Source organism: Macaca fascicularis, chromosome 2 (genome assembly GCF_037993035.2).
Source record: "Macaca fascicularis isolate 582-1 chromosome 2, T2T-MFA8v1.1".
In the NCBI taxonomy this organism is placed as follows: Eukaryota; Metazoa; Chordata; class Mammalia; order Primates; family Cercopithecidae; genus Macaca; species Macaca fascicularis.
The window spans coordinates 81,410,191-81,512,348 of NC_088376.1; the positions used below are offsets into that span (position 1 = coordinate 81,410,191).

At 40.1% G+C, this 102,158-nt stretch overlaps 2 protein-coding genes, 1 long non-coding RNA gene and 2 pseudogenes across 8 annotated transcripts; 3 read left to right on the forward strand and 2 right to left on the reverse strand.

Annotated features, from left to right (window-relative positions):
- Window positions 1-9,113: 9,113 nt before the first annotated feature.
- On the forward strand, window positions 9,114-37,504 carry SAMD7 (sterile alpha motif domain containing 7). 6 transcript variants are annotated; one of them, XM_065540150.1, is made up of 9 exons: window positions 9,114-9,242; window positions 10,029-10,154; window positions 16,838-16,964; window positions 18,586-18,710; window positions 22,432-22,510; window positions 23,937-24,565; window positions 25,528-25,649; window positions 33,672-33,782; window positions 35,640-37,504. In XM_065540150.1, exons 3-9 carry the CDS (start codon window positions 16,864-16,866, stop codon window positions 35,826-35,828), a joined length of 1,356 nt encoding a protein of 451 aa, XP_065396222.1. In that variant the 5' UTR covers window positions 9,114-9,242; window positions 10,029-10,154; window positions 16,838-16,863; the 3' UTR covers window positions 35,829-37,504. The 6 variants fall into 6 exon arrangements, with proteins under 6 accessions (XP_065396222.1, XP_045242577.2, XP_045242578.2 ...); XM_045386642.2 differs by having other exon boundaries at window positions 10,039-10,154; XM_045386643.2 differs by having other exon boundaries at window positions 10,042-10,154.
- On the forward strand, window positions 29,069-30,530 carry LOC102117553 (glycosaminoglycan xylosylkinase pseudogene; annotated as a pseudogene).
- A 6,524-nt stretch (window positions 37,505-44,028) lies between the features above and the next one.
- On the reverse strand, window positions 44,029-45,255 carry LOC141409646 (four and a half LIM domains protein 1 pseudogene; annotated as a pseudogene).
- Window positions 45,256-55,504: 10,249 nt separating this feature from the next.
- Window positions 55,505-64,335, reverse strand: LOC102119036 (uncharacterized). Its single transcript, XR_001488648.4, has 2 exons — window positions 63,605-64,335; window positions 55,505-57,895 (listed from the first exon to the last, which is right to left on the reverse strand). It is a non-coding gene; the product is annotated as an uncharacterized lncRNA (long non-coding RNA).
- Window positions 64,336-64,437: 102 nt separating this feature from the next.
- On the forward strand, window positions 64,438-95,627 carry SEC62 (SEC62 homolog, preprotein translocation factor). Its single transcript, XM_015445509.3, has 8 exons — window positions 64,438-64,485; window positions 73,900-74,008; window positions 75,234-75,339; window positions 80,459-80,663; window positions 80,915-81,007; window positions 84,271-84,331; window positions 87,085-87,204; window positions 91,737-95,627. The coding sequence occupies exons 1-8, from the start codon at window positions 64,450-64,452 to the stop codon at window positions 92,204-92,206; spliced, it is 1,200 nt and encodes a 399-aa protein (XP_015300995.1). The 5' UTR covers window positions 64,438-64,449; the 3' UTR covers window positions 92,207-95,627.
- Window positions 95,628-102,158: the final 6,531 nt, after the last annotated feature.

Genomic DNA, 102,158 nt, shown 5'->3' on the forward strand with positions numbered 1-102,158 from the left:
ATACAAAGAACTTCTGCAATTCAACAACAACAAAAAGGCAAGCAACTTGATTTTATTTTTTATTTTTGACCTCTGAACTTTTTATTGGCCTCCAGCTCCCAAAAGGTACCTTGCTTCTGCTGGCTTAATGTCTCAGAACTTTCATGTCATTGATCTCAGACACCACTTTGCTGTCCACTATCTTGCAGGTGGTGATCTTTTGGATGGTTTGCATGAAGTTGCTGTTGTCCAGGGCATCACCAAGATTGAAGTCCTCCCCGTCATCCAACAGGCCATGGTAGGTGGCGATCTCATACTCCTGGGCCTGATACTGCCCCTCTGCCTGGGATGCAGCAGGACTACTTCCAGGTGTAGCAGGACCCTGTCGAGCTGCATAGTGTAGCGGGCCTCCACCTCCCTCAGGCTGTTCTTCAAGCTGACCTTCAGATTTCTCATCGAGTCCAGGTCGATCTCCAAGGACTGGACTGTACCTCTCAGCCCTGTGAACGTCATCTCAGCAGCTCCGATCTTGGAGGACTGTGCAGTGACCACTGTGGTGCTCTTCTCAATCTGCTGGGACCAGTACTTGTCTAGTTCCTCTCGGTTCTTTTGAGACAGCTCATCGTATTGGGCCTGGTTGTCTGCCATGATCTTGCTGAGGTCCTGAGATTTGGGGGCATCTACCTCCACAGTCAACCCAGAGCTGGCAATCTGGGCTTGTAGGCTTTTTACTTTCTCTTCATGTTTTTCATGAAGAGCACCTCCTCCTTGAAAGCCTCAATCTCTGTCTCCAGCTGCAGCCAAGTGACATTGGTGTCATCTATGACCTTGCAGAGCCCATGGATGTTGCTTTCCACAGACTGGCACATGGCCAGCTCTGTCTAATACCTGACTCTAAGGTCATCAGCAGGAAGATGAGCATTGTCAATCTGCAGAACGATACGAGAATTGTCCACAGTATTTGCAAAGATCTGAGCCCTCAGGTCCACATGGTCTTGAAGTAATGTCCCCAGCCTCTGACCTGGGGTCCATTATTCTCCAGGTACTCCCAGATTTTGTTCTGCAGCCTCCAATTCTTAGTCTCCACGCTCCTCACCCTGTCCACGAGGAAGGCCAGGCAGTAGTTCAGGCTTTGCATGGTCTTCTTCTCATTCTGGATGCCCCCCCATTCCTGCCAGACCCCCACCCATCCCTGTGGCCAGGCCACCAGACCCCAAGCCATCCCAGCAGCTGGTGGAGCAGGACACGGATATCCGGGAACCAGAGCCCTCTGCGCCTGCATAGACACTGGCAGCTGTTCTGATCGGTTGGGCGCCGTAGCTGAGTGGCTGGGCAGAGCCCAGGGACCCATATTTGGTGGAGAAGGTGGAACGAGTGGTGAAGCTCATGCTGTCCGAGAGGAGAGCAAGAGGACAGGACTCAGGTTTTGCCAACAATGCAACCTGATCTTAAAATGGGTAAAGGACTTGAAAGCTGTTTCTCCAAAGAAGAGATACAAATGGCTAATGAGCAGGTGAAAAGATGCCCCACATCACTAATCATTAGGGAAGTGTAAATCAAAACCACAACAAGATACCCCCTTATACGCAACGCAATAGCTATCATTAAAAACAACAACAACAGAAAATAACAAGTGTTGGTGAGGATGTGGAGAAATTGGAACACTTGTGCATTGCTGGCGGGAATATAAAATGAGGCCACTCCTCAAGTATACCTATGTAACAAACCTGCACGTTGTGCACATGTACCCTAGAACTTAAAGTATAAAAACAAAACAACAAAAAAAAAAAACTGGAAAATTGACAAGGGACTAACAGGAGGGCTTTTGGGGTATTTCCCCCAATCCTGGTTCAACAGACATTTACTTATTACTTACTATGTGTAATTGCTACCTTTTATGTATCTATAAAATATATGTGACAGAAACATATACAAAAAAAAAGATAATCCAGAGAAATAAATGTTAGCAACATCCCTGCAAAAAAATAAAAATAAAAGTAAAAAATAAAATGATGCCACTCCTGTGGAAAACAGTATGGCAGTTCCTCAAAAATGAAAACATGGAATTTTAAAAAATTAAAACTTTAAAAAATGATCCAGAAATTCTGCTCCTGAGTATATACCCTAAAGAATTAAAAGCAGGATCTCAAAGAGATATCTACGCACTCATGTCTCACGTTCATAGCAGCATTATTCACAGCAGTCAAGACGTAGAAGCAACACAAATGTCCACCCATGGATTAATGAATGGATAAAATGTGGTATATACACACAATAGAATTTTATTTGGCCTTAAAAAGGAAAGGAATTCTGACACATGGTACTGCATGAATGAACCTTGATGACATTATGCTAACTGAAACAAGCCAGGCACAAAAGGACAGATATTGTATGATTCACTTATATGGGGGTACCTACGGTGGTCAAATTTGTAGAGCTTATAGAAAGTAAAATGGCAGTTGCCAGGGCCTGGTGAGGAGAGGGAAAAGGGAGTTGTTCAATGAGCATAGAGTTTCAGTTTTGCAAGATAAAAAGAGTTCTGGATATCTGCTGCATAAAATGTGAATGTGTTTACTACTGAACTACACACTTAAAAATGATTAAGATGGTAAATTTTATGTTACATATACTTATCACAACTTTAAAAAAGGATGGCTAGGCACGGTGGTTCACACTTGTAATCCCCAGCAGTTTGGGAGGCCAAGATAGGCAGATCACCCGAGGTCAGGAGTTGGAGACCAGCCTGGCCAACACGGAGAAACCCTGCCTCTACTAAAAATACAAAAATTAGCTGGGTGTGGTGGCGCATGCCTGTAATCCCAGCTACTTGGGAGGCTGAAGCAGGAGAATCGCTTGAATCTGGAAGGTGGAGGTTGTAGTGAGCTGAGATCACACAGCTGCACTCCAGCCTGGGAGACAGAGCGAGACACCGTCTCAAAAAAAAAGAAAAAGAAAAAAAAAAAAGGAAAAGATATTTTATGCCATGTGACACTCATAAAAGTGATTCATTATTTAGTTATAAAACAATGACATCTGAGATTGCTTTGAAAAAGAGAACTGCTCACATCAAGAGTCAGAGAGATCCCAGGGTTCACTTCTGATTTTGTCAGTGATCCAGAGTGTATGAAATGCAATTATTGTATCTTTTCAGGATTTGTTCAAGTGCTATTACTGTTTTGTAAAATATCTGGGTATTTGGGGTGTGAATAGGATAATATTTATAAAACTAGAGTCTCTTTAACAAAAAAAAAATAGTTTAAACAGAGAAAAAAATGTTATCAGTAGTGTTATTATACTACTTCTGTAAACATTATCGTATTATTAAAAGGAAATCTGTCTATATAACTAGTCTGGGCTAGATATCTAAGCATGATAGGCCCTTTGTTACAGCAAGTAATATTTAGTTTCCAGAAACTGGTGTTCGAAAGCCTGCTTTGTACAACTGTCGAGGTCTGTTATTACAAGGATTTATTTTTGGCACTGGATCCTGGAGCTTTGGTTAATAGCAGTCAATGGGGTAATTCTAGCCTAATTCTGCAAGTGTTCTTATGACGGTGAAAGTACGTTACCCATGAATCATAATGACGCTTAGCAAAAGAGCTCAATATTTTATTGAGCCACAAGAGCATGGTAATTGCAGTTCCCATTTTCCATAATCATGCTTTGTGGGGAATGTTTTTATTTGGAGAAATGCAAATCATTTTTGGAAACAAATTCCATGACAATTAATATCCACATAATAAAAATGCATTCAATTCCGGAAGTTTAATTCCAGAAGCCTAGATTCAGATTCCCCAGAGAAGTTTTTATCTTGCATTCTTGATGCTAAAAGAAATAATCCCAACAACAGCCAGTTTACAAGTGGAATTGTTTAGATGATCCTTCTAAATTAAAATTTGCCCATTTGAGAATGAAATGTCATTTCTTCCTGTTTCCCAGCCAACTTCCTTTTTCCATACCTTATCAGTTATTTTGCATGCTTAGTTTTTGTGCTATCTCAGTAGTGAAGAAGGAAGAACAAGGGAATCACATAGCAGAAACAAGGGTCCTTTGACAAAAAAAAAAAGAAGGCATAGATTATAAACTAGAAGCAAGAACTATGTCTTCAGCATACAGAGCTCATGGTGCTCAGCACTTTATGGTCATTAGAAAGCATTATTTAAAATTAAATGATTTTAAAACCACTTTACCATGCAGAAAATTTAACTATTATTTTTGTTACTCGGGGCCTGTGGCTTTTTAAATTTTAGCAATTTTTTTTAAAAGGGAATATTAATGAAAGTAAGACCATTTTAAATTAAGGCAATTAAGGAAAATGATAATGAAAACCTTTCAGTTGACTGTCTTTCTTACCTTACCATTTCTTAATTGTTGTTCATTTGTATAATCTATGTGAGATAGAGCTGATTCAATAGAATTGCCTTTATAACAACAGTATACTTCATTGAGATGATTATATGCAATTGATTATAAACTGTTTTGTTATTTCTATGTCAATTATTTCCTTAAGCAGACATTCATTCCCATAAGACTTATATCAAATACAGCCTTCTGTTAATTGTTAGAAGCATTACAAAACACATACAACAATATCAGAATAATTTATTTAATGCTACTATATTTTCAAAAAGTGAACCACAATCTCATTGAGATAGAGATTTCAATTTTTCACAGTTTCCTTAGATTGTGAAATAAGCACATCTGGGCAAAGAAAGAGAAGTACAGATGAAGAGGAAATGTTTCCTGTTCTTTCTTTGGAAGTCCTTTGTTTACATGAAAAAAGTTACTTTGCAATGAATCCGATTACGTTCCATTTGTATATTTACATGTTTATATTTACATGTTTATCTCCTAGAAAACGAGCACTCCACAGTGTAGGAGAAAATCATTTCAAGTACATTGTGGGTCAGAAGTGCGCCCATATCAAAACAAATGATCATATAAAATAGTTCTAAATCAATCTTTATTTGTCAATATATCCTTACTCTAGTTACAGAAGTTACTGATGGAATTCATAATAAAATTTGCAAGCTAACTTTACATTTTTCCAAAAGATGAGATAATTTAAGGATGTGAAGATACGAAGGCATCCGCTGCTTCAGATGACTCAGAGATGGAACCATGAGGTCATTCACCAGGGAGGGAGAAGGTGAGAATTCCTGTCATCAAAGAGACTGAGGTGGCCTGGCTTTGAGTCTCACATTGCTTTTTTTCACCTACTTAGTTGAGACATTTGTCTTCAAAACTAAACCTTGTGGAGAGAGGGTAACAATTTCAGATCATCTCCACTGGTTAACATACCGAGAGCCGGGACTAGAAACAGGACCACAGCTGTATATAAAGTAGTCTCAGCAAGTCAGGAGAAAGGTGGGCTATTCTTTGAATCCAGGAACATTCAAGGGTACTCTGGAGTCCAGAAGAGGGGAGCTGTGTTACATGAGTGGAGGGAAAAGCTAAGTGCAGAAGGGCTCTCGCCCCCACGTTTGGTGTGGTTTCCTGGAAGAAAACCTCCAGCAATGTGCCCTGGCACAACCTAGGGTTGCCAAGGCCGGGCAGAGACAGGCTGAGTTACCTTCCCTGGGTGACTCTGTGTGGTGTGGAAGGGACGTAGAAGTGCCTGCATGCCCTTGGGGATTATTTGTTAGTTATTCTGGAGAAGCTGTTTCTGGGAAGCTTGCTAGGGTGGGTCACCAAGGCCAGGGCAAAAATAACCTGTCCCCAAGGCTACAGCAAGGACCATGCAAGTCAGGGGATGAACAGGCATCAGGACCAGACCCCAGAGCTCTACTGTGTCCCTGTCACAGCAGGGGACAACATGATGCTTAGTCAGCCAGGAGGACCTCCTGGCAAGCAGACCATGATGATGTCTGAAGCCAGAGCCCCCAGCCTGAGGCAGCATCAGGAGACTCAAAGGGCAGTACGTGGGCCCTCAACACTCTCCAATACCCCATCCTCCACTTTCCCATTACCAGGACATGTGTCAGCTCATGTGTCATCTTGGGGAAGAAAGGGAGATAAATAAAAAATCCAAAAGAGACAGTTCCATCTTGGAAGAGACTACGTTACCTGCGAAACATTGTCTCTTTATATTGTTGGATAAGTTTGAATTTACCAGATTTGACTAAATGTAGTCTTCACCCCTTACCCAGAGAGTAGGATTTTGGAGGGATACTAGATCAATTGCAGGAAAGTAAAAAGGCTTTTCTTTGTACTGAGTGTAGGGCGCAAATTCCAACACTCCAGAATGACTAACAAATAATCCCCAAGGCCATTGCTGGTGGCTTATCGTCACCTGTTCCTCTCTTCCGGTGGAGCTTCTTCCAACTATTTCCAAAATAGCCAGAGACCCGTGGGCCTCCCACTCCTCTGCACTGTGATCTCTCTCATTCAGCGGGCAGTCACCTCCAGAACTGACCAGTTTAACTGGAGGCTGGCTGAGATGCCCAAGCAGGAGGTGCCTGCGCCCACTGCGTTAGGAACTACCCCTTTAGATGTTGCACTGAGGGGAGAGAGTGTCCAGTAGCAACAGGGGTGGGTGAGCAGTTAGGGGCTCAGGGCAGTGGCTATTTTCCTACCAGAGTGGGAAAATGTCAGTATTTTAACAATCGGCATAGCCAGACTGGTATGCACTAACTGAATCCAAGGAAGTTCCTACCTTTCATCTCCCACTTCCAGTCAGAGCCTCAGACTCTGGAAGCCTCTTACTCCCCTCATTCCACCTGCCAGAGTTCCTTCCTTAACACAGTCTCAGCCCCACCCACATAGCAGGAGCTGGTGGGGGGAGTAAGAGGAGTAACAACCGCAGGTGAGGGTCTTGGGAACTTGTCCAGGGCTGAGTTAGGAGAAAATGTAATTAATGAACCCCACTGATACCCTGATCACATTTTCCAGAGAAACAGAATATAAATGGTGGCTCTATATTGGAATGAGTACTGCTGTTACACTGTTAGATTGATGTTTATGGGCTGGTACGAACCTAATTACTCTTTATGATGTTGCTTGTATGAAAACAATACATTTATAAGTTTCTGTCGAACAATGTATAAGCAAGTCTTTCAGATACAAGCTCTTCTAATTTGAGACTACCAGAGTGATTTTTTAAAAACTATATGCATTAGGGCCAGGCGCGGTGGCTCACGCCTGTAATCCAAGCACTTTGGGAGGCTGAGGTGGGCGGATCCCGAGGTCAGGAAATCGAGACCATCCTGGCTAACATGGTGAAACCCCATCTCTACTAAAAATACCAAAAAAAAAAAAAAAAAAAAATTAGCCGGGCGTGGTGGCATGCTCCTGTAGTCCCAGCCACTTGGGAGGCTGAGGCAGGAGAATGGCATGAACCCGGGAGGTGGAGCTTGCAGTGAGCTGAGATCACGCCACTGCACTCCAGCCTGGGCGACAGAGCAAGACTCTGTCTCAGAAAACAAATAAACAAGCAAACAAAAACTATATGCATTAATATTATAAATGCTAAGAAATTTATGAGAGACTTCAAAATGCTTACACAACACAAGAAAAATAGTTTAGCAAAAATTAGGGAAAAGGGAAAATAATGTTAAGAAAAATAAGATGAAGCCATAGATAATTTATGGTTTTAAAATGCATGTCTAGGCTGGGCATGGTGGCTTATGCCTATAATCCCAGCACGTTGGGAGGCTAAGGTGGGTGGATTGCTAGAGTCCGGGAGTTCAAGACCAGTCTAGGCAACATGGCAAAAGCCTGTCTCTACAAAAAAATACAGAAAAAAAATTAGCCAGGCATGCAGTTGTGCACCAGTGGTCCCAGCTACTTGGAGGCTGAGGTGGGAGGATTGCTTGAGTCTGGGGTAGTAGAGGCTACAGTGGGCCATGATTGTGCCACTGCACTCTAGCCTGGGTGACAGAGCAAGAACTTGTCTCAAAAATAAATAAATAAATAAAAATACAATAAAATGCATGCCTAAAGGCAGGTCCTGAGCTTCCTACTAACCAACACAAAGAATGCAACACACTAGTTACATGATTCCTGAGGTTTTATTTTGGCCTTATTTTTCAGAAAAACAACAACAACGACGACAAAACAATTGTCCCTAGTACTACCGGCTGAGAAAAATTTCTCCCATGGATCCTCAACAGAGGACTCCGTGCAATACAGTTACCTAACATAGTGGCTGAGGTTGAGTGAGAACTATTCAAACATTTTGTCTACCTTGTTGCCTTCCCTTTCCCAAGAAGGGCTCCTCTGAGATGAGGAAAGTAAGGCTCAGAGAAGTTCAGTAACTTGGCCAGGCCATACAGCTAATGAGTGGTGGTGCTGAGGCTTATTGAGTCTGTTGGTCATCTAAGTCCCTGCTGTTGACCACTGCTTTATGAACAATAACACTGGAATACATACAGTCAGTTCCATGTGCTATTAATGAGTTCAACAGCCAATGATAAAAATATGTGTCAACAAAGGAGCAGGTTACTTTCAAACTGGAAGCCTAAAGCATTACTTGTAACACAACTTAAATTTCTTATATTCAATTCTTATTTTGTACTTCCCACTAGTAAATTACTAGGAATCAAAAAATATGGATGTTCTTTTTCAAGCTATAAATATTTCTCTAGCAAATATAACAGGTCACATTTTCAAAATTCTGTGTTTTCCCTCTCATATAGATCATAGCTCTCACACGGACAATGAAGGGTTTTCTCACTGCCTGTGAGAATTAAAGTACAGTTTTCCATTATAGAAGCTTCTTTTTAAAATAGACTGCCATCTTTCGTCAAATATTTCAGCTCTGTGGAAAATAACTTAGGTTTTTTCCTACTTGCAAAAGAAATGTTTCCACTCGAAACCTGTTGGAAATATGGAATAGGCTATATTGTTCCATCAAAGAAAAGCTTATTACTTCTTGGCATAGTATTTTTCTTTTGTGTCAAGTTGAACGGTGGTATTAAGTGAATGCCCACAAAGCATCTTAAAGGCTAAGGAAGGATTACACTAAAGGCTAAGCCCTGAGACAGGTTTATGTACCTTGCAGGGCACTTTCCTTAGGCTTAACATCTTTTAGCCTATCTGTAGAGGATATCAGAGGGCAAAGTTTCTGTCATGAAATAGGACTAATCAACTTAGTTGAATTTGTATTTAAAGCAAGGTTAAACTGCATTAAGACCGTTTTTGAAAGAGTTGTCAGATGTATTTTTCAACCTGCAGCCAGAGAAGCTTCTGAAGTTGGAGGCCAGAAGGTCTTTGTATGGTTCTTCCATCTGTAATATCAAAGACAAGAAGTCTTCGTAGAGGATGTAAGTATATAACTCCACGCATTGATTAGTCCAATTGAGGCTAGTTACTCTGAGTAAAATGTACACATATAAAATAAAAGGTCATCTTTATCTTAAAGGAAATGCTTAGGTTTATGTGTACACTTTATTAGCTCTATTACTAACAATATGTGAGCTAATAAATTCCTACTTAACTGAAGTTCCTAACGAGTACAGATGATATACCACTCCTGCCAAATAAACACTGCCTGGTCTTAGTTTTTGGAGTTTTTTAAGTGAAAGTAAAATGAAGTGTATTTAGGATAAAGTCAGTTCAAAGCTGTATGTAAATTTACTGTTGTTTTATTATCTTCAAATAGATTAAGTACCTACCTCTATGTGTTACTGCTGTATATTTACGATACATTATTATTTCAATGGCCCCCTATTGCTGCAGATATCTATATTCCAAAAATTGTCATGATGTATGAACCATGAAATGTCAGAGTAGAAAATTTCAGAAAAACATTGAGGAACAATCAATGATAATCATGAAATAAAATCTATATTGATATTCCTTAATTCGTTCTTTAAGACTACCTAAAATACCTACTATTCAGTTCTGTTATATGAGTACGGCTAGAATTTCACTTTAGTCTCTACAGATTTTTATATAATGGACTTTGCTTCACAATCTTTTGAAGAAAGCGAACATAATTTATACAAACTGTAGTTGCACATAAATTATGTTGAGTCCAGTAGAAATTACATAATTTCAACTTATTTAATGATGACAAAGGTTTACCTTTTTCGTTACAATATTTGTAGTTGTGCCTAGAAGCTGACATTTCAAGAAGGCGTGGATGGATCTAATGAAAATGAGCTTCCAGAGTAAAAAGAAATAAGAAGTGAGAGCAGCCAGCACATAAACCACTGTCTTCAGTGCTTTCCAGGGTATGTGCTGTGGTGAAATGCAGTTAGAAAAGTACTAAAGCTTATGCCTTTAGGAAAAGTGAAATACATTTTAGTGGCACTGCCAAATGCTTCAGTATGAACTGTCTTTCTAAAGTTCTCTTCTGTCCTTGGCAGAGATGGGTAGGGGAGCAAGATATGGAGAGATCCAGGAGAAGGCCTGTTTAGGTTGTGCTCAGAGCAGAGTTGGAGGAGATGGGCTACAAAGACCTCTGCAAAACATAAGTAGGAGGAATTACTTTGGAGTTGTTGAGGTACTGCCTAAGAGAAGGCCAAGAAAACTCAGAGGCAGCCAGGCCTGAATTGTAAAAATTGCTCTCATTTTAATTTGAGAATTTACATGTGTTTGTCTTACATTTATTTATCCCAGAACTGTGGAAACATTTAATTCTACTGATCTATATTTCACACACAAAAACTTACCAGATATAGCAGTTACTGAAAAGTTATTTCATTTTAGTGTATGTAATCAGAAAGCATGATCATATATACCATAAATATTCTACATACAATTGCTTAAATCCAGGATTTTCTAAACTCAAATTGCACTGATTTTAATGAGTGATCACAGTATAGCCAATAACGACAAATATAATAAAATTGGCACCTGGCTCCTGGGCATGGGAAATCATTCTGTGAATATCTGCTGATTTGGCAAGGGCTTTAGTTCATGAAGTTCATGTCTTACTACTACTGCCCTAATCAGTTGAGACAGAATTAGCACTAGGTAAATCGTCTATGTGCTGCCTGGAGGGGTTTGTTGAGGGTAAGAGTCTGAAGACAGAGATTAAGGAGTCCTCATCCTCCTAATGTGCTGGGCATCCAGGATTAGAGCTCTGGGTCAGAGAAATCCAGCCTGAATGCAGACCTAAGCACCACTGCACTCCCTCACTTTGGGATTACCAGACACGCTCTGCACTGAAAATTTGTATTCCAGTCTGCACTTTTACTGGAGCATTTCATCTGCTACTGCAAAGTGACCTTAGTTTACAATTTTTCCACGTGTGTTTAAAATAGAAAGGGGTGCCCTGAAAATATGAAAGTTCACATTTAAAGACTCATGCTTGATCATATGACTCAGTACCTTCAAAACAATGGTTTTAAGGCAACACAAATTTGGAGTTTCAAGTATCTACCTGACTGATGAAGTGAAAGATCAGATCAACCTTAGAACGTTGCCTTAAAAGTATTCTGATTTTATTTGCTACAAAATTATATTTTGGGCAGTGTAACTATTCTGTATGATACTATAATGGTGGATAAATGCCATTCTACATTTGTCAGAACCATAGAATGTCCAACACCAAGAGTGAATCCACACGTAAACTATGAATTTTGGGTGGCAATGATGTGTCAGTGTAGCTTAACTGATTGTAACAAATGTACACTCTGATGCAGGATGTTGATAGTGGGGAAGCTGTGCATGTGTATGTTGGAGGAGGATATGAAAACTCTCTGTACTGTCCACTCTATTTTGCTGTGAACCTAAAACTTCTCTGAAAAATGAAAGTTAAAACTATGTAATTTGAGGTACGTGCATGATAACAGACACAAAAGAAACTAGGCCATCTTTTTCTTTAAGGAAAATTCGGGCATCAATCTATATGATAGTGATAAGTAAATAAGTACTAGTTTGTAAGTACAAGGATTAAAAGAAACTAGGGAAGCCAAGTGGAGGCCAAAACTGTAACACACAGGAGCTGCTGATGCCAATGACTCATCGTCCTGCCCAGGGACTTCCATGACATGTGGACATTTCTGCAGGCACTCGGAATAGCTTGTGTTTTAGATTAAAATTTGGTGGATTGATTAAAAAACAATGAACCACCCCCATGGCATTGTAAAAAGAAAGCAAGCCAGACCCAAGAACCATAGAATCAAGAACAGATGTGGTACCAAGGATAGCTTTGATGGTACATTAGATAACACTTGTCCTTTCCCATTGGCCAAATAACACTGAGTTCTCCCACTTATTTCACATAATTTGTGACTAATGGTTAAAAAAAAAAAAATCCTGCTGTTTTGTTGCAGACAATGGACCCTACAGAGCCTCATATAGATATGTCTAAGCCTGGCAAACCTGGTATTTCAGAAGAAAGGCATTTGTGCCAATTAACTAGTGGAATGACATTAGAAGGCTGCCATGTTGCCTCAATAGCACTAGTCACTGTTGCTGCCCTACCTTACATCTTCTTGGCCTTCTTCTGAGTTCACCTGCAACCATGGAAGTCATTTCCCATCTGAAGCACCTGCATCTCCCTGTTTCTCAGTCTGAAGGTTTTGTCCTGCACCACAGGAGCTTGTTGTGTCTAGCTCAAGCATAACCCATATGCAAAGGAGAACTGTGCCCTCAACCAGTGGCCAACAGAAGTTGATGGGCCAACTCTTTGTCCTTCATGGGGACAATTCTGAGATGTGTACCATAGGTTTCTCAGAGGGCTCCCAGCAGGGTTGAGCACCAGTTGCCCACAGTGAAAACCCACACATTAATTCACTCACCCTTTATTGACTTTTCCTTTCCTGGTCTTGCTTTTCTACTCCCTCACACGGGTTTCCTGGGATTACCTCCCAAATGAGCTACTGTACTTAAGTTATTGTCTTAGGGCCTCCTTTGGGGATTCCAAAGTAAGACAATCTCATCTCCTTTTGGTGATTCATCTCCACGGCTTTTCCCGAAGGTAACATGTATGAGGAAGAGAGGTGGTGAACCTCTAAGCAATTCTTGCTCCTCTCTTTCTTCCTTTTTCCTCCTCCTTCTTCCTGACTTGTCTCAGACGTCACGTAGGATACAAGCTGAGCCATATATATATGTAATTTTTTTTTTTTTTTGAGACAGTCTCCCTCTGTCGCCTAGGCTGGGGTGCAGTGATGCGATCTTGGCTCACCGCAACCTCTGTCTCCTGAGTTCAAGTAATTCCCCTGCCTCAGCCTCCCGGGTAGCTGGGACTGCAGGCGCCACCCCTGGCTAATTTTTGTATTTTTAATAGAGACGGGGTTTTACCATGTTGGCCAGGCTGGTCTCGAACTCCTGATCTCAGATGATCCACCCACCTCGGCCTCCCAAAGTGCTAGCATTAAAGGCATGAGCCGCTGCGCCCAGCCTGAGCCCTATATTTTTTTAAATAGCCTTATTGAGGAAAATTTGATATAAAAGAACTGCACATATTTAATGTGTACAATTTGATGAGTTTTGTCATATGCATAATCCATGAAGCCATCACTTAATCAAGGTAACAGACATAGCCAACACTTCCTAAAGTTTTCTTGTGTCCCTTTGTTTTTGTTTGTTTGATTTTGTGGTAAGAACACTCAACATGAAATTTACCCTCTTAACAAATTTTGACATGCACAGTGGATGAACCTGAAGGACATTATGCTAAGTGAAAAAGCCAGTCACAGCAGGACAATACTGCATGATTCTTCTTCTCTGAGGTGTCTAAAATAGTACAACTCATAGAAGCAGAAAATATTATAGTGGTTGCCAGTGGCTAGAGGGTGATGGAAATGAAGAATTGTTGTCCAATGGGTAAAGTCTCTTTTATGCTAGACAAGTAAGTTCTAGATAACTGCTGTACAAAATAGAGCCTATAGGCCAGGCGTGGTGGCTCACACGTCTAATCCCAGCGCTATGGGAGGCTGAAGTGGGTGGATCACTTGAGGTCAGGAGTTTGAGACCAGCCTGGCCAACATGGCGAAACCCCGTTTCTACTAAAAATACAAAAATTTAGCCGAGTGTGGTGGTACGCGCCTGTAATCTCAGCTACTGGGGAGGCTAAGGCAGGAGAATTGCTTGAACCCGGGAGGCAGAGGTTGCAGTGAGACAGGATCATGCGATTGCACTCCAGCCTGGGCGAAAGAGCGAGACTTTGTCTCAAAAAAACAAAACAAAACACAAAATACAGCCTGTAACATCAAAAATTCTATCTCACTCAAACTTCTGCTAGTTTGAGTGAGATGACACAAATCAAAGTTCAATAATTTTTCAAAATGCAACACCAAGAGAAGTCCCCCGCTGTTCTGTTGTAAATGGTCTAGAGGGAAGAAGGTGGCTGTGCACCGAATCCCATGGGTGCAACTTGAAACTGAGATTTCAAGTTGCGGGCCAGGGTCCTCGCCAGAGTTGTGAGCCCGGCCCACCTCTGACCCAGCCTGTGTTCTCTGCTGGCATCCTCCATGGCTTACAGGCACCTAGCAGAGATTTTTATTCTAATCCTGATTGTGCCTTGGTAACTAAACTCTCTGAGACCACTATCAGAGAGGAAAGTATACTGACCTCATAGAAATACAGTGAAAATAAATGGAGATAAAGAACTTTACTATGTATGTATGAATGGCAAAAGCCGATATTAGGTGGTCCCTGGACTTGGATTTCCAATTTGATCAGTGGGGTTAGGTCTGAATAAGAAGCTAATAAAGTGATTGTATATTTAAATACCATTATATTTTTAGTATTTGAACCATGTGAATGAATTAACCTCTATTTTAAAAATTAAATCAAACACACAGTTAGATCAAATACACACAAGGAAAGAAAGGTCACTACTTTGAAAAGCAGAACATTTTCTTCCTAATATCTTTTTCTTCAAATATAGTTGCAGGTATCTCAGATTTTAAAAAAACAATAAGAAAACCCAATTATTGGCCGGGCGCGGTGGCTCACTCCTGTAATCCCAGCACTTTGGGAGGCCGAGGCAGACAGATCACGAGGTCAGGAGATGGACCATCCTGGCTAACACGGTGAAACCCCATCTCTACTAAAAATACAAAAAAATGAGCCGGGCATGGTGGTGGGCACCTGTAGTCCCAGCTACTCAGGAGACTGAGGCAGGAGAATGGCCTGAACCTGGGAGATGGAGCTTGCAGTGAGCGGAGATCTCGCCACTGCACTCCAGCCTGGGCGACAGAGCGAGACTCCGTCTCAAAAAACAACAACAACAACAACAAACATTTATTTATTTTTCATTTTTCATTTTCATAGGTACATAGGTGTATATATTTATGGGGACACATGAGATATTTTAATATGGGAATACAGTACATAATAACCACATCAAGGTAAATGGTGTATCCATCACCTCAAGTATTTATCATTTCTTTGTGTTACAAACAATCCAATTATACTTAGTTATTTTTATTTTTTCTTTGTTTATTTATTTTTGAGATGGAGTCTTTGTCACTCAGGCTGGAGTGCAGTGGTGTGATCTCAGCTCACTGCAACCTCCATTTCCCAGATTCAAGCAATTCTCCTGCCTCCGCCTCCCAAGTAGCTGGGATTACAGGTGCCTGCCACCATGCCCGGCTAATTTTTGTATTTTTAGTAGAGACAGGGTCTCACCATGTTGGCCAGGCTGGTCTTGAACTCCTGACCTCAAATGATCCACCCACCTCAGCCTCCCAAAATGCCGGGATTACAGGCATGAGCCACCGCACCCGGCCCTATAATATTTTTGAATGTACAATACATTATTGTTTACTGTAATCATCCTGTTGTGCTATCAAATGCTAGATCTTATTCATTCTATCTAACTATATTTTTGTACCCATTAACCATCCTCCCTTCCTCCTCCCACCCCACTACCTTTCCCAGGTAATCATTGTTCTACTGTCTGTCTCAGAGCTCTCAGATTTTTTAAAAAGTGGGAGTTGAGAATGAAGGAGAAGCTTAAATGACCTGTTTAACTAGTACTTGTTTTTATATTTAAAATCATTCAAAGATATTAAAGAACAAGAAATGTCAGGAAAAATGTTATCCTTTTAAAAGTAGTCCTTTTTTCTGATCACTAGTTTCTGAAGGTAAAGCATATGAATATTTGCATTTATGTAGATTTGGCTATAATTTGGTCACTTGTTCTAATTAAATACAGTCCCATGCACTCTGTATCCACTCTAATTAGATATATTTTTAGACATTAAAAATATTATCCTCCCTCCTTTTCTAGTGTTAAATCTTATCAACTAAATAGGAATATTTTTCCAAAGATTGAACATTGGGAGAATTTATGCATTTGTACCTCTGGAAATGTAAGAATCAAAGTAAGTTTGTATCTCTGGAAAAGTAAGAATCAAAGTAAGAAAGGAAGTTGGGGCCAGTCACGGTGGCTCACACCTGTAATCCCAGCACTTTGGGAGGCTGAGGCAGGTGGATCACCTGCAGTCAGGAGTTCAAGACCAGCCTGGCCAACATAGTGAAACCCCATCTCTACTAAAAATACAAAATTAGCTGGACATGGTGGCACACGCCTGTAATCCCAGCTACTCCAGAGGCTGAGGAAGGAGAATCGCTTGAACCCCAGAGGCGGAGGTTGCAGTGAGACAAGATTGCACCATTGCACTCCAGCCTGGGCAAAAATTGAAACTCCATCTCAAAAAAAAAAAAAGAAAGGACATTGATATTTCTGGAATCTTGCAAGGCTGGTTTAATTTTATTATTGCTTGCAGTTTGGTATGGTATTACCTGTGAACCCTGCAACAAATTCCAAGGGCATACTGATAAAACACTGAGTTTTACAAGTATATGTGGGGTTTTTGTGTAACTAAAAGCTTGGTGTAGCTAGTCTTCCCAAGTGTTGTGAAAATACAAAAGGCTTTTGTTGTGTTCAAGAAGAATTCAAACAGTTCACAAAAGGTAGAGTTATTTGTTGAAGTGTCTATCCGGTTCTTTTTAGAACTCCACCAGTGGCGAGACATATTGATGACAAACTCGGTGATGGCTGTGAACCCTTTATTGACACCAACAGGGCAGCAGACGATCCCACTGATTCCCTCACCATTTGGGCCTCCAACTGTGGACAGGTATTTCTCTTCAATGTCATAGTTTGATCAAAGAACAACCTAGACAATCATTAAGTTTTGGAACGATGTTAAGTCCAGTGTTGTTTTATTGCCTGATGTTATTTGAGTGAACTGTGGTGCAGTAATTCAAGTCAAGACACCCTGCTGACCTCACCTTCAGGACATCTGCTGTCATTTCTCCTCTGAGGCCCGCTTGACCTACTCACTCAGCAAATAACTAATGAGCACTCACTATGTGACAGGCATTGTGCAAACACTGGAGTATTAGTCTTCTAGGGCTGCCATAATAAAATACTGCAGACGGCCGGGCACAGTGGCTCACGCCTGTAATCACAGCACTCTGGGAGGTCGAGGTGGGCAGATTAGATATCAGGAGTTCGAGACCAGCCTGACCAACATGGAGAAACCCCATCTCTACTAAAAATACAAAAAATTAGCCGGACATGGTGACGCAGGCCTGTAATTCCAGCTACTCGGGAGGCTGAGGCAGGAGAATCGCTTGAATCCAAGAGGTGGAGGTTGTGGTGAGCTGATATCATGCCATTGCACTCCAGCCTGGGCAACAAAAGCAAAACTCCGTCTCAAAATAAATAAAATAAATACATACATAAATAAAAATAATAAAATACTACAGACTGGATGGTCTAAACAACCGAACTTTATTTCTTGGTTCTGGAACTGGGAGTCCAAGATCAAGGTGCTGCAGGGTTGGTGTCTGGTGAGGTCTCTCTTTCTGACTTACAGGCAGACACCTGCTCACTGTATCCTCACATAGCCCTTCCTAGTGTGCATTTGCAGAAAGGGATCCCTGGTATCTCTTGTTCTTAAAAGGACACTAGTACTGTTGGATTAGGGTCCCACCTTTATAGTATCCTTTAATCAAAATTACCTCCTTGAAGGCCCTATTCCAAGTACAGTCACATTAGTGGTTAAGGCTTCAACATGCTAATTTTTTGGAGGGGAGGGGAAACAAGTCCATAACAACTGGGTACCCTGGATTTCCTGTGAAGAAACAATTCTTTCTTTTCAATAAAAAGTAAATTATAAGTATTTGGGTTGTACATTCTGGAAATAACCTAACTTCCCCCCACCCCCGCTTTTTTTAAGAATATTTTGACATTCAGGAGAGAAAGCAGAACTCATTATTTATTCTTGTTTATGGAGTGTGAACAATAAAGTGGAACTTCTAGAGACCACTGAAGTTTAGAAAAATAAATTGTCCACCCAGGTACTCAAACATTGATCCCAGATGGTAAACCCAACCAAAAGTATGTCCATTAAATGAGAAAAGAATTTGGGGTCAGAGTAGATCGTTGGTCATGAAAAATCAGAAAGCAATGTTGACTTACTTAAATCTTTTTTCCAGACATCCCTAAAACTTTCCTTTCCTGCTTTCTCGTTTTGTTGTCAGCTGGGTCAATCCTGCATTAGTAGAGTACTTCCCGATCTTTCCACCATATTTCTCCATAAACTCATAAAGACTCCAGGACTTTTGTGTTTCATTTTGGGATGAGATGATAGAATCCCATACGGCAATAGCAAAATCTCATTGTCTCAGCCATGGAAATTGTGTACTCCGACCTCATTTTACCTATTTTATTTTATATCTTTTTGTTCTCAGAGATGTACTGCCTTCCACTGTAGCTCCAACTGACCCAAGACAGTTTTGCGTTCCTTCCCAATTTGGATCCTCTGTTCTACCAAACACAAATATGCCAAATGTGTTGTCCAGTCGGATATACCCAGGTATGAGCAACAGAAGTTTGGCTGTCATCTGTGGAGTCATTTTGAACTGGATGGATGCATTAAGTTTGCCATCGTTTTACTGCTAAATTTTGGAGGCAGGACTGTGTGGTGGTTGTGTCTGTAGTGTCTGTAGTCACCACCTAGGTTCAGATCATGGTATTACCACTGTGTGACCAAGTGTAAGCTGCTTAACTCCTCTAAGTGTCAATTTATTCATGAATAACATGAAGAACTGCAGTATTACTATTTGTCTTATCTTACACTTGAGGAACTGATAAAGTTATGAGGAGATTAGATCTGAGAATTAATGGGGCTTAAGGCAGTTTACATGGGCCTGACTGTCATAGTGAGAATTTGGCTTTTATTCTGAGTGAAAACGGAAGCCGTCAAGGGGTTTGAGCAAAAGAGCAACACGGTCTGACTGAAATGTTACCAGAATAATTCTGGCTTCTGAGATGGGGACAAACCTGATGGGATCAGAGTTCTGGGAATAAACTGATGGGAATTAGCAGGCTATTGGAATAGCTAAAAGATTATGACGGCTTGGTCATGGATGGTGGCAGTAGGAATAAGAAGAAGTGGTTAAATTCTGTAATTATTTTGATTGTAGAAACAACAGGATTTTCTCACAGTGTATGTGGAAGGTGGAAGAAAGAGATACTAAGAATGACATCAAAAATTTTGGTGTGAGTAGTTGGAAAGATGGAGTTGCTACTCATTGAGTTGAGGAAGATTGTGGAAAGAACAGAGTTGTTGGGGAGAGAGAGAGATCAGAGGCTCAGCCTGCTCATATTACATCTGAGATGCCTAATAGACACTCAAGCGGAGAGGTCAGGAAGGCAGCTGAAGTGCAGGGAGAACTTCTGAGGACAACTTGGGGACATAATTTTGGAAGTAATCAGCATATATGAGGCTAGATAAGATCACCTACGGAGAGAGTGTAGATAGAAGAGTCAAAAGGAGCATCTCTGGACCCACTAACAGAGTCCAGAGATGAGGAAGAGCAAGCATGGGAGAAGTAAAACAAGCGAGGGGAACCAGTGAGATAGCAAGAAACCCAGGAGAGCATGGTGGCCTGGAGGCCACGGGAAGGAAGTGTGGAATGATTACATCAAGCTAATTACTATATGCCTTATCTCATATATTTATCACCTTTTTTGTTGTTATTGTTTGTTTGAGATGAAGTTTTGCTCTTGTTGCTCAGGCTGGAGTGCAATGGCACAATCTTGGCTCACTGCAACCTCCACCTCCCCGGTTCAAGCGATTCTCCTGCCTCAGCCTCCCAAGTAGCTGGGATTACAGGCGTGTGCCACCACGCCCAGCTAATTTTTGTATTATTAGTAGAGACAGGGTTTCACCCTGTTGGCCATGCTGGTCTGGAACTCCTGACCTCAAGTGAGCCACCTGCCTTGACCTCCCAAAGCGCTGGGGTTACAGGTGTGAGCCACGAAGCCCAGCCATATTTAACACTTTTTGTGGTCAGAAGATTTACAGTCATTTTACACTGGACTATTTTAAGGAGAGAGTGAGCAACTGTGTCAAGTGTGCCATTTGCAGAGCTAGTAAGATGAAAACAGAATATATCATTAGATTTAGTGCTATGTGGAGGTCATCAGAGATTTTGATATGAGCAATTTCAGTAGAGTCGTGTTGGTGAAAACATGACTTGTGACGGCTCAGGAGAGACTAGGAGGTGAGAATTTCCTCACAATGTTGAAGCTCAAACTGGTGTATCTTCTCTCCCTGCAAAACTATATTCATAAGCTTATGCTTATCCCTGCTCCACAATTCCAACACCTCTTAAAAGATGGGAGCAATGCGAAGGGAAAGCCTGACACAAAAAGAAATAGGATTCATGCATGCCTGGGTCAGTGAAGAGACTGGCCTGCCTGGATTTGAGCTTGTTTCTACCACAGGTCACAAATCCATTTAACTGCAACGAGAGCAAGCATCCAAGCAAGGGCCAGATCTGGAACTGGGCCCACCCAGTGAATTGGTTCAAGGACCAAAGGAGACAGTCCAACAGCAGATCCTGGATGGAAGCCACCTGGCAGCAATCACCCAGTAATCTGTGGCCCATGATTACAGACAGCAGGCCAATAGGCTAGTAAAACAGCTGCACTGCAGGCCCGGTATGGTGGCTCATGCCTATAATCCTAGCACTTTGGGAGGCCAAGGCGGGCAGATCACGAGGTCAGAAGTTTGAGACCAGCCTGGTCAACATGGTGAAACCCCGTCTGCACTAAAAATACGAAAATGAGCCGGGTGAGGTGTCACATGCCTGTAATCCCAGCTACTTGGGAGACTGAGGCAGGAGAATCACTTGAACCCGCGAGGAGGAGGTTGCAGTGAGCCAAGGCCATGCCATTGCACTCTAGCCTAGACTTAGGTCAGGTCTCCCACCTCAAGGCTGAAGTGTAAGAGAGAGCAAGGGCAAGATAAGGCCTCAGTCCTACAAAAACTGAGCTACTAAGTAAGTTAGCAAAATAGAAACTAAGACAGGGATCTGTTTACAAAACAGGGATGTTAGGTAGCAGTAATTATGCAACTGAACTAACATTAAGTTTGATGTTGCCTATTTGGGAAAGAGAAAGTATAGGAGGAGGTTTCTTGAGACCAGATCTCAGAGGGTTCTAAAATCCAGGCAGTTAGTATTGTGCTGTCTAGACTGGACTTCTTGCAGAGACTTTCTCTGTGTCCATGGGCAGTATGCCACGAATTGGTAGCTTCATGCCAGCTGTCTAAAAGAGAGTATCTCGAAGTCATTGAACTACAAAAAAACTAGAGCTTTATGGTTCGAAGGATTCCTGGTGATCACTTCATCTAACTCCTAGATTTTACAGATAACAAAGAACCTCATTTTTAAAAAAGATCTAGTATGATTTCTTTCAAGATAGATTATTAGTAGAAATTTAATGAGCTTTACTGGCTTGGTGGAAAGTGAGTATAAAAACTTGTTTCTGGCTGGGTGCGGTGGCTCACACCTGTAATCCCAGCACTTTGGGAGGCCAAGGTGGGCGGATCATGAGGTCAGGAGATCAAGACCAGCCTGGCCAACATGGTGAAACTCCGTTTCTACTAAAAATACAAAAATTAGCTGGGTGTGGTGGCATATGCCTGTAATCCCAGCTACTTGGGAGGCTGAGGCAGGAGAATCACTTGAACCTAGGAGGTGGAGGTTTTAGTGAGCTGAGATTGCACTACTGCACTTCAGCCTGGATAACAGAGCAAGACTCTGTCTCAAAAAAAAAAAAAAGAAAAAAAAAGATTGTAAATCTTCTGACCATAAAAGGTGATAAATATTTGAGGTGAGGCATATGGTAATTAGCTTTATTTAATCATTCCACAATGTATACATACATCAAAACATCACGTTGTACCCAAAATATACATATACTTTTAAAAGACCAAAAGAGGCACAGATCATGAGATTCACAAATCACTTCATCTTTTTCCTATTAAAGTATGGCAGGAAAATACCACCAGTCATGAGACCAACAATTAAAGAACAAAAAATTATCTGGTATTTATCGTGCTATCACCAACATGACACTAAGATACCGAACAGCAATGATCTGATACCATTTCCAAAACTCTGTGCAATTGCGGATTTGTTTGTTTTTTTCAGATACTGTTTTAAATTGTTATATTTTATTTTATTATTTTCAAATGAATGTTTTTAATTTATTTGTGGGGTGGGATGGTGGTTTTCTTTTTTAAGGTTGGGGCATTTTACCACCTGAATCCATAAAGGCAGTGGCCAGAAGGAATGAAATGATTCAGAGGCATCATACTGCCAGGTAATTTGGCAATGTTGTTTTATTTATTCTCTATTCATTCATTTGTTCATTTATTCACTTGTTATAGTCATATAACAAATGAATAGATGAATATATATAACAAATAAATACACATACACAAATTACTTACATAAAGTATTTCAGGCAGATTACAAAAAGAAACATAGTCTGCTCTGCCTAAGGAGTAGCCATTATCTATTCCTTTACCTTCTTAATAAACTTGCTTTCACTTAAAAAAAAAAAAAAAAAAGAGAGAAAGAAACGAATACAAACATGCATGCAGGTTGGTTAAGGATAAAAGCAAGATTAGAAATCACGGCCGGGCACAGTAACTCAGGTCTGTAATCCCAGAACTTTGGGAGGCCAAGGTGGGTGGATCATGAGGTCAGGAGTTCAAGACCAGCCTGGCCAAGACGGTGAAACACCATCTCTACTAAAAATACAAAAAAATTAGCCAGGCGTGGTAGCAGGTGCCTGTAATCCCAGCTACTCAGGAGGCTGAGGCAGAGAATTGCTTGAACCTGGGAGGCGGAGGTAGCAGTAGGCCGAAATTGCGCCACTGCGCTCCAGCCTGGGCAACAGAGCAAGACTCCGTCTCAAAAAAAAAAAAAAGAAGTCGCATAGTGAAGCTAACAGTAGTATTACTACACAGATTGCAATAGACTCTCAGTATCCCATAATTAAAATGCCTACAACTCCTCTGAAATTCATATTGGCATTACTGTCTTAAATGACTTCAATCTTGCACAAAGATAGGAGCCAAGTTTGCCAACCTGACTTCAGATTATGCCATCAGAGCTCAGACAACCCCAAGTCAGTCCAACAGTGGCCTTCAGCTGTAGTGCCCAGGAGAAAGAAAAGTATAACAATGAATAGGGTATGGCCCCAGGGTAAGAGAAAGCAGAAAGTCAACTTTCTCATCGCTGAACCCAAAGGGGTCCAGTTGAGGACCAAAAAGCAAAGTGAAGTAAGCAAAACCACCGAGCCTTTCCCTCCCCTCTTCCCCAGCCACTTGCATTTATTTATTAATATTGAGACTTGCATTGTCTAATTGTCTTTCTTGAGTCTCACTAAGATTATTTTGCAGGGGTTGAAAACCTCTTCCCGGTACATTAGGTTTTTTGAGGATTAATCTCTGCCAAGGAACTAGCTGTGCTGCGTAAGCTCCATCCCTGCTAAATTTGCCTTATCTGATTAGAGGTAACACTCTAAAGACTGGCCTTTGGACTTCCATTGTGAGACTCAGACAAAGCTTCCGATCTTACCCAAAACTCTCCTTCCCAGTGGCCTTGTGGGGGATTCATATTTCCACCAAACAAACTTCAGATGAACAGTGTGAGGACTGTTTTAGGGAAGGCAAGGGGTCATTAAAATTACATTTATAATGGTGTTCTTGGGCTGTATAAATATATTGTTTTGTTTTTAGGACAGAAATGGAAATGTATGCTATTTACCAGCAAAGGAGAATGGAAAAAATTAATCCCAAGGGACTGGCAGGCCTAGGGATACCCTTCCTCTATGGCTCCGGTGTCCCAGCTGCCCCAACTCCCTACCATGGCAGGAGCATGCTCCCTGCCGGTGACCTGCATTTTCACAGAAGCACCCTCAGGAACCTTCAGGGAAACCCCATGCTAGTGGCAACCGCACCACACTTTGAGGAGAGCTGGGGGCAGAGATGTCGTCGACTCAGGAAAGGTACAGGGAATCAAAAAGCTCCAGACAGTGATGCTGAGAGTTCCAAAAGTCAAGCAGAGGAAAAAATCCTAGGTCAGACTCATGCAGTTCCCTATGAAGAGGATCGTTATGCAAAAGACCCAGAAATCGAGGCATCCAGCAACCAGAAGTCAAGTGAAGCGAATGAAACACCAACGACAGCTCTTGACAACGCCTGTGGAGAGCCCGAGCCCACCCATAGGAAACCCTGGGGGTCTCACACCATTACCCTGAAAGCAAAGACCTGGGACGATGGGAAAGAGGAGGCTTCAGAGCAGATTTTTGCAACCTGTGATGAAAAGAATGGGGTTTGCCCTCCAGTTCCTCGACCGTCTCTGCCAGGTGGGTGTCCAGGGGCCAATGGCAGATCCTCATTAACTACAGGTTGCCAAGTCCGTAGGTTACTACATAATAAACTGTAACCATCCTGCCTCTTTTTATCTTTCTTTTTCTTAATCCTGCTTGGAATTACCTTTTCTTAGCATCATTTTATTCCATCAGTGCTAATAAGCCATATCAATGAAACTAGCCTCCGTTTATATTTCGCTATATAGAGAATTTTCAACAAAGGCTGGGAAGGTAAATATCTTGGGAAACATAATAGAATTTTAATTTAAGATTTCAATGTAATTTAGTGTTCATTTCTTCAACACAAAGCAGAGAGGCTTCTTGCTTCAAAGTGTGAATTCTACCTCCCCGGTATTTAAGTATAGGAAAAAAACAGGCAATTAAGCAGAAATATTACCTTTCAGTGTCCAATACTGTTGATACTTTCAAATTTAAAAATACTATTGCACTTCATGCCAGAAACACACACTGAATAGTTTTCTAGAACTCTTTTAGATAAAAAATATTTGAAGACACAGGGATTGTGAAGGGTATGTAATACAGCCACCATACCAACTGCTTCCCTACAAAGTGTTAATTTTCCCTTTTGATGAAAATGTAGCTAAATTCTCGTCTCATCTTGAGACCATGATAATCACCTATCACAAAAACATAGTAACATTAATCTGGAGAATAGAATCCATGGGGCATTTCTGTTGGAATCTGAGAGAAGCTGGTGCAAACCCGGAACTATTTGAAGTATTACTTACAACAAATGCTATCAGTAAAAATCTTTTCAGAGAAAGAAAAGAAAGGAGGCAGCTGAAACTTTTAGAAAACATCTCCTAGTAACTCTTAATATCTTGTAAGGAGTTTGCAAATTGAGACCACTCTGGGGTGATAGAATACAAGGAAATTAATGTAACTATACATAAACCTGTATGTATTTTATGCCACAATTTCTTTCCATTTTAAAGGAACACATGCACTGGTTACAATTGGGGGGAATCTTTCTTTGGATGAAGATATTCAGAAGTGGACCGTGGATGATGTGCACAGCTTCATTAGCAGCCTTCCAGGTTGTTCAGACTACGCTCAGGTGACTTAATGCTTAAGTATTTCCATACAAGCAGAACAGTTTGAAAATATCTTTCCTGCATAATGAATTAGGTCAAACTTGCACTGTGCCTCCAGAAAGGATTCCTGCTAATCTCTCTTTTGTGTGCCAGTGTCTACCCTGGGACAGGTCTCAGATTGGTGGAACTTGGGTCATACACCCACACCCCAGCATCAGGGGAGGCTGAGAAAGCCATCGTCTGTCTTTAGCTTCTTTCCTATCAAGGCTCCTAAGAAGTAGGAATTCTCCCAAAATTAGAAGAAGGTTCAGAAGCTGAACATCCAAAAAGAAGGGGAAATAACGACTGCATTTCCCACTTACCCATACAGCAAACATTTTTTGAGCACAGACTTTTGGGTGAGAAGTTTAGGTTACTCACTGTAAGTAACAGGAATATGTACTTCATTCTAAAAAGAACAAGAAGGCAATATCTGAGAAGTAGGAAATTCATTATTTTAAATTCTGTATTTATTCTGGGACAATATATAAAAATGTATACAACATATTCAATCTGGTGTGAAATACCATTTTAAAAAACTATAACGAAGTATCAGGGCAGTTAGAAACAAAAAAGTAGCCTCACTAGTATTGAAAAATTTATGACAAAAGTCATAGGTTGATAAAATTTTGACGTTTATGTCAATGCTACATTTTCATGCATATAGTTTACTTCTTTGAGTTATTTAATAATACAATTTGAAGCAATAAAATGCCTACTAAATCTAGTATCATTATCTTTGGTTTGCATGTTAAAGGAAAAGCAAGCAAGAAAAGGACATTAAGGTTTAACTACATCATAATTAACTCGTGCTAGAGCTGATTGTTTTCCAGGTCTGTTTTGTGAAATGTTTGTCTACAGTGAGATGCTGTTAACTCTTTTTCTTTTTATTATTATTTTTTAAATTCCGTTTATGGGACTTACGGAAAAGCTATATAAAGTAGTTACTAAGAGTATAGCTTCTGAAGCCAGAAAGTACAAATTCAAATCCTGGCTTTTCTGTTTTCTGGCTGTGTGGCCTAGGACAAGTTGCCTCTCTTCTCTGTGCCTCAGTTGTTTTTATCTGTAAAATGAAGATAATCATAATAATACATTTTCAGAGGATTTTTGCGAGCATCAGAGTGCATGGCACCTTGTAAGTATTCAATAAACACGAATTTCTTCATTACACCCAAGAGAGGGCCAAACTTCAAGTTACTTCTGAGGCAAGTTGTCTTCTTCAAGTCACCCATTTTTGTCTTTTGTGTAACCTGATAAAAAGTTTTTGGCCTACTCTCCCCTGTTCAGTGGTTATAACCTTATTTTTTAAAATTAGTCATTAGTCATGGGTAAGCCACTTTTAAAATTTATCTATACCACTTCAAGTGCCGTGTCAACCACAGGTTCAGTTAAGTTGTTAAATTCTGATAACAACCAGAAGAGCAACCCCTTATTTAATAAGCATGTAATTGCTGAGATCTGGCACATTGAATTTGAACCCTGATTATTCTTAGTGATCCATAGTCAGAAAAGTGCAATTTATAATAATAGCTCTTGCAATAAATAATATTACATGCTTTTCATAGTTTAAAATCCCAAATGTCCCCTGTGGGTACACAGAAGTCACATAAACATGAGTACTCCAAACTCGCTCTGCTGACTCATTATCTCTCACTGACAGGATGTCAGCACCCTCTTCCCCACCCCAAGAAGTGGTACCAATTATCCCTAGATATGTCTCAAATTTGTTTAGGATCAAGTTCTGCTTTAGTTTCACCATTAAAGTATACTCCCTCCAAGTGACAGCAGGTGGCATCAACTGAAAGACGTTACTGCTCTGCTGTGCCTGCCCCCCCCCACCGGCTATGCTCTGTGACGTTATTTTATACAGAAATGGGGGGATGCCCTCTGGATGCAACAGCCCTGAAGCAGCACTGCTTGTACCCCACTCTCACAAGGACCCTTGCCTAAAATGTCCCATCAGGTGTTACTCATGACCCCCGCACCCTTTTTTTTTTTTTTTTTTTTTTGAGACGGAGTCTTGCTGTCGCCCAGACTGGAGTGCAATGGTGTGATCTCCACTCACCGCAACCTTCGCCTCCTGGGTTCAAGCGATTCTCCCGCCTCAGCCTCCCGAGTAGCTGGGACTACAGACACACACCACCACCAGGCCCGGCTGATTTTTTGTATTTTTAGTAGAGACAGGGTTTCATCATGTTGGCCAGGCTGGTCTCAAACTCCTGACCTCATGACCCACCCACCTCGGCCTCCCAAAGTGCTGGGATTACAGGCATGAACCACCACGCCCAGTCCCATAGCCCCTTTCTTTAAATGAGTTGGACCAAGGTGCTGGGATTAGCTGGCATTAAACCCACTGTCCCCCAGCTATCCTCTTACTCCCCACCTCTGCCTTAGATGCCTACTCAGCAAGCTCTCACCACTCACCTCCTGTAAGTAGAAAAAGAAATTCAGCAGAAAAAAAAATAACAACTAAAACCCAAAGCCCTGAGTGCAAATGAACTATTTTAAATAGGTGTAGAGACAGGATTGGTGGCTCAGCTGTTAAGGAACATTTAGGAGACCCTGCAACATATTTCGTTCCAAGTAAATGTCTAGTTCAGAGGACTCAGCAGATAAAATATCCTCTCTCTAAAAAGAACTGAAGTTACTGAAAATATATGCACATTTATATCATACACATGGCCCAAACTGCTCTGGTGAGAAAGAAAGGGGTACATCTGAGTGACAGGGACATGTCTGTGTCCTCGCCCCAGGCCCTGAGTACATCCACCATGGCTGAGGGTTAGGTCCTCACATATTTCAGTCCCTGGCTGCCAACCTACCTCTGCTTGAAAATTTACCCATGTGGTTCCTCCTTTGGATGCTCACAAATTGTCAGGTGCATGCCACCACACCCAGCTAATGTTTTTTTTAAAGAGATGGGGGTCTACTATGTTGCCCAGGCTTGTCTCAAACTCCTGGGCTCAAGTGATCCTCCAGCCTTAGCCTCCCAAGTAACTGAGATTACAGGTGTGAGCCACTGCACTTGGCTCTTTAATTTACATTAGCCATTTTCTATAATTTGCTTAATTAAAATAGGAAAAGAAATAATTACTTAATGCAGTTTGTGGGAGATGGCTGGTTCAGTGCTGAGAGAGGGGGCCAGGGAATGGTGGGGCCTGCAGAGGTGGCAGCAGTGGCTGGGGTGATCAGCGCAGCCTGGGGCTGCCCCTCCTTGGGGGCCATGCTGCTTTGCACTGCATGGGCAGCCACGAGCGAGCCTAGGGCCCAACAGGAACTGTGGAAGGTGCATCCACAAATGGACCCATGTGTATAATGATGGAATCTCCTTACTAACCATTACCACCGGCTCTCCTTGACAAGTGAGTCAGAGAGTGGGTCGGGGAGAATAAAAGAGGTCAACATGAAGCTAAAGCAGCGAATCACGCTGTTAGCAATTCTCCTTGTCATCTTTATCTTCACCAAAGTTTTCCTGATTGACAACTTAGATACATCAGCTGCCAAGGGGCGTTTCACCACTTGATCACCTGAGGACTTTTCACCGAATGAGGGCTGGCTTGCAGATGGAGCTGTCACCCAAGTTGGACCACACCTTGCAGTCTTCCTGGGAGATTGCAGCCCAGTGGGTGGATCCCCAGGAAGTGTACTGTGAAGACACACCAGAGCTGGGGGCAGTCGTGCATGCCATGACCACCAAGCAAATTATTAAAGCTGATGTGGGTATAAAGGGACACAGTTGAAAGGCTTACTGATCCTTGAAAGGGAACAGAAAGTTGTTTTCAAACCTAAGTAGTATAGCCAAGCCTATGTAGTGGAAGGGAACTATATGCCGGTTATGATAGACACAGTGCGAAGGCAGCGGCCTTTCACTTGGACAGGATTGTGGTTGTCCCAGAGCCCTGTTGATGGTGGGCAGATTTGTTCATCTTCAGACAGAGATGAAGCCTGTTCCTATGGAGCAGCCGTTGAGCCCCTTCCGAACTGTAGGAAACAATACTCGTTTTTATGGGAAGTGTTATTACTGCTGAGAAACAGAACCAGCTTGTGCTGATGGAGGCACAATGGAAAAATCTGTCACACTTTGGCTTCCAGATGTGTGCCCTCTCTAGAAACACCAACATCCGTGGGCCAGGACTTACCGAAAAGGCAAGCCAGATGGGAGTATGATGAGAGCTACTGTGAGGCTGTGAAGAAAACGTCCCTTTAGACTCTGGCCTGTGCCTCTTGGGCACCATTAACACAGCTGTCTTTGATTACCTGATTGACAATGCTGACTGCCATTACTATAAGAACTTTCAAGATAATGAGGGTGCTAGTATGCTCATCCTTCTTGATAACAACAAAAGCTTTGGGAACCCCTTGCTGGATGAAAGAAGCATTCTTGCCTCTCTCTCTCTCAGTGTGGCATCACTCAGGTTTCTACCTGGAACAGAAGGAACTACCTAAAGAATGGTGTGCTGAAGTCTGCTTTAAACTCTGCCACGGCCCATGACCCCCTCTCCCCAGTGCTCTCTGATCCTCTTCTGGACGCCATGGACCAGTGGCTCCTGAGTGTCCTGGCCACTGTGGAGCAGTGCACTGACCTGTTTGGGATGGACGCTGTACGGTGGAAGACACAATGCCTTTCTCCCACTTGTAATTCTCAACACAAAATAAGTGAAACTTCTTTTTACAAAGATAGAGAAGCAGCACAATCAATTCCAAATGGTGTGAGATGGATTGGAAATGGCCAGCAGTAAGTTCTGGTGACAGGGGACAGGGTGGCCTTAGATGTCTTTGGTGTTTTCTGTAGTAGAAACTAAAGCAAAGACCACAAGTTTCAGAGCATGGAGATGTTCCTGCTGAATCACCTTCTGAATTCCTCAGCAGTTGCCCATTCTAGCAGTAGGCATCATAGTTGGTCAGTCTTAATTCCCAGGCCAAAGGACAATCAGAGGTGTGACATTTGCATAGATGAATACTGGGATTGGCTCTGGAGAGTATGTTTTGAGTTGGACGTTTCAGTCCTTTCTCCACACTGGTGCATTTTGTGGAAAAGTATTATATACATACATATAGTTTGTAAATGACTAAAATCTATTAGAACACAAGGTTCCCAGTACAGGAGCTTTCCAAGAAGATTCTACTTTTCAGGTGGTCCTGAGTCATGCCCTCTGAGGCTTGGAGCACAGTGGAAACAAGGCCTATGGGGTTCCTCTTCTTGTGGCACTCATAGCCCAGAAGAGGGCACCAGTGAGTGATCTCACATCCATACGAGTGCGTTGTCAAAAGCGGGTACAGAGCATGGGGGGATCACATACGAGGGACTCATGGCCACCTAAAGGAAGAGGCTCTAAAGTGAGACCTGAAAGTCAAGAGGAGAGGTGAGGCGGGAGGGAGGTAAAGGAGGAATTTCCAGGTGAGGGCCAGAAGCCAGAGAAAACTTTAATATGGTTGGGACTCTGAGAGTAGTTCTTAGTGCTACAGAGGGCCAGGGCCAAGGTGGGAGAGGTGAGGACAGCAAGACAAGACTGGAGAGGTAGACAGGGCCAGGTCACAGAGCCCTGAAGACCCAGTGAAGGATTGTGACTTTATCCCGGAGGTAGTCAGGTTTTAAGTAGGTAGCAGCATGATTAGCTTTATATTGCAGAAAGGTCATTCAGGTTGCTTTTATGAAAACAAGTTGAAGAGGACAAGACAGAGGGGAAGCCTCTTCCGATGAGCAATAATGGAGCTGTATCCAGGGTGGGAGCAGTGGGGGCAGGCAGATAAGAACACAACCTGAGGAGGCAGGGCAAGATGGCCAAATCCACACACACAAAACACCTTCATAAGAATGAAAAATCAGGTGCGCGATCACAGTACCTGGTTGTTGTTGTGGTTTTGAGACGGAGTCTTGCTCTGTCGCCCAGGCTGGAGTGCAGTGGTGCCATCTTGGCTCACTGCAAGCTCCGCCTCCTGGGTTCACACCATTCTCCTGCCTCAGCCTCCCAAGTAGCTGGGACTACAAATGCCCGCCACCACACCCGGCTAATTTTTGTACATTTAGTAGAGACTGGGTTTCACCATGTTGGCCAGGCTGGTCTCGAACTCCTGACTTCAAGTGATCCACCGACCTCGGACTCCCAAAGTGCTGGGATCACAGGCATGAGCCACTGCACCCGGCCCACAGTACCTGGTTTTAACTTCATGTCACTGAAAGAGGCACTGAAGGGGGTAAGAAAGATAGTCTTGAATTGCCCACACCACCCCTCTGCCATCCCCCAGAAGTGGCCACGTGGTATGGAGAGAGAATATGTGCTTTTGTGGGTGGGGGAACGGAGTAATTGTGGGACTCTGCATTGGAACTCAGTGCTGCCCTGTCACAGCACAACGAAAACTATGTAAGAGGCCAAATTGGCACGACTTCGCTTCTGAGTTAAAGATACAAGTTAGGGAGCCTTCAGCATATACAGACTGTTACTGAAGCCAAGTGAAGCTGAAATGAATCAGGAAGACCAAAGGGGACCTGAGTCAGAAGGCTAAGAAACCCTAACCTATGAAAATGGACAAAGAAAAAGGAGCTGGCAAAGGTGACCTTGAAGGAGAGAACAGGGGTACCCAGGAGGGAGCAGCCTAATGACAGAAAGGAAGAGCACTGTTCATGAAGGCACAGTCAACAATGTCAGATGCAGCCAGGAACTTCAGAAATAGAACAACTGCAAAATGACTGCATGTTTGGTACAACAGAGGCACCAGGAAGCCTGAGGAAAGCAGGCTTAATGGAATGGCTGGGGCAGAGCTCAGATTCCCTGAGACTGCAGAATGACTGGAAAATGAGAAGGTGAAAGCAGGGAGCATCGAAACCCTTTGGAGAAATCTGGCTGTGAAGGGAGTCAGAGACGTGAGACAGTATTTGGAAATGGAGTTTGAGTATTTTCATTATTTTTGTTTGTTTAATGATGGTGGAGACTTATTTAAATGCCAGTGAGAAAGAGCCAGCAGAGGAGGAGAGACTGAAGAGAAAAGGGGATTATCTATCCCCTCTGGAAGTGGGAGGGGTGAGGACCCACAGTATATGTGGAGAGATCTCCTTTAAATGGTGGAGAGACCTCTCTTCCATTGTGTCATGACAGTGGGAGAAAATAAAGGTTTTTGGTTCATTGGTCAGAATTAGAGGGAGTTCTTATCTACTGTTTTTTGTTTTGTTTTGTTTTTGTTTTTGTTTTGTTTTGTTTTTAGTTAGGAAGCGCTATGATCTAGTGAAAATGAGGGAGGGCTCTGCCTACAAAGTCTAAAGTTTGAGGAGGGTGGAGCTAGCTTGAAGTAGAAGGGAGAGAAAGCTCAATAGTGAATATAGAAGGATTTCCAGGCAAGTTGAAGTTGAAGATCATGAAATTACGGTCCTATCAATCTGCCTAGATTTTGTATCCCTCTATCTGCCTGGAATCTTTGTTCACCAGCAGCCTTCCTGGCTTTCGGAGGAAGGACGGCATGCGAAGTCCACTGCAATGTCAGGACGAACAGACCTGCTGGAAAAGTCTGCCAGGGAAAGCTCCCAGCAGCATTTCCCTCTCCTGCCTTTACCATGCATCTAAGGCATGGCCAGCAGATACCACAGCTGTAAATGTGAGAGATGAAATTTATCCGTGACAGGTTTTACCCACATTCCTTTACTTAGAGCATTTACTCATTCATTCATTTATCCAGCAATATTTATTGTACATCTTCTTACCATATGCCAGCCTCTGTATTAGGGTTACATTGGTCAATGAGACATGGACCTGGCCCTCAAATAATCACTATTCCTGGTTGGAACTGAGTTCTATAAACAGATAATTACAGTTGATTCCAAGGGTTATTAAAGAGCACAAGCAATGTGCTACTGAGCACAGAAAAGAGAGCAACTAAAAAAAGGTTTTACAAATTTTTCTGTCATCCTCAAGCAGTCTTAATGTTTTCTCCAAAACTACAATACCTAGGTGGCAAAAGAACTTTTTTTAAAAAAAGACATTCAGAAAAAGTTAACACCTTTTGTATTTATGAAGGTATTTAAGGATCATGCAATTGATGGAGAAACTTTGCCATTACTCACAGAAGAGCATCTTCGAGGAACTATGGGATTAAAGCTAGGGCCAGCACTAAAAATTCAATCACAGGTATGGTGATTTTATATAACTATGTATTAATGGCATGAAGCTTAATACAAATATGTTACTTTTATCATGTTGTAATATAAATAATACTTAACTTCTTTATTAAATTGTTTTCCCTCTGTGGTTGAGGACATAATAGAAGTAAGGGACCCTAAAAACATTGGATGGGATGGTGGTACACATTCCTAGATATAACTGGGAAGATGATAAGCAAGGATGCACTGGTAAGTGTTTAACAAGTAGTTCTCTTAAAAAACAAAATGAGCCCCAATTTGTAGTATCTCCAATTTCTGTGGTGTAAATTACTCCCACCATGGCTGACAAACTCCTAATGTCACTGAATACTGTCATCCTCCAAGGAATCATCATCTCACTTGGGAGTGCTGCCCTCCTCGCTCCGGGCCCATGACACTTGGGGGTGACTATCCTGAAATGGGGAGAGACGCACAGCAGCGCCCCACTTTAGAGTATTTCTACCAGATACAGTCTCAGATGTAATAGGTGTAAATAGCGTCAGCGGTAGAAGTAATAATAATAGTAAAAATTAGGTAAAAACAATTAAAAAGTGATGAGTCTTACATGTATTACTTTTGTTGAGCATAATTTATTTAATGTGATGCTTTGACTTAATTTTTAATAATGATGTATTTAACAACTGGCTTGCAAACTTCCTAAACATTTAATAATTGGCTCTTGTGAGCTAGCCAACCCCAGCACACCACTTCTCACCACCTCCACCACTCCATCCTGGTCTCAGGCACCATCATCTCTCATTGGATGACTGTATTGGCCTTCTTTTTTTTTCATTTTAATTTTAAGTTATGGGGTACATGTGCAGGTTTGTTCCATAGGTAAAAGTGTGCCATGGTGGTTTGCTGCACCTATCAACTCATCACCTAGGTATTAAGCCCAGCATGCATTAGCTATTTATCCTGATGCTCTCCCTCCCCACATCCCATCCCTTGACAGGCCCCAGTGTGTGTTGTTCCCCTCCCTGTGTCCATGTGTTCTCATTGTTCAGCTCCCACTTATAAGTGAGAACTTGCGGTGTTTGGTTTTCTGTTCCTGCATTAGTTTACTGAGGATAATGGCTTCCGGCTCCATCCATGTCCCTGCAAAAGACATGATCTTGTTCCGTTTTATGGCTGCATAGTATTCCATGGTGTATATGTACCACATTTTCTTTATCCAGTCTATCACTGATGGGCATTTGGGTTGGTTCCATGTCTTTGCTATTGTGAATAGTGCTGCAATGAACATATGTGTGCATGTATCTTTGTAATAGAATGATTTATATTCCTTTGGGTAAATACCCAGTAATGGGACTGCTGGATCAAATGGTATTTCTGGTTCTAAATCTTTGAGAAATTGTGCATTCTCTTCTAACTGCTCTCCTTGCTTCTCCCCTTGCCTACCCAGAGTTGATTCACAAAGCAGTAAAAAGTGGTCCTTTTAATATATAAGATGGATCGTGTCACTCTTCTGCTCAAGATTCTAAAATAGCTCCCCATTGCCTTCAGAGCCAAAGCCAAAGACCTATGTCATTTGTGCTCCTCCTCACATGCCACCACTATTACCATCCTGACCTCGCCATCCACTTTTCTCCCCCTCAGTAATTCCACTATTGCTCAGCTGCCCCTGGTTAGAGCCACCTTGATACCCTGTTTTACATCTGTAAATACTATGATTCTGAGAGAAAGAAAAAGCCCACCACATCCTACAATTGTGACCTCCCCAAACTATATATTAATAGATGCTCCATGCCTGAAATTACCTCAGCCTCTCTGACATGTGTGTTTAATGCTGAGTTAATGAAAAAAATTCATAGAATTAATTACTATAATTATTTTGTCTTAAAAGGTATCTCAGCATGTGGGAAGTATGTTCTACAAGAAAACTCTTTCATTTCCTGTAAGACAAGCATTTGATCAACCAGCAGATACATCCCCTCTTTTGGATTCTAATTCCTGGAGTGATACAATGAGCATTTTTTGTCCCCAGGATACAATAATTCCTAAAGGAATTGAGCGAGATAGTATGAGAAACTAAAAGCTCTCAAGGAGGAAGAATAGTCTTAGCCAGTTTTCCAACGAGCCTAGGATATTACAAGGGATGTGTGAGGATTTCCCAGGACTGGATGGAGAATGAGGAGAGAAACTCAGCCTTCCTGGAGCTGTCACGGAGGAGACTTGCCCAAGGGGCCTCCCTGTCAGGGCTGAATGACTCCAGCACCAAATGACTGGAGATGCATCCTTAGGAGCAAATGCTAATGAAGGGGAGATTTGCAAACATCAAGAAAGCTGCAGATGGATGTTTCCCTGAAGAAATCTCTGAAGAAACCAAAAGAGCTGAAACTGAAAAAAGAGCTCCTCCCTTTCTTCACTCATTTTCCATTCCCAAACCCTGAGAGAGATAAAGGCAACCACAAAGAGGCAGAAGAGAACAGGGAGAAGTACAGAACAGAAATGGAGAAGCTGACCACGGCTCCAACTTTTCTCAATCCAGATTTCTAGCCTGAAGCAGGTACAATCTAGGGAAGGGGAGAAGCTTTAACCTCAGATTTTCGAGTTTTGGCCAGGTATAGTGGCTCACGCCTGTAGTCCCACCACTTTGGGAGGCCAAGGCAGGCAGATGATAAGGTCAGAAGATCAAGACCAGCTTGGCCAACATGGTGAAACCCTGTCTCTACTAAAAATACAAAAAAAAAAAATTAGCTAGGCATGGTGGCGCGTGAATGTAGTTCCAGCTACTCGGGAGGCTGAGGCAGGAGAATTGCTTGAACCCAGGAAGCGGAGGCTACAGTAAGTTGAGATCGTGCCACTGCACTCCAGCCTGGGCGACAGAGCAGGACTCCATCTCAAAAAAATAAAAAATCAAAAATTGAGTTTGACTATTACTCAGGACTAGGTATTTTATTTATGAAATAAAACTATGTTATGACTGAAAGTGACTGGAGGACTGCTTATTATCTGAGAAGGAGGTGAAAAGTCATAGTACCCACTTGAGATTTCATCCAAGGGGTGGGGAAGAGTTATCTCTGCAAAGCAGGTTTGAGCTGGCAAGGTGGAGTGCTCTCTGCTCACACCCTGTGGAATCCCACGTATTCAACTTGATGTTTAACAGAATGTCTCTGAAAGGATAAACAAGAAAATGTTGACAATTTGCTCAAGGAGGGGACTGACTGACAGGGATATGAAGAAGTCTTCTTACTATATACATTCTTGTACATTTTGAATTTTAAACCATGAGAACGTATTTTCTATTTAAAATATTTACATTTAAAATGAAAAAATTCTGGTAAGCAGCCCACAAGGATCCCTGCATCCTGGTCTTCAAGCCGTTGTGTGATCTACTCCGTTTGAGGGTGGGCTGGGGGTATTGAGGCTTTTCTAACGAACAGAACACAGAAGGCGTGATGGATGGGATGTCACTTTTGTGGCTTCTGTCTTGGGTGCTCGCTCTCTCTCTCTCTCTGGATTTCTCACTCTTAAGAAAGCCAGATTCTTTGTCTCCAGGCAGCCCTGTGGAGAGCTCCACATGAACTGGGAAATGGATCTTCTGAGGCTGCCAACAGCCATGTAAGGAAACTTGAAGGTGCCTCAGCTCCAGCCCACAGCTTGATGGCAGCTCATGAGAGACCCTGAGCCAGAGGCCCCCAGCTAAGCCACTCTGGATTTCTGACCCACAGAAACTGTGAGATAATAAACATGTGCTGTTTTCAGCCAGTACGTTTTGAAGTAATTTATTTCACAATAATGGAGTACTAAAACAAACAAATTAGGTTGCATTTAGTAAACACAAATTGCACGCTACCCACCTTCACTTTTTGATTTGGAAGGTGGACTTTTGAAATATCGTTCTCCTACAAGCCTAATTTAGTTAGGCTTCCATTTCTTTCATTTTTACTAAGACAACAGGTTTTTCTTCTGACATTAAAAACTGTATCAAACCATCACATACATTTGTGAATTGTTACTTTACTCTCTTGGTCCCTTTGCTGAGAGAGAGACACGGACAGAGAGAAAATCCTCCCATATTTCAAAAATATGTCTTTTTTTTATAAGTTATTTAAGATGGCAATAAGCCAATGAATAATGAGTGGCAAGATTTTTACTAAAAATGACTTGAAAAATGCTTCACTTCCTCTTTCCCTCTTTTTATTCATCTGATCCTCAGTGTACCGAAGAACTGGTCATGTGACATTTCACCTGCTATACTACCCAGCATACAGAAGTTTCACAAAATGCCAGGTGTGAGTTACAGATGCTGTGGTGAGGAATAAAAAGAAATGCTTAGTATTTTTAGTGGCAAAGTGATAATGAGGTTCAATCACTATGATGACTTTTGAGTTTCATATTCCTGCTAAATAAGTCCACTGAGTTGGTAATTGATTGATTTGCACAGATATGTCTCAATGTTGCTCTAAGGAAAATGTTCCGATATGCCATCTTGGCATGTACTATCACCAGAAAAAACCACTGTGCTTAATTTTAGATCCATGCATTTAAAAAAGAACCAGAAGAACACATGCAAAGGAGGCCCTCCCCAGCTCTCGGTACTCTTCATTGGAAGAAAATAAAACTGAAATTGCTTGTCCCTACCAAGACTGCCTTCTTCCCAGATTAAAGACTCCTGGGTGCCTTTTAACAAAAGGGACACTTTACAACAGATTATTTTGGAGGGTGAGGATTTTTATTTCCATTATCATATAGAAATAGTTTTTAACTTTTTCTCAAATGCCACTTTAGGCTTGAAGCATACTCTGTACTCTTTATGAATAAGAAAGAAACAACAACAAAAACTTCTCTCATTGGAAAACCATCACAATAAAATTATGTTTGACAAATAGGGTACTATGACTTACAAAATATATTTAGACTGATTGACTAAATATCCATACAATGGAGTACTATGCAGCTATTTCCTTTAGGGAAGTATTATAGCTATTAAGGAGAAATAATGGAATTTGAATATCACCATTATGCCCCCCTAAAATGTAAGTAATCTAGGCAATAATCATAAATGACTGCTAACATCTCGAAAAGAGAAATAACCAGATATTATGTGCCATCTGATGGAAATCCATGAAACCCCATATGAATTAAAGTCTTACCAAAAAAAATTAACCTGAGTCTAAATAAACCTCTAGATCCAAAAACCAATTTACAGGAAATACAGGGAACAAAGGAACATGTTAAACATCACTGCAGTTATAAAAATAGTACAACTCCAAATTGTGGGAAACTATAGTAGAAATGACCTGATTTTCTCCAACAAATAAATGCAAGGACAAACAGAATGGGAAAAGGAAAACCTGTAGATTAAAAGAAAGATACTTGGCCAGCCACGGTGGCTCACGCCTGTAATCCCAGCACTTTGGGAGGCCAAGGTGGGCGGATCACAAGGTCAGGAGATTGAGACCATCCTGGCTAGCACAGTGAAACCCTGTTTCTACTAAAAATACAAAAAAAAAAAAAATTAGCCAAGCATGGTGGAGGGCGCTTGTAGTCCCAGCTGCTTGGGAGGCTGAGGCAGGAGAATGGCATGAACCTGGGAGGCGGAGATTGCAGTGAGCCGAGATCTCACCACTGCACTCTAGCCTGGGCGACACAGTGACACTCCGTCTCAAAAAAAAAACAAACTTAAGATTCAAATCACCCAGATGTAAAAGTTTTGGAAATAGTGGTGATGGTTGTACAAAATTTTGAATATAATTAATACCAACAACTTGTATGTTAAAATTACAAATTTTAAATACATTTTACTAAAATAAAATTTTTTGAATTCAAATCACCCAATATAATCATGAAACTTATTTAAATCCTTTTTCAAATACACTGTAATAAATGAAACAGGGAAATCTGAACACAATTTGGGATATTCAATGATATTAAAAATTACTGTTGTTTAAAATATGATAGTATTGTGGGCTTTTTAAAAAGACTTCTTATTTTTTAAAAATATATACTGAAATATGATAGTATTGTGGGCTTTTTTAAAAGACTTCTTATTTTTTAAAAATATATACTGAAATTTGTTGTGTCTGGGATTAGATTTGATTCTGCCTCCAACCTAATAAATTAGCCTGTTATTATTTTATGGAGACTGGCAAAACACATGAGCCTCTTGGGTCAGAGACAAAGAACTTTATTACTTATGACATAGTAGGAGCATGAACATCAGCATAAGTGTATTGGTTCCTTTTGCCCCCAGGTGCTACATGAGCAATACAGAGGGGTCCAGAGGCTACCTGCCCATACACTGGGTTTGTTGCACAGCTGAGGAACACAACTTGGGGAAACCACAAATTTTATAGCAAGCAGTAAGCAAGCCTGCTCTTTGTTTGGGGGTGATGATGGGTGTGGAAGGAAGGATTACCTATTTTTTAAGGTTACCAGCTGCATAATCAACCTTGAGAAATGGTTCTGGTAAAAGAATAGTTAGGGCCTTGCAGTCTCTTGGTCCACCCAGCAAAATGTGTAGAAACAAAAAAGTCCCAAGAAAGAGTGTTTCTCCCAGTAATATCATGACAAGGATTTGCTTCCAAAAATCCATTGAGCAGGTAGGGTGTAGGTAGATCATTGGGACTATGGGTGAAGTAAGTTCAGTCATAGGTTGATACTTATTGAAGCTGGGTTTTGACTACATGAGTTTCACTATTCTGTTCACTCTACTTTTGTATATATTTGAGATTTTCCATAATAAAATTTTTTAAAAATCTGTTTACTAAACAGCCAACATATAGCTATAAGAGTTATAGAGTAAGTGTGGATACCAATGTTTAAAAAACAGTATAGGGCTGGGCACGGTGGCTCATGCCTGTAATCCCAGTTACTCAGGAGGCTGAGGCAGGAGAATAACTTGAACCTGGGAGGCAGAGGTTGCAGTGAGCCAAGATCATGCCACTGTACTCCAGAGTGGGCAACACAGCAAGACTCTGTCTCAAAAACAAAACAAAACAAAACAACAGTATATTTTTAAATACATGAAATTTTTTAAATTCCATTAAATTATTTCCATTAGTTATTTAAAATATATGGAATATTTTACTCTTCCCACTAATACTAAAAAGGTATTATAGTTCAAGCAAATGCAGTTTCTCATTATGGTAAATATGTACACTGTTATTTTACTACAGATATATGAAAGATCTGTTTTATAGAGAGTTGCAGTCAATTTGCGGTACGTATCCAGCCCATCCTCTGGAAAGGGAATCCTCTACATAACACAAGGTCCAAGGTCTCCGATATGTCTGATAATAGCCACAGGATGTCATTGTGCAGGTGTGAGAATCTCATCTCCCTAATAAAGGAAATAGTTTACTTGACCATCATTGAATGCCATTTTGAAAAAATGTGAATGCTTTTAGATTTTTAAACTATATATACATTTTAAACTACTTTTCTAAAATAGTTCACCTTCCTCTTTGGCTCATTTCCTAATAGGTGACTTTATTTTGCTAGCTGGGGTTACAAAGTTTACTAAACTGATTGTTGAATTAAATAGCTATTTGTTTCATAGCACTAGAAGTTATTCTCATCAAACAAAACAAAAGCATTAAACACCTGGTTACTGTAAAAAAAAATTCTTCCCACCTTTTTAATATACAGGCATACCTCAGAGATATTTGAGGTTCAGTTCCAGACCACTGCAATCAAGGAATTTTCTGGTTTCCCAGTGCATATAACAGTTACGTTTATACTATACTGTAGTTTAAGTGTGCAATAGCATTATCTCTTTTAAAGTGTACATACCTTAATTTTAAAATATTGCTAAAAACATGCTAACAAAGTGAGCATATGATGTTGGGAAAATGGTGCCAATAGATTTACTCAACTCAGGGTTCCCACAAACCCTCCATTTGTAAGACATGCCATATCTGCAAACCACAGTAAAATGAGGTATGTCGATATGTTAGCTCTCAGTCCGTGGTAAGAGAGGAGAGACGCACACTATAATTCATAAGTCTTCTAATTATTTTCTTTTTTTTTTTTTTTTTTTGAGACGGAGTCTTGCTCTGTCACCCAGGCTGGAGTGCAGTGGCCGGATCTCAGCTCACTGCAAGCTCCACCTCCCGGGTTCGCGCCATTCTCCTGCCTCAGCCTCCCAAGTAGCTGGGACTACAGACGCCCGCCACCTCGCCCGGCTAGTTTTTTTGTATTTTTTTTAGTAGAGACGGGGTTTCACCGTGTTAGCCAGGATGGTCTCAATCTCCTGACCTCGTGATCCGCCCGTCTCGGCCTCCCAAAGTGCTGGGATTACAGGCTTGAGCCACCGCGCCCGGCCTTGTCTTCTAATTATTTTCGAACTATTTTGGGGAAACATCATGGGGATACTAACTTTTTTACAGTATAAAAGTAAGTTAATCATTCTGTAGTTCCTGGACTCTTTTTTTAAATTCATGTGCTGCTTTATTTCCGTAAGGATACACTGAAACATTAGACAATAATAGCTAATGACAGAATGTAGAAATGAGGCATCAGCTTCTCTAACCACTCCTACAAGAATGTTAGTACACATTGTCGTTACATGCTTACTTTTGATATTGTCTCATTATACTACATCGTAAAATAATGTAGAGTACAGTAAGTAGGTGATCCTGTATTTCAGGTAAGTGGCAGGGGGAAATCCGCATTTCCTCTTGAGGAAAATTCCTAGGAATCGCAATAGAAAGGACTTTGTGGGCCGGGCGCGGTGGCTCAAGCCTGTAATCCCAGCACTTTGGGAGGCCGAGACGGGCGGATCACGAGGTCGGGAGATCAGACCATCCTGGCTAACATGGTGAAACCCCGTCTCTACTAAAAAAATACAAAAAACTAGCCGGGCGAGGTGGTGGGCGCCTGTAGTCCCAGCTACTCGGGAGACTGAGGCAGGAGAATGGCGTGAACCCGGGAGGCGGAGCTTGCAGTGAGCTGAGATCCGGCCACTGCACTCCAGCCTGGGCGACAGAGCGAGACTCCGTCTCAAAAAAAAAAAAAAAAAAAAAAAAAAAAAAAAAAAGAAAGGACTTTGTGGTCCTCATCAACACATGAACAAAGAGCAGACAACTGCGTTACAAGGAATTCAACTCGCCACTGCTCTGTAATGTCATATCCGTGTTGATGAGAGCCCTGGCACCTGCTCAACTCCGCCTGTAGAGTTTCGCAGTACTTCCGTAGGATGAATTTCAACACTACAGGAACATCTGAAAGGGCTAAAATATTTTCATGCAGGCCAGGCACGGTGGCTCATACCTGTAATCCCAACATTTTGGGAGGCCTAGGTGGGTGGATCACCTGAGGTCAGGAGTTCAAGACCAGCCTGACCAATATGTTGAAACCCCATCTCTATTAAAAATTCAAAAATTAGCCAGGTGTGGTGGCACGGCCCTGTAGTCCCAGCTACCCAGGAGGCTGAGACAGGAGAATTGCTTGAACCTGGGAGGTGAAGGTTGCAGTGAGCTGAGAATCTGCCACTGTACTGCAGCCTGGGCGACAGAGTGAGGCTCCATCTCAAAAAAAATAATAATAAAAATAAAATAAAATAAACAATATTTTCATGGAAGTTTCCAAACCTATAAACTATTTTGCTATCAATTAAAACAAAAATATTCCTAATTAAAAACAATAAAAAGGACAGCAGGGTTAGTTTTGTTAAGTTTCCAGAAGTATTTGCTGTGACAATGTTCCTCTGAAACAGGTTCGTTTTCTCAGATCTGCCTACACTTCCCAAATCACCTGCATGCTCCATGCTTTATGGTAGGAACGCTCAGAAAACACGCCTCATGGGGAAATCAAACATTTGTACGGGGAAAGGTCAGTTTAGAATTACAGCTAAGTTCAAATGTTAATTTTCTGGAAGTGCGTATTAGTCATTTGAAAGCACAAAAGAACAGAAGGAAGGTTAGAGTTTTGATGAGGAAGTTAAACCATGCACGTCAGTAAGTTCTTTTCCTGTTTACAGAAGAGGATGAGCGACAAGATGAAGCAGCCACTACAACTCTTGCATGTCGCATGACTACACGGTATGTCCCAGTGAGTCGCAAGAGGCATCTCAGTGGGGGCTTTATTTCATATGCTTCTTGCTTACATCACTAAGTGGCTAAATGACTAGCACTTTTCTGCTCTATGAGAAACATGCAGAAGAGTCAATCTGCCTACGTTTTCGGTTTTTAGTTGCAGCTGGACAGAAATTAACTTTGCTGCAGGGTTGCTTTTTGCTAAATCCTAATATGATCACTGTGTGCCCTTATTTGAGTAATACCGTCAAATGAGAGAAAAGACAGAAGGAGACCTTTAAGGAGGGGAAAGCCCACTCTTCCCCACTGATGGTATAGGGCAGAGAGTAAGGACACAAAGAACAAAATTCAAATTCCATTTTACAGGGCAGGAGCCCCTGTCAGTTTACAACTCTTTGGGACAGTCAGGGCAATATACTTGCTCCTTGTGGAAAACAAAGTGCTTGTTGGCCAGATTCATGGAGCATTTTTTGCAGTGGAAGCAGCAATAGTGCCAGGATGGTCCTTCAGAGGCCACCACACTGGAGCCTTTACCAAACCCAGTGATGAAGTGCTTGAATCCAGCACACTTCTTGGCCACAAAGTTCTTGTAGCAATCCACGCAGTGTTACTGGTCCTCCACAGCAGTGAAACGCTGCCCAGCCGGCTTCTTAGAGCAGGTAACACACACAAAGCACTCAGCATGCCGGGGCTCATCCTGGTAAGTGACTCCCCCAGATGCAATGATGGCCTTGTTGCACTTCACGCAATACTTAGCAAACTTGGTCTCATGGCAAGTCACACAGTAGAAGTCCTTCCCTTTAGAGAAGAAGCTTCCAGTCCCCATGACTTGCTTGCAGTTGCTACAGTCTTTGTGCCAGATGGTCCCCTTGTACTCCATTTTTGATCTCCTGCCACAAAGGGCTTGAAGCATCCCTTACACTTGGGAGAGTCCTCCTGAGTGGCGAACTTGTTGCACAGGATCTTGTTGTCCTTGGCCACAAAGGTCTCATTGGCCAAGGGGTGAAGGCACTTGGCACAGTGGAAGCAGGGGTCATGCCAGAAGCAGTTTTTATAGTGCACCTCCTTGGAGTCCATACGAATGGGCTTGCAGCATTCCATGCAGATGCTGGCACAGAACTTGTCAAAGCATTTCAGGCAGCAGTGGTAGTCACCCTTGTGTACATACTTTTTCCTCTGCAAGGGGTCCCTGCAGTAGAGACAGTCAAACTTCTCCACCATGCTGCCCACCTTATAGCTGAAGGTACCTCACATTGGATGTGTGACAAATAGGATGTATTTGACAAGGGCTGGATATGGTTGAAAACAACTTCCAACGAGCTGCCTGGGGATGCTCATCAGCATAGATGATGGTGGCGGAGGTGGCAGTGGCTGCAGACTGCCTCCTCTTTTAATATATGCGTTGTATTCATTCTCTTTTGAAGTATTCCACAGATTATCAGAATCAGTTCTTCAGTACGAGCTGTTCAACAATTCATTCACTCAGTAGATATTTACTAAGAATCTATGTGCCAGGCCTGGTGCTACAGGCTAAGGATAAAAGGAGAACACCACAGGCCCTACCTTTGCAGAGCTTATGATCCAGTAAATTTTGTTGATTAGAGCATTTATCATAAGCAGCAATATTCGTGTGTGTGTGTGTGTGTGTGTGTGTGTGTGTGTGTGTGTATTCAGCTAACTCAAGTTTGAGGAAGAAAGGGTAAATACTAGATGACGCTCAAGTCTTTTATCAGCCCATTCCCTGTAAGTCCCTTCTCAACATTCTAAGTTCTTTGTCATCTAAAAAGTATTCAGCAATCTCAGATGTCCTTCTTTTTGTGCTCCTTTATTGGGAATAGCTAGGTTTCCACACATTTTTTCCCCCACAGGTGTACTACTACATAGAGAAATAGCCTATTTCACTGTAGAAAGGGTGAGAAAGTTCCAGAAAAGGTAATAAACCTGCTGTTAACAGAACCTAAAAACCCTACTTCTTAACTGTATATCTTTCTATCTGCCTCCTAAGAGTATGCCTTTGGAGACACAAAAAGACAGTATGTCTCCCTTCTGGGGATCAGCAACGGATGCTCCAGCACTGGAGGCCTCCGTGCTCATAACCATATACGTCCTGCCACTGAACTGTTCTTAGAGAAAGTGCTCTTCACTGGGTACATGAAACCAATGTCAAAGCCTAGCCTGTGCCACTAATGTGTGACACTGGGGGTTGTGGGCTACAAGGGACCTGTGCATCTGTGTCAGGAGAGAAAGGCCCCAAGCAAAGAAAAATGTGTAATGAAGTCTGTTTAACACAAAAGCTACCCAGGAAAATTCTCTCTAGAGCAAATGCCCAAAATTCCATCTGTAGCCTGACTAAAAGTACCTAGGAGAGAGAGTTGTGAAAGAGGAAGGAGAACAAAGAAGGAGAATCAAGGGAGCTGTGACCCTAACTTATGGTCCAGCTTCTATCACCTGTGACAACAAAGCTAGGAAAACCATGTTACCTACCGCCCTAAGACATCCATCTTTTAAACTGAGTCCACTCACCAAAATGAAAAGCAATACTGACTCACCCCTCCACCCATGTCGTCCATTCTGGACCAGACCTTCTATCTTGGCTCACAGGAAAAGAGAGAAGCATTGATGTGTGCCAGGTGGAGGAGAAGGGACCATGCTTTGGACTCCCTCTTTCTAGTCACACCACAAGGGAAGATGCGTACCCTCAGGAGAGCGCCTGGCAGATAGTCACCCACTTGGCTCCTGGTCCCTCCCCCTTTCCAGGCACTTTCTCCTGCTGAACCCATCTTGCAGTTTGCCTAAATTAGGGCTCTGAGTTCTGTCTTTCCCACACAAGGAAACTCACCCCAAAGAGTTTCGTCCAATGGGACCATCATTCAACTCTTGGAAGTCTCACCAATCTCACTCTGTGGAAGGATATTTCTCCCTGTCCTAATGACCAGCTTGACGGCGGATGTATCTTCATCCCGTGTCCTGCTTCTTGACTCCGAATCCCTTAGGCCATCACATTCTAAATTCAGAGTACCTCACTTCCTAAGCATTTCCTGTAACAGTAAGATATCCATACGTTAAGTTATTCAATTTTCCTATAATGATCATCTCAACCAATCTCCTACTCACTGCCTCAAGGTCTCTAGGAATTTGTGCAAATGACACTGGGGGACAAGGTCATAATCTCCCCTTTCCTCAAGGACACAGGCCTCTTCAGACACACACTAGGATAGGCTGTCTATGAGCTATATTTATAATATGGCATTGACATCGCCTTTCTCTTGCATCTGCACTCCATCCTGCTGCTTCTCTGGACTTATCTTAATCCTCAAATTCTCTGTTTTAAGCCTAAGTCTTGACTCCACACTGTTGCAAAGCTATTTCATTAATGTAACTGGACACATCACACAATATCTACAAGGCAATGTTTAGCCTTGTGTTATAAGTCAGAAGCCTGTTTATGTTCTAAGGTAGACTCTGTCATTAGCTGCTTTGGATCATAGGCTAAAAACAACATTCGACTGCTCTCTGAACCCTGCAAAGTGTAAAAACTATATGGGCCAGGTTGATCACTTGCTAAAATGTCAACCTGTTCTTTGACATTTGTGTGAGTAATCCAACAGGTTCTATGCAGGAAGCACAGTATTTGCTAGAGTTATTTCAAATACAGTGCAGCACTTTGCTTTGATAATAGAACTCAGCTTCAGTCTTCTTTCACCTGCAAAAACAGAGATTACAAGTGTTTACAGAAAGCACTAGCACAATTTGACAAATAACAAATGAGAACAGTTTCCTGATATTTTCAGGACTTCAATCACCATCCTGTAGTACAGCAACATCTTCTTTTCAGACATATATTTAGGTCCCCAAACACTGAATAAATAGAAATAGCTTCCTTCCAAACAGCAGAAAGATCATATGTGTGGTTTTTGTTTTTGTTTTTGTTTTTGTTTTTTTAGACAGGGTCTCACTCTGTCACCCAGGCTGGAGTGCAGTGGCGCTCACTGCAACCTCCACCTCCTAGGCTCAAGCAATCCTCCCACCTCCCACCTCAGCCTCAAAAGTAGCTGGGACCACAGGCATGCACCACCATGGCCCAGGTAATTTTTGCATTTTTTGTGGAGAAGGAGTCTCTCCATGTTACCCAGGCTGGTCTTGAACCCCTGGGCTCAAGCAATCCTCTTGCCTTGGTCTCCCAAATTTCTGGGATTATAGGCATGAGCAACTGCCCCCAGTCAAGAACTTTTATTTATGGTAGTTTTTTTTCTTATGAATTAGGTGATGATTGAGTGTTTAATTGTGAATGAGATTGGAGTTACTGCCGTAGCCTAACAATAGACTTAGAATCCTTTAATGTTGAGCTTTTCCTAAATGATCAGCTTAGCTATTTGTGTTAACACCAGTGGTTTGTCACCAAAACCATTCATTTAATTGAGAAAGCAAATAAATAAATAAAGATTCACAGCACAGGGATCTGAATGCATCAGCCAACATCTGATTGTATAAGTCATACAGACATAAGAGGGTTTATCAGCAAATCCAAAAGACAATTCTAAACAGGACTAAAAGGCAACATTTTTAGTCCTGGGAGTATACGGGGAAAAAAGTCTTTATTCCGGGATTTATGACAACTTTCATGCCAGAGGTATTTAAAAAAACATTATTTACCAGCCTTTATTTATACCAACCAACTCTTCAGGCAAATGACATCCACAATAGGTATTCTAAGTACTGCTTCCCTTACAGATAATTTTGCAAAGTGAATGGTCTAATCGGGTTACTTCTTATGATTACTGTCACTGAAATACTGAAATCGTAAATTAGGACTTTGTTTTTAAGAATTAGGATAAAGGATAAGAATAAGAGCTTTTTTCTGCTTAGTAGTCTAGGGAAAAAACACAAATATTTTTTAAGAAAAAAAGAATAAGAACTTTTTTAAAAAAACCCTACATGTGTTAGTATATGAAAAAAAGTGACTAAATCTGGATGGATGCTATGAAATGCAATAATTTGTGTGAAAATTCACTTTCCATGAACATTAAAATCTTTTCTTTAAAAACAGTAGTTTGTTTTCGTTATCTTGGTTTCCTTGGATGGTGTATTAATTAGGATGTTCTAGAATGCAAATGACAAAATCCAATTCAAACTGACTTAAATCATAAAGGAAACATACTGGGTCTAGTAATTAAAAAGTCTAGATGTCTGGCTTCAGGCAAGAGTTAATCTAGTGATTCAAATGCTGTCACCAAGGATCCAGTTTTCTCTTTGTGCTGCCTTCCTTTGACTTCATCTTCAGATTCTGTAGAAGTGGCTTTCGAGCAGCTTGAGGGTGCCAAAATGCCCGGTGCAGTCCAGACCTAACATTCTCAAAGCACACAGTAGAAGGGAAGAACATATGTCTCTTCTAATAGATTCAAAGTCCTGGGAATCACTCTGTCTCATTGACTCCTTTGGCTCTTGTGCCCAGTAACTGTGGCCAGGAGAGCTGAATACATGGATTGGTCCACCCGTGAAGCCTGAATTTTTAGGATCTTTTTACCCCGTAATCTTGTTTTTCATTTATAATATCTTATTGTACCCTTTTTGGTTGTTATCCCCCTGAGATGAGCAACTATAACTTCTAAATTCCTTGCACTATTTCGAAGTGCTCAAAACAATGAATGCTCAATAAGTGGGACTGAGTGATTTAATAATTTAAGGTAATTACTCTGTTGTAATGATCATTATAGTCATTTCTTTATCAACTGTTTTTTAGTATACCAGGGTACTTTGTAAAAAATAAATGGTCATGCACCACTTAATGATATTTTAGTCAATGACAGACTGCATATGCGACGTTAGTCCCATAAAACTATAATACTGTACTTTTACTGTCCCTTTTCTATGTTTAGATGTGTTTAGATACACAAATACTGCTGTGTTACAACTGTCTACAGTATTTAGTTCAGTAACATATTATACAGGTTTGTGACCTGGGAGCAACAGGCTGTAGCACGTAGCCTAGGTGTGTAATAGGCCACACCTTCTAGGTCTGTGTCAGTATACTATGGTGTGCACACAATGACGTGTCACCCAAGAAGGCATTTCTCAGAACACATCCCTGTTGTTAAGCAATGCATGACTGTATTAGAATCACAGGATGATGAATGTTCTCCGTGGCCCCTCCAGATCCTCTCTTCACCCTCTCCATCATGCTCAGTGTCCAAGAGGCTAACTTCAATAGACTGTTCAAATGGCCTCCCTTCTCTCTAACTTCCACTCAAGGTCAGCCAGTGGAACCACCAAGAGGAGTCTGAGGAGTGGGAGGAAACAGGGGAGGGAGTGTTGATTTCTTGGTCCCCTTCCTGCTTTCCCAGGCTGCTTTGCTCATGGAGGCCACAGCTCCTGTCAGGTAGCCCACTCCTGAAGCTACAGCCACATCTCTTCCCAAGTTTTAGATTCTGGGAAACCAGTTTTTCCCTTTGTCCTTTCAGGCCTAGGGATGAGAAGGCTCCCTGATATTTATAGTTCTCATGGGTTTCTCTTAATCCCTGTATCTGTGTGTGGTCCTTCACTATCTCCTCAGTTGCGTCATTAAGTGTGCCATTTGTGTACTGCCAGGATCCTGACTTACATACATACACACTATTACAAAACCCAATTCAAACTGGCCTAAATCATAAGTGGAATTTATTGAATGATGTAACCAAAAAATACAGACATCTGATTTCAGGCCTCCCAAGGATCTAATCATCTTCCAAAGGTCCCACCTTTGAATACCATCCACTTGGGGGTTAAGTTTCAACTTTTGAATTTTGAAGGGACAAATATATTTAAATCATAACGTGTCTTAGTCAATTTTTAAAATTAAAAATAAGTTTTTTAATTCTTTTTTTTTTTTTTTTGAAACAGAGTCTCACTCTGTCACCCAGGTTGGAGTGCAGTGGCGCAATCTCGGCTCACTGCAAGCTCCACCTCCCAGGTTCATGCCATTCTCCTGCCTCAGCCTCCTGAGTAGCTAGGGCTACAGGTGCCCGCCACCACGCTCGGCTAATTTTTTGTATTTTTTGTAGAGATGGAGTTTCACCATGTTAGCCAGGATGGTCTTGATCTCCTGACCTGGTGATTCGCCCGCCTCGGCCTCCCAAAGTGCTGGGATTACAGGTGTGAGCCACCGTGCCCGGCCAAGTTTTTTAAATTCTAAAAGCAATGAAAGTTCATTATACAGAATGTAGACATTTAAGATTAACTAAAAAAAAAAAAGGAGATGGGAAAGTGTAGCCTTTAATTCCACTGTGGTTAATATTTTGGTGTATATCCAACGCTCGCTCATTCCTCTCTCACCCCCTCTGGGATCTTATTGTAAATATTCTTTTAAGTATCTTTGCACCTCAGAACCTAACACAGGTTTTACATGCATGAGTAAATGATATTCAGGAAAAAGATGAATGCTTGAATGTCCAAAACAGCTCTTTTGTCACATGCTACTAGAGATAATACAGCAACTGCTACACCATTCTGTTCCCATGTGCCTGCCAAAGGAACACCATGTCAAGGACTTATCTGAATCATCAAGAAACCATAATACTGTACTAAGTTCAAGGGAACACTCCTTAAAAGGAGAGGGACTTTACAAGCCCATTGGCAGGGCTTCAGAAGTGAAGGAGCCCTTCACTAGGAGCTAGAAAAATCTAGATTTAAATTCCAACTGGGTCATTCTACTCATTTTACTTGTCTAATCCTCCATTTTCTAATATCTGAAATGAAGACATCAACTTATGATCTATAAGATCCCTAGCAGTTAATAGTCTATGACATATATCTCTATCTATCCAAACACAAACATATGTGTGTGCGTGTATGTGTATGTGTGTGTATGTGGTGTATGTGTGTGTAGTAATGAAAAGAGGCAAGAACTATGCCTCAGGTGCTAGTATAACAAAATCCGAGTTTGTTTCCTTGTTTTCTAAAACGCAAAAGTCTTATAGGAAATCCAGCCAATATGTTTTTCATGCCTACACTTTCTGTGGCTAAGTTAGGAAAACTGAAAGCAGAAAACTCAACAAAGTACAAAAAAAAAAAAAAATTTAAAAACACTCCTCTATGTGTGTGGCTTTTTTTAGCTCTCAGTGAGATTCTCAAATGATTATTGTAATTCTATCTGAAGTTCCCTTTCTTGTTTCACGGCTTAATGCTCTGTTGTGTCATTTCCGAAACACTCCCCCATTTCCAAGGTTATGAGCAGAGAACAGCTCTTCACTCACTTGTGAACAAGTACTGTAAGAGAACTTAACAAATGAAGCAAAAGAAATCGTAATATCAAACCAGGTTGAGAAAGGAAAATGATAAGTGTCTGGAGGAAAGGGAGCATGAACTATCACCGCCTACCTTCCTTCCATCAAGCTCAGAGACGTTTTTAAACCTCACACCAATTCCTTGACAGCTTTTAAGAAATGAGATGTTTCCATTGTGATCTGAGTTATGCTGAGGTGCCTCTTCACTCTGCCTAAGCGGAAGGTAGGTTAAGCTTGGTAGAGGTGAACCACAGGGAGCCATGCTTGGAAAACTCTGCTCTGGGAAGTTTATCCATTCAAGTGCACCAAAGCTTTAGAACTCCCTACCCCTAGAATGTCTGCTTTTTCCAAATATTCAGAACACATTTGTTCATTCCCAATACAGGTGATGTGTACCCAATTCTTACCCATTTCCTCTGGCTTGGGACATTTTGCCCCTATGCAAGTGCCAGGCCTGGCTGCAAGTGTTGTCTTTGACTCCTCAGGTCCAGACCAGTCCTGCTGTCTCAGCTTTCAATGTTGTGGCCACCAAATGGGTGTGTGGCCCTCCTGTTCCTGCAGTCAGTGGGGACTGGGGAGTAATTTCTGCTTCCACCTTGGCTGGCACAGGAGTCCTCTCATCTTCAGCCACTGTGGCTGCTGCTGTTGCATCGGGGTTTTTGTGTTTTTATTTTTTAATTTAAATTTTGTAGTTAAAAAAATTAGGGCATATGGTTACATGCATGGCTCAAGAAGGTATACGGTGAAAAACCTCTGTTCTGACTTTGTCCTCCTGCCACTAAATCCCTTTCTGTAACAAGCAAAAATGTACATATATTCTTTTTAACCTCTTTTTTTATTGCAAATGTTAACATACTACATTGGAAATTTTTCACCTAAAATATCTAGAGATTATTTCACAACAGTACTTATAGAGCTTCCTCACTGTTTTAAAATGTTGTATGACATTCCATTATATGTACCTATCATGATTTATTTAACCAGTCTCATTTAGCCAGCTGACAGACTTTTTCAGGCTCTTTCCAATCTCTTTATCATGTAAGGTGTATACAATTTCATTATGGGTACAGGCATATCTGTAGGACACATTCTTGCAAGTGGAATTTTGGGCCAATGGGCTTATGTAATTAAAATTTTCACAGATGTTGCAAAATTGCATTTTCTGGAGATTGCACCCATTTACACTCTTCCAGCAATATGAGTGCCTCACACTCATACTGGGCTTCAGTTTACTTATATAGGAACTTAACCTGCTTGAAGCCACTCCAGCCTAATGGTCTCCCAATTTAAAATTGTATAACATAATATTAATATCTAAGCCTCAATAGTACCCTCCCTCCTACTTGCTTAACTGTATGTAAGAGATCCTTTTTTTTTTAATTATAATGAACAGAAATTTATTGGTTCACAGTTCTGGAGGCTGGGAAGTCCAAGGCCAAAGGGCTGTTATCTGGCAAGGGCCTTTTTTTTTTGAGAGATCCAATGTTTAATAGTGTCCCTATTTCTGTAAATTTGCTAAAAACTTCAGGGATATTACATGTGCCTATGAGCCAGTCATTGTCATTATTTCCCATTCTGGTGAGCTGAACTAGGACTCTACAGCCTCTGCAGCAAGTGGTTCCATAGAAGTATCACTCAGAACTGAAACAACTCCTGAGCCCATGGCTATTCCCTGTCTACTGGTGGAGTGGAAACTCAACAATGCCTAGAGCTACATCTAGTGTCAATGAGCTACAGTCCTGCAGCTATACTGGTAAAGCTGGAACTGAAATGTCCTTGAGGCTACAGACCCAAACAGTAGACCTTACAAAATGAAAAGGACAATACCCCATCTAGATTACACTCAGGTACAGCAGTACAGGGTCCTACAGTAAGGTTGTGTGGATCTAATGTATCAGACCATTTACTCTCACCGTTCCTTTAATTAATACGCTAAATGACTTTTGCCAAGGGTAATACTTACTGCTAGAAGTCTGTGTTGAGGTAAATTCTATAGCAACAACCTAAAATCTCCTTGCTGAGATTTTAGAGTCTGAAGCCCTTGCTCTATTTCTGGGTCTAACTTGCCAGGCTGGGCTCCTTCTTCTCTTACAGAGTGCTCCTTCCTCTTATGTCCCACACTGTTCTTCCCAAAACTCTTGCCCCCATGAGGACCACACTAGTCCATCAGACCATGTTTCATATGCTTTCACAGAATTCAAAGTATTTTTCTTGGAAAGCTGTTCACCCCTGGTATAAATCACTGGATGCCAACAGAACCATGGTAGATGGATGTTCCTTAGGTTCTCTCCACAAAACTACACAAGCTCTTTTCCAGACACTGCACCCCCATCCCATCCCTCACCCCCAAAATCATCTAGCTGCACAGTTACCACAAAAGGGAGCAGGTTTCATGGGGTGAGCTGGAAAGTGCAGTACACAAAAGTCACCATGTTGACTCTCACTCACAAACCACTTCTGATAGTCTCTAGAGGATCAGGCCAAATTGATAATTCAATAAGTAAATGAGTAAATAAACTCTTCCATACAGTAGTATCTCAATAAATGTAGAAGGAATGACAGAAATAGAAAATCACAATTTGGTAAACACCACAGTAATAATTATGTCAGGCAGAGATAATTAATGGATGTTAAAATTGATAGACAAAAGTATAATGAAAAACAGAATATTTACATAGTTTCAAAGTATCCCCTCATAAGATGCATATTAATTTCAAAGGAAAGACAGTAACTTTAGAGCAGTGAAACCTGCCAGATGCCATCTTAACTCAGTGATCAAAGTGCCTCATTACCAATGATGAGACACATCAACCACATTCCTCCCGACAAGACACACCGAGAAGGGTACAATGTCGCTTCTATGATATTCTTGACAAAATGTATAACCTGAATTAAATCATCGGGAAATATCAAACATAAATCGAAGAACATTCTGCAAAATAACTGGCCAGTACTCTTCAAAGAGTCAAAGTTATGAAAGAGAAAAACTAAGGAATTGTCTCTGATTACAGCAGACCAAGGAACCATGAAAACGAAATGCAACTGGTGAGCTTGGACTGGATCCTGAACAGAAAAAGTCCACTAATGGGACAACTAACAAAATCTGAATAAGGTCTATAGATTACTTACTAAGTTCATTTCCTGTTTAAAAAACTATATACTATAGTTATATGATATAACATTTGTAGAAGCTAGGTAAAGAGTATGTGAAAATCCTTCATATTAGTTTTTGCAACTTTCTCAATAAGTCTGAAAGCATTTCAAAAGGACAAGTTGGGAAAAATAAAAATAAATTTTAAAAACTATGACAGCAAAATTCACTTATTACAATATTGGTTTGTAAAGAGTGTGAAAATACATATTAATTACAAAAATTATATTCATGCTTGAATTTAAAACTGGACAAGTAAACTTATCCTATGATTAGTCAAATGTAGGCTTATTCAGGCATTTCTTAAAAGCACACTCTAAAATTTCAGCATTTATTTTATTATCAGAAGTTGAAGGTCAGTATAACAATTGTACATGAAAATATTTCAGTAATCCTGGTTTGCCCTTGCAATAATCTGAAGAGATCTCTGCTGGGGACTATTTCATTATGACAATCGAGCACCAAATACAGTGACCTTCAGACTGTCAATTCTTGGGTGAAAATGGATAGAAGGTTTTCTACTCGGCAGATGAAAAATCAAGACCCCCCCAAATCCCTTTCCTTAGGAGGTATAGCTTAGGTAAGGAACCTATTATTATTATTATTATTATTATTATTATTTTTTGCTGTTTGCCCTAAAATATACCAATATACCACTTTAAATATAGTGATTTCATTTACCAGGGGAAGGAAAAAACTTGTATAACCTAGAGGCAATATGTAGAATAAAAACAAAAAAAAAATGATAGAATAACTGGAGCCACAGGAAGCGGAACATCTTATATGTCACAGAATATTATAAAATGTTACAGTTTAGTAGTTTCTTATATAAATACTCAAGGAAAAACAACTGAATAACTAGTAGCCTTAATTTAGGGGTAGACCTATAATTACTACTTATAACAGCCTCTGCCAAATTATTTAAATATTTACCTAAAAGTTAAAATATCCAGGCTATAAGGTTTCCTGGCCTATTGTTCTTTTCATTTCAGACACATTCACATTATCAAACACCAGCTGAACAACAGCACACGAGCACAAGAGTTGTCAGAAAATCATCTAAGGCCAGTGTAAGAAGGAATAGGTTTGAGGACTTTTCTCCCAATCGGCAAGTGAGGTCCAGGTCTGGAAGTCCTGCTTTCCTTGGCCCTCATAACTTCTGTTCCCTGGATTCTGTGCTGAATCTTCCTTCTTGACCTTTGTCGTCCCACTCCCCTTTCTATCTTGTTTTTGTTTTCGAGACAGGATCTCGCTATCATCCAGGCTGGAGTGCACTGGCACTATCATAGCTTGAACTCCTAGGCTCAACCAAGATTCTCCCACTTCAACCTCCCAAGAAGCTGGGATTACAAGCATGAGCCATCATGCCTGTCCATCTTAATAGATGGGCTTGCACAGAAACAAAGTCTGGGTATACTAACAACTTACAAGGTTTAGCTGCCTTTACTTGCCCAAGAGGTTTTCGTTTTGGAGATTTAGCTTTGCCAAACTATATACTTCCTCTCAAATAGCTGGATTGGAGATAGGTTGAGAGGTGGATGCTTACATGTCTCTGTTCTGAGGTAAGTCTACACTTACAAGAAACTAGGCAAATGACTAATTCACAGAATCTCTCTTCTTTCACAGGGAAGGGCTTCCCCAACCAAATCTAGGGGAGCCTCTTGTCAAATTGGTTGTCTCTAAATTCCACAGAAGACTATATAGAAAATAGAGCCTTTGGGATATGATGAAGACTTCCCAGTAGAATTTTGTCTGCCTTATAAACACGTTTCCCTCACTTACTAAAGCTCCAGAGGATCAAGATTATGCCATTTTCATCATGTATTATTCACTCCATCAACATTTATTCACTCTGAGCCAGACCCTGGACTAGACATTGAGAACAGAAAACTAAAACATAGTACCTGCCCTTCAAAGGCTCACAGTCTGGCAGAAAGAAAAACAACAACTTATGATGTTAATTATATGTAATATAGCAGTGACTTTTTACAAAATGTTGTAGGAGCCCAGAAAAAGGGTCAATTGAGTTTGCTGAAGAAATAAGTCAGAGAAGCTTCCATTGTGGGGGTAACATGTTAACCTGACCATTGAAGGATAGGCCAGGTGGGAAGGAGAAGCAAAAAAAAAAAAGAAAAGAAAAAAGAAAACAATGTAGGTGTGGAAGCATACATGGTGAGGTAGGGGAGTGACAGGAGAAGAGTGGTCTCACAGTGGTTCTTTAGGAAGGCGAAAAGGTAGGAGTGAAGTGGTTACTCTAAGAAAGAAGACAGTGATATTAGATATGGTCAACTGGCACACAGCAAAAGATGGAAAGCTAGTCTTCATTTCCCAGACTCCCTCAACTAGAGTTCCAATTCTAATTAGATGTACTGGTAGAATATCAGGAGGACAAATGTGAAGAGGAGGCCATCTTCCTGCTGCTGCTGCCCAGCAAGGTCATGGAGATGGTTTTTCCACAGCATCACTCTAGCGTGCGGTCTTGATCTTTGTGAGAGTAGGAGGCAATGGCAGCAGTGCTGGCAAGAACTTTCTGATCCTGGCTTCCTGGCAATTGGCTCACAGCTCTCCTAGGAGTCTACTGAACTCAGTGTTGTCATGGTGGCCTCCTGGCTCTCCAAAGGTAGAGATTCCCCCAGCAGGTTATTCCTGTAGGGTCTGGCAGTTATTCAGGCAGGCCCAACGTGGCACATGGTCCTTCACACTACCTTTTCTGTTCAAAATGACAAAATAATTACCATTTTAATTAAGAAGATGAAGTGACTGTTTTTATATATTCTTAGTCTAATATTAGCAAGTTAAAATTTGTTACGCTTTTTCAAAACAGTGTTTGTGTTTATTTTTCAATGGTATATACTTATTGTCTTATTTATGCCATTTTTTTTTTCTTTTCTTAAGAGACAAAGTTTTGCTTTGTCCCCCAGGCTGGAGTGCAGTGACACAAACACAGCTCACTGCAGCCTCGAACTCCCGGGGTCAAGCAATCCTCCCACCTCAGCCTCCCTGTAGCTGGGACTACAGGCACATGCCACCATGCCTGGCTAAATTTACGCCATTTCTTGAAAATATCAACTTATTTTAAAATATTAATTTACCTCTTAAATAATATTAGACTCATTGCATCTTATATTAGATCTATTTTAAATTTATTTTTTCTTTGTGATAACATTAAATCACTAACATTAACTACATATTCTAAAATGCTTTTATACAAACGACATCCAAAAAACGTCTGTCCGTTATTTGCTCTAGTTCCCTAGAATTTTCCCTTTGATTTTGTCACATATATATGTTTAAAATGGACCCAGAGAAAGTATTATTTAGAACAAAAAAACTAAACCGATCAGCTCCCAGCTTGCATAAGTCTGATCAATAGGAATACATTTCTATATTATCCCCTTCCATTTACTGAGATGGAAGTTCCCAGGAAACTGAAATTTTCAAGTTCCTACCTATTCATCAGTCCTCCAGAGAGAGATCTAGATTGGAGAATGCTTTGTTGAGTACAACATGGTAATGAATCTCTTTAATTTACAAAAACATATCCAAAGGAACCCAATAGAGAGTAAAGAGCCCAATTTGTCTACTGTATAAAGCAAGGAAAGTTCTGAATTTCAGAGGCAACCCTAGGGAGTAGTGACAGCCCAGGGGCAAAGAGAAGAGATTCAGAAGGGTGGGCAGTATTCTAGAGTGAGTGAAGAAAAGTAGGCAGGTAGTCAGAAGCAGTGGGAAAGGACATGAGGAGGGCCTACAGGGATGGCCAAGGAACTCCTAAATATCAATACCTAATATTCCTTATTTAAGTTGTGGGCTCTATGTTATGGATTAAGGCATATAAATAGATAGGAAAGCTATCAGCATTCTAACATTGGAAGAAAGAGTAGAAGAGAAGAACCCAGCAAGAAAGATTGAGAAGAAAGGATTAGAGAGGTGGGATGAAAAGCAGAAGCCTGTGAGATGTTCTGGAGGGTGGGGGGAGGCAAGTGATCCCTCAGGTTCTTGGACTTAAATACCATCTATGCACTGATAACTGTAGGGGAAGAAAAACATTTCCGTATCCTGCTAGGTTCTATACCTGAGGCCTATGAATTAAACTGACAAAAGACAGATTAACAGAAGAAAAGCATACCAATTTTACTTGATGTTAATATTTTTACCATTCATGAAGGCTTCATGGAAAATAAGTGAAAAATCAAAGAAGTGGTTAGACTTCGGGGCTTATATGCCATCTTAACGAAGGATGATAAATTGAGGAGAAGTAACTAAAGAAAGAAAAGGCGGTTTGGGCTTACAGAGGTGGTAAACTGTGAGAAGGTAAAAATATAGGGGAAACTAATGGTAGATAAGGATTATAGTAAGGTTTCTTTGTGCAGACTCATCTTGGTGCTGTCTCCATTTCTGGTGATAAGGGGTGTTTTCCTTGTCTTGGTATGGGAGAAGAATGGGGACACCTTTGTGAGAATTTATGCTCTTTTAGGCAGATAAGGACAGAGAGCTCTTACTGTGTCTGATTTTCTCAATTGCCTTCAGATCAAAATTATCCTTATGCCAAAGTGGCATATTTGGGGGTGACATATTCTGATTCCATTCAACTCCCAAATTTATACCTCCAGCCAAGACTTCTCCCTGAACTCTACTTCTCATATAGTTGGCTGTGCAACCCACATTTCCTCTTGGATGTCCATTAGGCTTGTTCACATTAACACACCAAAAACCAAATTTCTATATTCTCATGCCAAACTTCTTTCACTCTTATGTTTCTCATTTTAGTAAGTTACAATTCCATTCTTCTGGTTGGTAAAACCAAAAATCTTGGAGTTATCCTTGATTCCTGTCTTTCCCTCATATTCAGAATCTCCTTGCCTCTACCTTCAAAATATAACCAGAATCTAAGACGTCCCACTGCCTCTATAGCAAACACCCAAGTCTAAGCCACCATCATCTCTCATCTGTTTGCCGCAATAACCTACTAAATCCCCACTTCTATCCCTGTATCTCCTCTCACCGTCTATTCACAACACAGCAATCAGGATCCTTTCTAAATAGAAGTCATTTTAAGTCATTCTTCTAACCCTAATCCATCGTGGCACACCCTCTGAAGCCCTCATTTTATGGCCTACAAAACCCTATACAATCTAGCTCCATTTCCCTCTGATCTTATCCCCTACTCCCCTTCCTCTATTGAATCTGCTTCAGCTACTGACCTCCATACTATTTATTCCTCAAACACACCTGCACTCTCCCACCTCTGGACTTTTGTAAATGCCCTTCACTCCACTTTAAGTACGGTTTCCTAGGATACCCACTGGACTTGCTCCCTCTTCTTCTTCATGCCTTTTTTGGTCAAAGTGAATCTCCTCAAAAAGGACTGCCCTGACCATTTAAGTTACAATTACACCCTCCTTCCCACTGCAAGCAGTCCCTTTACCCTGCTTTGTTTCTCTCCTAAGGCTTTTAACATATAGTGGGCCCTCCCTATCCGAGGGTCCACATCTGCTAATTCAACCGATTGAAAATACTTGGGGAAAAAAACTAACAGAAAATAACAATACCACAATAAAAATAATACAAATTTTAAAGTTATATAGTATAAAAACTATTTACATAGCATTTACATTGTATTAGGTACTATAAGTAACCTAGAGATGATACGGGAGAATGTGCATAGGTTATATGCAAATACTGTATCATTTTAGATGAGGAACTTAAGCATCTGCAGATTTAAGCATCAAAAATCTAGAACTAATCCTGATTTACTCACTGTCATTCACTGTTCCAGGTTTTTGACAGGGGTCCTGTAAGTAATCCCCAGCCGATACTGATGGATGACTGTACCATATAATCTGCTTTCTTGTGTTTTGCAGTCTGTTCTCTTCTTCCCAAAGTATAAGCTCCAAAAGGGCAGGATGTTTGCCTCCTGAACACTAGTATATCCTCAGTGTCTAGAACATGGACTGGCACATAATAAGCCCTCAATAAACATTTGTTTAATAAATGAATAAATATAACTCATTTCCTCAAAAACCTCCAGTAAAGTCTCTTGTAACTAATAGTTTTGCTTTGGCAAAAGAAAACAGGGGCCAAGTGTGGTGGCTCATGCCTGTAGTCACAGCACTTTGAGAGGCTGAGGCAGGCAGACTGCTTGAGCCCAGGAGTTAGAAACCAGCCTGGGCAACATGGAGAAACCTGTCTTTACAAAAAATTTAAAAATTTAGGTGGGCGTGTTGGCACGACTTGTGGTCCCAGCTATTCAGGAGGCTGAGGTGGGAGAATCCCTTGAACCCGGGAGGTGGAGGTTGCAGTGAGCCAAAATCGCACCACTGCACTCCTACCTAGGCGACAGAGCAAGAAACTGTCTTCAGCAACAACAACAAAAAAATACTCCTCGTTTGGGAGAGAAATAACAGTCAAATAATAAGAGTAAAATTGCAAATTCAAAACCAAGTTGGAACTAGAAGCGGCTAGGAGAAACTCCTTACTACCACCACCAATGACACAGATGGTGTGCTGGGAAGATGATTTGAGCTATTTTTATATAAATATTAAATGGAAAGGAGACCGAAAATTTGACCCAGAAATCTGAGGTTATATGTGTGAACATCAGCCATCATTCATGCTGCTATACACAATGAGGAGTCATGGAAGGATTTTTAACAAGGGAATAGAAGGTCTGGAGTGTAAAGAGCATAGAAGTGAGGAGAACCATTAGGAAGCCACTGCAATACTAGTTCACATAGCTAATGATGAAGATTTGAACAAGGCAATGGCGTTGGGAATGATGAGGGAGGGAAAAATTCCAAACATTTCAGCTGTAGAATCAACAGGATTGGTGACTGACTGGCAGAAAGGCATGGTTGGGATACATCCAAGGTTTCTAGCATTAGTATTTGAGTGAACAACAATGCAGTTATTTGGGTTTTATAATAAAAGAGGCAGGTTTTGCTGGGGAAATGGTGATTTTTAGTTGGATTTCAGTGGAAATATCCAGAAGAAATCTGGAATTAAACATGAATGCAATATTCTGGAATTAATCTGTAAACAGAATGCACAAATAGAAGAGACAAGAGGAAGGTGAACATATAAAAACGGTGGCCAGGAACATTTGAGAATTGGGTAAAAGGAGAGAAGCCAACGAGAAATCGGAAAGAAGTTGATATACATGCCAAAGAAGGAAAAGAAGTAAACAAGAACAGTCAACATTGTCAAATACTCAGTAAGATGCTAGCTGAGAGAAGGTAAAATAATTCTTACTGGATGGTGGAGGTAGAAACCAAATTGTTGTAGTCTTAAGGAGTGAATGACAGTGAGAACAAGAGGACACTAAATTAAAGCTCTGCTGAAGAAAATAGTAAGGCAGTAACTTGAGGGTGAGTCATTGTCCATAAAGGATTTTTATTTCCCACCATAGTCCTAACCTAACATTTGACATCTATCTAGTAGGCACTCAATACCTACCGAATGCAATAATATTTTCATTTATAGACCAGGTCTCCTATAAAATGGTCCAGTGTTCTCCACATAAAACAGCACAAAACTGATTGATCATTCTAGGTGGGTAGAGGGATTGAAGGAAATAAAGACATTTCATATTCTATATTATGTTTTGGGTTAATTGGCAAGAATAATTACTTCTTTCTCACCCCATCTCTGACTATACACACACCCAAATTATAGATTATAGAGGAGAAAGGAATTAAATGACTCCCTTGAGACCAGAACTGCATAGTCCAAAAGAAAAAAAATTCAGCAATCTTACTTTGTTAAAAAATTAGGCATCAAGATGCTGCAATTTGCCTTACTTACACATTTAATTGCTCTTAGGTTAGATATATAATATGGGAAACCTGGAAAAAATGTTTAATGGTATAATAAACGTTTACGACCTAATATTAAATGAAAAAAGCAGCTGCCATATTGCGTATTATCTCAATTTGGGAAACAGGAAAAAATATAAATACAAACACACATGCACACACAAAGTCGGAATAAATAATATAAGAAAATAAACTGAACGGTCACAGTGGCTCACGCCTGTAGTTCCAGTTACTCAGGAGACAGAGACAGGTGGATCGTTTGAGCCCAGGAGTTCAAGACCGGCCTGGTAAACATAAGGAAACTCCGTCTCCACAAAAAAAGGAAAAATTAGCCAGGTGTGGTGGTGCATGCCTGTAGTCCCAGCTACTCAGGAGGCTGAAGAGGGAGATCAGTTGAGAAGAGGAGTTTGGTGATGCAGTGAGCCGAGATTGAGCCACTGCACTCCAGCTTGGGCAATATAGAGCGAGACTCAGTCTCAAAAAAAAAAAAAAAAAGACAAGAAAGAAAGAACATCTTTCTTTTCTGAATTTTCCCCATTTTCTACAATTAAAAACGCTTTAAAGATTTCCATAAAGTCAGTCATGGGAATTTCTATCTAAGCACTTACCAGCAATTTAAGCTCCTTGTCTTTTGATCTAAGTGGCTCCAAAATAACAATAAAGGCTACAGTGATCGAAATTCACCAGACCTGAAATAGACTGCAGCCTTCTTCCTTCCCACCTTCTTAGAATCTTTGTCCTATTCATCTTCCTTACGCTTCCCTGGGTTCTCTTACTTCTGGATTCTAACGGTGAATTGTGAGAAGCAACGCGGAAAACGGAATGGAGACACCAGCTTGTTTCAAACGAGCTGTATTACCCCGCACAGCGCAGGGGAAAAGATAATTGGCTCAGGTCTTGGCTCTGCCATCTACCACCTGTGGAGCCTTAGACAAGTCAGTTCATATTTCTGCCACTCAACGGTCTCGGTCGTGTCATCTTTTACCTGGAATGTCATGAAATATACAGTACACTGCAAGAACTGCCTCAGGTAAAGACTTCTAGGATTCGGTAAGTCTCAGTCGATCCCTCTGAGAAAGGCCGCACCCTAAACGCACAGACTCTGACTCTGAGGGGGTGGGGTCGGGGAATCTGCATTTTAATAGCTTCTCAGGTGATTCAGATGCTCAGTCAGGTTTGAGAAACCAGGTCTCTTCCCAGCCCTCCTGTTCTCTGATCCACTTCTCTGCTTCCTCCAGGTCCTAACGATTCTCCAGTTCCCGCACAACAGGAGCGGAGGGAAGAGTGCAGAGAAGGCACAACCAAAGACCGCAGGCCCAGCCGGCTGGCCGACCTCCTCATTCCCGGGGCGCCAGCCGGCGGGTTACATAACGGGCCTCGGGGCGCGCTCTCGCGAGGTTTCCAAGGCCCCCTCCTCGTTCCACGTCAGAGGGAACCGGGCGGAGCGGCCAACATGGCGGAACGCAGGAGACACAAGAAGCGGATCCAGGTAGCAAAGCCGAGCTCTGGGCAGGAGGTTTCAGCACGATGGAAAGTGGAAGGAGCGGGGAAAGCCCCCTAAAAGGGCGAGCGAAAGCAAGGGCGAGGTGGGGTGGGGTGGAGTTCCGCCGCGAGGCAGCTGGCTGCAGGTTGCGTCGTTGTGAGGGGCCTGGGGCGGTGGGGGGGCGGTGTTGGCGACGGCGGAGACAGAGACAGAGGTGGTGGTGGAGCAGCAGGGTAAGGAGGGAGGCGCCGCGCTCGGAATCCGGCTGCGGGGGCGCGGCTGTGGGCTCGGAGTTCTTGTGGTCGCGCCGTCCCGGGCCTGACCTGGGAGGTCAGCCTCCTCCGGGGCGCAGACGTTGACCCTTCCCGGGGCTCCTCCCCTCCCTTCACCCCATCCTCTGGCCTTAGCTGTCCTGAAATTAAGGCCACGGTAATTGGGGTAGCAGGAGGCGGCGGACTGACCTAAAGCAGCTGGTCCTTTGTGCGCATAGACCGTAAGGGAGAATGATCTGGACTTGGTCAGCTGCCTCGGGGCCTAGGCAGCGATCTGCTCATCCAGATGTTCAGTTGCGTTGCCCTTCTTTCCCCTCAATATTCTTCACTTAATAGTCCACTTGAAGCTTGCCGGCTTTTTTCCAGGCGACGTGGTGTAAACAACCACAACCTCGTTGGTGCTGCAACGAGCTGGTGGCGCCCAGAAACCCTTCACATGCCAGTGTGTCATCTTCGTAGTAACCTACATAACATCCCTGCCTCACTCCACATGCATGTCATTTGTGCATTTCTTCCTTGCGATTTTCCCTGGTTCTTGTTCTTTGCCAAGAGGATTAATTATGTAGAACATCTTGGACTCAGGATATTTATTAGTCGTCTCATCAGCTGATGTGCTGAGAAACCTTCGTAAGGCCTCATAAATTGATCACATGTAGTAAATTGTTACTATAATCATAAATTGTTACACTCATCATTGCCTTTCTGTTCCTTACTATTTCATTGCTTAGAATGATTTTTTCTTTCTTCCATTTTACCCCGTCTTTTTTTTTTTTCCAAGTATCCATTTATTGGCCTACACTACAGGTGTTTTGAGCTATACAAGTTAAAATTCTTCTGGAAACTTTTTAAATGCTGTGAAAAAGACACACATGATCAATAAATTTGGAATTTTGGAATTTGGCAGAAATAAAGTAGTTCTGAACAGGGTACGGAAGGGAATTAGAAAGAGGCAGATTTCAAGTTCAGACAGATCAGACTAGGTCTTAAGATCAGTAGAAGTTTCTAATTATACTGTTCTTAATCTTTCAAGAGTTAGTGTTATTCCTCTGACGTGGGCATACAATATTTTATTAGATTGTGTATTGAAATTATCTGTCAGATTTGTACTTACAGAACTTCTTAGATTTACTCTTGACAGTACAATTTTATGCCCTTCAATACACATTGTTTTACAATTCCAGTTGCTTTTTAATATTGTTGTAAGGGTTATATAATTCACCTTTTGAATAGCTGCTCTTATTTTAGTTGTGATCTTATATTAAACAGAGGCTGTGGAGTAATGTGACAGTGGCAGAGAGCTCAAACTTGAGCCAGACTGCCTGTTTGTACCCCAGCTCCACCAATTATTGGCTGAGTAACTTTGAGCAAGTTAATTTTTACTTCACTTTCTGCATGTGCAAGAAGGGATATTTACCTCAAAAAAGAAAAACTTTAAGGTTGCTGTGAAAATAATAGGTGAGTCAACTTATTTATTAAAAGTTATTAAAAGTATTTGGCACATAACCCCTTCCTTCTATTCTACTCCTTACCCAGGATGAAGGATTTAGATTGGATTGTTATTTTGTTTTTTGTTAAGTACTCTTTGATATACTGAAGAAAGATTAGCAACCCCCTATTCAGTAAATAAACTGTTATGTTGGGAGTTATGTAGAGTATAGCTATTTACTTTCTATTATTTGAGGATCAATTATTAAAAACCTACTTGGCATACACAAAATTAAGTGACATTTATTTTTCTGTCCTTGAAATTTTCTACATGGCTGTGTAAAATGTTTGTGAGAGATCTTAGAGTACTACTTTTATGCAGCCTAACACACTTGTCAAAATATACTAGCCTAGAAAATACCTCAGTTTTATCATTCCAGATCATCAGAAGCTCTGTAATCACTTGTGATAAAAAGATCAAGTGTAATGAAAAGTTTAGAGTTTAACTTACAAAAAAGATCCTGTTGTGGAATTTTTAGGCAAAAAAGTCTGTAATACCAGCTGAGTTTCTGTCATTTGTTGCTTGGCGTTTTATGTTCAGAAAGATGTTTACGTTTAGTGATTCAGTGATCTTTAATTGTAATTTGCACATTGGGGAGAAATGTTTGATACAAACAGATAAGTTAGGGGTTAAAAAAAAAAAAAGGTAGCTAATTTGCTTTTTCTGTGTAATTCAGTGTAATTTCAGATTCTCGTGTCCCACTGAAGTTTCTAGCAAGAGGACTGTTGTCACATTTCCTTCTTGGACTCACATTACTGGTCACTGAAAACCAGAAGTGAGCTACATGTACTCATACAGTAACTACATATAGATGAACAATGTGCTGCTGCATACCAGTAGTTGATTTACAATCCTGGTATCAAGAAATTTTAGAGTTTAAAAGGATCTAGTAGGATTTGTTGGGAAGCCTTTTTCATGAATTCAGTCTTACATGAAAGCAGAGTGGTGATCCTACAGCTTACTGATCTTACCCAACACCCTCGTTTTTCAGATAAACTGAGGTCCAGTGAGGTTTTGTGACTTAATCCAGGATCATCAATCAAGATAGTAAAACCAGATTTAGACCAGGTCTTCTGATTCCCAACTGAATACTCTTTCCGTGTCACAATAGATAAAAAATAAGTTGCTCTGAAATAATTTAATCCTGACTTCTTTGTTATTGAACTGTACAACGTAAAGACTTAACATGACTTGTCCTTGCTAAAGAGAATCGTCCCATTCAGTATTCTGCTTATATGTAAAATATCTAGTTGAGTTTTGAGACATTTAAATGGCTAATTCTTAGAACTTTTATAACCCTCCATTAGTTATTTTTGTTGCACCCATCTGTCTTCCTGGCAAGCAATAAAACCTTGACATATTATGGGCTTATGTGCTTAATTTCAGGACAGGGAAGAAAAGAGAAAATTTAGGACTATATAGCCAGCTATACAGGTCTGATGTCTGACTCCGAATATTCTGAAGAGAAGGAACTCAGGAAGCCAGTCCTAAATCAGAAAACTCCCCCCAAAGACTTAATGGAGGGTTTTGCAGTTTAGCAAACCCATTGCTAAGGAAAGAATACAATAGAAGGGAGTTGGAGCTATTACAGAAGGGTACTGCTGTTGTCTAGATACTCTTGTACAGCTTTATTTGTATAGCACACTGTGTTACTAAAGATTAAGGTCCCCTCCAGCTTTCAGATTTTATTGTTAAACTACTATTTGCATTTTTCACAAATATTTTATGCTGCTTGAACCAAGCATTTTTCTTTTTTGCTCAGTTCATGGTTGACAGATCAGCTAAGCTAATTTTTATTGGATGTAGTAATTTTTTTTTTTTTTTTTTTTTTTTTTTTTGAGATGGAATCTCACTGTGTCGCCCAGGCTGGAGTGCAGTGGCCGGATCTCAGCTCACTGCAAGCTCCACCTCCCGGGTTTATGCCATTCTCCTGCCTCAGCCTCCCGAGTTGCTGGGACTACAGGCGCCCGCCACCTTCCTGGCTAGTTTTTTGTATTTTTTTTTTTTTTTTTTTTGAGGCGGAGTCTCGCTCTGTCGCCCAGGCTGGAGTGCAGTGGCGCGATCTCGGCTCACTGCAAGCTCCGCCTCCCGGGTTCCCGCCATTCTCCTGCCTCAGCCTCCCGAGTAGCTGGGACTACAGGCGCCGCCACCACGCCCGGCTAATTTTTTTTGTATTTTTAGTGGAGACGGGGTTTCATTGTGTTAGCCAGGATGGTCTCGATCTCCTGACCTCGTGATCTGCCCGTCTCGGCCTCCCAAAGTGCTGGGATTACAGGCTTGAGCCACCGCGCCCGGCGTTTTTTGTATTTTTTTAGTAGAGACGGGGTTTCACCGTGTTCACCAGGATAGTCTCGATCTCCTGACCTCGTGATCCACCCGTCTCGGCTTCCCAAAGTGCTGGGATTACGAGGCTTGAGCCACCGCGCCCGGCCTGGGTGTAGTAATTTTTAAAAGTTCCTCTGTATCACAAATTCTGTAAGATTGATGCCCGTGGCATATTTACTCTTGATCTATTATTTTTTTCTCAAAAAGGTTAAATATTGACTAAAATAACTTAGAAATGGCAAACTCTATTTTATCATAGTATTTTAGTGTTGCTGTATTTTAAAGTAAAACATAGTATTTATTAAAGAATTTTATAAGAGTGTTCTAACCAAACTTCCAATTTAAATAATTTTGGATTTTAAGTTACAACACCCAATGTATTGGTATTGGGTGCAAAGAAAGGAAAAGCAGTCCAGCCTAAATTTATTGACTCTTAGCTTCCTCATTTTAAGACAGTTGTGTTCATTCATTGAACTAAGAAGTTCTCTCCATTCATTTGAAGATTGATGGGTTGGTTTCTCTTTATTAGCGGGTGCTACTATTCCCAAAAGGCCTTCACTTTGTTAGAAGTCTTCTAGGAAAGTTACAAAAATATTCTGTTTACATCAAAAGAAAAAGAGGGGAGGTACTGTGGTCCAACGTACAGACAGAAAGAAGGTAAAACTTTTGTACTCCCTTATGCTATATCAGGAGAACAGTGAAAGTGAAGACTCCATGCACGTTGGATGTGGTGGCTTGTGCTTGTAATCCCAACTATCTGTTCATGTTCTCATGGTACTCTTTTATCTTTTCTTTTCTTTTTTTTTTTTTTTTTAAAGAGACAAGGTCTCACTCTGGTACCCAGGCTGGAATGCAGTGATGGCATCATAGCTCACTAGAGACTCAAACTCCTGGGCTCAAGTGATCCTCTGGCTGCAGCCTCCCAACTAGCTGGGGCTACAGGTGTGCACCACCTCACCTAGCTAATTTTTTTAAAGTTTTTGTAGAGATGGAGTATCACTTTGTTACCCAGGCTGGTCTTAAACTCCTGGTCTCAGGCAGCCCACCTCGGCTTCCCAAAGTGGTGGGGATTACAGGGATGAGCCGCTGAGCCCTGCCTCTCATGGTACTCTTCTACAGCAATTGGTCTTTCTGGCTTCAAAGCCCAAGCAATGGCACAAACTATATTGTTGCATTGAAGGCAGTCTACAATATGGATAAGTTATTATAAGTTAATAAATTGCAATACTTAAAGTATCAATAAACAAGTTAATTCTGTGTCTAGTTGGGAGAGATTATCTAAGTCCGTGTTTTCTCTTCCTTTCATTGCCACTTGGTAGTGCCTTTACAAAGGACAGGATGCAGTTTTGGAAGAGTTTGGTGAACTTGAAATTAATTGTTAAAATGAGATTTTTAAATTTTGTGCATACATATCAGATTCCCTATTGTGTAATATGTAATTCTCAATTTTTATGTATCCTAATATTTAATCAGATTTTACATGTGATACCTCTATCAGCAGTAAGTAGATTAGTATATTTATGTCTGTATTCAGGAATAGTATTATTGAGTGTTAGTATGAGTATATATGTATCATGCCTAAATTTGATACGGTCTTTCTCTACAATTACCTTCCTCCCAAATTTCCTCTGTTGATAAAGTTAGAAATCTGACATCTTTACCTAACCATTTTATTTATCCTTTATCATTGAGTTCTATCTGTTCTACATTTGAAATGTTTCAAATATCTAAATTTCTTTCCCACTTATAATCTGGTATCACACCAAAATTTACTTGGATATTACAGTAGTCTTCCATCCGTTTCCCTGCCTTATGCATTTTTTTCCATTTCATCCTACACACAGCCACCAAATCATGTCTAAATCATTTTTCTAATTATGTCCTATTCAGAAACTACTAGTGGTCTTTCTCCTGCTTACAGAATAAAGTAGAAATTTCCCCACCTACCTTGATGACTCTTTATTCTACTTTTACACACTTAATCTCCCAATACTTCCTAGCTTGTCTCTACTACAGCCAATTTTGTGTCATTCTCAGCCACAATATTTATGGCTTTTCAATCAATTTACCCAAAACTGGTTCATCTTTCAAAATTTAGCTTCCTCTTCCAGTGTTCCTGTCCACATTGATAATCTCACTCCTACTTTGTGTGCTTTTACTTTGTTGCCAAGGCTGGAGTGCAGTGGCATGATCTTGGTTCACTGCAGCCTCAACCTCCCAGGGCTCAAATGGTCTTCCTACCTCAGCCTCCTGAGTAGCTGGAACGACACATGTGCACCACCTTTTTCTTTTTTTCTTTTCTTCTTTTTTTTTTTTTTTTTTTTTTTTTAGTAGAGAAGGAGTTTCACCATGTTGCCCAGGCCGGTCTCAAGCCTGGTCTTCTGGGCTCAAGCAGTCTGCCTGCCTCAGCCTCCCAAAGTACTGGGATTACAGGCATGAGCCACCCGACCCATCCTACTTTGTGTATTTCAAAAATATTTTTTCTGCCTCTCTTTTTGTGAAATAATTACTGCTTCTAATAGTTATGTAATAGAGTGTACATATCATGTCTTGCAAATCTTTGCTGTTAACTGTAGCATCCAAAGATGATAGGGTAAGTACTCTGTAAGTCTGAAAGAACAGGTCACGTTTATTCAGACTTCTCCCCCACAATTTTTAATCAAGCACCTCCCAGTAACAAATTATTTAATTAGATCAGCTTTAAGTTGACAACAGATGTATCAGATGAGGAAAAAATTGAGCATGTGTGGTGTGATTATATAATAGAATTGGTTTTTATAAACCATTTATAGTATTATTTTCAACTTTTATAGTATTACTTTTTCAGATGTATGGATATATAGAATATTATTTACTAATTGAGGCTCTGCGAAGTGTAGTGTATTTTACAAACATAATTAAATATTACCATTTAATATACCTGATACCAACATATATTAATATATTTTAGTATGGTTTCAAAAATTTTAATGAGGAATTTTTGCCTTTTATTATATCAGAAAGTATATTTTGTAGTCCGACCTCAAATAAATCATTATGAATCTTGTAGATGTTCCTGAACTTGGAGTGTTAAATTTTTAATTTGCCATTTTTTAAGATTCTACTTTTTGGCTGGGTGTGGTGGCTCATGCCTGTAATCGTGGCACTTTGGGAGGCTGAGGCATGCAGATCACCTAGGTCAGGAATTCGAGACCAGCCTGGCCAACATGGTAAAATCCCATCTCTACAAAAAATACAAAAAATTAGCCGGATATGGTGGTGGGCACCTGTAATCCCAGCTACTCAGGAGGCTGAGGCACGAGAATCATTTGAACCCAGGAGGTGGAGGTTGCAGTGAGCTGAGATAGCACCATTGTACTCCAGCCTGGGCGACAGAGCAAGACTGTGTCTCAAAAAAAACCAAACAAACAAACAAAAAAGATTCTACTTTTTGTGATACATATTTTCATATATAAAAGTTTTAATTTCATAATACTTGATTTTTACAGTAGTCTTCTTTTGGGTTGAGTGGTTTGGGCTTTTAATTTTTATTTCCACAAATAGCCCACAGCTGGTAGTTGCAGACTGTAGAGATTGTACACTGGTATGATCTTACACAGGTAATTGGCTACTGGAAGTAGAGGACTTGGGAAATACAAAGGAAGAAATGAGAGATGTAGCTGCCAGGAGACTCAGTAACCAAAACACAAACCTCCACTTCCTCTAACATATTATTCCTTTTTGGAATAAAATTAAAGGTTTGTTGATTGTTCTTTATTTTCCTCAAACATAACTGAATTCAGACTTATCTTAACTGTGGAAAAACCTGACATAGATAAGTTGGATAGATTCTTTTTTCTATTTTGCATCATTAGATTTTTTTCACTTGAAACAACTGTGTTTAGCATTAATTCTTGGCATCTTAGATTCTTGCCAGATAATTTTTTACTATTATTTGGCATTTTATTCTTTAAAGAAGCAGACCTTCCTGAAATCATTCACATTTAGATTATATGTTGCTGGAAATATTGAATGTTCTGTGTATTGTGCTTAAGCGTGTAATTAAAGACAGTAATTAAGAACAGTGCATTTGTTTCAGTAGCTTACAGCAATAAGACAACTTTTGAAAGTTTATACATAAGATGTATACAAAGATAGACAGCCTTCATCGTCTTCAGTACGTGAGCAGGGAAAATAAGTTCACAGGAGGAATTGTCAAAGAATTTCAGAATGAAAGGGAATACAGGGAAGATAGGGAATGAGAAACAATAAAGAAAATAATAGAAAATTTGGGAAAAGGTATAGAAGAAAGAAAGCAGAGAAAGACTAAAACGGCCTTTCCAAAACGACTCTTTGTCAGTGCACTTCTGTTAATCACTTCTTCAAATGAGATAGTAATATCTCTTTTTGCATTTTTTATTTTTGCTTCATCCTTACTGGAGAAGAGAATATGAGAAAGACAGTCCCAGGAGTGTCTAGTATCTGCAACCACAGTGGGAAAGCAAAGAGAATACAAATTGTCATTGTCTCAGTAGTTCTTATGGCTACCACACTGGGGCAGCTGTCATTGATTAATTTGAGAACTCCTCCTGTGATCTGTTGTCCATTGTTCAGGGTACCTATCTTTGGCTGTTATTTTAACATTTATTTATGACATTTGTTTCTACTTACTTTGACATTTAGGTACTCACTACTAGCAACTCTTATCTTTTTAATTACTGCCTTGTGGCTTATAAAAAGAGACTATAGGCCAGCAGCAGTGGCTCATGCCTGTAATCCCAGCACTTTGGGACACCGAGGCCAGCAGATCACTTGAGGTCAGAAGTTCAAGACCACCCTGGCCAACATGGCGAAACCCTGTCACTACTAAAACTACAAAAATTAGCTGGGCATGGTGGCAGGCACCTGTAATCCCAGCTACTCAGGAGGCTGAGGCGGGAGAATCGCTTGAACTCAGGAGGCAGAGGTTGCAGTGAGCTTAGATTGCACCACTGCACTCCAGCCTGGGCGACAGAGTGAGACTCCATCTCAAAAAAAAAAAAAAAAAAAGAACATATAAGAATGAAAGTGAGCTGGTACAAAGTAGTTACCATTGTGGAAAAAACAACTCAAATGCCTCATAGTCGAAGCCGAGAAGCAGAAAGGCTTTGCCTCTATCAACTTACATTTGAAAAATGTAGTTTCTTTAAATCTCCAGTTTGTCTTTTGAACACATTATCAGTTCTGCTCCAGGGAAAGCTTGAAAGCAAAGCCTGTACTCCACTTGAAAAGATTCATAAAATAGATTTGTAAATTATTCTTCAGCGCATGGATTTCTCAAGTAAATGATTATACTAAATTCATATTCATATGTTGCAGGAAGTTGGTGAACCATCTAAAGAAGAGAAGGCTGTGGCCAAGTATCTTCGATTCAACTGTCCAACAAAGTCCACCAATATGATGGGTCACCGGGTTGATTATTTTATTGGTAGGATTATATCAGTAAAATCATATTAGTGTACCTATCTTGTGAAGTTAACCTACGTTTGGGATATGTAGAAGTTTTAAAAGTGCTTTCCAAATGTTATTGTTCTGGTGATGGGCATATAGCAGTTGATTATTCTGTTCTTCCCTTTTATGATTGAAAATGTCTATAATAAAAAAATAACATGTTTTCTAATAACAATTGTTGGAAATTTTTTTAAATAGGATTTATTTTCAGTGTTTTAATATACTACCTTTTGTTTAGATAGTATGTGTACTTGGAACTAAGAGCTTTGGCTTTTTTCCCCCGAACAATGTCATTATAAGCTGATGTCATTTATAACACCAGAGCTTATAAGTAGGGGTTGAGTTTGCCTTTCTCATCAATTAAAAGTGAATTGCAGCTGGGTGTCGTGGCTCACACCTATAGTCCCAACACTTTGGGAATCCAAGGCAAGAGGATTACTCGAGGCCAGGAGTTCAAGACCAGCCTATGCAACACAGTGAGATCCTATCTCTACAAAAAAAATTAGATGAGTATGATGGCATGTGCCTCTGAAGTGAGAGGATGGCTTGAGCCCAGGAGTTGGAGGATGCAGTTAACTATGATCTCACCACTGTACTCCAGCCTGGGTGACAGAGCAAAAACCTGTCTCTTAGAAGAAAAAAAAAACTAAATTGCCAGTAGAGAGGAAAATTCCTTTATCGTCTCTCTCTTTAGTGTTATTAATGATTTGACATTCATTATAACTTTAAAAAAGTAGATGTGCTAATCTCTTCAGATAGTATGTTTAGCTGTTTCTTGTGACAGCAGTAGATTGTTGACAGAGCTTCTTCCTCAGTGTATTAGAGTAAAACTTGAGAATTTTTATTACTTGCAGGGAGCAGAGAATATTTTGGTTTATCTACATATGCTTGTGATTAATAAGAGTGATAGTTACATACAGATATTTTAAATTTTTTAATATTTCCCCATTAATTTATCTTGCTTTAGTTGGTATTTCTGAATGCCATTATTTCCCAACATTACTTTTAAAAGATACTTAATATATTTCACAAGTTGAGGTTTTGGGGAACTATTAATCATGATCATGTTAGATTTAATTTTCTGTTGAGTTTGGTTTTCTTTTTTGTTGCCAGAGTGTTGAAATTTCACTTTGTAAAATATTATTTAGATAGACATAAATTCCCGTGTATACTAAATTTAAAATAATGAATTTTTTCTTCAGCTTCAAAAGCAGTGGATTGTCTTTTGGATTCAAAGTGGGCAAAGGCCAAGAAAGGAGAGGAAGCTTTATTTACAACCAGGGAGTCTGTGGTTGACTACTGTAACAGGTACTGTTTATTTCTTAGTGAAGAATAACATAATAATTTTAAATTTTCTTCCTAGTCCTGAAGCTCCTTACATCATTAAATGTAGTGATACTACAACATAACTCAAATATAGTTTTCACATGTAACCTGATTTCTTTGGTACCTCTGGAAATGTGTTTGGTATTAGACTATTATACTTTTAACTGTATATAATTTTTATTTATGTTTTATTACTTTTATATATTTGTGAGCCCTACTGAAGAGTCAGCAACAAAAATCGTATACCAGTGCCTACAGTAGAAAAGGAAGTTCTTTCTTTTGTAGAGCAAATTGGTTGGGGAGTCTTTTTTTCAAAACTTGCAGGAATTCCTATTAGCTGTGTTACCGCAATTTTTTTAGTGCCTGCACTCTGAGCCATAAGCCGCATACCCTTTCCTATTTGGTTCAGTGTTTGCTAATGTAGTATTTCTTCTAAAATCAAGGCAGCTGCAACATCTACCTTGTCTTTTTCTGAGAATTTCAAGATGAAATACAGCTAATTCAGTAATGTACATGTATTTTTCGTAATAGATTTTTTTCTGTTTTGAAAAAACTTTTGATGGTGAGTGGTTTGCCTAAAAGATAAAGTCACCTTCCTTTTGGAAAGAAGTATGCTAGTTTTTCTTTCCATTTTTTTCTTTTTTTCTTGGTTTACTTAATACTAAGCATTTTCTTAATATATGTTAACTAAATTTTGTTTTCAAAACACTAAAGCTTATCTTTGGGGATTTTAGATTATTTTATGTGTACTAATATTTTATTTAATGGCACCTAAAGTATCAGCCACCTAAGAACCCTCTTAAAAACCACTGTTTCACCACCTGGTTTCTTAAGCTGTCAAGTCAAAGAATTATTGAATATTTCTTAAAATTCTTAGTTGCCAAAGACTAGAGGTTACTAACAGACCTTTTAGAAACAATAGGTTTCGGCCGGGCGCAGTAGCTCACGCCTGTAATCCTAGCACTTTGGGAGACTGAGGCAGGCGGATCACGAGGTCAGGAGATGGAGACCATCCTGGCTAACACGGTGAAACCCTGTCTCTACTAAAAATACAAATACTGTCTCCTCCAACAAAATGAAGATGCATTTAATGGAGCTATTAGATCTGTAAGCCCAAATCTCTGAGTAGAGTAGCCAATGTGATTCCACATTTTTTGGCTTTTTAGGAGCCTTGGTACCTTGTTATTTGAAAAGCTCAAAAGACCTGAGTACAGAGAGTGTCCAAAGATACTCGATTTTCATTGTATATGCTCTTCCCACTGACGTCAGATTGAGTCCTTTCTGCACTAAAATAAATGAGAGTAGCATAACTTTAAGGTCTCCAGAGCCACTTCTAATACAACCATAGAGTCTTGTTGGCCAGTCCTCATGAGTTGCTGCCCAGTAGCAGACAAAATCACAAAGGGACTCTTGTCCAGTTTCTTTTTTTCTCTTTTTGGCATCCTCCAATACTGTCAGTTTTTCTGAAGCAGCTAAGTGGCATGAGGGAGTCTGAGGAAAAACAAAATAGGAAAATGTAGGATGATAAAACAATCTTTTCTAATGTGATCTATACCTTTTTATGGGCTGTATCACGAATGAACTCATACATATTAGGTTAAGTCTCCACAAGACTTTGTATCGCTGACCCCCAATCCAGTTATGTCGTCCTCGGTCTTGTGCACATGCCACACTCATCTTCTCTTCTGGTCTTTCTCTTATCATAACTTGCCACTTTGCCTAAATGGTTCTCCTTCCTCTGTCCCATGTGCCTCTCAAAATCACAAACAAATCCCTCAAGTCCTTCCTCTACCATGTACTCTTCCCCAGGCTCTCCAGCCTTCATCAGCCTTTCTGTCTAAAGGTCTGAGTTTATCACATTAGTACCTCCCAGTTTGGCCCTTAATTATTTTAGAATTGCTACATATGTGTTATTTTTTTTTTTAAATCTCCTCCCAGCTAAATCTGAAAACAATTGTAAGACTGTTTTATACTTTATTGTAACTCCATAACAATTACCACAGTGTGAGCACTTAATAAAAACCCACCTTTGCCACATTGGTGAAAGTCCCCAACATGTCTGGCATTTAATAAATGTTTGTTAAATCTGAAAAAAGATGGAGGTGAGGGAAAAAAATACAGAAGCAATTTTTAAAACTTTTTAGAGCTATTTTAAAACCACTTAACAAATATTCTAGGCTCCAGGAATACAATCATGGCTGTGGCTTGGTCCCTACATCAGAACATACTCTGATCTGTTAGGGAAGATTTATAACTAATTACAATGTGGTGTGTTCTATAAGGAAGAGAGAGATGGTGAAACTACGAAGAATGACATCACACAGAAAATGTTTCAAGTAAATTTTGAAACATAAATAGGTGATTACCCAACAAACAAGAGAATAAAGGAAATTCATTCCAAGCAAAGGGCATAGAACACACCGAGATAGGAAAGTTTGAGTAGTTCTGTAAAAATGTCAGAGAGCTTTATGTTAGTAATGTGTTCTGTACCATGTGTTTAAAGCCAAACAGAGGCTCTGATATTACACAAATGTTAATGTCAGTCTCACCTTTTGACCTAATTGTGAAATTATTTTCAACATAATTTAATTGAAAATTAATAGTCTACTTTTCTTTCATGGGGGTGGGCAGCAGTGCAGGAAAGTTGACAGAAGCAGATGATCCTGCTATTTCTATTGCCTTCTGTATCTACTCATCAGGGAAAAGGCTTTTTTCTTTTTTTTTTTTTGAGATGCAGTCTTGCTCCGTCACCAGGCTGGAGTGCAGTGGCGAGATCTCGGCTCACTGCAAGCTCCGCCTCCCAGGTTCACACCATTCTCCCGCTTCAGCCTCCCGAGTAGCTGGGACTACAGGCACCCACCACCACGCCCGGCCAATTTTTTGTATTTTTAGTAGAAATGGAGTTTCACTGTGTTAGCCAGGATGGGCTCGATCTCCTGACCTTGTGATCCACCCGCCTCAGCCTCCCAAAGTGCTGGGATTACAGGCGTGAGCCACCATGCCTAGCGGAAAAGGCTTTTTTCTACTAAAGTTGCATTGTTTTTTTTTTAAATTATTTCTTTATTAAGAATAATTTTTTTCCAATAAAGTAAATTTAAGAAAATGGGAAATGTTGCAAATGATTTAGAAGAAAATCCAAATTACTAATAATGTTGCTTCATAGATAGCCACATTACCATTTGAGAATATATACTTCAGGTACCTGTATGTGTACACATGTACTCTTAATATATGGACATGTATATGAGCTGCATTATAAAAATGCTGGTTTTTCAATTAACATATGATAAACAGGATGTATTTTTATTTTCATTTGTAGTGGTAATAAATGTTCCTGATAGGAAATCTGAAAATCACATAAGTGCACAAAGAAAGGTAGAACATATTTTCATTACAGACTTTTTTGTAAGACATTCTGAAGAAGAGTAAAAACTACAAGACTGCACTTCATTTTCAAATATCCCACTACTATTCTTAAATCCCACTTTGTACTCCTAAGTAGTTAATCATTAAGGTCTCATTTCAGATTCTTGTTTGTTTATATATGTATATATATTCATAGCAGATATGATTAGTATTTTAGGGGGCACTTTGAACATTTGCACAATGATATTTGCAGAATTTAAAAATAGGTCTTCTGAATAAGTAGTATGGGCCAAATGAGGAAACCTAGAAATTAGCTTTGTGGAAGTGCTCATAGGCTGGACCTAATTGGGGAGCAGATGGAAGCCCAGCCAGGCAGGTAAAACACAGGTGCTTCAGGGGACTGAACACAATGATAAAAAGAAGTGGTTATCTGGGCAGGAAGAAAGCATCTAGTTAACAAGTGCTGCGATGTGCTGGAGCAGGCACCAGTGAGGTGTAAGTAGAAAGGTAGCTAGATAGTCACCATTAGCAGGCACCAGTGGTGGTGCTGAGACCTAGCTTCTAGATCGTATTGTGGTAGTTGTACATTATCAAAGCAGGAATGAAGAAACCAGTCAGGAATTCTGAAACTAGAACATGAGATTTGAAAAAGTGACTTTTAGATGACAAAAATAAGGGCAACCCAATTTCTTGAGTAGGATTATAAGGTTAAAGAGAAACTACCAAGCAAGGTTGACTTAATTTGGGGTAAGATAAAAAATGAATAAAGCAAGGATCTCTCTCTCTCTTAAAAAGTTTACCGTCTAGTGAAGGAGCAAACAACTGTAACAAATTACATAGTGAGTTAGAAGATAAGTGCTATGGATAGGGTAACAGGAAACGAGAGAATGGGAAGGTGGGCTTAGGTTTTAAACAGAGTAGTTGTGGTTGAGGGAAAATGAAGAAAGTGAGGGAATGAAACAAAAGGACATGCTTATTTGGGGGAAGAACATTCTAAGGAAAGGGAACAGCTAGTGTGAAGGCCCTAAGGTGAGAATATGAAATATAATAATAACTGCTAAAAAGAGAGAAGAACAAGCTATTTAGAGAGAAAGTAGTGATATCAGGAATGCATCATGTTTTGCCAAATATATTGCACATTTTTCAATTTGATGCTGTGCAAGTCCTTTTCAGAGTCCAAAAATCTCATCTTAGTATATTTAATCATTACTTAATTGAAGATAATTATTACAGTGTCAGACTGAATTGTGAAGTACTTGGAGAAAAAAGAACACGAAGAGAGCTGAAAAGACATTATTTGGATCAATCAAATCATCACTTTTAATCTGTTAACATTTCTTAAACTGTTTATTTTCTCCATTCTTTATTATGTCAGCTCTTGCATTTGAGACTTAACATAAAGTGAAGCTGAGTCTTGATTACTCTAAATGAACCCAGAAAGAGTCTTTATACGGATAATCTCAAATCTATAATCTCTTTTATAATTAAGTTACATCATTAAAAGTGAAAATTATATTGAATATCACTGAGTTTTGACAACCTTTATATAACTGACTGTGAAGTTTTTTGATTTAGTGGTAGCGTTGACAACTTTTTCACGGGCATACTAGTTGTAATTTCTCTTATGTTTGCTAATTTATGTCTTCCTTTGCTTATTTTATTCAGGTCTTGATATTTTTGCTGTTTAGTCTATATCTATATGGGGAGTGTAATGCCATACCTGTTTTTCCCAAAGGCTTTTAAAGAAGCAGTTTTTTCACCGGGCCCTAAAAGTAATGAAAATGAAATATGATAAAGACATAAAGAAAGAAAAAGATAAAGGAAAAGTTGAAAGTGGAAAAGAAGAGGATAAAAAGAGCAAGAAAGAAAATATAAAGGATGAGAAGACAAAAAAAGAAAAAGAGAAAAAAAAAGATGGTGAAAAGGAAGAACCCAAAAAGGTGAGTTAATCCAAAATTAAGTAAAAATTTAAAAATCATTATGTGCACATGATCACTACTGGCCTATGAATATATTTAAATATTATGCAATACCCACCTGAGATAACTATATTAGAGTTATTATAAATACCATGGTTGAGAATTCTTATTTCTGTGTTACAAATAGTCAGTGAAAATTTTTTGACTGTATGAACGTCATTTCTTGCTTGCTTGTAAGTGTTATTTCTTCTATTCAACTTGTGTTTTCATAGGAAGAAACTCCAGGAACTCCTAAAAAGAAGGAAACTAAGAAAAAATTCAAACTTGAGCCACATGATGATCAAGTTTTTCTGGATGGAAATGAGGTGAGAGTAAGCCTATAACTAGAAGTTCAGTTTTCTATAGGAGTTTTTAGAAACATGTTTGATGCCTTCACTAATAAAAGGAAAAATTTTGAGAAATCTTATGTACTTAAATATATAAAAGCTACTCTATTTTTAAAAGTCAATAATTTCTCTGATTTAGATTTTTAAAAGTCAGATTTTACTGTGAGTAACAGGAAACCTGAAATAAAAGCATTTTTTTTTTTTTTTTTTTTTTTTGAGACGGAGTCTCGCTCTGTCGCCCAGGCTGGAGTGCAGTGGCGCGATCTCGGCTCACTGCAAGCTCCGCCTCCCGGGTTCACACCATTCTCCTGCCTCAGCCTCCCAAGCAGCTGGGACTACAGGCACCCGCCACCACACCTGGCTAACTTTTTTTGTATTTTTAGTAGAGACGGGGTTTCACTATATTAGCCAGGATGGTCTCCATCTCCTGACCTGGTGATCCGCCCGCGTCGGCCTCCCAAAGTGCTGGGATTACAGGCGTGAGCCACCGCGCCTGGCCGAAACCTGAAAGAAAAGCATCTTAATACAAAATAGATGCATATTTCTTTCTCATCAATGAAATCTATAGGTAAGCTGTACAGATACGTCAGCTCCATGGTGGATCCCAGCTCTTCTTTTCTCCTCTGTCTGAGGCTGCTAGCTAAGGTTACCTCATGGTCCAAACTGCCAACCTTATATCTACATCGAAAAGAGGAAAGGAGGGTGAAGAATATGTCTCCTCTTTAAGGAGACCACTTTAAGTACACTGTCCAGAAAGCTGGCAATTTCATTTCTGCTTGAATTCCACTGACCAGAACATAGTCACATGGTCATGCATACGAGAAGTAAAATCTTGGAAATGCACTTTTTATACAGGGTGATTATTTGCCTAGCTAAAATGTAGGGTTTCCATTATTACCAAAGAAAAAAAGAGCAGAATAGGAGATACGTACAAGTCTCTATCTCTTACAGAATGTAAGTCAGACACATCACTTGAGGGGCTTAAAATTTTTAACATTACTTGATGCTTTGTGCTTATCATTTGTAATGGAAGATTTGTATGGTGGTAGCCTTCCATAAAGACTGCTTAATTCAGTCACTTCACCAGTACATAAACATGAGTTATATACTGGGCATTGAACTGTTACGAATTTTAGGATATCCCTTCCTGCTATACCTATACAAAAGTTACATCTATAAAGTCGTGGCTCCTAGGGCTGTGTGTTTGAAATTCTTACTTGCATGAGACTATCTAGAGTGGGATTGTGGGGGAGGATTATATATTTATAATAAACTGTCCTCAGGTGACTCTGATGTGAACCCCTGGTTAAGAATCATTGTAATAGAAAACTGTAGGTCTTTCTTGGCCGGGCGCGGCGGCTCGCGCCTGTAATCCCAGCACTCTGGGAGGCTGAGTCGGGCGGATCACGAGGTCAGGAGATTGAGACCATCCTGGCTCACACGGTGAAACCCCGTCTTTACTAAAAAATACAAAAAATTAGCCGGGTGTGGTGGCAGGCGCCTGTAGTACCAGCTACTCAGGAGGCTGAGGCAGGAGAATGGCGTGAACCCAGGAGGTGGTGCTTGCAGTGAGCTGAGATTGCGCCACTGCACTCCGGCCTGGGCGACAGTGCGAGACTCCGTCTCGGGGAAAAAAAGAAAGAAAACCTTTGGTCTTTCTTACTGTGAAGACTCAAATGCCCTCAGTTAAACATTGAGCATCAGCTATGTGCTAAACATTTTTATAGGCGTTGGGAATAGCTTGATAAATAGGATAAAATCTCTTATGATCTAGCAAAGATACAGGCACTTAAACATGATAGTATAGTACAGTGTGGTAAGCATGAATGGTGTGAAAGCACAAATTAGGAATAGTTAATTTAGTCAGGAAGGATAAGAAGGGTCTAAAGGACACTTGAGCTTAGATGACTGGCAGATTGCCAGGTGTACCAGGAAGGAGTTTAGGTCTATTGGGGAAGGAAGCAGCCTGAGCAAAAGCATGCGTGCTTGCTATCCTGAAAAGCCTAGATTTTATTCTGTAGAAAGTAGCATGCACTCCAAAACTTTTAAAGTTGTGAAATACCTTTTTTTAAAAAACATGTTTTTTTTAGAATGGAAACTGGCAGAAGTAATGTCTGTGGATGTGATTCCCAAGGAAGTGGGCAGAGTAAAATAAGAGGTTAAAGTGGAACCTCTGGTGTTACAAATCGAAGAACCAAGTTGGAAAGACAATAAAGAATTCTGGTCAATATAGAAATAAGAGGGAAGAGTACTGTTATTTATAGAAACTAAGAAATAAAACTGAGTTTTGTGGATGAATGATCAAACGAGTTCCGATCTGAATGAAGTAAATTTGTGTTGTATAAAATAATAGCCTGATAAAAGGAAGGAACCACTACGTCATAAGCTTTGAAGTAGTGGTTTCCAGCTTATGGGCCCTGCATGGAAGAGTGGGCAATGAAATTATTACAGTCATAGAAACTATGTTCACCAAGCATGATCTTTAATAATTGTTCTTTGTGTCTTATCAGGAGAGAAAAGGGTGGAGTTGAGAGATACTGGATCTGTGATAGGGCCTGGCTGGAATCTATCTTAACTGTGCTTTTATCCCAAACTGGTTCATCATTACATTAGGGACAAATTAAGGTTGACAGTTGCTGGTGTTTTGTTTGAATAAGTAATGATTTGCACACATTAACAATTTTTTCCGCCCAAGACAGAGTCTTGCTGTGTCGCCCAGGCTGGAGTGCAGTGGTGTGATCTCAGCTCACTGCAACCTCTGACTCCCGGGTTCAAGCAATTCTCCTGCCTCAGCCTCCCAAGTAGCTGGGATTACAAGCATCCACCACCACACCTGGCTAATTTTTGTATTTTTAGTAGAGACAGGGTTTCACCATGTTGGCCAGGCTGGTCTCGAACTCCTGACCTCCAGTGATCCACCTGCCTTGGCCTCCATAGTGCTGGGATTATAGGCGTGAGCCACCAAGCCCGGCCAAACAAATTTTTAAATGTATGTAAGAACATACAAATTTACTTAAGTGCTTTATAGAATTTATAGTTTTTCTATAATCATTTTCTAGTGCCAGAAGAACCACTACTGCTGAAGGAAAGATCTTTGAAATGTATTACCTTAGAAATAGAAAGTACTTCTCATACGTTAAGAGGTTGATCACTGCTTTAGGGGACCTAAAATGTAGAATTAAGCATTACTTTCTAATGTGACATTAGAACTTTTAAGCACTGAGGTTTCTTGATTCTTCTAGGTGTATGTATGGATCTATGACCCAGTTCACTTTAAAACATTTGTCATGGGATTAATTCTTGGTAAGTAGTGAGATGTTAGTAGCTTTAAAGTGCAATCTAAAATTTAGAAAACAATATGCAGATACTATAAAAGAAAATGTTCCTAAATTTAACATAAAATAGTTGTCATTTTAAAAATACTTTACTTTAAAGTCAGAAGGTGAATAATAAAGGAAAATATTTGAAACACATTAAAACAAAGATCTTTACAAACTGATAGAAAAATGGTTAAGGTAGTTAACAGATAAATACAGTGACCAGTCATCATGAGTGATACTTAATCACACTCATATATGCAAATTAAAGCTGTAGTGATTAAGAGGCTTGCAAACCTTGACTTTAAAGGTCTTAGAAAAAAATCAGCACTCTCAGTTGATAGGTATGTCTATTGTTTTAGTTTTTGTGAAGGACAGTTTGTCAGTATCTCTGAAATTTTATATGTGTCTGCAATGACCCAGCAATTCTAGGAATTTATTCCATGGCTGTTCCCATACAGTTGCACGAAGTGTGTGCATTGACACATTATCTGTTTTTTTCCAAATCCTTTAGACTATACCTGAGTATAATCTAGCAAATATCTTTCAAATTTGAAATGCTTACACCATTTGACCTAATAAATTCCACTTTAAGGAATTTACCCTATGCCATAATCACAGTTGCACAAATGTACATGTGCAAGGGTATTATACCTAGAATAGATAAAGAAAGTTACAGAAGAGTAAGAATAATATAAGCTCATTGACTTATTTAGAAAAAAAGTCTCTGTAACTAGTTAATTATATATAGGTAGTCTCTGGGAATACAGGTAAGCTTAATAGTACGTAACCTCTGGGAAGTGGAATAAGAATTAGATGAAGACTTAATTTTCTCTATACTTTTTGATTTGTTTGTTTGTGACAGGGTCTCATTCCTGTCACCCAGGCTGGAATGCAATGGCACAGTCATGGCTCACTTCAGCCTGACTTGCTGGGGTCAAGTGATCCTCCCACATCAGTCTACTGAATAACTGGAACTATAGACACACTCCACCACACCCAGCTAATTTTTGTATTGTTTTTGTAGAGATGGAGTTTCAACATGTTGTCCAGGCTGGTCTCGAACTCCTGGGCACTTGCCTCGTTGTCTCAGAGTGCTGGGATTACAGTTGATTTGTTTTTTTAACGGTGTATATTCCAGGAGGTTTTGTGGGGAAAGAATGATTTAACAAATAGAAAAAAAAAATAGGTAGTAGTTAAAATAAGCTTGGTCAATATGATATCATAGGATCCCATTCAAAATAACTCTTTTAGGCTGGGCTCAGTGGCTCACACCTGTAATCCTAACACTTTAGGAGGCCAAGGCAGGGAGATGGCTTGAATCCAAGAGTTTGAAACCAGCCTGGGCAACATGGCGAAACCTCGTTTCTACAAAAAATTAGCCAGGCGTGGTGGTTCACACCTGTAGTCCCAACTACTTAGAAGGCTGAGGTGGGAGGATCACCTAAGCTTGGGAGATCGAGGCTGTGGTGAACCAAGATCGTGCCACTGCACTCCAGCCTGGGTGGCAGAGTAAGACCCTGTTTCAAAAAGCACAATAACTCTTTTATACTAGAGTACTAGTCACTTTGCTAAATATTTTGCATACAATATATCATTTCATCCTCAACAACCTTTGAAAAATAGGAACAGACACTTATTAAATATAAGGTAACTTAGTCTCAAAGAGTTAAGTAACTTGCCCAGGGTTACATAGTTTATTAGTGATGGAGCTAGAATTTTAATCCTGGTCTTACTCTAAAGACCTAATAACCAGGCTTCTGATTTCTTATACTTATTTCTTGTGTCCTCACTTTACTTGCAAAAAAACTGGAGATACTTGTAAACAGTTTCCCTAAGTACCAAAAAACATCTGTAGTGGAGGCCGGGCACGGTGGCTCAAGCCTGTAATCCCAGCACTTTGGGAGGCCGAGACGGGCGGATCACGAGGTCAGGAGATCGAGACCATCCTGGCTAATATGGTGAAACCCCGTCTCTACTAAAAATACAAAAAACTAGCCGGGCGAGGTGGTGGGCGCCTGTAGTCCCAGCTACTCGGGAGGCTGAGGCAGGAGAATGGCGTAAACCCGGGAGGCGGAGCTTGCAGTGAGCTGAGATCCGGCCACTGCACTCCAGCCTGGGCGACAAAGCGAGACTCCGTCTCAAAAAAAAAAAAAAAAAAAAAAAAACATCTGTAGTGGAATCACTTGGGGAATGTTTTTCAGTCTGTGGATGTCAGAGTTCCACCCCAGAAGAAGAATCTCCAGAGAGGGGTCTTGGGAATCATTTTTTGTTGGGTTTGTTGTTCTGTTGTTTCTTTTAGCTCCCTTACTCAGTAGGCAGATATCTTAATATTTTTTAAATAAGGTAAGATTTTTTTAAATAAGATATTTTTAAATATTTTAAAAATAAAATACTATTTTTTAAAAAATAATATTTTTTAAATAAGGTAGATATAGCTTGAAAATGGATAAATTAAGGAGGTAACAGTTTTGAATTTCTACATAGCACTTTTTTTCTAATTATATGTAATTTACACTAATAAAAACTCCTAACCTAGTTTAAGAACAGTATAAAATGTTAGGTTGAACAATATGAAATTCCTCATAATTTACCATTTTTTACCTATAAAAATGGCAATTTTGTATTTCAATGTGTTTATGTTTGTCAGTTTTTCCCCCAGGGATATGTTTCTGTTATTGCAGCCATACCATTTAAGTTTTTATTCTAAAAGTTTAACTTTGTCATTTCTTGTTCCAGTGATTGCAGTAATAGCAGCCACCCTCTTCCCCCTTTGGCCAGCAGAAATGAGAGTAGGTGTTTATTACCTCAGTGTGGGTGCAGGCTGTTTTGTAGCCAGTATTCTTCTCCTTGCTGTTGGTAAGTATTGTTATCATAAAATTGACCTCAAGAAGGTTGCTATTGAGCAGTTGGACTATAATTTGGAACTTCAGTGAAGCTTAAGAAAAATTAATGGAGGTAAATCAAGAAGTATATGGTCCTACATTCTGAGTCAAATCTCAAAACTCAGGCTTGATAAGATTTGTTCTGTCTGCAGAAAAAGGATTTAATACATCTTTAAAATTTTTTTTAATTATTAAGATTTTTTATTGACAAATCATAATTATACATTTATGGGGTACAATGTGATGTTTTGGTGTATGTGTACAATGTGGAATGTTTAATTCAAGCTAATTAACATAACTAGCATATCTTATCACCTTTCTTGCCTATCATTTATTATGACACATTTGAAATTTACTTAGTTATTTTGAAATACACCATACATTATATCTTAATCTGCAAATAGATGTGCTTTAAAAATTAGTTATGGCAAAGGCTTTTAATATTTTTGCAATGGTAGATCTTTTATTAGACATAATACTTTCAGTAAAACATTTTTTAATTTTGACTTAGAACAAACGAAATACCCAAATAATCTATGCATATATTTAATAAATTATTCTAAACAATTGATTTGCCATTTGGGGAAAAATCATTAATTCTCACCCAGGTACCAAAATATTAGATGCAATAAGGAGTTAATGTTTTAAAAATCAAATAGGAAAACCTAAGTAAATGAATTTTCCACAATTCTGGATGATTGGGGTCTTTCATAGTTGATTCGTTTAGAGGCAGTGTCTTGCTCTGTCACCCAGACTGAAGTGCATTGGTGAGATCATAGCTCACCTTGAATTCCTGGGCTCAAGCAATCCTCCTGCCTCAGCCTCCCAAGTAGCTAGGACTACTGGTGCATGCCATCATCCCTGGCTTTTTGTGGGGGAGATAGGGTATCACTCTGCCCAGGCTGGTCTCAAACTCCTGACTTCAACTGATCCTCCAGCATTGGCCCCCCAAAGTGCTGGGATCATAAGATTATCACCACACCCAGCCATCTTTCATAGTTAAAAAGCAATATAGGGCCGGGCATGGTGGCTCACGCCTGTAATCCCAGCACTTTGGGAGGCCGAGGCGGGCGGATCACAAGGTCAGGAAATCGAGGCCATCCTGGCCAACATGGTGAAACCCCATCTCTACTAAAAATACAAAAATTAGCTGGGTTTGGTAGCATGAGCCTGTAATCCCAGTTACTTCGGAGGCTGAGGCAGGAGAATTGCTTGAACCTGGGAGGCGGAGATTGTAGTGAGCTGAGATACCACCACATCCGGCTAATTTTTTGTATTTTTAGTAGAGATGGGGTTTTACCATGTTGGCTAGGCTAGTCTCGAATTCCTGACCTCAGGTGATCTGCCTGTCTTGGCCTCCCAAAGTGTTGGGATTACAGGTGTGAGCCACTGTGCCCAGCCTCCTTTCTCTGGCTTAGTAACCTCTAGCAGCAGAAAAATCCCCTCCTGCTTTTGCATGGAACACGGGTACATTTGTAGGCCAAGAAATAATATCTAAGCCTGTTTGAATTTAGTGTCAGTGTAATACCTGCATCAAGAAGGAAAAGTCATAAACTTTGATCTGACATTAGACATAATAAAATTGGTGCTTTTTGCCTTTCAAATTCCTGAAATTTAGAAACTCCTTGGAAATTTTTAGCAAAGGTTTAGCTCCACTGAATAGAACTACTCTACTTGCTTATTTTTAAATTAAACCAGTGTTCACAATAATTTATGGTTATTATATAGTTTTGCTGTTTAAAATTTGTTTCTTCAGTAGTCTCTTTAAATAAATTTTCATTGTAAATATGCTGTGGATTTAAATATTCATTATGAACCAAATAGTCTTCTGAATTATACCAGGAAACAAACCAACCTTTTATGTTGATTCTCTTAGAAAATGCAATTCCAAATATACTTTCAAATAATTAGATATTTCTTTTATATTATCTTTGAAGTCTTTATATATATTTTATTAATATATATTTATATCTATATTTATATATATGTTCATTTTTTGGAGACAGGGTCTTGCTCTGTTGCCCAGGGTAAAGTACCATGACAGAATCATAGCTCACTGTACCCTCAAACTCCTGGGCTCAAGCAGCCCTCCCACCTCAGCTTCCTGAGTAGCTGGGGCTATAGGAGCATGTTGCCATGCCTAGCTGATTTTTTTTTTTTAAGAGTCAGGGTCTTGAAATATTGTGTATTGGTCACAATTATATTTGGCGTTTCTTTGAATATGCATTGTTAATAATGCCATTTAAAATAAGACCTTTGGCAGTTTTCTAAAATCTGTCACTTTTAGTGTAGGAATATTATTATAGTACATGTCACAACTTCCCCATAATTCTTCCCTTTTCACTCTTGGTACTGTAGTGCCACATAGCGAAAAACTGTAAAACATGAGCATTCTGCCATACCATTTGTATGTGATAAGAAATTAGGTTTTATTTGTGCCATTTCTGTATTGCTTTTTCTTTGGTTTGATATAAGATTTCATATTATGAACCATCTGCCTTACAATCCTGTAAAACCTATCATTGCGTCATAATTGGAGAAAAAAATGTACAGCCTCCTTAAATTCATTATCTCTGTTTATCAGTGGAATTTATTCTTAAATCATAATTTTAAGCATATTTACCTTTTCCGTTTATACCACAAAAGATTCTAATATGTACAGGAGTCTTTCAGAATACTTATATTCTTGTGAAAATAAAAATAGCTATTTTTAAAAGTCAAGACAGTTATAACAATTTTCTTCCATTTATACAAAGCAAAATATGGAAGACACATAGATTAGCTTATTTCAGGCTTTATATGAAAACAGCGACAGAATTGTCTGAAGAAAACAAAAACCAAAAATCCTGTCATAATTGATTAGTCTGTAACAGTCACATAATCATCATGACCTTTTAAAAAACAGGAAAAATCACTTAGCTCTACATAATTGGTAAATTCAGAGAAAACTAAATATTGGGGTTTGTAATAACTCAGTAAAAATTTTAAAATTCAAATTCCATTTTTCTACAGTTTTGTCAAACTACAGTGTTATAAAATAAAAGAATAAACCTTATGTGTTTAAGTGATCTTGCTTTCTTTAATATTGTATTTTTCTTAATACTGAGAGGATTGGTCTTTAAGCAAAAATTAAATAATTTACCTAATCAATAAAACAAAAAGGTCAGGTTCAGTGGCTCACAACTGTGATCCCAACTACTCGGGAGGCTAAGGTGAGAGGATCACTTAAAGCCAGGAGTTCAACACTGGCCTGGACAACGTATCAAGAACCTGTCTATGAAAGTAGATAGGTAGGTAGGTAGAGAGAGAGGGAGAAAAGACAGATGAGAGAGAGAAAGAGATTAGATAAATAGATGATAGGTACATATCTGTAATCCCAGCACTTTGGGAGTTTGAGTCCAGGAGTTCAAGACCAGACTGTGCAACATGGCAAGACCCCATCTCTACAAAAAAGACAAAAATTAGTGGAGTCATAGTGGCATGTACCTGCTACTTGGAGGCTGAGGTGGGAGGATTGCTTGAGCCCAGGAGGTGAGACTGCAGCGAGTCATGATTGCACCACTGCACTCCAGCCTGGGTGACAGAGCAAGACCTTGTCCTCAATAAATAAATAAGACAACAAAGATTAAAAGATGGAAACTTTTTAATACTGGGATTCCTTATCCAGGGCTAATTTATCCTTTAGGCATAGTAAACACATGCCTTGGGCCAAGATTACATATAGGGGTCCACAGAAATATTTTCATTTTTATTTCTTTTAAATCAGAAGTAGTAATGTATATACATGTATGTACTAGCAAACCTATATGGTATTTTATTCATGTTTATACAAATGTATAGAAAATAGTCATAAATGTGTAGAGAATATAATTTTAATATTTTTTTATGGAGTAAGTTCCTTACAAAGGCAAAAAGGCCTAGAGACTTGGAAAGTAGGATGTAGCCCTGCTTTTTCCTTCTTAAAGGCTTCCTTCCTAAACACCTTTTCATCTCTTTATTTTATTCTTTTCCTACACCATGATCTTACGAATACTTAAATTCCCAACTGATTGCTATGTGTATTGAAGCATAATATCACAAAGTGCATAAATCAGAAGTGTATATCCATGAAACAACACCCAGATGGAAAAAAGAAGTAATTTTTCGGAGTGACGTTATTGCATTGTGACCTCAAGTTCAGAGCAACATGCTGTGCCCCTAGAATACTGTGATAGGTGCTAAACTAGTCAGGAATTTTTTTGTTTTGTTTTCAAGCATGCAGTGGTGTAATTATAGCTTACTGTAGCTCACTGCAGCCTCAAGCTCCTGGGCGCAAGTAATCCTCCCAAGTAGCTGGGATTAGAGGTTTAGCCACCACGCTCAGCACTAATCAGGATTTAAATATTCATATTTAAGGTGTATGAAATGTGCAGGTAATAAAACTGTTTTCCCAGCTTTTTATTAACAAATACTCCCTTCTGAGGCTATGTTTGAATTACTCAATTAGAGAAATTTTTCTCCCCACAGCTCGATGCATTCTATTTCTCATCATTTGGCTCATAACTGGAGGAAGGCACCACTTTTGGTTCTTGCCAAATCTGACTGCTGATGTGGGTTTCATTGACTCCTTCCGGCCTCTGTACACACATGAATACAAAGGACCAAAAGCAGACTTAAAGAAAGATGAAAAGTCTGAAACCAAAAAGCAACAGAAGTCCGACAGTGAGGAAAAGTCAGACAGTGAGAAAAAGGAAGATGAGGAGGGGAAAGTAGGACCAGGAAATCATGGAACAGAAGGCTCAGGGGGAGAACGGCATTCAGACACGGACAGTGACAGGAGGGAAGATGATCGATCCCAACACAGTAGTGGAAATGGAAATGATTTTGAAATGATAACAAAAGAGGAACTGGAACAGCAAACAGATGGGGATTGTGAAGAGGAGGAGGAAGAGGAAAATGATGGAGAAACACCTAAATCTTCACATGAAAAATCATAATCTGACTAATTTTGGGACTGAATGAATAAGTACAAAAGGTTGGATTTTCTATGTTGGCTGATTACCATATTGAACACATGGCATTTGTAGCATTCTTTAAATCTGTTTACTGAAATATATTTGACATTCAAGCAGTTATATTCAGTCCTTCATTTTATAGAATATTGGCACTATTATTGGTACAGTTTAAAGCCATTAATATGTTTTATCCATTTGATAATTTTACAGTAAGTAAATCTCATTCATTTTGACAGTTATCAAAGATGTACTTTCCACAGTTAAATTTACATTAATGGCAATTTTTGATAGTTTGTTTTATGGCTTTTTACTGTTAGACTAATCAAAAATAACTTTAAAAGGAACAAAGAAACTCCAGCATTTCACATTATGCATAGTTATGTAGCCATTTCACAGTTTCTTTAAGATGCATAAACTCATTGTTCTTGATAGTTCTTTTATTTTTCATTATAAAGTTACACCAGATTCAAGAATCTGAGTTAGCAGAATTCAAAACTATTTTGTGGAAACAAGCCAACTAGTAACAATGCAGCAACACTTCTGGTTTAGCTAAATTCTTTTTCCAATGTAGGAAATCCACACTGATTTGTACGTCTGACTCAGAGAAAGATGGTCGTCTCCAACAGAGAAAGTGAACAGCATTTGTTGGAAAGTGATGGCTCTCCCTCTTCCCTCCCCATTTCATTGTCGTAACGTAAAGTGTATTCTGTACATAATTTGCAAATAAAACATTTTATTTTAATTGTTACTTATTATTTAGATATTTCTCAACACTTAAATTCATAAAATTAAGACCATGTAAGGGTATGTTTTTAGAGAAATGGAAGTTTCAGTAACCCACAGAACATCTGTGATCTTTCTACAGCAGCTTTAGTTTTGTGCCAACATTCCATGTATTTTGAATATGAGCAAAAACTGATCTTTATTAAATAAGAGCAGACTTAAAGTAGCTTTGTACGCCTTAATGTTCATTTTGATTTATTTTAAATCTTTACATTCAGAAATGAGATACTGTATTATCAGACCAGGAGGCATTGCTGTGAAAGATAATTTCCTATTCTAAAATATCAAATTTAAAATAAAGATAATAAAACGTAAGAGAACTATTGGACTCTAGTTGCTTTAACTAGTTTTGCAGTTTGACTTTACGTCTTAAACATCTTAGTTACAAGTCTTTGAAAACTCTTGTTTACTTATGAGCATAATCATTCCTTGGAGTTATACTTTTATAAACTAATAATGAATATTAAATGATTTTTCTTCAGTCACAGTGAGAGCATTTTGCTTTGTGGTTGAAATAGGTAGTGTATGTCAGTCTTTGCTTTAGTCTGTTTCTCATCTAAGTGTTTGAATTAAAGATGTTAAATTTTTCTAATTGTGGAAAATACATTTTATGTATCATTGACACGTTTTATTAAACATGGCTTGATTGCTTCTTTATAGTAGTCCCTGTAAGTGGACAGAAATGTGGCTATTTGATGTTAATGCAACTATGTCAAGGCTGCAATCACTTTTAAGAGTTTTTTTTAGCAAATGTTCATTGATGAAGTGCCTGGGTATTTTCCCCTCCCATTTGCAGAGCTCTACTACATTTCCACAGTAAGCATTTATATATATAATGTTCGCTTCTGGGTTTCTTTATCACCAGTAACATTGATACCTATTTTGGGATATAAACATGGTGTTTTTCAGAAACAAAATTTATTTCATTAACCTTTTCTATTACTGTGATAATACCCAGGCACTCAATGTTTATCCTGAAATTTTTTATAATACATGTACTTTGTCTAGTCTTAAAGACATTTGGAGCATGGCCAGCAGGAAAGTCAGCTTCTTACTGATGTGTGTGGATTCTTACAGAATGTTAGTACAAATTTTTATAAATACTTGGTGATCCCTGGGGGGAAATATCATTCTTACTATGGTTAGAAAGTGAATTAGAAATTTCAGCTAAGTTTCTATTTTACTATTCAAGTTGTATACTTCAAACAAATGCAAAAATCAAAAGACTGCCTCTATTACAATCCTCAGTGGAATAGATGGCTATCTTTCTTGGCTAACATTAAATATTCTTGTATCAGAGCATGGAAAATTGTTTATAATTGTTAATAGAATGGTGGGGTTTTTTTTGTTTTTTTTTTTTTTAAGAACTTCAGATTCGCTATGCTGCTGTAAGTAGAAGCATGAAGCTTTTTGATCATGTAGGGCTTATTGTAGAGGGTATCAATTGGCCTAACTAAGCAGGATTGGATTTACCAGAGGCTAAGTTCAGATAGTAAGAATAATGCATATGTGATTGTTCTTAAAGTCAATGTATTAAATAAGGTATTTTTCCTTTTCCCTCTTACTGGATTTTTAAATTTTCAAACCATGTGGCCTAGATAACTTTAATTGAAATAATATAGATTTAGTTGAATACTACATTTTAATATATCACATGGAAATTATGCAGTGGTGATGAATTTTGGTGTTTCCCCCCTCTTTCTGGTTTTACATCATGAGGCTCAATTAGCTGCTGACAAGAAAAATCATCTTGTGTCTTTTGTAAATTGAATTTTTTTTTAAATCTTTATTAGGAACTGGAAAACAGCAAGTATGGTTGATTCTCATTATTCAAGGTAGTTATGTTCTATAAAGTCACTGCGAACACTGAATTAGCAAATACAGAACCTAGGGGAAATACAAGGCTAGATTTCTGCAAACCACTGGTCACATTTTCATCAAGCAGTCAACATGTAAATGTCTGTTTAAAGACACCTTATTTAATATAGTCGATTCATTAACCTTGAAGTCATGACCAACAACACTGTAACTCATGCCTGAATGAAGCTTATCTGACGCATAAGCTTCATAAGGCACACAACAGCCTTTTTGCCCTTAGGAACAGCTTTTTGCCCTTAGCACTAGGCTTGGGGGCCATTTTAAACAGTGAAATCAAAAAAAAAAAACCAGAAATGCAAAAACCATGGCATTAGAGTAAAAAGGACACATTTATAGTATGAAAGCTGGAACATGGCCTTGTTCAACCTCAGCTGAGGATATATGTACAGCAAGTTTTTTGCTGTACCACAAAATTTTAGGTTAGGCAAATTCACAAATACAGAATCCACGAATAACAAGGATCAACTCTACTTAACTATATTTTAAAGCTGTGACATTTATCTACCTGGTTTATGTAATAGAATTTATTGCTGAATCATGCTCCAGTATTTGAGTGATGTTTTAAATATCCTATGTCTGAAAATAATTCCTCCTAATTGTGTAGTAATTTGCTTTTACTGTTTCAGCAGTATTTCAGGTCTTTGTTCATTCACTCAGTAATACTGAGCACTTACCATGTACCAGAATTTTACTAGGCACAACCATGAATAAAAATACAATTCTACCCTCTTGCACCATTAAATAGTGTGTTAAGTGCTATGGCAGCAAATTGCTACGTATGCTGGATATCTCTTGTTTTCCCCTCCCGCTCCACTCTGCTCTTGCCCCCAAAGCTGACCCGAATGGACCACAGCAGTGGGCTCCTATGCCTCCTGGCTTCTGAGTGGGTTTGGCCAAGGAGTGTCCTGGCCAGAGATCAGAGGATGGTAGGGTGCCTATTCTCAGCTCTTCTCCTGGGGTTGGGAGGCTGCCTTAGAAGCCAAAGGTCACTTCTCCCAAACCCTTTCCCTGCTTTCCAGGTTGCCAGTCCCTGCACTCTTCCTTTCTGGCCAAGGATGATGTCTGTTCTGCTGCTACTAGCCTGGAGTTGCAGAAACTACTGTGCTTCCTCTATGGGTAGCCTATACCTATACTTTTGTAGTGTCTCCTCATAATAATGTAAAGAACCATCTGTTTCTTACTGGAATCAAGACCAATACCAAGGAGAAATACCTAGGGAACAAAAATTCCAATGAGGAATTCACCTCTTTGTCAGATCCTTATCACCAAACATTAGAAAAGATCTCATAACTTTATACAGCGTGTTGTAAGAGTATTGATAACTAAAATCCTGTTCTAGTGGATGTCATGCAGATAACTACACAAGGAGATGAATTTAAATTTGCCTTCTTTGGCAAGCCCTTAAACCAATGGCTAAAGCAGTTAGTTGTGTTTCTGAGTAGGTCCCAATGCATTTATTTCATTTGTCCAATTGAGCAGACAGACCCTTTGAGACTTTAAATTCGTGGCTTTTCCAATCAGACAATATTTCAGTCTGAGAGAGAACATATTTTCTGAGGTTTATAGTTTTAGGATTGTCCAAAAGGCCTATGATCTCTTCTTAACATGACAGAAAGAGGGAAAGATAAGTTAAATTTCAAGGGAGTCAGATCATCATACTTACTTCATTTTCAGTGATTTCCCAGATGACTTTAATTTTTTGTGTCATGACTCCTCAGAATAATGGGTTTTTTTGTTTTTGTTGTTATTGTCTTTTTGGTTTTTTTTTTTTTTCTTTTGAGATGGAGTCTCACTCACTGTGTCGCCCAGGCTAGAGTGCAGCGGCAAAATCTCGGCTCACTGCAACTTCCGCCTCCTGACGTTTAAGTGATCCTCCTGCCTCAGCCTCCCAAGTAGCTGGGATTATAGGCACATGCCACCACACCCTGCTAATTTTTGTATTTTTAGTAGAGACAGGGTTTCGCCATGTTGGCCAGGCTGGTCTTGAACTCCTGACATTAGGTGATCCACCTGCCTCGGCCTCCCAAAGTTCTGGGATTACAGGCATGAGCCACCATGCCCAGCCAGAATAATGTTTTTAATTGCAGAAAAGGAAATGCATGGGGTTACAAAGGAAACCAATTACACTGAAGTGTAAGCTACCAAAATAAGTTAATTTGTTATGTGGTAGTTATAGGTGTACGGTTAATAGCCAGATCTACGAGTGGATGTAATAACTGCTATGATGTTGAAGTAGCATAAAACATAGATCTCTGCACCAACTGTGATGTAACATGGAAATACCTGATTCCTGTTGACAAAGTCAGTTACTGCTAGTACAACTGTGGATTGCTGTCTGCACTTGTCATTGAAGGAAATACTAAATTTTAGTTTTAGGCTAGTGAAATTAAAGCTAATTTTTCCCATCCAAGTTCATGTATCTTCTGAATTATATCCGTGAATCCCTTAGAGGTCTGTGGATTGTAGGTTAAGAACCCCTGCCCTAGCTAATCAGATCCACCAATGATGTTTCAAATAGGACTATAACATATTCAAAGGCCAATGATACTTAGCATAATTCAATTTTAATATTATTCACATTTCATGTCACAAATTTAGTAACTTACATGTGTTATGTGATGTTTTGTTTGGATAGATTATGTCTTACTCCTAAATAAAAAGTCAAGATTTTTGTAGCAACTTCTATTTATTTTATGTATTATTTTGAGATGGGGGTCTCCTCACTCTGTCACTCAGGCTGGAGTACAGTGGTATGATCACGGCTCACTGCAGCCTTGACCTCCCGGGCTCAAGCGATCCTCCCACCTCAGCCTCCCAAGCAGCTGGGACTACAATTGCACACTACCATATCCAGTTAATTTTTATAATTTTCATAAAGATGGGGTCTCCCTATGTTGCCCATGTTGGCTTTGAACTCCTGGGCTCAAGTGATCCTCTTGCCTTGGCCTCCCAAAGTTGTGGATTATAGATGTGAACCGCCACGTCCATCCTGAAGCATCTTTTAAATGGGAGAAGCAAAATAGGGTTGTAACAACACAAATATTATCTTTCAGTCATTCAACAAACATTTGTGGAGTGATTACTATGTGCTAAGCATTGTGCAATCACAAAACTCAAAAAGCTAGTTTAGTAAGAGAGACAAGTATTCATGCAAATGGTGGCAATGGTGTTGTGTAATGTCAAGAGTATCTGTGACATGCTTATGAGATCACATATGTGAATACCCAGCCCAGATTAGGAAGGTCAGGAAAGGCATCCCATAGAAGTATCATGAGCTAGATCTTGAAGAATGAGTGGGTATTAGCCAAGTGAAGAATAGGGGAATTCTGGGCCAGTGCAGCAAGATGTGCAAAATAAGACAACAGAGTGAGCATGGCATCCCCTGAAACTGAAACTAGTTAAGGTGCAGCTGGGAAAGAGAAGAGTCTAGAGAGGGATACAGGTGGCAAGTCATTGACCAGAATCCCTTCCTTTAAGAAATACTCCTTTCCCTTCTGTGGTGCTCCTCATTCCATTCCACGGTGACAGGCCTCAAGGATGAGCACCCAGTTCACACCAGGCCAATTGAAGTCTTCTCATTTCCTCAGGGATCTTGAATTCTAAGGACCACGTGGACCTGAAGAAACCAATAGCTATATTCCCTTCACATGAGTGGAGCCTGTCTAGAAATAGAACCAACATGAAAAAAACAGAACCAAGGGGTGGATCAGGAAGACAAGGCCTTAATGCCATCTTTGAACTCCTAGATCTAGCCTGACCTAAAGCCATTCCTGGGCTTTTCAGTTGCATAAGCCAACATATTCCTCATTTTTTCTCAGTTATTTTGAATGAGATTTCTGTCACTGGGAACTGAAAGATGACTGAGTTGCACACAGTAAGTATGAACAGTGACACTAAAATACCTTTGGAGCAGATTGACTCAAAGCAGGAGAGTAACACATTCAGATTTGCATCTTAGACTACACTAATCACAAAGAAAATGGCATGGCAAGGAGCAAGGCTTAGATATTCTCTGGATACTTCCAGTATTTCTCAGATTTACACATTCTAACCACAACTCCCCTCTTGTTAAAAACAATTTGTTTTCTTATTACAGAAAAATCGGAAACTTATAAGCAAAAATAACCAGAAAACTCACAAACCTACTATCTTAGTCCATTTTGTGTAGCTATAACAGATACCACAGACTGAGTAATTTATAAAGAAAATAAACTGACCTGGCATGGTGGCTCATGCCTGTAATCCCACTACTTTAGGAGGTTGAGGCGGGTGGATCACCTGAGGTCAGGAGTTCAAGACCAGCGTGGCTAACATGGCAAAACCCCATCTCTACTGAAAATACAAAAATTAGCTGGATGTGGTGGTGTGCACCTGTAGTCCTAATTACTCGGGAGGCTGAGGCAGGAGAATTGCTTGAACCCAGGAGGCAGAGGTTGCAGTGAGCTGAGATCATGCCACTGCACTCCAGCTTGGGCAACAAAGTGAGATTCTGTCTCAATTAAAAAAAAAAAAAAAAAAAAGAAGAAGCTTATTTGACTTATGAGTTTGGAGGCTGAGAAGTCCAAGAGCATGGCACTGGGATCTAGTGAGGGCTTTCGTGCTGCATCCCATGGTGGAAGGCAGAAGGGCAAGAGAAGATGAAAGCCAGTGAGCAAGAAGGGGCTGAACTGGCTTTTATAACAAGCCCACTCTCATGATAATAACAATGAATCTGTGAAGGCAGAGACCTTATGGCCTAATCACCTCTTAAAGGTTCCACCTCTTAATACCATCACAATGGCAATTAAATTTCAGCATGAGTTTTGAGGGGGACATTGAAACCATAGCAACTACCTCCAGAGACAACTACTGTTAAAACTCATATATACCCTTCTATAGCTCTTATATGTGTAACATGTATGTCTATGTTCACTGAGGTGAGGAGATAGTAAATAAATGAGATCATACCATGTATACTTTATATTAAGAGCATTCAGAAATAAACGATCTGGAAAAAGAACATGTTGTGTGAAACCAAAGACACCATTTTTTCAGAAGAACAAATTATTGACCAGCTTATGATTTTAAATTGTATTTCTGCTCACCAACTTAAAGCTTCAGATTGTGATGTTATCCTTAGACTAAGTATATAGTAGGCCAGGCGCGGTGGCTCACACCTGTAATTCCAGCACTTTGGGAGGCCAAAGCGGGTGAATCACGAGGTCAGGAGATCGAGACCATCCTGGCTAACATGGTGAAACCCCGTCTGTAATAAAAATACAAAAAATTAGCCAGGTGTTGTGGTGGGCGCCTGTAGTCCCAGCTACTCAGGAGGCTGAGGCAGGAGAATGGCGGAAACCCGGGAAGCAGAGCTGGCAGTGAGCCAAGATCGTGCCACTGCACTCTAGCATGGCTGACAGGGCAAGACTCTGTCTCAAAAAAAAAAGACTAAGTATATAGTAAACACATGCATGTTACAAAGTATTTCACATTACAGTGTTTTTAATGATCAACATTCGAGGGGATTAGAAGGAAGAATTTATTATTAACTTGCCATATCCTCAAATACATACACCTTTTACAATTATGGCACTTTGCACTGCAAAGAAAAAAATAAAGGGCAGTAACAAGTAAATTAGTACACAACAAGGCTCTTGAAAACAAGAGCAGTAACTGCAGAAACTGGTCTGTACTTACAGAGTCTGGACAATGTCTGACAGACTGCACAGCTATAAAGAGTGGTTGGTTACTACACAAAGCAAAGCAAGTTGCATCTCTGTCTCATCTCTCTAGTTGCATATACTCCACAGGGTTTAATTACAAAATTGAAACCCTATTCTTAATAACTTATTTTCTCATTGTCCTTTAATAAAAGAACCATCAGAATTCTCCACTTTTCAATCGCATGTGCTGTCTTCTATCTCACCTTCCATCCCATCCCCAACTTAGTCTCCTTCCAAAGTACTGATTGCAAATTTCATTACTTAACAGACAACATATGCGGCCGGGCGTGGTGGCTTATGCCTATAATCCCAGCACTTTGGGAAGCCAAGGCAAGCGGATCACGAGGTCAGGAGATCAAGACCATCCTGGCCAACATGGTGAAACCCTGTCTCTACTAAAAATACAAAAATTAGCCAGGCGTGGAGTGGAGGTGCACACCTGTAGTCTCAGCTAGTCAGGAGGCTGAGGCAGGAGAATTGCTTGAACCCAGGAGGCAGAGGCTGCAGTGAGCCGAGATCATACCACTGCGCTCCAGTCTGGGCAACAGAGCAAGACTCCATCTAAAAATTAAAAAAAAAAAAAAAAAAAAAATGCAATATTCAGATGTCTCGTGCTTCCCTCTGCCTCCACCCAAAGTTTATTATTAACAGCACTGTTGGGAGCATGACATGTTTGTTTGAACTGTTCCATCAATGCCAAGCCACGATTATACACGGATAATATCCCTAGAGAAGGGAACCAACTCCTGGAAAATGAGCTCGAGTGTTCAGCCCCATTGCCACCTCACATTCTTTATTCCCCACCACGCAGATTGAGAGGGGTGTGGTGATCAGACAGAGGAATGCCATTTGGACTCCCAGCACAGGCCATAGACTACTTTTCTCAAGAGGCAATGGCAGTTCTCTGCAACACTCAGGAGGCGAGTCATCTGAAGAATCTTAAAACTGGGAGACCTGCTCCACCATCCTTTCCTTATTTCATTCAACCAACATTTACTGAGCCTCGACTATGTGCTGAACAATGAAAATATAATGAGGAACCCATAGTCCCGGCTCAGAATCCAGGGAAGGAGCAAGGAAACCAGCAGCTGCCTGCACATGCACACGTTGCCGGAGGAGAGCCATCTTCCGCCCTAAAAGCTACCGTCTCCACCATCTGAAAGTTTCCAGCCTGGTAGGGTTATGATAAGGCAAACAAACAAACAGATGCAAACAAAGTGCTCAGGCTTTAACAAAGAGCTTCGATGGTGAAGGAGAGATTGCAGAGGCAAAAAGAGGCCAGCAATGAGAGAGCTCTTATCCCACAATGGAGGATTTTACAGCAGTCATCACTCCTTAGTCTCTGTTTCCTTTTTATCACCGCCACAAATGCTTCCCAGAACTGGGAATATTGCCCACCAGGAGTTTACAAATCCAAGTGAAAACTAACCACTAACTGATGGCGTAGAAAGGAAAGGAACAGGCCACGCGTGGCAGCTCATGTCTGTAATCCCAGCACTTTGGAAGGCTGAGGCAGGCAGTCACCCGCGGTCAGGAGTTTGAGACCAGCCTGGCTAACATGGTGAAATTCC

What these genes read in the sequence shown, in the direction of transcription:
- SAMD7 (XM_065540150.1), top strand. Translation starts at nt 16,864, where the DNA reads ATGACAAACTCGGTGATGGCTGTGAACCCTTTATTGACACCAACAGGG. An exon ending in CAGAGGCATCATACTGCCAG is followed by an intron (nt 22,511 to 23,936) that starts GTAATTTGGCAA and finishes TTTTGTTTTTAG; the next exon opens with GACAGAAATGGAAATGTATG. An exon ending in CACTAAAAATTCAATCACAG is followed by an intron (nt 33,783 to 35,639) that starts GTATGGTGATTT and finishes TTGTCTTAAAAG; the next exon opens with GTATCTCAGCATGTGGGAAG.
- SEC62 (XM_015445509.3), top strand. Translation starts at nt 64,450, where the DNA reads ATGGCGGAACGCAGGAGACACAAGAAGCGGATCCAG. An exon ending in CCGGGTTGATTATTTTATTG is followed by an intron (nt 74,009 to 75,233) that starts GTAGGATTATAT and finishes TTTTTTCTTCAG; the next exon opens with CTTCAAAAGCAGTGGATTGT. An exon ending in AAAAGGAAGAACCCAAAAAG is followed by an intron (nt 80,664 to 80,914) that starts GTGAGTTAATCC and finishes GTGTTTTCATAG; the next exon opens with GAAGAAACTCCAGGAACTCC.